The sequence below is a fragment of the Sander vitreus genome, chromosome 8 (assembly GCF_031162955.1).
Source record: "Sander vitreus isolate 19-12246 chromosome 8, sanVit1, whole genome shotgun sequence".
In the NCBI taxonomy this organism is placed as follows: Eukaryota; Metazoa; Chordata; class Actinopteri; order Perciformes; family Percidae; genus Sander; species Sander vitreus.
This window is the reverse complement of record NC_135862.1, coordinates 25,782,758-25,912,634: the sequence shown is the minus strand read 5'-3', so window position 1 is coordinate 25,912,634 and position 129,877 is coordinate 25,782,758. Positions and strand designations below refer to the sequence as shown.

General features: G+C 40.4%; 2 protein-coding genes and 1 long non-coding RNA gene across 7 annotated transcripts; 2 read left to right on the top strand and 1 right to left on the bottom strand.

Moving 5' to 3' along the window:
* The first annotated feature begins 54,791 nt into the window (after positions 1 to 54,791).
* On the top strand, positions 54,792 to 80,883 carry cracr2aa (calcium release activated channel regulator 2Aa). Its single transcript, XM_078257658.1, has 18 exons — positions 54,792 to 54,920; positions 61,771 to 62,168; positions 63,886 to 63,997; positions 64,095 to 64,284; positions 67,273 to 67,419; positions 69,480 to 69,570; positions 69,707 to 69,802; positions 72,398 to 72,585; positions 73,319 to 73,390; positions 73,584 to 73,629; positions 73,813 to 73,901; positions 74,043 to 74,373; positions 74,896 to 75,028; positions 75,491 to 75,572; positions 76,962 to 77,076; positions 77,420 to 77,521; positions 79,112 to 79,188; positions 80,202 to 80,883. Exons 2-18 carry the CDS (start codon positions 61,965 to 61,967, stop codon positions 80,287 to 80,289), a joined length of 2,163 nt encoding a protein of 720 aa, XP_078113784.1. The 5' UTR covers positions 54,792 to 54,920; positions 61,771 to 61,964; the 3' UTR covers positions 80,290 to 80,883.
* A 3,152-nt stretch (positions 80,884 to 84,035) lies between these two features.
* LOC144521587 (protein arginine N-methyltransferase 8) lies at positions 84,036 to 110,447 on the bottom strand. 5 transcript variants are annotated; one of them, XM_078256139.1, is made up of 12 exons: positions 110,364 to 110,432; positions 110,203 to 110,210; positions 110,065 to 110,089; positions 105,476 to 105,715; positions 103,472 to 103,627; positions 95,792 to 95,855; positions 94,727 to 94,869; positions 92,545 to 92,632; positions 91,244 to 91,359; positions 87,582 to 87,732; positions 85,176 to 85,297; positions 84,036 to 84,119 (listed from the first exon to the last, which is right to left on the bottom strand). In XM_078256139.1, exons 1-12 carry the CDS (start codon positions 110,430 to 110,432, stop codon positions 84,036 to 84,038), a joined length of 1,266 nt encoding a protein of 421 aa, XP_078112265.1. The 5 variants fall into 5 exon arrangements, with proteins under 5 accessions (XP_078112265.1, XP_078112269.1, XP_078112266.1 ...); XM_078256143.1 differs by lacking the exons at positions 110,065 to 110,089; positions 110,203 to 110,210 and having other exon boundaries at positions 110,364 to 110,447; XM_078256140.1 differs by lacking the exons at positions 110,065 to 110,089; positions 110,203 to 110,210 and having other exon boundaries at positions 110,358 to 110,432.
* Positions 110,448 to 125,324: 14,877 nt separating this feature from the next.
* Positions 125,325 to 128,466, top strand: LOC144521586 (uncharacterized). The gene is made up of 4 exons (XR_013502341.1): positions 125,325 to 125,405; positions 127,255 to 127,311; positions 127,706 to 127,776; positions 127,991 to 128,466. It is a non-coding gene; the product is annotated as an uncharacterized LOC144521586 (long non-coding RNA).
* Positions 128,467 to 129,877: the final 1,411 nt, after the last annotated feature.

The window sequence follows — 129,877 nt, the reverse complement described above, 5'->3', positions numbered from 1 at the left end:
CAGCCTAATATTCCTTTTTCTTCACTTTCTGTAAAGGTATAACACACACTTGATCAATTTTGGTCATGTTTTGATTTGGAATTGAATGTGCAGTGTTCCAAATGTATTTATATTATGGAATTAAAAGCTATTCTAAGGATTTTGAGCATTATTCACATTTTTTAAACACACTGCTATTATTCTGAACACAACTGTATGTATGTATGTATGTATGTATGTATGTATGTATGTATGTACAGTATGTATGTATGTATGTATGTATGTATGTACAGTATGTATGTATGTATGTATGTATGTACAGTATGTATGTATGTATGTATGCATGCATGTATGTATTGTTTCTGTATTTGTTGTTTGTTTATTTTATATAATTGTTTTAATGTATGCACACCAAAGCAAATTCCTTTTGTTCTGATTCTGATTCTAACTAAGTAAATTAACTCTAGTACTGCACTTGAGGTACTTTGAGGTACAAGTACTTTACCTGATATTTTCATTTGGTGCCACTTCTACTCCAATATTGTATTTTTTACTCTACCTCAATCATTTGCCAGTTAGAGTTACTTCACTAGAGCTGAAACCTTTTTTTTTTTCTTCCTAAAAAAGACTAGTTGATTGGCAACTATTTTGATAATCGATTCATAATTTAAGTCAATTTTCAAGCAAAACCGCCAAACATGTCCTAGTTCCTATAGTTCTAGCTCATAATTTGTAAGAATGCGCTTTTCTTTGTCATGTGTAATAGTGTAATGAATATCTTTACGTTTTTGACATTTGGTTTAACATGTTATACAGCAAACGATTCATCGATGAGTGTTAGCTGCAGCTGTATATTTTACAAGATTAAGACATTACATACAAACCATGTGGAGAGCTTATACAATATCAGTAGAGGAGTATTCAGATACTTTACTCAAGTACAACAAAATACCACATGCACCTGCATTGAAAATGTTTACATAGAAAAGTAAAACTGCTGGAGGCCTAAAAATGGCCCTTGACTGTTATCATATTATATTTTATCTCATTAAATTATTGTTACTGATGTATTTGCAGCGCTGTTGTTGTCTAATTCCCAGAATGATGCAGTTTACTGTCATGTAAGACTAGGAAAAGCAGTACATCCTGACATTTGAGAAGCTAGAACCATGACATGTTGAATCAAAAATGAATCAAAAATCTGTCAATCTACTAATTGATCAATCATGTCAAGTAGTTTTATATACAATTTTGCATAAGCACAACATACGTTTTGGATGTAAAATCTTCATCTGAAAAGTAACTATAGCTGTCAAATAAATGTAATGGAGTAACACGTACAACGTTTACATCTGAGTATAAAGTGGCAATAATCAAGTAAAGTAAAAGTACTCAGCCTTAGCTTCACCCTGACCAAATACAACATTAAAATCCTGTTTACATAATGCATTGGCAATAGGGGTGGTACGGTTCATGAAAACAATAAAAAGTTGAAAAAAAAGAAAGATTTTCGTCAGATTTTGAGAGGCGGCGAGCCGACCGCTCCTCAGGTGGAGTGTGGAGTGCTGCAGGTCACGTCACGTGTAGAAATGTCAAGTGGGAGAGATAAGGAAGGCTGCCCGGAGTTGGAGGATGCGCCAGCGTCGTATATATAGTCTGGTGTGTGGGAACATTTGAGATTTCATGTTACCTAATGATGACAGCGGAAATAAAACAATAGATAGAACTGCCACTGTGTGCAAGCATTGTGCAACATGCATTCAATATGCTAATTTTAGCTATATATCATATGCTGAAGTATATTTCTGGAGTGTTAAAAGATTAAAAGCAAAAATAACAAGAACTGTAAAGACCCGAAAACTGTAACCCTAAAACTGATACGAACCGAACCGTGGGTTTTGTGAACCGTGCCACCCCTAACTGGCAATAATAATCCAATAATATAATCCACATCATATTAACACTCACAGGGCCATTTCTGCTGCATAGTAATACTTTACATTTAGCTGTTAATTCTTACTTTTACTTATAATAGAGTATTTATAAGCTGCAATTTAAGTGTATTTACATTGTGTTATCGCTACTTTTACGTCTAAACACGATAACACCTGTGTGGACTGGTTAAATATTGTTTTGATAAAAAAATTAATTTAACGTTAAAAGTATTTATATTGTATCTTCTGTGCGAGGGAATCGTGGTGACTGTACATTATGAAGATAAGTTCTCAGCTTCACACACACCAAAGTGAAAACACGTGTATGTGTGTGTGGGTGAAGGAGAGAAAAGAGGGGGTGCTGGGGGGGGGGTTTGCCTGATGTGTGTGACAGAGGAGGAAGACCTCCCTGAATGTCTTTGGATCCTAGACGGTTTGAAAGAATTACAGGGACACTGCTTTGGCTGTTAGATAATTGCAGGTTCAGACCCATGTCTGAGGGCCAAATCACTTCTGCATGGGAAAAAAACGAAGAGGAAACGCGAGTGTGGTAAAACAGAAAGTGATGCTTAACGCAGGCTCTCCTAAGTATGACTTTGCACGAAGCCAAGAGGCTTTATCAACTTTGTGGGTGTTTTGGAGGGACTGACATTCAGCAGAATATCTAGCAAGATGTGTGATGGGTCCCCTCACATTTCCGCTTTTCAACCTGTACTCCAAAAGAGACTTTCCAGCAATCAGGAAAAACATGAGATCATTAGTTTGTATTCTGTGAATATTCATCTCGAAGCAGCTTACTCAGCAGTAAACTATCACGAGTAAATTACTTTTCACTTCAGACTTGATGGTGCAGTCAGAGAGAATGCGTCGCTGACAGACAGATCGAGTGGAGGTGGAAGAAGCATGTGTCCGTCAAGCAAGACGCAGTGGCATTTCCATTAATATAATTAATCTGTTTTTCATTAGGGAGTTCGCTAGTCAATCCATGTGGCAGGTCCATTAACTGTGACGGGGCTGGAGGAGAAGGACGTTTGATGGACCTTCTGCTGTTGAGAGTAAAGGTCTTGGGAGATTTAAACTACCTGGTTGTGGGACATTAGAAAGATTACATTGAACCTAGTCCCTCTAAAATATATATGGAGATGACATACACCCTCCCCTCCACCACATTTCAGTATGTGATGGTGCGTAGAGAGCAACATATCCAATTTAAAAAGCAATTAAATTGTGAGAATAAAATGAACTGTATCATCAAAGCATCCAGCTGCAGCTTGATATTCTCTCTCAGGTTGTACCTGCCTAAATCAGTGGTAGGCTACATAACCCATGGTTCTTTAGCCGCACTCCTTTTTTTCCTCTTCAAGTAACCACCAAAATCTTCCATCAAGCAGAATCTGCGTCTTGCTTTTAACCCCGACGCTCCCCTGCAGCGGCAGCCACGCTGCTCTCTCTCTCCCAAGTCTGAGCGGAGAGGCAAAGTCTTGATCTTTGGTGAGGAAGGGAACCAAGTCTTTCTCTCTTTTAAGTCATAAGTTCTGAGGTGGATTCTTGTTATTTGCCCAAATGAAAGCAAGCTGCAGTGGGTAAGCCATAGATGAATGACTGTGATTTTTTACCTTCATTTACCCACACATCACCCACCACCTCCACTGATAAGTACAGGAGAGAATGTAGCATTTATTTGCACTGTTAACCTTTTACATGCAACGTGAAGCTCAGAAGGATCAATGCACAGCATCAGAAATTGTTACGTGGCAGTTCGTGAAATGGTCACGTTATTTAATCTATTGATACGTGTTGTTCACGCGGACGTTTTTCTCGTTTTTTTTCGTGGTGGCCAGCACGAAAATATGAAGTAATGTATTTCAATGGGAAGCTTATTTCGTGGTCACAGCACGAAAATGGTAGGTAGTAGTATAAAAAGCCAAAAATCGTCTGCAGTCCTGTGTGTGGCGTTTTGTTTCCTGTAGTCTTCCTTATCACAACCGTCCTGTTATTGTCGCGCGTCCCCAGCGGCCGTCTCCCGGTGTGTGAGACATCCTTTCCCCGTAGTGTTTTTCCTAAACCCAACCTCCGCCATCCCGTTATTGTCGCGCGCCCCCCGCGGCCGTCTCCCGCCGGGTGAGGCGTCCTTTTCGGCTGTCTCCCGGAGTGTGAAGCGTCCTTTCCCCGTAGTCGCGGCCGCCTCCCGGCATATGAGGCGTCCATGAGGCGTCCATGAGGCGTCCTTTTCGGCCGTTTCCCGGCATGTGAGGCATCCATGAGGCGTCCTTTTCGGCTGTCTCCCGGCGTGTGAGGCGTCCTTTCCCCGTAGGGTATTTCGTGCTGGCCACCACGAAAAAAACAAGAAAAACGTCCCCATGAACACGTATCAATAGATTCAAAATAACGTGACATTTACACAAACTGCCGTGAGACCGGGTTGTACGTTTTAATAGCAAGAGGGAGGAAGGTGATTATTAATGGCACAAAGACAGAGAGGAAGGAGAACAATAAAAACTGCCTGCAAGAACCAAAAACCAACGAACTATCTCCAAAATGAACAGTTTCCGTGGTGCATTTCAACACGTTGTGTGAAACCTGTTATATTATATATAATTAATTCATTTAAATTATATTTTTGTTATCATTAGCAATAAAGAGTTGAGTAACTACACATTCTTTTTTGATTAAGCACCAAGTTCTCCACAGGATGAAAATGCCAACACAACAGCAGCCTGCTATAAATAAAAACAATAGATCTCAAAGTAAAGAGTTAAGCTGGGGCTCAGCATGGCCAAGAACTCCCATCTGTTTATGCTATACAGACAGGCATTGTCAGAGGAATGCTGTGGCTTTCTTTCAGAATGTTTCCTGTTAACCCAAGGAAAGGGGATAACTGCAACTGATCAGAAGATCATTGTGGTGGTGGTGGTGGCATGCTTCCCATAAGCGTATGGATCACTCCGCCAGCCCATTAGTGTCCTGCCAGCCGCACGCCGCCCTATGTCCCTTTCAGCATGGTCACAGACACAGGAGCACTCGTTCTCATCTGCATAATACAATTACCCGGAGCAAGGTCTTTCCATGGATGAATCAACGTCTCCACTCCTGAGACAATCGCTGAAACCTCTTATTTTGAACCTCTTTGCCTCTATAACCCGTACTCGCAACTGGCAGGTTCCAAACTCCACTGCACGTTAGAGCTGTGTGGATTCATACCGGATCCTTCCATAACCTTTAAAAGCAACATAAATGAAACTTCTTGGACAAAGGACATTTATCTGACTGCCTTTTTTTCCTAAAGAGCAAAATGAACCTCTGCTGGAGTAAGCTTTGTTTTTGCTTCAGAATGTCCTGCAGATATTGAATGCAGCCAGATATAATGATTTTCTTGGAAGTCGACTTCCCATTCTATCCCTCAACAAAGAGTGAATAAAACTCTGCCTTGTTCCACGAATAAGTGAGCTAAAACATAGAGATTGTTGAAACACAAGTAAAAGGAATATTTTAAGCAGTGTTGGGAAGGATACTTTCAAAACGTATTCCGTTACAGAGTACAGAATACATGCCCAAAAATGTAATTTGTAACGAATTCCGTTACGTTACTCAATCTGAGTAACGTATTCTGAATACTTGGATTACTTCCACATTGAATTGCATTTTATGAGTAGGAATGCGGCCATCACATACAGCTTACTAAACAGGCATATTCTGGTGTGTTCTTCTGTTCCAACTGGCTGAATGTGTACCTAAACAAGCAGATAGATTTTTGTATTTGTAGTCCCGATCTGCATACTACAAAAATCTAACCGCAGTCTAAGCTACCACGAGCTAATTTGAGCTAACGTTAGCTAACATGTCAAACGGGGCTAGTCTTTCAACGGCTCTGGGGCTAGTAAATCAGCATGCGTCAACTATAAAATAGCAAGGTGACCAGTAAAACTACAGCAGACGACTACCCTTGGCTAAAAATAACTTACTTTAAGATGCTTCTTCAGGTTGGAGGTGGAGTAATTTGGACGCTGAAAGGAAGGAAGCACAGTTATATTTAGTTCTCCCTTCTCTTTCTTTAATGTGAAATGCTGTTTGAATTTCCATGATAGAAACGCATTCCTGCCCTGGCTCTGTTGTGCCGGTTCCGGCTCCATCTTTACCTCTATCAGTGATCATGCAAATAGCTATTTTTTTGTTTTCATATTGGGGCTTCTGGGAAATGCATGGAGTTGCGAGAGTGAATAAAACCGTGAAACGGAGAAGTATCGTCATGTAATCCATTGATTTCAACAATGTAACTGTATTCTAAATACCAACTATTTAAATTGTAACTGTAACGGAATACAGTTACTCATAATTTGTATTCTGAATACGTAACGTGTAATACGTAACATGTTTCTACCCAACACTGATTTTAAGTAATACTCAAAATGCAAGTAGTTGATGGTTATCTGTGAAACTGTAGCAACCACCTGCAATGTAAATGGTCCTTTCAATGAGACCCAATGGACTGCTTAGGCTTATCCAGCTCATATCTCCTGAAGCCCATAAATATGTTCAATGAGAGAATGTTTATATTTTACTGTAATGAACACACAGCTCCCTGAATCTGTCCCAGCAACCTGAGCAGGCTGGGATTCCCAGAGAGCTGGATGTGTGAGTGTGTGTGTGTGTGTGTGTGTGTGTGTGTGTGTGTGTGTGTGTGTGTGTGTGTGTGTTAAAGTGCCAGAAAGACAGGTTGCGTGTATATGGATGTTTTGCACACACACACATACACACATAAACCAGTGTCTTTTATAAGAGTTTGTGTTTACACATCCATCCCAGTCGGGTTTTTTTTACGTGTAACATTTGGTCCTCAGCCTGGCTCTGACGAGAAGCACAGCTGATCTGGGTTAATGTGTTCTGCAGAGGATTGGAAAAGAGAGGCGAGTCGAGGGAGCCATTAAATGTCAGCTCAGGTCTCCTCTGCTCCTCCTGCTCCCAGCCTCCACTCCTCTGGAGAGGAGGGCTTACTACGAATGAAGGTCTTGTTGATGAGGAATTGCATATTTTTTGATGTCATGTCTTGAGACTGAGTTAGACAGAATTACATGGTGGACTCGCCAGTCATAAGTCTCTTGGCTCGGCTGCAGTTTGGCAGATGTTTGAAGGAGCAGCATTTTCTGCAGATGACAACCAGAAGAGGGAAACAAGGGAGCGTGTTCATGAATGCCACCTTACTAAAATTACCACCAAGAAAAAAAAGCTTTTTTAATTTTATTACATAGGATTACAGCAGACCGTTTGACTTGTCATAGCAGGAAAAGTACAAGTGTTACTAATAACATTAACAACGTATCCCAACATGCCAGCGTGGCAGTGGAGACCAAAAACAGAACTGAGACGAGAATAAATATTAGACCAGAAACACGACTTTAAATGAATGCTAAAGTAGCTGAAGTCTGGTGATGTTTGCCATACACTGTATGTCAGTGTTGGGATTACAGCTTGTTTTCAAACACTCTAGTTGTTCCAGGTTTAAGTATTCAATTATACTCAAGGTATAGCCACTTCAGTAGCACCACACCTCTGGCCAATTCATTTTACTTAAAAAATCCAACTGTGAACAATAACTCACCACTGTTTTTTTAGTCAATCCATTCAGCGTCTTGGAAGAACTGTGGGACACACTTGGACTCCTCTCTAATCTCTGCGTGAAGAACAATCAGATCATGTTAAACTTGTGAATAAGTTGATATCATCATAACCGTTATTTAAGAATCTCGGAAATCATTGAGGTTTCCCTCATTTTCGATGATGCCGAGATACAAGACATACTGTAGTTTATGTAAATTATAAAGCACAATACAAGTAAATAATACTCAATGGAAGAAATCACACACAGAAGTGAAGTGATCTGAAATTATAATCTTAAAACGTGCATCTTAATTGAACATTAAAGGTGGTTCCATGCTTTTGGTGCATAGAAACTAAAAGCAGATTTCCCAAACTCAGAGTTAAAGGACAAATCTGTCCAACAAATTTGTTTGTCGTTCGACTGGTCTCCCAAGATGGCGCCCGTCTGTATACGTGAATGGTACTGTCTTTATAAATTATCTTTACATTACATGTCATTTAGCTGACGCTTTTATCCAAAGCGACTTGCAATTGCTATATATGTCAGATGTCGCACGCCTCTGGAGCAACTAGAGGTTAAGTGTCTTGCTCAGGGACACATGGTTGATGTATCGCAGTGGGAATCAAACCCAGGTCTCCCAAACCAAAGGCATATGTCATATCCACTGCGCCATCACCACCCTGTCTGTACACTTACAAAGTTCTCAATGCTTCGGTTTACATGTAGGGACCCTCATTATGCTACCACGGAAGTGTGGCGCTATTTTGAGCCTTGTGACTAGCGTTATAAGCTAATTAGCGATTTGCGCTAAAACTGGTCACATTCGTTTAGCATGAAAACATATCCCAGAGAACGGTCGACTCGGTACACGTGTGTTATTAACCCCCAGGTTCATTTTGCGCCGGATTTGTCCTTTAGCCTGTGCGACATGAAGCATAAGGCAATGTGTTGAGCGAGTTTGGTAAGGTCCTGTGATCCAGTTCAGTAAAGATGCTATATATGGTGGTGAGAGTCCAACGAGAGTTTTATGGATGAAAAGACACAAATGTTTTTCGCGCCATTGTGCCAGAGACGTCCAACCAACGTTGCTGTACAGAGTACAGTAGTGAGTGTCACAGGGATCTCCCGTGATGAATCTGAGCGCAGAGTGATAATCTGAGTCCAGGGGTTTGAGAGTGGTAGAGAGTGATATATGATCAGAACAGCCATAGATGCTCTATCAGGGGAACTCACAGAAAGTTGATTAAATTGCATGAATTACCGGAAGACAAAGAGGTTTTATTGTCTGTCGGTGGCCAATTATCAGTCAAATCCATTTTTATCAAGATGTTCTCCTGAATGTCATTAGCACAGAAAAACCAGCTTAGCCTGCAGACTTTGCACATAAAATCAAAATCAAATGTGAACCGTTCAGAGTGGTCTCACAGTGTGCCTTACATCAACAATAACTCCTCCGCCGGTGCACTCCTACGCTGTAAACATGCTGTTTGATTTATTGTGGGGTGAGCACATAGTGGAGAGTGACTAGTCACTGAATGCTAATGTGCCAAAGTTAAGCCTTGCATGCAAATGTCTTCCCCCTCTCGCCTTTGCCAACCCACTTCCCGCACAAGTCCTCTTTCTATCCTCGTTTTCTCTTCTGCGCCCGCTCTCCTGCTCTTGCTGTCGCTCTGACTTACTTCTCCTGCTCTCTCTCGGGAGACAACGTGCAGTTGACAAATTGTTGTTGGGCCTCTGTGATGCTTTCTATGTAGTAAAATAGTTTCAGTGGTTAAGCAAGGAAAAAGCAAGTGGCTCCAACGTTTTCCTTTGTTCTTCTTCTGCTTTGTTTTCCCCTCAGCTCCTATAGCGTTCAGAGCCAAATATTCACATGGTGCCTCAGTGTTGAAGTGGAGTAACACACCAGGATGTCAGACTGGCTTGATATGGGGGAGACACAGTCAGCTCTCTGAACTGCACAGGCTGTAATTTGTCCATATAATGTGGTCTAGGGGATTATGTGCTATTATACATCAGAGGAAACCCACATCTTTTACACTGGTAATAATGTCATTACATGAACGAAAGAACAGAGACGAGCGTCATCAGAGACAAACAAGTGGGATAAAGCACATGACGCAGGAAATGTTCAAAAATCAGCTGTTTTTCTACTAAATACTTAATCACTTTCATGTGTCCTAGCTTTAATTCTGGGATTTAGTGCTGATCAAACATTACATGCTATAATACCAATTGAATGTGTTGTTCCAAGATCAAAGTAAAAAGCAGTGCCATATTCAACTAAATGGATGTGACATATGACATTGTGCTCCATTAGAACTGCTCTTAGCTATTGTGGACCATGACGACAGATCTCAGGCCCTGGTCAACTAACTTGTTCTCCTTCTTGCCTCCCTGGATCCACTGCTTCAGCAGGTATTCATAGTAGCTGTCTGCTCCGGCTCCCAGTGTGTAGATTCCTTGTTGGGTGAACTGTCCATTGTTTGTGTTGATAAAAAATGGGCACGAGACCATCCAGCTTGCCGCATCCAGTGTTACTTTCAAAATGTAATACATTATTGATTACTAGTTACTGTCATTTGAGAGTAATTAGTTATATTACAATATGAAGCTTAATGCTTTACACTACTTTTGAGTAACTTTCACCAAAATAACAGCGGAAGTATGACTTGGCAGGTAGCTTGTGAATTTCACCACGGGGTCAACAAAGTTATTCATAATATTTTGTATTATAAATCTGAATCTGCAAAGTAACTAAAGCTATAAAATAAATAGTTAAGTAAAACGTACAATAGCCTACTTGACTCTGAATTGTGGTGGACTAGAAGTAGCCTAATAAGTAGGAGAAAATGAAAATACTCAATTAAAAGCACCTCACAATTAAATCAAAGTAGCCTACGATAACGGTTACTTTCTACCGCTGATAAACTGTAATGATATTACGTGTAGCAAGACTAAACATTAATTCCCGACATGTTGTTATCTGTCAGTTGCTCGGCCACATTGCTGTCAGCACTGACAGGACACAGATGTCCCTAGCCTACTGTCTCTACTGTGGTTCTGACCACGGGAACAGTGACGGGACAGCTCGCTTCAACGCAGCGTAAACAACTCCTGAAAATAATGTCCATGTCGCAAATGTATCTGTCTCTGTAGTCATTTCCACCACCGAATCCAGCAACAGGAAATAACACTCGCAGACCTTTTTTTTTTCTGTTAATGTTTGGCAGTGTTGGTGAATTCTTAAAAAAACAAACGCCACTAAATGTCGGGTTAAAATGTGTTGTAACTCACGTTACTGAGATTGTAACGGGTATAATATTACCGACATTTTATTAGTAATGCGTTATATTACTGTGTTACAGCAAAAAGGAATACATTACTGTAATTGCGTTACTTTTGTAACGGGTTACTCCCATCACTGGCCGCATCTGACATTAACATGCATCTTGGGTGATCCGATCACAAGTGGACAGCTCACATATGTCTTCAGTGACCACTTGTCATCGGATTAAACTTCCCCGCTCTATATAAGAAATAAACATGTACATCATGTCCGTTTGCAAAGACCTTTTCAAAGAAGCGTTGTTGTTTTTCAACCGCAGGAGGCAGCAATGCACTTCCCGTGCCTAGTCTGCCGGAAATTAATAGAAGAAGAAATCACAACAATACAGACTGGGTATTGTCCTTGGCATGTTCCAGGCAAACCAAAACGCCCAAGATGTTTGACGCACTCGTAATACATGTCTGTGGCTTTATTGAAATTCTCCGACATCATGGACAAAGCCAGCTTACGCGATTTGACAAAGGCTACGCTAAAGCTGCCTACACACAGTCTTGTATAAAGTACTTGGCAGCAGTACTTGAGTAAAAGTACAAGTATCTTACCAGAAAATGACTTTGGTAGAAGTTAAAGTCACCTTTTAGAATATCACTTGAGAGTGCTCGTATTGTGTTCATTTTCAGGTTCATAATTGTATTTAGAGGTTATATCAGAATAGGTTTACATAGTTTAATTTTCAAAAAACACCATCTTTTTTGTTGTACTACACATTGCTGCAGCTCCTCTTTTCACCCTGTGTGTTGAGCTCTCTGTATTAGCTACAGAGTGAGGCATCACACTTCTGTTCCATCTTTGTTGGGAGTCGCACATGCGCAGAACCTAGGTCAGCAAAGTGACGAGCGTTCGTCACGGAAGTAAAGGCTGGACTACAATAGAGCAGTTTGGAGCAGTTTTTCTGTTGGAGAGTCCCTTTGGGGTGGACTTTGGGCTTTTTCCCTTTGTAAACCTATTCCATGCACAAAACAGATATAAAACACAATAAAAGAAAGGGAAAAAAGCTAAAAAAGCATAATATGAGCACTTTAAGTATCGGAAGTAATTTTCTGATATTAAATGTACTTAATTATTAGAAGTAAAAGTAAAAAGAACTTTGATTATGAACTTTATGGCCAAAGGTGTGTAACGTTATCTTCAGCACCATTCATCACCGTTCACCACTGTCGTCGGGGTGGTCATCGTCTGTTACGTTGGTGGCAGAGCATATACCAGGTGCTTCCATGACACTATCAGTCATTATGCTTCCTCCTCTTCTTTAGTTTTGGCCTACCTTTGTTTTTTTTTGCCGCTAGGCATTACGTCACCAAGTGGAATGGAGCATGCATTAACTTCAATCTAGGAGCAATAATTCACCAAACCTGCTTTTTTCCAGTGTAACAGATTTCTTCTGATTTTATTTTGTAGTAACGAGTAAGTAAGATGTTAGGGAAAATGTAGTGGAGTAAAAGTAAAAGATTCCGGAAATATAAATAACGAAGTAAAGTACAGATACGTGAAAATTCTACTTAAGTACAGTAAGAAAGTATTTGTACGAAGTGTTGCAATGTTACGAAGTATTTGTACTTTGTTACATTACAACACTGCCTACACATGGTCTGCGTTAAAACCATGGGGTGCTGTAGGGCGCAGAGCAGAGAGGCAAAGTGCAGCGCAGGTCTACGTCATCATTGCTTCTGGAATTGGTTGCGCTTTGAAAGGGCAGCGGCAATGAGGTCAAAGGTTTTTTTCGATTATTTTTTGGGCATTTTAGGCCTTTATTTGATAGGCGAGCTTAGACATGAAAGGGGAGAAAGAGAGGGGAGTGACATGCGGCAAAGGGCTGCAGGTCGGAATGGAACCTTCGTAACAAGATAGAACCAGGGCCTTTGTGTTCTTTAAAGATGTCATCAAAGTAAAACGACTACATCTTAGCTGACAAGTCTGTTCCGCGGTGTGTTTTTGTAAAACAAGATGAGGACAACAGCACATGGGCTGCAGTCGTGTTTGCCAGCGCACGCAATGCAAGGCGAAGAGATGACAGATACTAAACAAAGGCTGAGCACAATACCACAACACCACAAGCAGCCTCTACATATTTTCCGTCAAATGTCATAAAAGTGGATTTAAATGTTGCATACAGAACATAGAAGAACGTCTGCGAGGCCCAACGTACATGGACTCTGAGACTGTGAGACGATTTCATGTGATCGGCCAGCTACAAAATGAATACATGTTTTTTACTTTCTTTCAGAAAACGAAGAATGTGTTTTTCAACTCAGTCTCTTGCTTTTTTGGCGTATCACAGAGCTCTAACTGAATGTTACAGCAGGCTATTTTCCACCATCATAATTTCTGGTTTTCAGTGAAAAAGAATGGGGTGCAGCAGATGTTGTTTGCCACTGATTGCCATTATTCCCACTGCCCAAAACAGTCCATCCTGAGCCAATGTTTAAAAATGAAAATCATCTTTGTATGTGCCCCTAGAGCAGATATTAGACGGTACTGTGGTGTACGTCCAGCATACTGATGTGATAAGTGCAGTAGCCCATTATTGTTAATCAGCTCTGAATCAGTGACATGCAGTAACACTGTAAAAGAGAGAGCGTATTTGAAAGTGCACAGTCCGTACACAGACTCCTTCATCGCCGAAGCCTGGGAGATAATAAGCAGAGAAAAATGGCTCCAACTCCCATGTGAAATTACAGAGTGCTCTGATACTGCAACTCTGCAGCCTCAGATAAAAAAAAGAAAGAAAGGAGATTGATAATTCCTCCACACGCATAATGATGTCTTTTGTCCTCGCTGTGCTTCGGGCGCCGAGATACTTCAAACTGTTTATATCGTCAACTAGGATTACACAGACCCTCTGCTCTGCAATTGCACCACACTCCCCTGTGATATAGGATACAGTGCCACTGAGGCTCTAATGGGCCCTTTAATCTGCACATCCTTTCAGCAGTGCAGCCGGGCGCGGCAGACATGGGTGGGGACAGATGTGGAGGATGTTGGGGAAAATATTTTGACTGGCGATAAACAGTGGCTTGATAATGTTTGGACATTTTTCTGCAACATTTGAATTTCAGTTTATTTTTGTCCTGGACATCTGGAAGCGATTCAAGGAAGAAGTTGAACTTTTTTCTTTTTTGTATTGAGATTTTTTATTTATTTGCTGTTTTAATGTGTTTAATAAAGTGTGCAACATGTACGCGCACACATCACCCTACAACTCTCTTTTAAAGGTTACATTCCATGCAAACAGTATGAACGTGACAACCTGAATGCACATAACGTGACATTTTTGAGTCACCTAAGTGAATTGCCCACTGAGGTTACATTAGGGAATTTCCCTGCCACTCAGAAAGACCAAACCTCTTTGACTGTATGTCTGGTGGATTTTATTCTTACCATAAACCACTAGAAAGTTTCTGATTTTGCATCCAGCACATTATAGACACAAAGGCACTGATGGAAACACTGTCGCTATTGTTTTCAACAGATCGTTGTCAGCTCAAAACATCATCTGTTGATCAATGAAACGTTGTAGTTGGGAGCTTCAGATAGTTCGCGGCATCCCTTCTGTATCATTTGTACTTTGGAGGCTTTTCTGCAGCAATGCACCTGCCCCTCAACACATTCACTTAAGAATGCAGAAGGACTTCTTTTATGACTTTTTATAATTCCCACATTTCTCCTTAATGCTGGAAGCCATGCAACCAGCCCCTATTTTATAGAGGAAACAGTTGATCTTAACATTGAATGTTAAGTTATGGGATCCACTCCTATCCTCCTGTGTTATGATGATGCTTGTCTCTCACTAAACCCACACAGACGCACTGATAATGACTCACCGCGCCTTGAAAAGGCCTGTTGCTGTCAACAAATCACTTTTCATCACATCCCTCCTTAGATATTGCAGGGCTGGTTGATATGCTTTTGTCTGGATTCGATTCTTTCTCGATCCATGGGTGCCGATTCCATTTGTAATGCGATTTTCATTTTGTTGTGATTCTAGAACTATTGTATTGATTTTCTTTTCATCCTTAAACGAAAACAAAAGTTGAATAATACAGACATTAAACATTTCTAAAAACATTTTTTTTTCTAAAAATGTCAGTCGGTCAGTCTGACATTTATTTCTTTTGTAAAGAAGTACATAACATGTATTTTCTGCATTTTCTGCTTTGGCTCTGCTGGAAACGTATATGATGTAGTCATCGTCGGCAGTACTAAACAGACAATATTTAGGTGAATCATCGGTAAGAAAATAAAAAAATATAGATTCTGGGGGCAGTAATCGATTTTAAAAATAACAATACATAGGTGAATCGATTTTTTTCCCCCACTCCTATTACATATTGTGTGAAAAATGTACTCTGAGGATGTCACCAGGGGTTTAATGCAAGACAGTATTGAGTTGCCTCCCTAGGGAGGTGTTCCAGGCCCGTCCAGCTGGGAAGAGGCCTCGGGGAAGACCCAGGACTATATGTACTATATCTCCACCCTGGCCTGGGAACACCTCGGGATCCCCCAGTAAGAGCTGGTTAATGGGGCTCGGGAAAGGGAAGGGAAGTTTGGGGTGCCATGCTGAAGCTGCTGTCCCCCAGATAAGCTTTTTTGGTGCAAAAACGTAACTTTCGTCGCAGCATAACGCTCACTTTTTCTTGCCTAAATTTAAAGGGGCGATAGAATGCAAAACCGATTTCACCTTGTCATAGTTGAAAAATGACAGTTTGGTGGGTAAATAGGACCTACATAGAACCTCAAAATCCCATTGACACCTCTTTCCTCTGCAAATCTCACAATTTGAAACCGCCTCTGAAAACGGGCAAATCCCAACGAGCCACCGAGTTGACGTCAACTCGGTGGCTCCTCCTCGTTTGGCTCTAGTCTTTAGTCTTTGTCACGCCCAAACATTTACATAGGCTACACCGCTGATCTGAGATCAGGTAGTCTTCTGAATCTAGGTTGCGTAGATCTCTGATATTCCATTACTAAATTCACTTCTGAGACTTTTTTTTAGTCAACTATGTAAAGCTCAAATATGGGCCATTTTACCAAAATGTATGGCTAATTGCAAATTTGGTAAGACAGTGTCGAACTTCACAAGCTCCACAATCTGCCGGGAAAGGTGGCCGAGTTTGCTGCCTTCCCTGTAGGCCTCTCTCCCTTCACAGACCCGCTGAGCTGGAGGATCTCACACACGAGCTGCACTGTGTACTTTAGAAAGACGAAAGTTTGGAAGTTTTTCAAGGATATTGAAAATGAACCACGGTTGTAAATGCATTGTTTCATACTGTACAACGGAATAGCCTACTGGCCCAGAGAAAAGTGTTTAGAACGAGTATGTCGGACGAGAGGGAGTTGTGGATCTAACGCAGCGCCGCAGAGGACATGTTCACTCTCCGCTCCCCGCGCTTACTAGCTACGAGGTGAGTTGTGATTCTTTGGCGGAGGGTTTTTATGTCCTAAGCGTAACGTTACAACAACACTAGTTGTAATGAAAGTGTCGAAACTGCATTTTGTATCGGCTGTTTTAGCTGCCGCGGCTCGCAGCCGGGCATGTCTGGGCATGTAACAGACAGTGTGTCTGTTTTTGTGTGCGCAGCTCTGTGTGTGTGTGTGTGTGTGTGTGTGTGTGTGTGTGTGTGTGTGTGTGTGTGTGTGCGTGTGTGTGTGTGTGTGTGTGTAAAATATGAGACCTGCTATATCGTCTCCAATGTTTGAGTATGTGGTTCCTCAACCCAGTCAGCGTGCAGTTCATCTAAATATTCATGAGCATACCATATTTGGAAGAAAAGCTGTCGTTCCAAATAGAGCCATTACACAGGGATGCATAAGGGCCAAAAAAATAGCACTTGGGACATTTTCAGCCCAACCAATGTTACATACCCTATTAGGAGACCTTAAGGAACAGTGTGAAATACCCTATATAATCATTCTATCACCCCTTTAAATGTAATCTCTGCCGGAATGACCGGCAGCTCGTTGTGTCACCTATTCTGGGGTAACTAGACCACCAACTACTGCTGACCTGGCAGCTCGTGGTGCTCTGTACCCGGCTCACAGTCACCTATTCTCGGGTACCTGAACCATCAACTACCGCTGACCTGATGGAGCACAATGCGGAGCACCATGTGGATCACCATGCGGAGCACTAAAGCTGTCACGTGATCAGTCAGAGGTCTCCTATTTTTCGTATAACATCAAACGTTTTAGTGTGCATAACTTTTCCTACGATATCATACGAACCCGTTCATGACAATGTGTTGAATCATCACTATAGAGTCCACAAGTCTGGAAGTGGGACAGGCAGGAAACACATATACAAGTACATGTGTCTATATACTTTTGGCCATGCTGTGTAACGTTCTGTTAGTAGGGCTTCATGTTGATGCCTCAACCCTGTGCTCCTCCCTGGCCTTTTTTCCCTCCTCTCATCACTGCTACTTCCAGCTACTTTACTCTACTACTCCAGCTCTCTGTTAGCTGTGGTTGTTGTCCAAGGCTTGCCACTCACAGTCTGTAAGTGTGTTTGTGTGTGTGTGTGTGTGTGTGTGTGTGTGTGTGTGTGTGTGTGTGTGTGTGTGTGTGTGTGTGTGTGTGTGTGTATGTGTCTGAGCCTCATGCTTTAAAGTGTGGTCATTTTCACTCTCAGCATGCAATCACGCCACGAGAGCCAAGCACAAAGAAGTCATTCTAGCTGAGTTCACTTTATATACTGGAACGAAGAGGGGTAATGAACTTTTGTACAGTGAAATGAAAAGCATGCTATTTTGGAAATCAGGACACTCTGCCTTGCCTTAGGCTGTGTCAATATTCTGCTCTGCGTGCCTTAAATTAACTAACCCAACTGCAATGTTTTGGACTATGACCTGTTGCTTTGAAACCATAAATGAATGTTAAAGTCCTGCCATGTACTAGTATGACACGGAAACTTTTTATGCCTTTGGAGCAGGTAACCAATGTGCTTAAGATGTCGAGGAAGAGCTTTGGCAGCCAATGGGACTAATTTTCCACTCTATTTGTACAATAGGTTCTCCACTTTCCACTTCCCATTAAGTCTCTTATTTTTTGTTCCAGCTAAAATTGTGCATCATAAAAAGTGCATGTCTTCCAATATTCAGATTTTCTGTATTTGGACGCAGTGATGGAGTTTGTTTACTACTGCAAGATGGACAAGGACAGTGTTATAGTCATTGTATGTCTGCATGCTTTGCGTGAGCATCAGAGAGTGGGAGAGCGCATACCATTACAATCAACAGGATGTGACAATGCAATGCCCCAAATGGTCCTCTTTCTCTCTCTCTCTCTCTCTCTCTCTCACTCTCTCGGCTTTAAACCAACATGCGAACATCTTGAAGCGCTTAATCTCATCAAGGCTTCTTTTTCTTTCTCTTCATGCAACCGCTCTCCTTCAGAAGTGGCGGGCCGGCTGGAGTGAACACACTCCACCCATATGCGGCATCCCAGAAAGTGTGGACCGAGGCCTGTGAGAAACCAATTAGCCTCTGGCTAAATCCTTTTGATGACAGGGACCAGGGGTTTGTCCACACGGTAGGAACGGAGCCGAAATGTTCTTAAAGCTAGAAAAACAGCACCACCTGCAGGACAGATTGAGGGATGAAAAAGGAACGCGAGACTGAATACAGGTGTACTGTTTTGGACAGATGAATTAGGACTGCAGAGAAGAAGTGCTCCGATGTGACACAGTAAAATTCACACCCAAAAACTGAAGCGAGGCTGTAAAATATGGAGGATTTATTCCTCACTGGATACATAATTACTGCCAAAGGTTTTTCTTTTCCTGCTCCCAGTGTCCCAGAGAAGAGTTTAGGGACCGACAGAGCAGAGTAGTCCCAGACAGAGCAAACCTGGAGACAGACTCGTCACAGGGTGGAAGCAACAGCACTAAGGTCACAGATCTCTCTCCCATCCCACACACTCACATTACAAAGCCACTGTTCAGCCATAAATCTCCACAATCCCGCCATCTGGAGCCCATCTTCACACTCTGACACACAAACCCCTCTCACAGGCATTGACCTCACTCACACAAGCCCAAGCATGATATCACTCGGGCTTATCTCATTGTACAAACACAGGCTCATCTGTGCACACACATGAGCTTTCCACATTATAAAATACAAGTACAATGCACACATGCGTTGCACACCCACTACAGAGAGTAGTGCTGCTCGATTATGGAAAAAATCATAATCACGATTATTTTGGTCAATATTGAAATCACGAACACAATTACTCATTGACTTTTGGAAAGATGTTGCAATTATTAAACTTAAAAAATAGTGAAAAAGTTGAAGCTTTAGTGGGTAACTTTTTATATTAATGAACATCCGTTACATTCAAGCCATTGTCAAATGAGTTGCTATAAACCTAATTAAGACTATCAGCTCCACACAACTCTCTCTGTATTTCTCAGTATGGCTATGTTCAGAAACTGGTGTCGTCCAGCAACTTTTGCGTGCAGAAACTCAAGTGAAGATAATTACCTCTTCTGAAGAGTCCATCCATGTTTTTTTTTTTTTTAATCCTCAGTGTCCTCCTTGGCTACTAGCAACTGCGTGGAGGATGGGTGGGGGTGGTGTGTGATCACGGAAGGCTTGTATCATGTGGACACGCCGACAGTTTTGTTGTCATTACTCAGAATTCCTCATGGGCAGTGGCGTAGTCTACGTGATACGCAGGTATACGCCATCACTATAGACTATAGGAGAAAGCCAACTCAAACTGCACTCTTTCAGTGTTTTCGTAAACCTGCCCCTGAAGCTACTGCTGCTTCGAGTGACACTGCAGCAGACGGTTACGTTACAGAAACTACAGAAAATGAGCCAGATGAGGCGGATGCTATACGCGGTAACGTTACAAAATGTGCATGGGGTGTCGCTTTGGGACGCGCTGCTCTGGGATGGGCGAATATGAAGCTGGAAGGGGAAAAATCACATTATACTCACTACAAAAAACTAGACTACCCCACTGTTCATGGGGCAGACAATAACTACACACTATAGCTTTAAACAAATCAGCAGTGAAAACCCCTTGAACTGTAATATTTCCCTTAATACCTTTCCCATTGGAAAAAAAAAATGTCATTCAAAACACAACACCAAATAAAAGTGTATGTAACGTGCAAAATAATCTTTTTTGGGGGGGGGGGGATCGTGATTATTGGAGCTGAAATCGTAATCGTGATTAAAATTTGGATGAACTGCTCAGCCCTAATAGACAGTGAACCAGAGGGAAGGGGTCATGCAGCAAACAGTTTGATGATTTAGGATTGGAAAATTCTGCAAAGCCGAGCATCACATTTCCACGCTTCAAAGAAGTTTTGAAGAGTTTGACTCCGTAAGCCCAGTTCGACACTGGCTGTTTGGTTTGAGTAACTTACAGCTTGGTGTGCGTCAGGCAGGTATTTGCTTTCCTCAGTTTCAAAGTCTCCTGACAGTGAGCTACATTTCACTTTGACGGTTCGCAGTTCCATGTTTCATATTGTCAAGAAAAGCAAACAGGTGCAGGTGCTGGTGGTGCACCAAAAATAAAGGCTTTGAACTGTCATAAATAAAACAACTTTCCAAGGCGGCAGCTTTTGGCAAGAAGTGCTGTTAACACATGGACATTAGGTGCCCACAGTGTATCACAAATGGATGTGGAGATGCTGGAGCTGGCATCGGAAAGCTGCTTCATGATTTTTTACAGTGCTTGGAGATGAAAAAAAAACATTCCAAGTTCACTTTCACCTGGCCTCTTCAGTCTAACATATCTAATAAAGGAGTAAACATAAATGGTCTCCACAGTGAAACTGAGAAACTTTGTGCTTCTACAAAGTCAAGTGAAGTTCAGCTTATTTGTTAATATAATTATTATGGTTCTTTGTAAAACAAGACATTTTGACCAAACTGTTTTAATGGGTAAATAAGGATAAAGTGTAAAATGATTTGGTGGAAAATATATAGGAATCAAAGGATTCATAAACTGCAATATCCTTCATTATGTAACTTTGTCAATATATAGAAATAATGCAAGTCATTGAGCCCATTTTGAGCATGTTATAACAGCTTAATGTTTAATGGTAAACCACACCCAAAAAATGAAAGAAATCCAAACTAATTAAAACTGTTAACACATAGTCAAAGTTCTTCAATGACAAAATGTCAATGCTGTTCATTAAAAGCAGGCAACAGCTCATGTGACACATTTGATAGAGAGGTGCCCATTTTATCTTGTATGTATACAGTATAATTATTATTAGGGAGCGATTGATCAATGAGACCCAAGGGATGATGACTAAACACTGATGTAAACTGATTTACAGTTTTTTTACAATCACTTTGCTACTAATTTCAGAACCCTGACGTCATTTTTCAAAACTCAAACAATCATCACTTGTAACACAGGATGTCCAATGTTCAAAACATTGCATTGTGCGTTCATATCTTTAAATAAATCTTGCACTTGCACAATCATTGGTTCAAAAAACTAATTTATTGTGAAATACCATTGAAACGTTACTTTAGATCACCCACACACAAGCTACCCATAGTTTCACTGGGTCATCGTCCGTACAATCATTAAATATTGTAATGTAAATATGTTTCATTATGCTACTAGATGTAAATACGTCCCTGTGAAAGTACTGCAGTAGTAGAGCTAATACTACAGACACAGTGGAATCATTGAACAAAACCTGAAATGTATTGACCTTTCCATGACAAGCCTGGGCCCTGTGTATTCAATTCTTCGTCAATCAATGTTGTGATAGGTAATAGAAAAAGAATGGTGAATCCGCTAAGTAAGAAAAAGAAGCACTTAACTGCCAACTTAGCAAATTTAGCATCCATTCCTCGTCAGCCACAGCCTGTCCCAAAAAACGAGGCAGATAATTATTTTAACACACTAATATTAGCCTTACTAAACGTCAGGTCTTTGGCGGGTAAATCATTTAAGCACAATCTTGACCTCATGTTTTTAACTGAAACCTGGTTAGACCATAATAACAGTGATGCTGTTCTTATAGAGTCAGCTCCCCCTAACTTCAATTTTATGAGTGAGAACAGAGCGAATAAGAAAGGAGGTTAATGACCCGTTCCAATGTACTCAAATATCTTATGGAAACTTTGTTTCTTTTGAATATGTGGCTCTTCAGCTAAGGTCCCCGTCTCGACATATATTTCTAATTATCTACAGGCCACCTAAATACTGTGCATTCTTCTTTGACGACATTAGTGAACTGCTGTCTATAATCTGTATTAACTTTGACTGTGTAGTTATTGCTGGTGATTTCAACATTCATGTTGACAATCCCCAGGATAGAGGGACCAAAGAACTGTGTTGTATTTTTGAGAACTGTGGACTGACTCAGCATGTGACGGAGCCCACACACAACAAGGGGCACACTCTGGACTTGATTATCTCCAAGGGTTTGAACATTTCCAAGGTTGTGGTGACTGATGTTGCTCTCTCTGATCATTCTTGTGTTTTCTTTACTGGCACTATCTCTGTGCACAAAAGTGTCCAAACAAAGTTAATAAGAAAACGGCATATCACTGACAACACCAGTGAAACATTCATTCAGCTTTTCTTGTCCACACCCGCTCCCTCTGGGGTCTCAGTCACTGAGCTTGTAGACAATTTCAATTGTAAAATTACAAATGTTATTGATGCCATTGCTCCCATTAAGGTAAAAACAGTCTCTGATGAGAAAAGATCTCCATGGAGAAATGCCATACTGGTAAGAACAGAAAAAGGAGAGTGTTGAAAAGCAGAACGCAGGTGGCGAGAAACTAATCTCCAGGTCCATTATAACACCTATAAAGAGAGACTTCGCATTTATAATTTGGAACTGAGGAATGCAAGGCGGTCCTTCTTCTCGGACATTATTGCCAAAAACAATAATAACTCACGTGCTTTGTTTGCTACTGTCGATAGGTTAACAAACCCTCCAGTACCGGTAGCAGCTGAACTTTTATCCACCGAGGCCTGCAATGATTTTGCCACCTTCTTCAAAGACAAAATTCAGAAAATTAGACAAACAATCAGTGCTTCTATATCGAGTACAGAGTGTATGTTGTCACAGTGTCCAGGCATAACAAATTCCAATATGACCCAATTTCATACGATTAACCGTAAAAACCTGGAGGACATTATACAACATCTGAAAACCTCCTCTTGCTGCCTTGATATTCTACCAACGGGCCTTTTCAAAAATGTTTTGAATTGTTTGGCTACAGATCTTCTACAGATTGTAAACACGTCTCTTCTCTCAGGTGTCTTCCCACAGGCCCTGAAAACTGCAGTCATCAAGCCACTCTTAAAAAAGAACAATCTAGACACGTCACTAATGAGCAACTATAGGCCGATATCAAACCTTCCACTTTTAAGTGAAATCATTGAAAAAACGGTTTCTGTTGTTAAAGTCCTTAATGACATCCACTTAAACACAGATAGTGGCAACATTTCAGTCTTGGTATTACTTGATCTCAGTGCTGCATTTGATACGGTCGACCATGACATATTACTAGACCGATTGGAAAACTGGGTTGGCATTTCTGGCTCAGTATAGATATATATATATATACATTTGTGTGGTCTAACTAATAGAACTCCTACCTGATGTCATCACTGGTCTCATCTCTACTTGATGCCATTGCCGACCTCATGTCTATCTCATTCACTCCTTGCCTGTGTTCTTCTCCACTAAGACATATTGTCAAACAAACATTTTGTAATAGATTTTCCACATTAGTTTTTCCGTATTAATAATATAAACAAATGAATCTGTTGGTATCAAGTGGCTCCCCCTACACTTCCACCTTATGTTAGATCTACCTGTTGCCTTCCCCTGTCTTTCCTGATCCACCATCCTCACACCTGAATGAAATGAACTCTGTTAAATATAGCAGCCTAAATTCAATTTTTAAATCAGCCTAGTGATAGCATCAGATAAGACAACTATTATGCAGTAAGGTTGTGCTGCTGTTGAAATTACATTCACATTTTAGATTTTAAAAAGTACAAATATGGAGAGCCCCTTAGCACAGACCTTTAAAAAGAGAGAGAGAGAGAGAGAGATGTGACCCTGTAATTACAGCTTCCATGTCACCCAACAGATGTAACTATAGCCTGTATGTCTGACAGCACAGCTAACATGAACAGCTAATGGTAAAACAAAATATATTAATGATTCTATGGTAAACCACAGTTATTGCATAAGTTATGTTTTCCAGCTTCTTGTCATTTATTGTGCATGCTACCTTATATTTACCAGTTGTTATTTTACATTAATAAAATTGAGATACGTCATGCATGGGATTGGTACCATAGGGTTTAACCAAAATCTAAATGGAGCTATCAGCAACATTGGTTTGCATTAAGCTAAACCCCACTTTAGCTGCTAGTGTTAGCAAACACTAGCTAGTCTGAGAACAGTCTGTTAACATGAATATTTGCAAGCCTCCAAGTTTAGTAGTAAATATATGCATGATTCCATTGTAAACCAGAGTTATTGCATTAGTTATTTTTATTTTATTTTACCATTGCTTTGGTGCCCCCATGGTGTGGCGCATATAGCGCATACCCACTTTTTGCGCCACTGGGTCTTACAACATTTCCCTAAGGGTACACATGTATATACAATACAGGAGAAAAAACTGAGTTTTGGCTGCAGATCATTCACAAAAATAATTATTGACATTTTTTACAGACTTAACAGTAGTGGATTGTAACTGAGTGCATTTACTCAAGTACTGTACTTAAGTACAAATGTATGTATGTATGTATGTATGTATGGTACTTGTACTTTAGTTGAGTCTTTTCTTTTCATGCCAATTTCTACTTCTACTCCACTACATTTTAGAGATAAATATTGTACATTTTACTCCACTACATTCTTACAGCTTTAGTTACTAGTTTTGCATTGAGTACTCTTACTTTTAATACTTTAAGTAAAGCTGCACTTGAAGTACCGGTATTAAAGTATTGGTATTGTAACATCTATCTAGAGAGAAGCTATACACACTGAAAATCATTAACAGCTCTGTTGTCATTATTTGTAATAAAAAAAATAAAAAAAACATTCACACAATATTCAAGCTTCAAGGTACAACGGAGCATTAGGGCCACATCAAAGGAAAAAAAATAAGGAGGAAGATATTTTTTTGTTTCTTTTGCATTTCGAGAATAAAGTAGAAATGTCGAGAATAAAGTCAACATGACGAGAATGAAGCTGAACTATACCATTTCGAGAATAATGTTGAAATGTCGAGATTAAAGTTGAAATGACGAAAATAAATTCAACTCCTTTATCACTTCATCACATTAGAGCGACTGTCCGCCATGCCAGCTGCCATGTAGGCAGCATCATAGATATGGGTTACATCCTTAGAGTGCCGCGCTCGCCTGAGCTCCACTCCTTCAGGATCAAACAAGTTGATCAATTGTCTTATTGTGTCTTGTGATACAACATATCCTCTCTGTATTGCACGTAGGTGTAACCATCGATACACTTGCCTCTGTCCATTACAAGCTATTTCAGTTTGCAGGAATACGGCCACCTCTTCCAAGTTTGTGTGGTTTCTCCTCCTGAAGAGATGCAATTTTTCGGCACAATCTCTTCAAAGTCCTAATACTTATCACCATACTGTGTTTATGCGCTAAAAGAGAAAGAGTTCATGCACTTTGTAGAATACTATAGGTAAAGTTAGTAGTTTGGTTTATTCTCAAAAGTCCGACTTGATTCTTGAAATATCAAGTTTTTTCTCGACATGTCGACTTTATTCTCAAAATGCAAAATAAATAAAACATCTTCCTCCTTCATTTTTTTCCCTTGATGTGGCCCTAATGGTCCGTCGTATCAAGGAGATTAGATCAACATAACTCTACATTTTCATTCAGAGTAACCCACTGTTCAGCCAAGACCCCAATCTCGAAGAAGAGGAATATTTGACGTGCAAACAATGCAGCAGACTGAGCAGGGACTTTAAATCAGAGGCCTTGTGGGAACCATCAGCTCTCTGTGACATTGCATCATGTCCATAACTCAGCCCTCATACTCCCACACAACAATAGACAGAGAGCATGAGATATTGTATGTACTTGAATACACAAGAGGAAGTTCAGCTTTTCTCCCAGCAGGTTTGGAAAAACCAAGGCCCCAGGTGTGAGTGTTTAAGAAGCAATACACATGACAAAGTGAATTCCCTCTGTGTCACAGGCACAGTCATCTAGTGGCCTCCAGAGCAGAAAGCTTTAAACCCTAATGGGCCACTTGTAAAGTCTGCTGTTCTCCTGCGATTTGGACTGTAGTCAAGAAAAGCGTTAGACTGTATTATGTATGCAGAAAACTGGCAGGTGGCTGCTTAGACATGCCCCAACCATAAACCATCGGTGTATCGCTCCAATATGAATATTTAGCCGTATTGGGTTATAAAGGGTCAAAACAGCAATTGATGAATCATGATTCAACCTAAATATCTAACATGAAAAAAAAAAAAAAGATTAAAGTTTTAAAGTTTCAGCTGTGGAGTTGATTGGTTGCAGCTTAGCTATCTTTAATGCATTCCACAAAATACAATCCATTAGCCATAAAAATAAAGCATCATATTGAGAGACATCTGACCTGTCCTGCAAAAATACAGTCTGGTCTGAATGTACTGTACCTAAATGAGAAACAGTAAAGGCTATGATGGTTTTATTTTGATCCACATGAAAGTGGTTTAAAGGGTGATAACCGTGAGCAACATTATACTGATAATAGTGTTTTGAAGTCTTTCACCCCTTCATTTTATCAAGGTATCGATCCACACTGACTCTGAGACACTTATTTTTAACGCTATGAGTGTATTTCTTCCCCTCTGGTGTGCTTAGTGATGCATAATCTCCACAGATGGCTGTTTAAATCACACAACTCTCCCGCTGTTGTCAATGTATTAACAGTGTCTTTAACGATCCCAGTGTGACTACGAGTTTGCTGGTTTCACTGTAGACATAAATAAAAAAATCAATGAATCATAAAAACAAACCAATGTTTTCTCCCTGTAAAATCCTCATACAGCCTACTTGAAAACTATTTTTGTCCAGTAAAAAAGAACAGCAGTCAGCCTTGTGAAGAGCTCAATGCACTGCAAATTAAGAAAACACAACAAAAGCAAATGATGAAACATCTTCACCAATTTCATAACATTTAGAAAACATCTTCAGCAACTTGTCGACACGTAAAACATTAAATTTGACGACACATTTAGGAAAAGCGCTGGATCTCGAGAAGCTAACAACAAAACAGAAACTGTTTCCAGGGGACATTATAAAGTGATGCAGACAGCTGGGACACGCTTGTTGTTGCCATGGCCATGCCATTAATAACTTATGAAGTTATTAAAATCTGCAACCGTCATTGTGATCACATGACTTAGATATTATAATAATAAGCAATAGGCTAATGCTAGGATAACAGCAGATGTTTGCAATAATATTGGAATCATGCCATCACAATGTTAGACTAACAGGGCACACGGAGTGAGCAGACACAGCCAAGGCATGCCTAGTCTCACATTGCCAGACCTTCCTCCACAGCTCAGCGGAGGAGGGTCTGGCTAGTCCACACAGCATTCCGGGATGGGAGAAAAACCTTCTCTGGTTTATTATCACAATTGTCATGGGCAGCACTAAACGCAGGACAGAGCCACTGTGCCGCCGCAAAATAGCCTCGGGAAGGAACTTGTTTTGGTGGAACGTGTATGTTCAAAAGTTGTTTTAGTCGTGCAATAGAAAACTCAGATTGGACAGATAGTCTAGCTAGCTTTCTCAATTTACCCTGCAGAGATCTGAGGAGCAGATAACCATAGTCCACATAAATCCACCGGAGTTTAGAATGTCAACACAAAGAAAGCGGAAGGTAACGAACATCCGGCCAAAAAGCAACGGAGCAATCCCGAAGTAGAATGTCGTGGATATAGATTAAGGCATGCCCTATCTCACAATGTTAACGCAGTGTTTATTTTCCCATTCGTCACATGAATGCAGCAAAAAAACACCCAATTTTGCAATGTTAACGAAAATGAAAAATAATCTGCCCCGTGATTTGGATCCGCTCTGAAATGTAATGGGTTTTTCCTTGGCCCATGCTACATCCTTCCAGCAAATTCAGGGAAATCAGGCCAGTAGTTTTTCTGTTATCTTAATGACACACATATCAACAAACCAACAAACAAATGAACAAATGGACAAACCAAACCGAAACTTACATTTTAGGTCATTTTCCAAGACCACAATAGCCGACTTCAATAACTTTTTAATCTACAAACGGCAAAAACCAGCTCTGCAAGTCCCAGCCGTGTGTGTCACATTTTACCTCAGGGATAGGCCTACATGAATGCTTTAACCAAATTGAATGATAATCCATCCAATAATCCAATAGATGCCAAGACATTTCCATCAAAACCACACATGTGAAGTTCATGGTGGTGCTAGATGTAAAGTCAGGGCATCAACGAAGTCATCAGGATACATTGTCTTGGAACCATTAAGGTCTGTACCAAGTTTAGTGCCAATCCATCAAATAAACATTGAGATATTTGACTGGCTAGGTGACACCAATGGTCATCAAAAAGGGAAACAAGTCTAAAATTGCAACAGATACTCATAGATTATTTCACCAGCAACACAGTTTATAGGCGACTTGAGGAATAAAGAATTGAAATGTGCACATGCAAAGATAAAGAATGACTACCAGTGATAAATCTGTCCTATCTGCTGAACTGAAATGAATCTGACAATAACACGTTGATGTTAATTGGGTACATTAAATAACTCTGAAAAATAAGTAGCTGTTCCTTTCCCTGGGCTAAAATATCTCAGAACCATTGATGCAGATAATCATGTATTCTCTGTGGGAAACATAAACCTTACAACATAAATAATAATAACTTAGATCCGCAGTTTCATTAGACACATTTTTGACACTAGCCACCAAACCCTAGTGGAAAAGTATGTTTTAATAATCACTTCATGGAATCAAAGAACAACATCTGGTGGAGTATTGCTGCGCTCCACCCCATTCTCTGCTAAACAAGCTAAATTACACAAAAGTATGTATAATATGGGGCTCATGTGTTTCTAATTTGATTTGCTTGGATGCACAGACAATTTGCCTCAAATCCTATAATTAGAATGTATCTTCCACAATGAAAAAAAGGATAGCTACTTCTGTAGTTGTGTCATGCGAAAGCCAGTATATCAGTTTAATTACCAATCTGCAGCGTAATAGCCTCAAAGATTGTCTCAATACTACTTGCACCATATTCTCCTCCAGCCTGGTCTCACAGAATTCCGTGAAATGATCACGAACTGTTAATAGCGCATTACGTGGTGGTGGGACGGAATGTGTGAAAATTCCGTGTGGCCACCACGGAAAACAATGCCAAAGTGAAGTCAATGAGAAGATGATGTCGCATTAAGAGCGACAACGGTGGGGTGGTGGATGGGTCAAACAACACAGGACTTTCACCCAGGAGACCGGGAATCGTGTCCCGCATGTCAGGATTCCTAAGCCCAACCGTCCTGTTGTTCTTTTCCTAAACTCAACCCGTCCTCTATATACGGCCGTCCCGTTCTTCTTTTCCTAAACCCAACCCATTGTTCTTTTCCTAAACTCAACCCGTCTGCTGTATACAGCCGTCCCGTTCTTCTTTTCCAAACCGTTGTTGTCCCGCCCACCCACGACCTTTTTCTTAACTTAAGGGGCCGTGTTCATTTGACGGAATTATTCCGTGGGCCCATCATGGACTTTTAAGGGGCCGTGTTAATTTAACGGAATTCTTCCGTGCACCCATCGCGAAATTTTCGGCGATTCCGTGACACTGCCACAGATTTTGAGTTAAGGGGCCGTGTTCATTTCACGAATTCTGTGAGATCAGGTTGTCGCCTCATGCAAAACTGTTTCTAGGATCTGTTCTCTTCACTCACTCCTTTGACAAGTGGATTATAGTGTACTCCCACAGCTCCCCATACACTCATCAACCAAGATACACTAGGTGCGGGGTCATAGTGGCTTTGAGTCAGCAAAGTGATTTGTAATTTCCACCTGTAACTGCAAGGTCTAACTAAGCTAATGTAAGTTTGCTAATATGTAACCCTTTTAGATTGTAGAAGAAAGACAGAGGCTCACAAAAATGTCCAGTGATAAGGCAAGGCAAGGCAAGGCAGCTTTATTTATATAACACATTTCAGCAACAGTGCAATTCAAAGTGCTTTACATAAAACACTAAAAAGCAGTTAAAAATGAATACAAAATTAAAAACAGATACAATACAAGAATAAAATTCACAGTGCAGTGCAATAAATTAAAGAAAGGCAACATCAAAAAGAAAGGTTTTCAGCCTTGATTTAAAAGAACAGAGAGTTGCAGCGGACCTGCAGTTATCTGGAAGTTTGTTCCAGATATGTAGAGCATAAAAACTGAACGCTGCTTCACCCTGTTTAGTTCTGACTCTGGGGAAAGTAAGCAGACGACCTGAGAGGTCTGGGTGGTTCATAATTTACAAGCAGATCAGAAATGTATTTTGGCCCTAAACCATGGCATTTCTTTAAACCAATCAGAATCGTCATGGGCGGTGCTGAGCTCCGCACAGAGCCTCTGTAAAATAGTCGTGCGAGAGAAATCTCAGATTGACAGATAGTCTAGCTAGCTGTCTGAATTTATCCTGCAGTTAACAATAGTCCTCATAAATCCAGCAAATTTAAAATTCCAACACAAAGAAAGCCAAAGGAAACAGAAAATACATACATCCGGCGGAATTTCCTGCAGCACCGGAGCAATCCCGGAAGTGGAACGCAAAGGATATAGACTATGTAGTGTTTAACCAAAAGAAATAATGAGAAACGATGCATTGATCTGCACGCTAAAATTATATTAAAAGTAAGGTTGGCCTGATAGTAAGGTTAGACTGATCCACAGGGACAGAGATTGGGGCCGAGCCAGGATTTTATTGATGGATAGGTGTCTGCTTTAAGCCAGATGTTTGCTGTCATAAACACACAACTGCAATCCTTTAACACACAACTGATGTAGAAAGCAACAGAATAAATGAGCTGCTGGCAGCAGTTTCAACTTTCGACACAACAGTGCATCAGTGAGCGATACGAGCGCAGCTGCTTTGCATTTCAAAAGCAGTTGTTTTGAAGAGCCTTAACTTGACAGTGACATTTTCGGGGCGAACCACATGTCTAAAGTGCTGCTATCCATAGAAAGAGGATGTCAGCCCCGATCCGTTGTGGCAGGAAGGTCTGGATGGGACATAGACAAATCCCTTTCAACCTCAGCATGAAAAAATATGCACTGAAGTTTTCAACCACCAACAACACATGTGAGTCATCGCATCACTCGCTCACAATTGTGAGCAGTCAGTGTGTTAAACTTTTAAGTCTGAAGATTTTTATGAAATCAAAGCCCATTTTTAAAAGAAATGTCATCCCAAGAACGAGTGCCCAGCACGATTTTGGTTGATGTTCAGTGGACAAAATCCTCTAGCTGTAGAAATTATGACATGAGCAAAGTAGGAAGGAAAGAAGACACCGTTTTTCATAAAGAAGGCTAAAAAAAAGCTGGTCTTATTTTGAAAAGCCCGTCTTGAAAGCACCTTATGGAATATGGTCGACATATCTGGTCTGACACTTGATAAAATGCAGTTTAATAATTACGTAGACTGGAAAACAATGACACAATATACCTCATATTACAATATGGTACGCCAATATCATTACACTAAATGACTGACTTAATATCTAGCTAGTTAGCTAGTTTAGCTCACAGTATAAGGTTATGTATTGTCCACTCATTCTAAATTGCATGCTACAAACTAAAAAAGAAATGTTTTCCATGTACGCGTAAATACATAAAACAGGCAAACCTACATATACATTTATTGGCAGTTAGGTTTAATATATCCTTTATTGCATCCCTAACACTTTAAATGTTGGCAGTCATGTTACCGCTAGTGATGCTGAAGTGACTTCCTGTTTACATATTTAGTTGTTTTTCATTGGACAACAATTTGCACATTAGCTGAGTTTGAATGATGCAACTCGATTCAGTAATGTATTTGCTTGAAACAAGCTAGTATGGAAAAAACATAAAAACCAAACTTTTATATATTTACCTAAATCTAATACATTATTCTAGCATGACGTAGGCAATGAATACACATCAGAATTTTTGTTAAATATCAAAACTCACTGCAGAATATGCGTCGTGCACATATTTGGTACAATAATAAAATCTGTTAGGAGGTGGGATCGCTCTGGGTCTGACAAACAGATCAGAGCTCCGATGATTGCACATGCAGAGAGAAAGCAATGACTCATAATCAGTAGCCCCCTCGCTCATTAGCTGTATGTGCAATATATCACAAGTAGAACTGTGTATATATTTAATCTAGCTCAAACTGTGCAATTTCCTGTGTTTAGGAGAATTTAATGTCACCCTAAACCTTTGCAAAGTAACAGCCTTGGGGGTTTATTTTATTTCTATGTTTCTTCTCTTTTTCCCTATACAGCTTCCTATACAGCCTTTTTGGTTCAAGGCCTGGCTGAAGGCACAGAAAAGCTTCCAAACACACAAGTAAGACTATTTTCTACCCAGCGTCCAGGAAATCATCCATATGTTCCCTGAAAAGCAGACTAATGTGAAAAAAAAATGAAATAAAACCTTTAAGCTAGACTGTGCTGCGTGTCATATGTGTAATAGCTCCATTGTGAGGCCTAGAACACTGCATCCATGTGACTTGTTTGAAAAGCAAAGCAGATTCCGAAACATGATTTACCTTCTCATGTTGTGTTTGTCGGAGAGTTCAGCAGATGAGCTCTTCGTGAGCCAAGTTTTATTTTACAACACACCCAGATGAAACACATGTCACATCGCTCATCATTTATCTTGGTGTTTAAACGTAACAGTCCCCTCATCATAAACTTTGGCCATGAAACATAAAGACACTTTTCACATGTGATCCATTATTACACTGGACTTTGGCTTTGAGTTGACAGAAAATGGAAAATTTGAAAGAATCCATGTTTTCCCCTTTGCTTTGATACTGATACATTCCACCCTCATCGCTGTAGCATGAGATTTGAAAAAAGAGAATTTAAATGATGTTTGCTTACATCTTCAACTGTTGCAGTCAGAGCATTGTTAATCTACTATAAAAATGCATTTTCCACAAAAACAAGTAACCAATTCATAAAAAGAAAGATATTTTTTTTCTTTGATTTAATCTTAAGCAAAGTATGGTTGCAAAGTGTCTAATGTATTAAATCCATGTGAGGGCACCTGCAACCACAGCGTTTCTCAAAGTTAAAATACACCCTAAGGATCTTGGTTTATCAGACAGTGTATTGATTACACCTGTCAACATACCTAAAGTGATGGCTATATGTCCCAGTGACAATGACAAACATCTGAAAATCATCAGTACAATGATCTCATTTTTCTCATTTCTACATTCTGAGTAACAAAACAAAACCTCCATTACATACTTACTAAAACCACATTTAATCAATATTGATATTTGCATGTTGATCAGATATTGTCACTATTTCTTTTTCTGCTAATGGATTTATGTGATGCAATTTGAATTGAAGAACAAGCTCTTTCTAATCTCCATGTCTGGAGCAGGGATCATACTCGTTTACGGTCTGTCATAACAAAGCACATTCAGACCTAAAATGATCTACTCAGATGGTAATGACAGCCTCGAGTAAGACAACAACTGCTTGTCATATGTATGGTGAGCCAACACAAGCTTCACAGCAAGCCAAAACATTCCCTTCTCCGGGGACTTCATGAAAAGCCACATCGCCTTAGTGTTACCATCTGAAAGTCATTTGCTTCAAACTGACAGAGGATTTGCTTTCAGTGACTGACATCTTAAAAGCCCCCAAAACCTTTAATGATCAACTCATGCATGGTAGCTGCAACACAATATACTGCTTTGGTAAGAAATGATTTACAAAACATTTTAAGTTCCCGAAATGAGAGTTAATGCGCCTGTTAGAGCAGCGAAGAGTCTTTTTGAACATTTTCCTTTATTCAAATCTCCCACTAACCGAAGTTAGGCCTTTAATTATGTGTCTGTAAGCATGGTTGGAATGGAAAAAAATTAATCAAAATCGATTCTGTAATGTTGAGCTAGTGCGGCTGTGAGCTTCTCTGCTAAGAGAACACAAGTGGACTTCCAATGTGATTTATGTCTGGCTTTCAATTAAATCTTCACTGCATGGCAAGAACGCGCAAAGAAAAAAAAACCATGAACTAGTTTAGAGCAGTTAGAGTCTAATCTCTATGAACTCACATCTGCACATGAATGCAGAATCTGTAGGCAACAGGACAAGATTTTGGTATCGGAAGCGTTCTGGTTTCTGTTTGTAGTCCAAGTAGTATTGAAACAATCACGTTTGAGTGGGATTTGGTTCCATGCAGGTTTACCGTCCACGTGGAGAGTAAAATAGTCAGAAGGCATTGGCCGAAATGCAATCTTGTTGAAAGAAATTTCCTTTTTATTAGCTTTTTTATTGATCTGTATTCATATGCAGATATCTGTTTAGATTAGCCAAAATGTGGTTTGGAACTGAATCTGGTTGCTAATCGGACTGTTAACAATGACCGGCACACGGAAGAGGAAGTGTGACCAGGATATCCGTTGGTTACACCAGAACCCCGGAAATATTGACCATTGCCCACAGCGACTAAACCCACGATAGCCGATGGGTTCTGAGGTTGGTTTGGCAAATACTGTGCATCGTTTCCCCCCTGCCATGATATCCATAATGATGTTTCCATCTGGCATTGCTTCAGGACTGGTTTATACAATGAACAGACTGCAATAGCAGATATTTGTACTTTTATTTGCTGTGATGCAGAAACAAATTAATGGCTATGCAACATCCTCAGGGGATAATTAGCTTCCACATTGTACTGTATGTTAATGTTCTTTGAGAACAGTGACCCATGTGCACAACTCATCACATCTTACAAAAAAAAACTATCCAGAGGACATCTAAGGCCTGTAAAACAACAGTGAGCCTGGAACAAATTACCAAACTCTAATTTGTGTGCTGCAGAACAAAAGAATAACTGCCCATTAAACAATTATGCAAGCATTAAAGAATGTATTTTTTTCTTCTCGTTGTTTGCATGATATTAGTGTACCAAACCATATTCTACATTCTAATCTAGCTGACCTGTCTCCATCCAGTAAAGAAACAGGGATTGCACGCTGGCCGAGCCTTTTCATCCAGGTAAAGTCTGGGAGAATTTATCAACCATGTGGTGCACACATTCATACAATACTTCATCATATACGCTGGAAAAAGAGGTTTGATTCATGGTTTCTTGCTCAGCTTGATGGCTCTTATCTTTTTTCTGACAGCCATATTTTGCTTTTCAAAACCAAAACAATAAAAACTGGAAACACATGGCGAGATGGAACAAAACCAAAATGACCTGTTGCGCTCTCCCCGTTCAGCCACAAAAGAGCATTTGTTTTCAAATGCCTTCTTTAAACTATAGTGCGTAGTTTCTGTCGCCCCCATGAGGAATTCTAAGTAATGACAACAAAACTGTCTGCGCATCCACATGATACAAGCCTTCCGTGATCAGCAACACAGTTGCTAGTAGCCAAGGAGGACACAGAGGATTAAAAAAACATGATGGACTCTTCAGAAGAGGTCATTATCTTCAACTTAACTTCTGCACGGGAAAGTCACCGAGGTCACCATCTTCTGAACATAGCCATACTGAGAAATACAGAGACAGTTGTGTGGAGCTGATAGTCTTAATTAGGTTTGTAGCAACTCATTTGGCAATGGCTTGAATGTAACGGACGTTTATTAATATAATAAGTGTGTTCAGTGTACGACTGAGGTGTGGAGAATGAGGCAATATAATAATGGAATTTGTTTTAAAAGATAGTTTTGATTAGTGATTTATTTTGGCCCATTAGGGAATGAAGTTGTGCAAATTTAGAGAAAACAACTTTTAATTTGCAAGTGCCAGACCTTTGGATCATCTGTATAATGCACAATACACTTGTAGAAATGCCCTCACTTTCTCAACAATCACTATAAAGTATCTGCATGTATATTAGCTTTCAAAAGTCAATGAGACAGTGACTGTTATCCTTCAAAGCAGGAAACAAACATTAATTTAGCCTTATCAGCTGCTGAATATTAAAAAAGACGATATGGCAGTTAATTCATGCAAAAGGTGTAGCAATAATCAATTCCATGTGTACTTATCTGTTATGTTTTGGGAGGTTAGTATCAAGACAAAGAGTGAGACAGATGACGAACAAATCGACATTTAAACGAAGAAACACTGGTGAAAAGTGGAAAAATCTAAAAAGTATTTCTTGGGTGTTTTTTAAGATGATGATCAGTGCTGCATTGTGGAAAATGTGCATGAAAAAAAGTTTCAGTAAACAGGAAATATATCTTAACATCCAGAAACACTACGTGTCTTTTTCCATTGTCTGTAGGTGTTTATGGGACCTTATGCTGGCTGTAGAATGAAAAGAAAAGAGATAGAAGGGAGTTAGACAATAACAATCACATTATGCTATAGAATGAAATAGTCCAGAGTAGAAATTTAAATGTACACCTAACATGTACCATTAAACTACAAACTGGACTTCTGGACTTGCCGGGGAGCAATCACGGTGGATGCTCGGAATTTAGTTTTTTGTTTTGTTTATATATTTTTCCTTGGGACTGCCAGATTCTAGTGAAATAGAAGATTCCTGCAAAAAAAAGACACCTCCATCAGATTATCATTCCTCGCTGTTTATTTCCTCGCAGCAAAACCAGTTCCAAAGTGGTCCCTATACAAGCAACACTCAAAAATGATGAATATGCTGAGAAGGGCCAACACCACTCTGCCATTAACAAAACGTATAGGGAGCAGAACATGTCATCCTTCATGAATTAAAAATGACTTCATTTGAGGCGATTACTTAGAAGGGTCTTATGTGAACTCTGCATAGCTGGACATATTTCTCCCCCTGCAGACATTTATTACATTCATTTCAATTGTTTTATTTCAAGGTCGGATGTACAACATGTTTAGGATATGTAATTTGATATCTTGGACCAGTGTGAAAGTATGAGTAAAGGAACGTAGCAGGTTTCAGAGGGTGAAACTTAAGCATGGAAAATCATGACCATCAAATTAGCAACAGGGGATTTCTGTTATACATCAACCTATTCTTTTAATGTAGCAATTTCTGGACACACTTGCGAGCGACATCATCATGCCGCATATTAAAGTTAAATGGATATATTAGTTACAGCTATAGCTGGACATCCATTGAGTCCAGAATAGAACGCCCTGGAATCAGGGTGTCACCAGAAATTACATTTAATCAAAAACCCATTATTTGTTCATTGTTTAGTACCGTAATCTTATAGAGGATGTAATATCAATGATATACACATATTTAATCCTAATCATATTTTTCCTATTTTCTTCAAGTTTCCTTGCTTTAGAGTCTCTTTACATTACACTCTATAATGGAGGAAAAACAACCGCTGTAATTCTTGAATTGAGAAAGTCTCAAAGGCCCATTAATTGGAAAGTGGGTGCATTGCTCTTGATATTACATCATGGACATGGGGGCTTTGTTATTGTTTTGAGAATGGCTCAGTGTGCACAGAACACCTCTTTGTCAAGTCCCTGTAGAACAAATGAGTTCACATTCATGACTCACACAACACCATTTCAAATTGACTTTCCCATGAGCGAGCTGTAAGGAGCAAGCTTAGTGTAAAAACAGCTCTGTGATCTGTGCAAACGTCTATGTGGTAATCTTTTCAAATAATCCATAACATGTACCAGGATACTTCACACGCGGTCTATTCATAGGAACATCTGCAACAGCTCCAGGATGGGGGCTCGAGAAAGGCACTATAGTTAGATTTATTTCAGGGCAGACTGGAATTGCAGCAAAGTGGCTTGGGTTTGAGATAGAGAGTTGTGACAGCTCCCATTTCACTTCACACTTTGACAGGCATAAAACACATCAAACATTAGCTTTGGTTGGACTCTGACTTTACTGTATAATGTTGACCAAGATCTATATCGTTTACCATATATCCCTTTTGGCTTTGAATATAATACTCAGAGACATTCCAGACTCCCTGAGGCTGAAAGGTCAAACCATATAAGTGTTATGTTTTGAAAATGGCTTTAACTGAAGTAAACAACCCACTCATGGAGCCCTAAATCCCTCACTGCAGCAGTGCTTGAATAAGTCTTTTTAATGGCATGAATGTAGACATTTTTATTCCCAGAATGTTTTGTTCAGCCAACCACCAGCCTCTGAAGCCAGCAGCAACTTTTCAGCACCTCAACAAAGGATCCCTGACGTTATGTCAACGTAGCTAGCCACAATAGCTAGCCAGCTGTCAAAGGTGTTAAAGATATTCACACTGCTTCTAAATTAGGGTGACCAGATTTCCCGGAACTAAAACCGGGACACTTTGCGCGTGACCGTAGTGCTCGTGCACGCACACGCTTTTTAACGTGAACATGTGCCAGCCCAGGTCATATTTTTCAGAGAAAATTGAGTCCTGCTTCCATATAAATTGTCTTTTCAGGAAACAGTGACCTGTAGTAAGTAGCAGTGAGTGACTGGGAAGTAGCCTACTACAGCAATCAGAATGAGAGAATTACATTTTTATTTCATATTTTCCAGAAATAATAATAACTGAACTGTACGTATTGGGAAGTAATGCAATCATCATGAAAAAGAAAAAGAATATTAGTGAATATGTTTTCAAAAAATAGCCAACGTGTTGCATCCCTACTGTCATTGTCGATCTACCAAAACGGTAATTTGTCGACGGTCCCTTACACAGAACCTAGCGACAGAACAGATGATGAAGTGCTATGAAGTTTTATGTTGGATATTAATCTCTAGAGATAGTAATTGTAGTTGTTTTCTCTTGATACTCTGTAATAATGTCAACTTTCTTTGCCCCTGATCACGTCATTGACCTGAATTGTGTTGTCGATCTCGAACGAAGGGGAAGTTAAAATTGACTATCAACTGAATATCAAACGTCCAGCCAACTTCACCGCGCTTAAAACGAGACAGATAAGAATGTTTACAACTGTACATTGTAATGTTGGCTGCACAGATTATGCAGACGCAGACCGCTACGATTGACTGACACACACACTTTAAAATCATACGCGGGACGCTTTATTAGTCTTTCTACATGGGTTAAGTTAATGATCGGGCTATAATAAGACCACGTCGGCTATGTAATCGCTGACAACCGGGACAATTTCATAGTGGTTGGTGTAAACCGGGACATTTTAGAGTCCCGAGAGGCCTTTGTCGGGACTCGGGACAAGCAGACGTCCCGGTCAAACCGGTCATCCTATTCTAAGGACGTTAATGGAGATGACCAGTATTGGCAGTAAGGTAAACATGGTTACTTTTTATTTATTTTAACGATTTGTGTAAGGGAATACAATTTGAAGTTTAGTAATTGCATTACAGTTGGAGGTCAGCTTATTAGCTTTCTTACTGGTAGTTTGTCGGATGGGTGCTAGTCTATATCCACGAAATTCTACTTCTGAAATTGCTCCGTTGCCTCCGGAAATTCAACCCGATTTCCTTCATTCGGCCGGATGTCCGTTATCTTACGGTTTCTTTGCGTTGGAATTTTAAACTCCGGTGGATTTATGAGGACTATGGTTAACTGCTCCTCAGATCTCTGCAGGGTAAATCGAGACAGCTAGCTAGACTATCTGTCCACTCTGAGTTTTCTGTTGTGCGACTAAAGAAAGGCGGTTTAAAGAAATACCAATAAACCAGAGCACGTTTTTCTCCCATCCAGGAATGCTGTGTGGATTTGCCAGACCCTCCTTGATGGTTGATATTAGTTTGGTCTCTCTGCGTTTAGTGGAGAGACTGCTGGGAGACACGTTAAGCTAGGTTTATGGTCACCATAGTGTCCACGATGTGGGAGCTTGCACGCAAAATATGTCGTCACGTTTTTCGCGTCCAGCACTTGGTCGCTGCGCTTTCCATTTTAACATGGACCTTTAGCGTGGCGCAAGGGCGGGAGGTGCGTGGAGGCAGTTAGCCTCTATCAAAGATGGAGAAATGTGGCTCCTGTAACTCTAAAATTGTCTCAATTACATCTTAGCTAGCTTGCTAACATTAGCCTCTGATAAGCCTCTAGTTTTGTTAGAAGGTGTATGAAACCACAGGGGGACTTCTGGAGAGCTGCATCTAGTCGCTAGAGCTAACATTAAGCTAGCTGTTTTTGAACAATGTCTTGTTTTTACTCATGTCAAGTGCGACAAGTTGCAGAATACTTTCCATGATTATATAGGCTAGGAACCCTGTAGTTGGAAATAATACAAAGTTAAAAACGTTTCCAATAACCCTTAACTTTATTGTACTTTTTAGATTAAAGATTCTAAAACTAATGTATCCTCTGATACTAATCCTAGCTAAATAAGTGACCCACTTTAATCTGATAAGTTAATGTGTGCCACCATCTGCCAGCTATAAAAGCCCCTTGGTAAAATTGTGTGAAGTTGGCAGGAGTCTGGCTCACTAAAGATTCAACAGGACAACAACAAGACCTCTTCAAGGCTTCCGATAGTGACAAAAAAAAAAAACAATAACCAGGATTAATAGCAATGCTCTCTCATCTATAACATACTGTACACATCACTACTGCTAAGCTCATCCAGAAAACATGTTGAGTTCTGGCTCACTGGTTGACATCATCCTAAGCCAAAAGTTAATATATCCAATTGTTTTAAATTATCTTTAAGGTTCTCCATTGGACCAAATGACACTATCCTAAATCAGGACTCGCACGAATAACCGAATGTTTCGCTCTCTGGAAAATAGTCTGACTTCACAGAATGCCTTGCTGCGCTGTATGATAGATATACGAGTTGGGAAATCTATCAAATCTAGTGCAGAAATGGGACACATAATGGATAACCTTGATGAATTTCAGCCTCTAGTTAGAATCATATCCATGAATTAAAATTTGGAAGAGACCATTCCATCAGCTTTAAATCAACATTTACTACATTTTACTGTGATTCTTGTGTTAATTCATGTCTGACAGACCAATTAAAGTCATCCCGCACTCAGAAATCCAAGTATTTTACCCTCCCAAAGGACAGTTAAAATAACACCCTGCTGTACTTCAGGTTGTGGAACCTTTCTTCTCTGGCATGGCCCTCAGTCTGACTGATGCCACGGCCTTCAGAGAGCCTGGCATAACACGTGGCTGGTACTTCTGTGGTATTTGCCTTCTGGTCGGAGCAGACATTTTCAAGATGTGCCGTGCCACCCAGTGAGAAGGCAGTGCCCATTCATCACAGTGATTATCATTGGGAGGTCCAGTGTCTCCATCTCAGTCTCACTCTTATTGCATGTCTTATCCGACTGTCTAAAGATACATTCCTTATGACTCCATGTTGAAATATAAGATATAATATGAGTCCTCAGATCAGGTGTAACCATAATACACAACCTATGCACTCTATAACTCACCCTTAAACCTATCCCCCACCTTTAGAAGTCAGAGCTGTTTTACCCCCCCTGCAGACAGCTGAAAGTCTCTGAGGCAGCTGAGCTATGTGTGCTGCACTCTCCGGTTTACAGACTCGCGCTATGTGAAAGAGATTGCGTTTTGGCAGGCGTGCTGACAGAGGGCCAGGGTGGAAAGTATCAGTAGGAGCCTGGCTGTGGAAAAGAAGCTGTAGCCCCCTGATCCCTTGAGGAGGATACAGTTCTCATCACACTCTTATTCTGCAGAGCTTCAGGGTGATATTAAACTTATTGAGAGAGCTTTGAAACCATTTACATCATGGCATCTCTCACAGGAGAGTAAAGTAAATGTGATGTTTCTCTACAGCAGTTACAAAAACAAAACCTAGATTTAATGAAATTCCCTTCCAGAAACTTGATACGATATGAAAAGACATTACTGTATGTAAGTGAGCAATCCAATTGCACATTCTCTGCTCAGTGTAAACTATGAGAAATAGAAGTTTCTTTAATATTAGGAACGAAGGTAGGAACTATGTACTAGGCATGGGCCGGTATGAAATTCTGACGGTATGATAACCTTCAGAAAAAACATCACGGTTTCACGGTATTACGGTATTGCAATGACAGCTATAAATGCATTATTTTTTAAATGTCTGGGTAAAAAAAATGTTTTCCTTTTTTCCATTGAACACAATGTATTTTATTTTAAAACACACTGCACACTGACAGGGAAGGGATTTCTAAACTACACTTTCTGTCCTTGAAGACTCATAAAAAACAGCTCATACCTGACATATGACAGAAACTTTTAGTGATTTTGAAACCGTGACTTTTTCAATCCTCGGTATACCTTGAAACCGGTAACCGGCCCATGCCTACTATGTACAGTAATGCGGCTTCACAAAAGTAGGAAAATATGCACTTCCATGTCAACACAATTTAACAGAAATATAAAGCCAATTTGTTTGTAGCGTTATGATAACTGCATTATTTGTTTGCTTTAATTCCTAAATGTCATTTCTGCTTTGTCTGTAAAGTGTCTTGAGATAACTCTTGTTATGATTTGATAATATGAATAAAATTAAATTGAATTGAAATTGAAACATGAATAATGTTCTAAACCAAACATAAACCAGAGAGGATTCTTCTTACCATAAAGTACAAAGCTTTGCGTTATTTTCCTTGTGATTTTACAGCTGAATATAAACATAAAATACAAATGCAAAATATAAAATGTTCACTGTTGAAATACACCAAAAATAAACTAAAACACTGACAATCAAAAGGTTAGCCTAAAGGTAACATTTGATCTTTGGGCGGTGTTTTTAAGTAATGGCATTTCTTTAAACCAATCAGAATCATCATGGGCGGTGCTAAGCTCCGCACAGAGCCGCTGCAAAATATAAAATACGCCGCAAATAGTCTTGCGAGAGAAAACTCAGACAGATAGTCTGGCTAGCTGTCTGAATTTACCCTGCAGAGATCTGAGGAGCAGTTAACAATAGTCCTCATAAATCCACCGAAAATTCCAACACAAAGAAAGCAAAAGGAAGCGGAAAATACATGCATCCGGCCAAATTTCCTGCAACACCGGAGCCATCCCGGAAGTGGAACGTCAAGGATATAGACTAAAAGTAAAGTAACCAGCAATAACAGATTTTTAATTGGCCACTTGGGGGCAGCGTGAACAAGCTGTGAACATGACATTCAATATTATCTTTTTAAATGCTATTGCTCACGTGTTAGCAAACCGTTGCCTATCTTATCCAGCAGATACAGAGCAACATTAGCATTAATTTGGAGTCGTTTCTCCGGCAACTGTCGAATACAAGGCCAAGATTCTCCCTCTTTTTAGCTCCGGTTTTGGTCTCCATTAACTCACAATGAATGAATGAACGCAAAATGCTTCACTTTCTTTCACAGCTAGTTGCTAACTTTTTCTGTCTGCTGTTCGCTGGAAACAGCTGCCTGCTGCTGCCTAAAACAACGCTGATGAGAGCAAGGAGACCAAACCAAAAGTTGAGGACAGTAAAAAGAAAAAAAAGAAGAAGAAGAAAAAAGTGCTGTAAGTCGCTATAAAGCTCTGGAAGGCAAGTAATAATTTTCTGTGGGTTCATCATTAAGAGAGACCTCTGTCACATATGAGTAGTCATGGGATCTACTGTTAATTACAAAAATATTGGTTGCCAACTAAAGCCAATATTTTACAGATAATTACAATCACAATTAAGACATGTCCAATTTTCTCATGTTATGTCTTGTAAAGTAATTTAACTTGCTTGTCATCACTAATACCTGCAAACGTGTTTATACTCTTACCGCCACAGTGAGGCGATGCCTGCTGGCTCAGTTTGTTTTTTAATTCCCAGTGCTGGAGCAGCTTTTAAACTATTTATTTTGGCTAAATGTTGCCAAGCAATTCATACCAGAAAGCACATACAAAGAACTTCTGAGCAGGCTTACATTTTTCTTTCTTGAACACAGAACAATGACAGATTTTTAACACTCACAAACACCCTATTATAAAGAGCGGGCTGTCACATCCTTGGTTTGTTTGACCAGATAATGTGTGTTGCTTATGCTGCTGCACACAAACACGTCTGAGACACCACTGACTATTGGAGAACTTCACAACCATTTCAAGATGTGCAGTGCAAGTACTTTACTTCATCTTATTCACCTCTTTAAGTGTTTTTTCTTTTGACACTTACTCTATCTTTCAGCAATGCGATTTTAATCTGGTCATCCTCAAGACCCTATCAGATCCTTTGACTATTTGTTCGTGATAGACCCTAAGATCCTTCATATTATATTGAAGTAAGAGATATGGCCAACCACCTGTATTTACAACAGACAACAGGGGAATGACTCAGGCATTACCAACTGTATGAACTATGAGACAGAAGTGGATTATTTCACCTGGCTGGCTACCAGCTTCATAAATCAATCATGCATTTATGGCCAGGCCTGTAAAGAATATGATGGAGTTGAGAATGTATTTTTACATATGTACCACCTTGCGTATTGCTCTGTACAACACTGATATAAGCTGGTTTGAAAAGGTTTAGGAGACGCTCGGGAGGCCTGCTATTCTCAGAAGTCAGGGGTTGATAAGAAGTAAGTGGGTGTTTAAATGGTGCAAGACATAGAATTCAGTTTTATTACCGGATACACATAAATTTAAGTGTCGGTGTACTTGCAAAAATGTGTTTAATTGCTTTATCACACAACGTTGTATTCAGATGAAGTTATAAAACGTGGTGCTTTGCCAGCTAGTTCTGCCAAAGCATGTTTCATTTCACTTATCCGTCCTACTGCCTGTTTTATTTTAACAGTCACCAGAACTAATAGACAAATGTAGGGAGGACCTGTCCGTTTTCAGATTTACAAAGGAAAATCTCTGATGTCATCTTACTCTCTGGCTCAAAACCATCACCTTTCCACACACAACTGGGCAATGGACCAGAGATAAATGAGTCAGATACTTGATTTCTTTAAAGGAAAATTCCAGCGCAAAACGAACCTAGGGGTTAATAACAGATGTTTTCATTGCTAATTGAATGTGTTTGTAGCTTGAAACAAGCTAGCGCGGACCGCTGATTAGCTTACAACGCTAGTATTCGGGGCACAGGGAAAGTAAAAACAACTCGCTTATTATACCACTAAAAAGGCTCAAAATATTACCACACTTCAACGGTAGCATAATGAGGGTCCCTAAATGTTAACCGAAGCATTGAGAACATTGTAAATGTACAGACAGTTTATTAAAAAGATAGTTTAGAAAGACAGTAGCTCCCAAGACGGCGGCCGCCTGTATACGAGACGTGTCTTGAAATCAATTTGTTTTTACTTTCCCTGTGCCCCGAATACTAGCGTTGTAAGCTAATCAGCGGTCCGCACTAGCTTGTTCCAAGTTACAAACACATTCGATTAGCATGTAAACATGTCCCAGAGAGCGATCGAGTGGGTACACATCTGTCATTAACCCCTAGGTTCGTTTTGCGCCGGATTGTCCTTTAAGTGACACCAGATAAACAAATTGTACCACCAAACCTTTTTTTTCAGCTTTTCCTTCCAATGGACATTTCTACCATACTGTATATCTATTCTGACAACTTGCAAAAAATTAGAAGCTCTGTAAAATGACACACTGTACATCTAAAAAGCAATACATGCTCAGCAAAAGCATAACTAACTGAAATAGCAAATCCAGCTCTTTCTCTGTGAAAAGTGTGAAGCTCAAAATCATCATCGCTCAGACAGGGTGAATTGTGAACTACGACCTTTTACTATATGAAGAATGGAGATGTAGTTTTATTCTGGTCTCTTCTGTGGTTAGACAGTCTAACCGACAATCTTAGTTTGGCTTAACAATTTCAGACGATATATCCTAAAACAGAGCCATGGGATGATTGAAATAACACCCGCAACTAATTTCTGCAAGCAGCATTTATCTTTAAGCTGTGTAGCCAGTCACAAAAATTGGCCTTTTTTCTTCCTCTGAGTATAGAATTTGACTCCTGTGGGTTGTAAAAGGGGACTTGTGAAAAGCCTGAGCCAAATAAAAGATAAAAAGATAATGTTTTCACCCGCACAGGTTATGGAAGTGGCAGCAAATAAAGCAGCTGGGACACATTTTTCAAACACCACATTTGGTGAGTAACTTGGGAAATGGCTCAAGTGTTCTCTTATGAAATAAAAAGTACTTTATTGTAGGTCTAAAAGTCCATTTGCTCCTTCAGATTACAGTTCATCAGGCTGGAATCCGCTTTGTCGGTTAAGGGGTGAAAAGATTATAAGGTTAAAGGAAAAGTTGGAATATAGGAATATTTTGCATACATTTGCCAAGAGGTGAATAAGAAAACCAATGCAACTTCCATGAGTGTACACTAAATATGAAGCAAATGCTTAGCTTAGCTTAGCATAAAGGCTGGAAGCAGATGGAAACAGCTAACCTGTCTCTTTTTTAAAAATGTGCCTACAGGCACCTCGAAATTTTACCAAATAACATGTTGCTGTATATAGTGTTTGTTTAAACTGTACAAACACCAAAGTAGCTAGCTGTTTTCCTCTGCTTCCAGTCTTTATGCTACTCAAATAAGACTCTCTGAAGTGTTTTTTCCAGAATTTCAAACTATTCCTTTAAGGCTTATTAGGGGGTTAAAAGAACATACCGTTAACACGTATTTACTTCTTTGCTTTACTGGTGTAGCTCATTCATGTGATTATAATCTGAAGGCAAACTGCAAACACGATAAAAGAGTCTGCCGAGGTAAGCGCAGTGAGATAATGGCAAAGTCAGTGTGGTCAGGTTGAACACATGAAGAAACCAATGAAACAATAGGAAACACATGTTCCCATATTCCCTTGGGGAGGGGACTACGGAAAGTGGTACTTACATGCAATCATGTCTAATGACATGAATTTTAGTTTCAAGAGGGAATGGAAATCCTTGATGCAAATGTACAGTAAGGTTGAGTGCAGATATTCAACACTGGTGACCACAACAGCTTCTCCAGTCACTTGGAGGTCATGTGTTCATCCTAACAGAATCAACAGAGGCTAACTGGGATGGATGTGTGATGCAACATAAGCTTTCCATTATGTCACACATGAGTCTAAATAGTCTGGCCCTCAGTGTATCAGAAGCCATCCTGTAAATGGAGCGTGTAATAGCCTGTCTTGCACAATAAGGCTTTGTGTTATAAGAAGCGATCGCAGCAGCATGCTTGCTTTGCATGCACGCTGCCATGCTTCCAACTCGGCAACAGTCAGGGGCCAGCTTGCCACTTCAGTGAGCGCCAACTATCACCAAATCCCTGGAAAATAAGTCAGATCTTTCATCACTGTAATGTAACAATACTTAGCATACAGGGGGAGAATGTGAAGGATGGAGTTGTTTGTGACAGATGTATGCCACTTGGGGTATTTTTCTGCAACAGCAAATTAACCGTAGCTCCCAGACAACAGCAGCTAAAAAAACAAATCAACATTTTTGACTTCCACTCTCTCAGTAAACCAATACAGGACACATATGCATTTCTGTCTGAAAATAATGTATTATTACACAAGATAACACGCATGGACATGAACAGCATGTTTTCCTTCTCTTGCAGAAATGTGTCCATAATAAAATGGAAGAACTTAGATTATCTAGTCATTAAATCATTCCTACCACTTAGCAGCGATAAATGAACCATGACACCCTCTACCTCCATGTCCAGAGCTCATTCATGTGAGCGTTTTGGGTGCAAATGAAGTCCACAGGTGCTGAGCTAGACGCTTTCACAGCATTAACCCAAGGGGGTAAGCTTCTCCTCACAACCCGTAGATCCTATGGCGCCATTTTGATGCTAACATGCACTCACAGCCCCGTTAGCATCCGATTGACTGCCATTCATTTTGACGTCACTTTGACAGCGAATAACTTTACATCTGAGCGTTTAAAGACTCTATTTGTCCATTGTTTATTTCTAAAGAAACACGACAATGTATAAAAGGCTCCATTACCTTGTATCTCACGTTATGGCTCCATAGCAGGCGTTTTTGTAAAAATAGGCTAACGATTGTGTCATAACCACGGGACTTTCTGTCGCATAGTAGAGGAATTACCGTATAGTACAGGAGAAGCTTGCAGGCAGTTTCGACTTACATTAGCTGTTTAAGTTTAATTACTAATGTTAACTAGCATTTTAGTTAGCAATAATTAGCCTGTGCCTATGTTATGTCCTCACATATACCTACGCTCTCCTTCTCTGCAAGATTGGGAATGATTGAGATTTCTCTTGGCACAGCTACCAGAAGACTTACAACTTTCAGACAGGTTGCTCACGTCACATTTATGTCGTCTCTCTTAGTTGGAGGCTGCGCTCACCGGAAAAGTGCTTTTAATATCCTTCACTGGTCTCCGTCCAGAGCAACGGGATCTGTTGGTCTATTCTATATACAGTCTTTGCATTAACCCAGCGCCCTTTATATAGAGAGTTTGGCCAACTAGGGAATCTGAGCTATCCCGTTATGCGATTGGTTCCAAGGTGGTCACGTGTTTCGTGGACTCCATGTTGTATACCAACATTCATCTGATTCCCATTGACATAGTCAGTGTTACCAACTTAGCGACTTTGTCGCTAGATTTAGCGACTTTTCAGACCCCCTTAGCGACTTTTTTTCAAAAAAGCGACTAGCGACAAATCTGGCGACTTTCTGTAGAAAAGTCGTCAGTATTGTCCAGCGAGCATGCAAGGTATTTCTCTCCTCTAGCCGGCAAAACAGTCTTCTGTTCTGTGACTGAGGAGCAGAGGATCAGCCTCTCCCCTCTCTCCTCATGTGCAGCAGCACTGTGCACAGTGTGCAGGTAGTTAGAAGGGGAGGGGGACAGGGTGTGCGGGGGCCGGTGTAGGTAGGAGAGACAGCAGGACGCGACGGGAGAAAGACGCCACTGAGCTGGCCTGGACCTGGGCAAGCCAGCCTTCTTTGATAATTCTTTATCAATCTTTTTCCCTCCCTTTGTAGAATTTAATTTTTTTTACTTCAAAGATAGGCTACCTAAGTAATAATTATAAGGTAAAATAAATTCCTGTATTGAATTTGTGATTATGTGTTCTATTTCTTTCTATCTACCTTGCTGACACAACCACTAAGCTTTATACAAATGAGCGTATGACGTCATTTAGCGACTTTTAGCGACTTTTGGAGCTGGTGCTAGCGACTTTCATTGGAAAAGAGTTGGCAACACTGGACATAGTGCAGGGAATAGTGGAAAATGTAATAAATTATTTTAAAAATTACATCAATCACTGACAAAATGCCCAACTGTTGCACGTTTGGCTGGAATGAAAGACAGGGAAGCGGAAAAAGATTTCACAAGTCCCCCCCGTGAACCAAAAAGGCGAAAAGTATGGGAGCTGTTCATTATTGTGTGTTTCTCTCTTCGATATAACAAATTACATAGGACAAAGATAGTAATACCATCGATAATGTGTACCATGCTGTCAAAAAGGTTCTAACACTGCTTTAGAAATGAATGAAGTTTGAAGTTAGCCATGCCTTATGCTAGCATTAGCTTTTTCACTAGCACTCCATGTACCTAAATGCTTGTGATCTTGACATAGTCATATGGCTTTTGGTCTCGACCGAGTCCAGGTGTCTTTATTACGTTCATAATAATATTGGAGGGAAAGTGAAACACAGCTTGGACAGGGATGTTGTTCGGCTTTTCACAAGTTTAGACAGCTATGCTGACGTTTGCTAACGTTAGCGCAACAGCGTTAGCCTAGCCTGCTAGGTAAATATTACGACTGCCTTTGGAGTTTCCTATATCTGCGTCCATGTTGTCAACATAGGACCTGTGGCATTAGTGCTCCTTTTGTACCATTTTTTTATTTGAAATATTAAGCTTTGCTCCTACGAGATGGGTGGGGTTTTGTTACGTTACACACAAAGCTAACTGACTATAGTTAGCCTGTACGTATGCTAGTGGACATGAGAAAGGTAAACAGTGCTCAGAGACTGGTCACTCACTACAATTTTTTAGAGGCCCATTTACGATATAGAAGGTAAATATACACTGGAATATTTCCGTAAGGGCCTTTTACATATTGACAAACGTTGATAATAACATGTATATTCCTGTTTATGGTGAAAATAAGCAATTTATTTCAAGATAGCATATTCACCCCATAGGGTTACACCATTGACATATATATAATGGACCAACAGATCCCGTTGCTCTGGACGGAGACCAGTGAACGATATTAGAAGCACTTTTCCGGTGATGGCTGAGCGTTACTGCGCAGCCTCCAACTAGTTAACATTAGTAATTACACTTAAACAGTTAATGTGAGACGAAACTGCCTGCGAGCTTCTCCTGTAGTATACGGTAATTCAGCTACTGTGCGACAGTAAGTCGCGTGGTTATGACACAATCGTTAGCCTATTTTTACAAAAACGCCTGCTTCAGAGCCATAACGTGAGGTACAAGGTAATGGGGCCTTTTATACATTGTCGTGTTTCTTTAGAAATAAACAATGGACAAATAGAGTCTTTAAACGCTTCAGATGTAAAGTTATTCGCTGTCAGAGTGGCGCCAAAATGAATGGCAGTCAATGGAATGCTAAAGGGAGGTGATGGCTTGGTAGCATCAAAATGGCGCCATAGGAGCTACGCGGTCCGAGGAGAAGCTTACCCCCTTGGGTTACACTGTAGAGTCATCTGACGTTGGTCTCCAATATGGTGCCCATGATTTGAGTTGGCCAAACTCTCTATATAAAGGGTGCTGCATTAACCTACTTTAGAGTGCCACCTAGAGGTTCTAGTGCGAAAGTGAAACGCCAGTGGAGGCTCCCATTCAAGAAAATTAGAAATGACAAAACTCAAAGATTACAGAAAAAGGGTCCATTCATTTGTTTAGTTTTGTTACAGTTAATATTTAAATCCTTTCTGATGCATGTGCCAATATGAGGTTTAATGCAAAAAATAATATTTGTGAAGACAATTAGGCTAAAGTCGTCTCGAGGCTGTGACAGAACAATTGCCAGTGAACCTTAAGAGAAGGGGCACTGAAGTAAATGAAGCTTGAGTGCCAGTTGGGAACCTCTAGGGGAAAATACGAGCAAACGCACTTATCATAGCTGTCAGAAATGGCCTAAATTTGGAGACCTTGTAGATGACAACAACCCTTCAAAGTTGGTCTGACCTACATGAAAGTTTTCAATTGTTTACCCAGACTGCAGAGGTGCAATGACAAAAGATCCAGCACTCCCCATAAAGTTTTACAGTCTTTCTGCTGCGGCACAAAAATGTGAATGAGTTCTTCAGTTTTCCCTGGCACGAAATCCGAGCCCAAAAGAGCACGTACAGACAACCAAAACCCAAACCCGAAGCCACAAAGATACACAATGATACAGCAAAGGCCATGGCTTGGAATGGAAGAACTGTCCACATCCCCAGGCATTGGCATATCTCTGATCATAGCCACATAGCGTGATCCTAGAGGCACTGAAAGACCTCTAAAGCAGTGCCACAGATGACTCTGAGCCCCCAACCACACACCCTCCCATACTCTGAAATACAGAGCAGAATGGAACTCTCCAAGTGTGATGTCAGTCCTTCCAAGGCCTTAAACCAGAGCAGTGTGGTGACACTGGCTGCGTACCCTTGCTATAGTATGTCTCTCCCTCTCCTTTCTTCCTCGCCACTCTGCTCTAGTTCTCCTTTCCGCTGGTTGAAATGGCTCCCAAAGTGCCTGTAGTGGATCTCTGCTCGACTTTTTAAGTGTGGTTGTAGTTACCAATTCCCATGTGAGCTTCAATGATGATGGGGTTGGAGTAAATGTATCCCTCTTAAGACAACTTGGGGAGAAAATCAGTAAAGCCCTTTAACCCTCATGTTGTCGTCGGGTCAAATTTGGCCTGTTCTCAAAACTTCCATATCAGAAATATGGGTTTCTTTTTAACCAAATTACTCAAAAAATGAAGTACAATTGCAAGTACTCGATTACTACTTTCATTGAATTGTGGGTATTCAATTTTATAGCATTTGAAAAAATGTAAATGGTTTCAAAACCTGATTCTCTACCAACATACGTGTTGGTGTTAGTGAAAAAATAGCATCAAAAACTTGGAAAAAAAGTGACAGAAACATTGAAAATATTTTTTTCAAAACTGTAAAAAAAAAGTGTTAATTTTGACGCAGAAGGACAACAAGTGCATGGTCGACCATAAGACAACACAAGGGTTAAAGCAGATTGTAAGATATACTTCACTGTAAGAAATACCACACTCACACACTATGGAATTTAAAACCAGTGAGATCAAAATAAAGAATTATCACAACAATTGTCTTCCTGTTGTCTCCTTTCATTCATGCGAGAAATGAGTGCTGTTCCAAAAACCATTACTCAGTGTCTTGTGTAAACACATCTGGCTCCGAAATCTCAACTGGAGCATCGCCTCGCATACATCTGTTTGCTGCAAATCAGCCTCGCAAAAACAACTTGACGAGGAGACATTCAAAGCTCAAGGGTCCTCATCGCCGCCACACATGTGGAATAATGTAGATTGTAGATTCAGCCCTGGGAGAGTTTTTACACCTGCTTGGCTGCTGTGCAATGGAGCAGACACATTTTTATGGTACATTATAAGACTTCCCCCCACTGTAGATTACTTACTTGTTAAAAGACTGGGCCAAACTCATCTGTGCCATTTATTAGACTGTATGCGTCCAGATGGACAGTACAAAACCTGCTGCAGTATGCTTGAAGGTCAATAAGTATAATATTAACTTCTTCAGAAGCAGCTGATTAAACATGAGTTTCCTGGTTTATAGCCTAGTTGGAAAAAAAAAAACTGGTGTTCAAATGCTATTCATTTAATTTCAATGAATCCATAAAAGGTCCTTTACTCCCCTCATGTGGAAGTCATTGGTATTACAGCTGCAAGTCAATTGAATTACTCTAATTATCAACAGGCGACAAGAACAAATTTCCCAACAGCACGTTAAATAGTTCAAATTAACTCCAACACATACAGCAAAATACAATACCATGATGAATAATGTAACAACAACACCCAGTGCCATTCTGCCTGCATAATAGATCTTTTTTTGCAGCAGATGTTTGGACTTGTCATAGAAGAAAACACAACAGGTGTTCCTAATAACATTAATGATGGCTCTATTCCTTTCAAGTGTCCCACTAAGCCATGAGCCACCGTGCAAAAAAAAAACCAGGACCTGGAAACTGAAGCCGTTAAATGGAACCCATCCACACATTTTTATTATTTGCACTTGTATTTCCAACTCTGACATGTCAAAATGTCTGATAATATTTGCGTGTATCTCAGTGTTATACAAACTAAGCTCACTGATATGGCTTGCTGAGGCATCGTTAATGTTATTAGTTCCACCTGTGTTTTTTTTCCAACCAAAATGCCTGATGTTACTTTACCTAAGTATAGGATCTAAATAAGCTACTTCCACCAGTGCTGGAAGCAGCCTTTATAGTGCATAAACACTGACCTTTGATTGCATACAGTCTTACGTTTTTAGTTTCATGTATCACAGGGCTTATAATTCGATTTTTTTTTATTTATTTTTTTCTGGTTATCCTGCTCAACCGGTTTCCTGCTCTGTTTATATATTCAGACCATACCAAAAAACTGTCCTACATAATGTCTAAAGGCCAGTGCAGCCTACAGTATGGAGTGTACAGTAGGCCTATACCAGAGTACAGTATTGCGCAATATTGTGGATAAGATTTTATTTCAGGCAAAGCCTGTTTCTCATTGACCACCAAGATCAACAAGAGCTCTATCCACATGACAGCACTATGTTGGTATAAGACAATATAAGACAACACAATGCTGTCATGTGGTCTGAAACAACTGAATCTCTATAGCCTACTGTAGGCTGTGTTGAAAATGAAACTGTTTTGGTTATTTCCTCACATGTTACTAACAAAGATAAATATCATCAAAGGAGTTCAACACGTTTTACTAAACAGAAAAACCAGAACTACATATAGGCCTTCATATCCCCTGTGTTTTTAATTATTATTATTATCCTCTCACAAATAAATAGCCGGTAGCCAACGTGCAGTTTAGTGTCACAAATTCCCCATACAATGTCCATAATTAATTATGAAGCTGGTAAACCACCTGTGCTGTTTGACAGGTGTTTTATAGTAAGTAATCAATGTTGTTGCAAATGTGCATTATTTACAAGCGAAACAAATGGCAGGGCGACCCCGTTCTTCGGAAACGATTGTGGCAAACTGCGATAGACGGCTTCAGGTGGTAGCCTACTAATACACACAGTTGTCACAATTTACAGTGTAGCCTAAAGAAATCACGATAGGCCTGCTACTTGCCTAACCCGGAACCCCTCTAAACTCGTGGCCGCGCACCCCGAACCAGTCACGAACGGCTCTGCTCACCCGGACCCAACCGAGGGCCCGTCTGGGAGAGATTCTGCCTTTGAGGCGTTCAGTCATAATCCCGCAGACTGTAGCTTTATGGTAGCTTTGGGGCACTCACTTTTTGGAAAATAATAAACTAACCTGTCTCAAATAAGACCCTCATCATTTGTGACACTCACTTTTTGGAAAATAATTTGTGACACTAAACTGCACGTAGGCCTATACCTCCACAAATTCATTTTGAGATTGATATTCAAACATTTATAAAAGACACCACGTGTAGTTGTTTTCTACCATTCCTGACATGCGGCTGAGAAAAGTTTGCTACTGATGAAGAGAAGATAAAAAAAAAAGGGAGGGGGTGAAGCGTCTTGCTGCATGTTGACTTCCTAGAGTGTTGCTATGGTTACCAACGATGACTTTGTTGAAGTCCCTCCCTTCGGTTTGCCCAGTCAGTGCTCACTCAAATTCCTGCACTCACACCAGTTGACTTGTAAACAGTGAGGTTAACCACAAGCGCATAAGGCTGATACAGTACCAACGGAGACAATGAATTCCTCCAACCCGTCTCACTTTTCATTCACTGGTACGTAACGTTAACTTTTGTTCCCATACAGTCCGCGTATTGACGTTACAGTAGCGTTAGGTCTGCTCTTTGCTGGTCCTGTTAGCCTAACGTCAATGTTACATCTATTATCTTACTGGATGTTAAAGCTAAGTGTTTCCTAACGTTAATTTAGTTTATGCTAAAAGTTTATTTCGTACAGTGTCAATGAGACTTTTTCTATCACAGGAAGTTGCACAGTAAAAAGTGTGGCTATAGGGTAGGAAGTAAATGTTTTACCTTGTTACACGTGTTGTGAAATTAGAACCTTTTAAAGTATTGTTTTGCTTATCACAAGCCTCCCCTCTTCTACTGGCATCATGTTTATCGTTTCGTATTGGACTTTTGCAAGACATTTCTGTTGTAACGATTAAGTATTTGACAGTTGACAGTGACAGGCACGTTGCAGTTCCTCAAAGAGAACGCAGTAGCTGCAGATGATTGTTGTTGTTGTTGTTAGATGTGGGAAATGGTCGTTACCTCACTCCAGGAAGATGAGTAACTGAATTTGACGACTTGAAGGTATAGGCTACTTGTTAAACCTGAAATGCCTACCTCCAGCGTGTCACACAAATACTTAGGTAATATTAGGTAAACCTTTTGAACAGTATCCCTCGCCAGATTTGTTGTGCTGTGCTAGTCACACTATAATAGCCATAATTCTATGAAAACCGAAAAACCCATTGAAGTTAGGGATCGTCAGAAAGTGCAGCCATGTAATTAGAAACTGTTCAACAGCATGGACACATTTTTTTTTTCTTTTCTTTTAAAGATAGGTTTAAGAGACCTTTTTCACGGCAGACATGGCGTAGTAGGAAAAGCACAGGTGTATTCAAACCCATTAATGATGGCTGCTTTCCACTTAGGAGAGGCCCTGGTGTTGTGCATGCTGACTCACTGAAACAGCTTACTGGGACACTTGATGGAATTGAGCCATCGTTAAGGTTATCAATTTCAGCTGTGCTTTTCCTACTATGACAAGTCAAAAAAAATGTCTGCTGTGAAAAAGGTCGAGAGACAAGTGAAGGAGTGACAGTTTTCTTTGATCCTGTCACTATCGTGGACTCGATACACTGGCTATCTTGACACAATGTCAAGATTTGGCGCCTTGCTGGCCACTTTTCATTATATCTTTCATAATTAATACAATACTTGGCTGGAAGTTTTCTTTCTTTGGTTTTCTTTTACTGCTGGTAGCGCATTTGCTGCTCACGATCTGACCATAGTCCTGAAGCAACAATGCTGTTATGAATGCACAAAGAATATGTTACATGTGCGATTTCTGTCTGATGTAGGCTATTCTATGTGACGCAGTATGTAAATTCCTTCTCTGCTTGTTTGGGTTCATGTTTAGTTGCCACTTTGTGCATTAAAATGGTTAATTTTATAACGATAAAAACGCCAATGCTGCTGGTTCTGCCGGTGCAAATATATTTTAGCCTGAATAGGTTGGTCTATATTGTTGTACAAACATTTTAGACTGAGCTTTGTTGGTTGAGCATGTTGTAGACAGTACTGCTATTGCCATTGTAATCCAGTATATCTTGGAAGGTAAAATTGCTGTTTTTTTTCAGTTTGTCCTTTTTGCTACTTCTACGTCTTTTTGAAAATGGCCCACTCACTTTTGTACCGGCCCATCCAAAATACTATTTCTGCCTACACCACTGCTGTAGGTACAAACATTTACTCGCCATGTGGCGGACAGCCCTCTGAGATTTACTCGCCAAACGGAAAATGCCACGTTTGGCGACTGGCGAGGGTTAATTTCGGACCCTACACATGAATGTTTTTAAGGAGAAATCAGGCCCATCAACAGAAATAAATCATTGAAATCATCGGCATAGGAAAAATACGTCGGTATAACCGCTTCAGAATTTTGATGTCGATACATTTTCGATTAATCATCCAGCCCTATATAGCTAATATATAATAGCAATACTATAGCTGTTGGCATTTCTCCTGTGCCTTGATTTCTTATATTCTGAATAAAACGTGTCTTCTGTGTGTTGGTGGTGTTTAAATCCATTAATTATTTGAACATCTACTGAAAGCTATTCTGGCAGGCCTAGTTGAACCCAGCTCTTTCTACCCTTTGGACTGGGTATAAGTCGCTGTGAAAGATTCCTTTGACAAAGTTTGTGCTTCAGTAAAATAGGTCAGAACAGAGGGTCTGTTCCTCTTTATTGGATTAGGTAGCACATTGGACAACAAACAAAAAGCTGCTTAGTGAAATATTTGAGCAACTACAAGCAACAATAATAAGGAATTCCAGGTCCAGAGCAGCTACGTCTTCCATTGTGTTTCTTTCACAATCGCATTTGTCACCATAGACACTTGAAACCAACTTTAATTTCATCTGTGCACATTTACACACACTGTTTATTTTTTGGAAATGAATCATGTAATAAAGTCCAGTAAGATATTGCAGCTAGATGTAGCCTACTCAGTAGTTTTGTAAGTATCCTTATTTGTGCCTCCTTTTAAGACCTGTGCCAGGCTACATAAATCATTGGTTGACGTTGTTGCTTGTGGCTTTTTTTTTAAATCATACCATTGTTGTTGATAGTGACTTAGGCAAGAGTGACCTTTTTTAAGTTTCCCCCAGAAAAGTTGTTTAGCCCGGTGGCAAGTGTCTTTTTTTTTTTTTCGACGACGGCCCGGCTGGGGCCAGTCACAGACCGATGGCAGCATTAATGTAGAGCCCAATAGCCTTTGTGATCACAGAATCATGGCTGGAATTGCGAAATTCTGAATTTAAAAAGCTATCAGACAGACAGATCCATACCTTATCTTATGTTAAGTGCATGCTAAAAGCCAACTGGAATTTTGAAAATGTTTCTAACTGAGCCGTAAAAAAAACTTTAGTATTTAAAGTCTTAAAACAATGCTAGAGAACTTTTCCCGCTTCGGTCCCCCTACAGGTTGGAAGCGGAATTGTGTCCATTATGTCTCATTCGAACTACAGGGGTCCGTTTCAGGAAGGAGGTTTAACAAACTCTGAATCTAACCATGCTCTCTGGGTTGATTTACCCTGAGATGGGGAACTCTGAGTTTTCGGTTCCAGAACAGCTGATTTGAGTTGGTTCAATCAACTCGGAGTAGGTTGACTCAGAGCTAAGCGCGTGCACCACCACAATAAAAAGGCAGCATGAATGGAGCCATGATACTATGATTTACCTTGGTAACAACCACAAACAAACTGGTCGGCGGAAGTACTCATGCGCACATACAGCGAGTTTGAACATGTATTTCGTTGCTGTTAAACGAGAGAGAATTGGTGTGGGAGAACATTGCTGCTCGAGTCAATGCGTAAGCATTGACAGTGTATTCATTTCATATTTAATCACAGGTAACCTATAATGTTACTGGTGAAAACTGGAATGGTATTACACCTATAATTTCATTTAGGTGCAATCCTGCGGGCGAGAAAGTAAGCTACTACTAATCCCATTGTGAGCCTGCAGCACCATGATCATTAACAGAAACATAATTTATAATCATTTAATTCTTTTTAATGGCTCTTACTGGTTTGTGTCCAGGGAACACAACAAAAATGTTTTAAAACAATGTTTCAGAGCGAGTCTCACTCTTCAGACAGCTCTGCATACAGTGTCTTTATTATTACAGTATGATCCGCATCACCAGTGTTGTAAAGAAAACTGCCGTTTGCAAGAAACGTAATGCGACACAAAGAATCTGCTGGTAAAAGCATGTCCATGATAGTGGATGTTGGTGATATGAGGATGGATAAGGTCGGCTGTGAAGAAAATACCTCTCAAATCGGTTACGTGGAAATGAAAATACGTCTAGTCAGACGTAAACTCTCTGTGAAGTAATACAGCTTTTTCATGAACGGGATCGTCGACAGAAGGACATGCAATGTTTGAGAACAACACGTTTTCTAATCTGCCTAACATAAACCAATCCGTTTTTTTTTTATTCATGCAGCGCTAAAATGCGCCTGATACAGACTGAATGAATGAATGAATGAATGAATGAATGAATGAATGAATGAGGAAAATGAAAGCGCGCTGTGTCAGAGGGAGGAGACTGAGAGAAACTCGAGGTTTCTTGAAGAAAACCTGCTCCCGACCAGGTTAGGTTCACAGGCTCAGTCACCATAGTAACTGACTCTGAGGTTAAGTTACGTCTCTTTCTGAAACGGGCTGGAGTTACCCCTCTCTCTCAGGTTTGATTAACCTCCCTTTCTGAAACAGAAAACCCAGAGTTTCCCTCATCTCAGGGTTAACAAACTCAGAGTTTTCACTAAACCTGCTGTCTGAAACGGACCCCAGATCCGCTACCCGATCTGGCAAACTTGCATAGTGCGGTTATAGCCGGTAGAGGACCGCAAAGCGAATGCAGAAGTGCCGTTCACCCTGTTACGAGTTGATGAACCACTGAAACGATTTTGGAAACATTATTTTAAGTTACAAAAAGTCCTCTAGTGTTGCTTTAAAATGCATTGAAAAACAGTTCCCAGTGGCTTAGGCCTAGTGGGCCACCAGGCTTGCAATACACGGGGGGAAACACAGAAGTTGATGCAAAAGAAACAAAAGATGCGTCTTTTGCAGAAACCTGTTGTGGCCACAACTATAGACCACACAGTAAATGTGTCTCTCTGTAGCCCTGACCACAATGTGTTCTTAATATGTAGCTTATGAGCATAGTGTGACCTCTTTAGGCAAGAGAAACTCACATATGTTGAACACACTGAATCTTGCATGTATCCTGGTAATGTAGTGACTATTTGGGACTATAGGTACACAATCATCTGCCAGGATGTTCATTTTTATATATATATATATATGAATGTTGACGCTTCTTTTTTAAACAGAGTTTTAGTTTCTGGTTTACTTTTAATTTGCTTAGCTGGTAGTAAGTGCTATTGTGCAGATAGCTGACAGCTGTTCCATATCAAACCCTAAAAGAGATAAGGTAACTGTATGCAAAGCAGTAAGCTCCAGCATTTAAAAGTTAGATCTTAGGAAAATGACAAATACTTTAAGATTCGCTAAGTATTATTTTATTCCCTAAACTTATTATTGGCCTGCAATTTAGTGAAGTTAGAGCAAGACAATTTAGTGTTAAACATGTGCCAGATGTGGTCATTGGATAAAATGTCTTTCTGTTACATAATACTGTAAGTATCTGTGTAGAAGCGTGTAAGTCGGCAAAAGCCCTACATCACTCCTAACAAACACTGAGTCACCTTTTACTTCCTTTTCTTATTTCCTCTCTCAGGCATAAGCTTTGTCTATTGCTCACTGTGGGCTTGGTGACTTGACACGTGACGTTTTGGTCCTGCTTGCAATATCTTACACAATGTTTAGACTCACACTTCCAAACATGACATATTCACAAATAGCAAATATTTCACAAAGAACATGCCACTCCGTAGAAAATGTTGAATGAAATGTTTACATTTATTTTTAAGTACATCTCTGAGAACCACATGTTCAATAAGGTCCAGTATATCTTCAGTATACATGGGCGATACGGACAGTAAAATCAATTTCAGATTAAGGGTATCAATTTAAAAAGGCTTCAAAGAGCTTCATGAGCTACAAATATAGATTCCATTCGTGCCAGTAGAAGGTGTGTATTATGTCTCTCACCCTGCATTCTCCTCTGTCCTTTTACCTGCCTACATGCACGTCTATTTTTTTAGTCTGTTTGACTTACCAGTCCCACATGTCTACATTTGCATAGGTCAACACACACACACACACACACACACACACACACACACACACACACTGTCTGATACTCTGAGCCAACTTATGGTGCACACCAGCCTCCGGAAGGCAGTCTTCCAAACCAGTGCACATAGAAGTACAGTCCCCATGAAACCCACCACTAAGTGAGTTATATCAGTCAATACTTCCAGGCAGACAAGGCCCTCCTCGTCATACCACAACTTTCTTTTCAGTTTGGGCTTCACTTGTCAGATGACATTTGTCTCAGCAAAGGCCACCGTCCCTGAAGTAAAGCAGAAGAGCAGCAGTTGTTTTAAGTGTACAGCACGCAGTGGGCCATGTTTAACAATTGCACAACTAAATCCAAATCAAACTGAAAATGTTTGCGAGACATGGCAGAACGAGCGAGAGAGAACATTATCAAACATAAAGGTTTACATAATGACCACTCACTGGCTGTTTAATATAACATAATTACAAACGGAATTTAAAGTGCCCTTCCTAGCCACTCATGTACTAATCAAAGTCTCTGAAGTATGTTCCTTTAATGCATGTGCTGTTATATGAGGATGATGATATCCTTTTTTGAAGTCTCTATCTGATTTATCAGATTAAAAACCCACTACCTTTTCTAGACTAGACTACACTAGGCACAATAACATGTTTTTGATGCAGGTCATATATTTATATAAACAAAATATCAGCTGGTTACAGAGCATTCTCCTACTGTGCCTGTCATCTGTGGAATGGCCTCCCACTACATCTTAAAGAAGCTCACTCAGTTGACATTTTTAAATCTAGACTGAAAACCCACCTCCACTCATTATACTATGGCCAACCATAACACACCATCCTTTCTGCGTCCTTCACAAACAAACCTTTTTCACTCATTGTCTTATGTTGCTGGTTTTGTATTGTTTATTATTACTGCTTTAATGCTCTTCAATTGTTTTGTTGCTGTCTTGTTATTTCTGTGTTCCCTTAATTGTAAAGTGCACTGAGACCATGTCTAATGGTGATGTTACACTTTAAATACATGTGATTGATTTGATTGACATATTTTTTGTAACAAATTGTATTGGGCAAGGAGCTGTGCTTATTTTTAACAGAAGACTCTCGTGTCTCTCTCCTAGGTTTCCTCGACTAATTAAAGAGGCGGTTGCTAAGAGATGACAGTCTGTGACATTGGCGAGAGCCTCTGATGCTCGAGCAGCCTGAAGCTCGACTTCTCCGGGATCTCTTACCTCCACACCTCTGTCTGTACTGTACCTGGCTCATGTGAAGGGCGCCGGGGAAACGCTCTTGCATCAACAGACTCACAAGTACCATGGCGGCTTTCACTGCTCCCTGCGCCACCACCATCACCACGGCCACTGCTGTGGCCCGAACTGCATGGCAGAGGCAAGGAAGCAGCGGCGCGGCGGGCACGCGTGTGGACGTGGGACAAAACACTATCGTGGAGAAAACCCACGAGTTCTTCCAGATGTGCGACATGGAGAACAAGGGCTTCATCACCCGACGTGACATGCAGGTAAGGATGCTGATACAAGGGTGTAACGTGGCGTAAAGGCTCCCCTTGGTTGCATGAAAGTAATGCAAATAAAAGAACTTAAATGATGTCATGTTAGCTTAGATTTCATTGATGGGCTTACTGCTACAGAAAATAATAGGAACAAAAAATTGTTACCAACTTTTCTAACTTGTAGGGACACCTAAATGTCAAAGTATCAGCGCTGTTTGGACCAATGTTTTTTTTTTATTTTTTTTTAGCATCCACAGTGTACAGAGCATCACGTTCACATTTTCGTTATGTGGTTTTAGAGATAACTCCTTATTCATCACGAATGAGCGTACAGTGCAGGGACGGTCTGTGCACTCGTTCATGATGCCAAACAGGACACGTGCAGCTTATTCAAAGCGGCATAAAAGCGACTGAGACACAGAGAGCCAGGTGGAAGCTTTGTCATGCAACTCCTCCACTCCCATTATTGTGCAGATTCACTTGCCACTCGGATATTCATCCCTGCCGTGGCTAATCCTTTGATGAAGCACTTGTAGGCTCTCGCTCCGAGGAGCATAGATACACAGCTTTGATCTGGCGTTTTATGATAATGGCTTGGAAATTAGATGGCGAGCAAGGACAGCGGTCCAGTCCTTCTCACTGCTATTTATATGAGCGTCTGTAATGAAGAGTAAAATCAGTACTTGAAAGTAGCGCTTGTTACTGTTAGTTATATTTGTTTTACACTTTCCATACATCGGTCAAAGGTTGCAGATGATCTACCAAGAAAAATGAGTAGTACTGCCTACATTTATGTGCACTCTTGACACAGTATTTTCACTCACAATATTTTCACAGCTTAAAAGTACGCTTCACGCTGTGGCCACCAACCTGTTGGCTTTACAATTCTACTCTTTGCTGACATTAGGGATATGTTTTGCCCAGATAACACACTTTACAAGAACAGCTGATAATCGTACGCAGATGCTACCCTTTCCCTGTCCCTCCCCTGGATTGTATGGGTCACCTCAGTCAACATTTGCAGCAGTGTAAACACGGCATAAAACCCGAGCTGCTTACAGAGGTGTGGCTGTGTTGGCTTTCCTTGTAAACGATCCAGCAGTTACTGTCATGGTCCGAAGGGTTATTTGGGAGGTTCTCGCTCCGTCATGTCCCTTTGGATTAACCCTTTAGTTAAAGGTGCTGTAGGTAGGATTGTGAAGATCCAGGACTTAGCCAAGATTTTTTAACATCAACAACTTCTCAGTCCCTCCCCCCTTCCCCCCCACAAGGGAGAATGAATGCGTGTGCATGAGCAGTGATTGACACGCGGTTAGACACAGTCTCACTTGCACCAACATCTGTTCCGATGGAGTTGCCCAGTGGTCAATGATTGAAGACTGTACTGTAGCTGCACTGGGAAGATTCCAGGTGTTGATGTGTTTAACTGTATCAGTGTGAAGCACTGTGTTGCCGAAGATGATGCATGTCCATTAAACATGTTCTGGTTAGAATGAGAACGAGGCTAACTGAAATATAACTTGCATCTTGTGTTATTTGGGCTAATTTTAGTCTAATTCTGACTGGTAAAAATAACTGTGAAGAACCACCAACTGTTCCGTAGCCACTGCACTAATGACTGTCCTTATATGTCTGAAGAAGCTGTTGTTATAGCTACAGTATTGTTAATGCCCTTGAGGCTTTGTTCTTGCCAATAGCAGCTGTGTTTTGTGTCCTTTTTAAATAGAGGCTGAACACTGAGCTCCCTCTCAGTGCGGAGGAGTTGGAAAATGTGTTTGATACCCTTGATTCCGACGGCAACGAATACCTCACCCTCGAAGAGTTCTCCTCCGGCTTTGGTACATTTTCAGACTGTTTCTTTCCACTTAAAACAATGGTACTATCATCAGTAGGTGTAGTCTGATGTTTCGATTGTGCACCTGTTTTTTTTTCTAGTTGAGTTTTTATCCGGTCAGGAGATTTCTGTAGAGGGAGGCATGGAGGAGAAGAACCCCTGTAAAAGCCCGACAGAGGTCCTGTACCAGACCGAGTGGGAGGAGAGCCGGGCAAGAGAAGACGAGGATGAAGAGGAGAAACACTTCTGCATGCTCATGGAAAACCTCGGAGCCAACAATGTCTTTGAAGAGTGAGTACTGTACTGTGTGTTCTTGTTTTGTTCCCACGTCATATCTTTGTTCACTTTGTTAACGGCTGCTTAGTCTACACTACCTTTTAGGTGAACTTAGCCTGAGACTACAATCAGCTGTGCAAACTTAGAGACAAGTTGGAAGTTTCCACTCTCAAGCAAAGCTGTTCCTGTGAGCAATCTGTGCTCTGCCTCGCTGTATTAGAGTGAGACTCCTTCTGCTTGAATATTAGTCTGTTTAATGTGATTTTATTTTATTTTTATTTTTTGTTAAACAGTAGGATTTGTTTGGAAACATCACTTCCAGACAACAGTCACACTTTTAAAAAGCCTTTACTACCGCATCTGAATCAATCAGGGTGTCCGCGGGGTTTTAAAAAGTATTAAAAGGTAGTAAATCAAATTGGTAAAAATGAAGGCCATTAAAAAGTATTAATCACCATTTTACGAGGTATTCATTTCTTTTCTTTGTTGCAAACTATGAGTTGTCCATTTTTTTTATTATGTCTGTTTAAGTTGATCTTGTGAAGTTTGTGTGATATTATATCCTATCCCACCTATTTTAGCCTGCCAAGCCAGACCATGGATGTATTAAGAGAACGAGCCAGACCCACATCAAGATGTTGGTTCTGGGAACTCACCATTGGCAGGGCTCAATCCGAGGGGCGGGATAAACGGTTGTCTTTCAAATTCCCTCTGCGCGCTACAACCAAGCAGGGCAACGAAGAAGATAGCGGAGCTAGTTGATAGATTAAACTTTTGCCGTATCGGGTCGGCAAAACTCCGAACCCATCTTCCTTTTTTAAGAATTCTGTTCTTTGTTCTTTTCTCAAAGAAAAGCTTAACTCCAAGTCTTCCAGAGTCGCAGCCAAAGCCGATTCCAAAGACCGCTGTTAGCCAGCAGCAGCTCTTCTTTGTTTTCAAGTTGTTTGTATCCCACAAAGATGAACAGAGAGCCTGAGTGGTGCATCAGACAGATGAAGAGTATAGTGCAAACATTCCTCCAGGGCAAGCAGGTGGCAGCTCAGCTGGTAAGAAAATATTGTATAGGGACAGTAGAAGTGGATAGGTTATTCAGATTGATTAGCTAAGGACATGTGTTAGTGCTCTCAGTGTGCAAGGTGTTTTGTGCATTCTCTTAACAGTGTGGAAGTGTTTTTTTTTTTTTTTACTATGTACTCCTAGCTAGCTCTCTATGTAGATGCTGTGATGGTTGACAGTGTTTCCTCTAGAATTGATTTCAGCAGCGGGGGTGGGGGTGTTGAACGTCAAAAAGTAACGTTACCTGAAAACGGCGTGTAGATTCTTTTTAGCATCTCACATCACACTTTCAGTCACTATGACCACTACTACCACGGTCAGAAACATTGATTGTGCCAAAATATGAACAATAACGTCGCTGTCAATGGGCTTATCTGCTAATGTTAGCTACCGACCGTTAGCTTAAAACCATCCAGCAAATAGACGGTGCCGTTACCTGAAACCGGTGATTAACGTCACCGCTCATTTTACACACAGTTTAACAACAAAACAAAACGCTGAGTGAACATTACTAGTTAACGTTTTTCATGTTGGTTTTGAGCGGTATGCACCCCTCGTGGGGAAGAAAAAGCAATTCAATTGAAGCTCTTACTATGAGATCACAGGTTCACTTAGTTTGAAATGGAAATAATGGCATCATCAAGTTCAAACGGTTTGTTTGCATGTCTGTATGTATGTCTGTTTTCTTGTATTTCACTTGCCTCATGGAATATTTTCTGTGTACTCATGTCTGTACATACAGAAGAAGGTTCACTTAGTTTTAAGTGGTTATAATGGAATCAGTGACTGCTTGTTTCTTTGAACGGCTTTAATTTATCATTTTATTTCATCTATTAATTTTATTCTAAAGGTGAAATAAATGCAAGATGGGTTAGGGTTGCAAGATGTTTCCAAAGTCAGTGAGTCTCAATCTATTCTGTTGACTTTCCCTATCTGCATTGTTCTATTGGCCTAGAGGATGTAGTTTTATAAATCTCAAACTCTGTTTAATGGTTAGAAAACGTGTTGCCGTATAAACCTGCAACTCAATGGCGTGTTGGTTTTAAAAAATATTGAGAAGATATTAAAAATGGTATTAAAAGGTATTGAATTTATCTCCAGGAATTCTGTATATACAATGTCAACCATTAACTTTCTCAATATTTAATGGGCATAAGTAACTCCTGTTTAGACGTTGCTTTGTTCGATTAAAAGATACACTGGATAATGACAGGATCTTATGAAAAGCATGACTAGACTCACCTTAACAAACAACTCCAACTCAATAAAAGTACACAGTGGTGGAGGTGGATGCCAGATTTACCCATCCTGTTGGCTTCCGGCTACCTGGTTGGCTCGAGTTGACATTTAAAATCAGGTCAGTTTGTGCAGCACTAACTGATTTTGACGTTGGCCAGAGTTTAAGGATAAGTATTTGAAACCGTTGAGTCTTCCAGGGATTTGTTTAACTTCCCTTACCTTCTCATAGCTTACAGGCACATTCCATTGTTTCTGATCACATAGGTATAACATTTCTGTCATCACTCAGGTTTGATTGTCTCACTACTGATATGAATGCACATTTCAATACCTACTGTATATCATTGTTTATATGCAGTGTGTCAATCTTGCTGTCTCGTCAGCGCATTAGCTGCAGAGCCTGTATCACACAAAAGCATTCAAACAAGCACTTATGGAATAAGTTAAGATTTTTGCAGCAATGATGAATGGATTTAAAAAAACAAAACAAAAAAAAAACGCAATGATCTGGTACCTGAGTTGCTGCCTCTGCATGTTTGTGTTGCTGTGCTAGAATTTCCACCCTACATCTTTGACATTTTTTTCTCCTAGTTATCCTCTAAAAAAATTAATAGCAGTGCAGTTCTTGTGAAACCTCACGACAGACTGCAAATGTCATTAAAGAAATTGACACTTGTATACCCCTGCTTCTTCACTCTGTCCCATCAGTGCTGCTGAGGTGCGCAGTTTGTGGGTCCAGGTGCGCCGAGATGAACCTCACCTTTTATCCAATTTTGAGGACTTCCTGGCCAGAGTGACTTCCCAGATCATAGAGGCCAACCAGGAGAAGAGGGAGATGGAGAGCGCTCTCGAAAGGTCACCGGGGGGGGGGGGGGGGGGGAGGTACTTTTCATACTATACTTTAGGGCTGGGCAATATAGCAATATTATATTGACATCTATATGGGACTAGATATCTTAAGTTTTGGATATCGTAATATCGTTAAGTGTTGTCTTTTCCTGGTTTTAATAATAATAACTAAAGCTGCAAGTTGCGACCGTGCATTTGTGCGGCACTCAGACACTGCACATCGTCACCAATGAAAAGGGAACTCCCTGCTGAGTTCAATGATGCCTCACACAAGACTCTACGTCATACAGTTCATTAGCTGTGAAAGGGGGCGTGGCCAAAGCATAGGGGTCGGGGCCAACCTTTACCAATAAAAAAGGAAGTCTGCTGAGTTCATTGATAGCTTACATAAGACTCTACCTTAAATGGGTCACCAGTTATGAAAGGGGGCATGGTTTAAGCATAGGTGGCGGGCCAAACCATCACCAATGAAGAAGGAACCCCTGCTGAGTTCAATGACACCTCACACAAGACTCTACCTTAAATGGTTCAAATGTTATGGAATGGGGCGTGGCCTGAGTAAGTGGGCATGGTTAAAGTATACGGGGCGGCTCAGTAGCGCTATTAAAAGTTTTTCTTTTAATAACTTTTCATCGTTAAGGTGTTGAGATGGTATAGACCAAATTTGAAGTCAATCTGATGAAATCTCTAGGAGGAGTTCGTTAAAGTATAGCACCTTGACTTTTAGGCCCACTTCCTGTTGCCACTAGGGGGCGCTATGACTTTGAGTCAATTTTGTCTGTTAAATGTCCTCAGAGTTAGTCTTATGAATCCTGAAAAGTTTTGAGCCAATTGGACAATGTACACTCAAGTTACACCCACTTCCTGTTTCGATGGCGAAACGCACAAAATGGCCGCCCTGCAACGGCCATGCCCTATGACGAAAAGTTTTTCTTTTAATAACGTCATCTTTAACGTCTTAAGATGGCACAGACCAAATTTGAAGTTGATCGGATGAAATCTCTAGGAGGAGTTTGTTAAAGTACGACGTGGAAATGGCCAAAATCGGAAAATCTTTCAATTCAAAATGGCGGACTTCCTGTTGGGTTTAGGGTATGGCTCCAATGAGCTTTTTGTACGTCTTGACATGCTACATATGTGTACAACGTTTCGTTAGTCTACATTAAACGTACTGCAGGGGCTCAATTGTTTTTAATTTTGTAGGGGGCGCTAGTGAGCCATTTTTGTGGGCCTATTCCCGAAACCCTTAAAATACATACATTTTCACCAGACTTGATGCGACTGCCAATTTTGTTGAGTTTTTGAGTATGTTAAGCCCCTCAAAAAGGCGATTAATTTGCTGGATAAAGAATAATAATTCCTTCAGTTTCAATAGGGCCTTTGTTGCTGTCAGCGCTCGGGCCCTAATGTATTAATCCCGTAAATGAAATTACAATGTTTTCAGTCTGTTATTACACACATTACACACAGGCCTGAGTTACACACACATGCTCAGTACCTATACATGCACTAATGGAGAGATGTCAGAGTGAGGGGGCTGCAGCTGTCGATGGACAGGCACCCCAAGCAGTTGGGGGTTCGGTGCCTTGCTCAAGAGCACCTTGGCAGTGCCCAGGAGGTGAACTGGCACCTCTCCAGCTACCAGTCCACCACCATACTTTGGTCCGTATGGGGACTTGAACCTGCTACCCTCCCGTTCCCAACCCAACTCCCTACAGACTGCATTACAGTAGTGATGTCATTTTCTGAATTTCCCAGACTGTTCTAGCTGTTCTATTATTTGCCTTTACCAACTTAGACATTATATCCACATTGCTGATTAATATTTATCAAAAATCTCATTGTTTAAATGTTTTGTGAAAGCACCAATAGTCAACCCAACAATATCGCCGCGACATCGAGGTATTTGGTCAAAAATGGTGTGATATCGGATTTTCTCCATATCGAACCGCTCTACTATACTTTATGAGTTAAAATTGTGTTAATCTAGGCGGTTGTTTCACACACAGTGTGTGAGGTACACACTGTACATGGCACATCATCAAATCTGAATTTGATCCATACAGGAAAGCAGCAACACACGATGATGAGATCCAGCGCCTTTATGTGGAAATGGAGCAGCAAATAAAAACTGAAAAAGACAGGATTGTGGTGCAGGTACAAACCTATTAGTGATGTCAAACAAGTGTGTTTTATTTTGTTGCTAAATCTATCACATACTGTACATCTTCTTCCTCCTCATCACCCCTGCACTTGGTCTTCCTGCCTTTCCTGTTTTATCGCCGCACTAAAGGAATACGGGCGCTTTCTGTCTCGCAGTCGAGACCTGGAGCTGCAGCTGTCCGCCAAGGAGAGAGAGCTGGATCAGCTCTTTCAGAAGCAGAGAAGGGTGAGTGAGAGATAGCAGAAGGATTTCTCAGAAAGTGCACTGCAGTAGCCACTGTCTCTGAGAAACCCTTCATACACGCACTTTGTCACTTCAGTTATCCCATAGGGAAATTCAGCTGGTCGAGCAGCAACACATGGGAGACACCTTAAACAAAAAATGACATGGGAACAGAATGATGTAAATGAGCCACTGTACCATAAACACACATATTAAACTATCATTATACTGTATGATGATAGCTGTGTTGTATGATACAACAGTTATAGGTCTCTGTGCCCCAAACATACATTTGTTTTCACATGTTCAAACACACGAGAGAAATTGTACAATTTGTCAAGTACATAACATTCATGAGAATCTGTGAAAGTGTTTAGTGATACTGAGTTTTGTTAAGTGGATGACTTGGTTCATTCCCCAGACTACAGTATGCCTGTGCCTGTTAGGTAGTGCAGTCTCATGTAAAAAAACAAACAAAGGTACAGGTTGTCAGAACTTACTTTTATTACACGGCTCTGTTAAATACTCATTCTACGGTCTGTTATTTCTGATTACTGTTGTTTCTGAATAACAGACCGTTGCTAGGAGTCAAATCATTGATTTTCTTTAGTAAGTAACCGTGTAATAAACAGGACAATGTAGAGCGAGTGGGACATTATTGATTTGAACCACTCCTGCAGTAATGACCGGCTCACTCTACATTATCCCTTACTTATATATTATAATTCAAGTGTTCTTACAGAAATCTAGACTTCTGTACCTGCTCTTGGCTCTGTTCATGCTTTGGATAATCTAGCCCGTAGGGCTGGGTTAAAATAATCAATTCTCCAATTAAAATCGATTGATTAATAAAATCCCCAAATTGATCTTTCAATACATGCCTTGTCACCATGGATGTATAACGTAACGGGCCGGGAGTTTGACCACTATATTCTTGCCATACAGTTTTGCTTGCTTCTACAATTTACAGCATACATTCTCTGAGAATAACTGTATTTTAACTGAAATCTCCCTCACCTTATTGATATTTAATCAAATTGAAAATATTATCGAATTGATTTGGGAAATAAGTAAGGGTTAATGCCCTCTGCTGCACGTCGGCCGGTTCACGCCTTGCAGTCGTCCATTAATATCTGACAATGGACGCCTCGAAGGGCATTAACCCGTTTATACCACAGTCACTTGCCAAATCACATATTTAAAACATTATTTTATAGTTTAATTAGTTTTACAATCGAAATCTAAAGTTTTTACAAACAATAACTCTGTTTCCCTGGTTACGCCTGACGGTTTGACTAATACCTGGAACAATGATTCCTATAAGGTTCTCATGCAATGCAAACGTTGTTCACTCCTCCAGGAAATAGGAAGGACCTTAGATACGACTTTCCTCCCTTAGCAACGGGAGCTATTTGTAGTCCGCTCAGCTCGTAGAACCCTTCAGCTCCGCTACGAGCCAGAAAGCGCTATGCTAGCAAGATCCAAAGTCAATAACATTGTGTACAGTTGGCAATCCGTAAAAATAATTTCACAGTATGTTGAACAACAAGACAAGCTAGCTATCAGCCTATGTCATTGTCCCCAAAACAATATAACGACTTTTACAAACAATTTGATCCGCGACGTGTAACGTTACTGTCGGCCGCACCCTGAAGTAGCGACCTGAACAGTGAACGGGATGAGAGATAACGTTATTCTCTGTGAAACAAAGTCAGTTAAGAGGGGAAGTATAACTTGCTTCATGCAGCTTGTGTGTTAGCGCCATCCTGTGGTGTTCAGAGGACGAGTTGGAAATAACAGATTCACATTTCCTATTTGTTTTAATGTAGCGCATTCATTTAGAACCGTAACCAGAACTCCTTTAGCAGGTGTCCTACATCACTTTTTCATGGACACCCTGCAGCCAATCAGAATCGAGTATTCACCCAGACCATGGTTAATAAAAATATTTTTTTATCTTCCTACATATAGTGTTATAGATTGTTTTATGTTGCTGTGATCAGAGAGGGACACGTGGTTCAGTAACATTTAATGAAAGGTCAGTACTGCCTCAATAAATGGTGTGAAGCAACCCAACACACATTTTCTCTAAACCAGTGAGCTTCAACTGGGGGTCTGCGACCCCTGGGGGGGGGGGGCCTCAGTCATTGCAGGGGGGCAGCAAAATTATATATATGAATACATATTGTTAGCAAAGATAAATTGACCTATTCCTCAAAAACAACAACCTCAATAACATTGATGATACAGTTACTGGCCTGTACGGTAGCCATCAGTTAAGCTTATGGATTCCCTGTGTTTGGCATTAAAACATGATGATATATGAATATGTAAACAGTTATTGTTTTAATAGCTTAGTATTGTAGGGCCCCAATTAAAGGGGGTGTGTTTATAGGGTTTTATAAAATGAACAGTTTATTATGCAACTTATTTTTATACAATATATGTAAGGGGGGGGGGGGGATGGTCCCTGCTCATCTCTCTTTCAGGTTAGGGGTCCTTGGCCTAAAAAACATTGAAGACTCCTGATCTAAACCTAGGAAATCCCAAAGTGTTTTTATGTGTTTCTTTTTTTTTTTCTTTTTTTTTTGACTCCAGTTGGAGCATCAGTGCCAGGAGCTTGAAAGTGAACAACATGTGGCCATGGTGGAGAACGTGAAGCTGAAGCACACGAATGAGGAGTTAGCGCGGGAGCTGGAGCACACCAGCCAGGAGCTGGCCTTGGCTCAGGACCAGCTGAGTCTGCTGCAGGAGCAGGCCACACATCTTTACGAGGAGAAGGAGATGTGAGTGGTAGCTCTTCTTACTCACTCTGGCTTCTTTATAACGTCCACCTTGAATATGTGGCCTCTCAATTTTTATTTCTTGTTCATTGGTCAGGATGCAATCACATTGTTTTTGCTACACACAAATGGAGAGGCAGTAAAACACGCCGGCGTGTTGCAGACTTCATTCACAATTTATACTGTCAATGAACACATTTTTGTAAGCCCGTAATAACCAGCCTGTATACCAATCGACTTTCACAGATCTGGATCTCTATGCTGTCATCAAACTGTAATATATACATATATACATAGTAATACTTACAGACATAGCAATAATAGCAGTCGAGTTGCTTTGACCCACAATTATTTTCATGTACCTTGCTCATTAAGCGGATTACGCTGACGTTTATTCTTATATACTGCTCATCTACATTCTATTAAATCTATTTAAATTAATTAATTAAAATCCTAAATTTCCTTCGTGATTACTAAAGTGTCTATCCGTCATAAAGTCTTATGTTTCAAATGCTGTGATACTGTATCTTACAGAAAGTAGACAACAAAAGACACTGTGTCTGTGTCATATACACTCACTCTAGTCGATGAACTCATTTTGCCTTTCTTTGCTCTGGGTCGTATTTTTTAATACTATTTTTATTTTTTATTTTTTATTTTTTTAATAAAGTGTAACCACAGCGTCTGTTTGGTCATAAAGTATTTGTAATAAAGGATGCGTTGTTGTCTAACACAGTGAAATATACAGACTGACCGAGGGACTGCAGCGAGAGCGAGCCAGCCTCCTCAAACAACTGGACCTTCTGAGGTATAGATCTAGAGGAGCAGCTGTTCTGGCCCCACTTTAGACAAAATTGACCTAATGATTTGAAATCATTTATTTATTAATTTGTCAATTTACAAAACAAACAAAGACAGTTACACAATATTACAACTTAAATTTAAATCTTATGAATAGACTTCAGGTTCTCACTTTCTCATTATTTCTTTGTTGCATCCAGAGAAATGAACAAACATTTACAAGATGAAAAGGACATATGCAATCAGGTATGTGCTGTTTATTATAGCGGGATTGGTACACTGTATTATTTAAATGTCCCCTGCCCCCTCTTCATATGTCCTCTTATAAAAGATTAGAGAAATAGAAAACAAGATGTGTCAACCAGAGCCCAGAATAGCCACCCCCAAAAGTTAGATGGAACACTGAATCTCAAATCTTAATTTCTGCAGAATCCAAAGAATTCTAAGACGACACCAGATTTGAAGCAGAGGCCTTTGGTCAGTGTTGTGAAACGCCCCAACACAAATGTCTTCAGAAGGTAAACCATCACCAAGTGATAAATTCAAATGTCATTAGACTTTGCCACAGTTTGTGCGGTAGATGTTCTGTTTCTGTGTTGGATCTGCGTTGTTCCCATTAGCACTGTAGTGTGGGCTATAATGGTACTTTGTATCACCAGTGAGGATGAGGAGGAGCTGACCCCCAGCTCTGTGAGACACAACCTAGCCAATGGCTCACGCCAGCCCTTTAGCCTGGCAGAAACCAGAGGGCACCTCCAGAGGATCATCTCCATCGAGGAGGACCACCTCCCATACTTGCTCCAGAATGACTGCCAGGTCCAAAGCACACTGCAGGAGTGTAGTGAAGGAGAGGAAGCCTCAGAAAACGAGGATATAAACTTGGTGATGAGCGATATTTGCCAGCAGCAGAAGTCGGAGGGAGATGTGGAGAAAAGGGAAACCCCCACATCTCCAAGAGTTCAGCCTGTTGGCAAGGAGACCAGCATACATGTAAGCATATCCAGTTATATACTGTATCTAAATAAAGCCTGACAAAGACTAACCTTTTTAACTATGTGATCAGCATTTAAGGAATACGTAGTCTATATCGGCGACGATTCATTTAGGGGATTGCCGGATGTCCGTTACCTTCCGCTTTCTAAACTCTGGTGGATTTCTGAGGACTACGGTTAACTGCTCCTCCGATCTCTGCAGGGTAAATCCAGACAGCTAGCTAGACTATCTGTCCACTCTGAGTTTTTTCAACTTTTGAACGTACACGTGTTCCACCAAAACAAGTTCCCTCCTGAGGCTACTTTGCCGAGGCAGCGTTATTGCGTCTGCCGCTTAGCGCCGCCCAAGACGATTGTGATTGGTTTAAAAAATGCCAATAAACCAGAGCACGTTTTTCTCCCACCCTGGAATGCTGTGTGGACTAGCCAGACTAAGGAATACATGAATGCAGTTACTGTAAGGATTTAGGAAGGAGACGTTTGTGGAGACTGTGTGTATATATATATCTTGTTTCTTCAGGAGGAAGGTGGTCCTACGCCGCCAGACCGCCTCTTCAAGATCGTCCTGGTGGGGAACTCCAGCGTAGGAAAGACCTCCCTCCTTAAGCGATTTTGTGACGACTGCTTCCATTCTGACACTTCTGCCACTGTGGGTACGTACAGTGTAGTGCAAACACACCCTTGTTAGTTCCTGTTGTGTGTGTGTGTGTGTGTGTGTGTGTGTGTGTGTGTGTGAGTGAGTGAGTGTGTGTGTGTGTGTGTGTGTGAGAGAGAGAGAGAGAGAGAGAGAGAGAGAGAGAGAGAGAGAGAGAGAGATTATTTACACAGTCGCTGTTGTATTCATCAATAAAATGGCTTTGTCTAAAATAAAATAGTCAACAGTATTTCACTCTTTGAGTTTCTTCCATTCTGAGCATTTTTATTCTAATATAAACATCACGTGTAAATGTGCTACCTTTTAAAATGATGCAACAATCACATACATTCAGGTCAGTGTATAGATTTGCATATTGGTACGTATGTATACAGTCATTTGTTCTGTGTTGTTGGAACAGTATACAGTTAACAATAATAATAAAATGTGCTGACTAACATTTTCTTGTGTGTATGTGCAGGTATAGATTACAGTGTAAAGACAATAGCTGTGGACAACAGCCAGGTGGCACTGCAGTTGTGGGATACAGCAGGACAGGAGAGGTGAGGCAACACTGGGAAAAGACATCATCACATTGGACAAGTTTCTATAATGTACTGCAACAATGCTTCAGCTGTGGCACTTTGATAAGGTTACTGTGGTTTCTCTGTGTTTTAAGCCCCCAACGTCCTTCGAGGCAGCGTTGCCTGGAAGGCACTAAGATTAGGCAATGGATGTGGTTAGGGTTAGGTTCGGGTTAAAACGCAAGGACACAGGGGGACCACACCACAGGCACAGTGGGACCACTGGTGTGAATAAAACACTTACTCCTTAAAAGCCGGGTTCAGGTTATATAAAAGCTGTTTAAAAGAAGGCCAGATATTAAAAGAACCACTGGACAGGACGGACAGCAGAAGATTAAAACTTTAAATAAAAGGTCACCTCCACACTTGCCCTGGTCTCTCTCCTAGAGACATTACAAAATAAATAATTTAAATAAATAATAAAGTGTGTGTGTATGTGTATATGTATATGTGTGTGTGTGTGTATATATATATATATATATATATATATATATATATATATATATATATAAAAAAGTGTATGTAAATAAATAGCCCGGCATCGCAATACAAAAGAAATTCTATCCCAATATTAAACACACATCATTTAACCTCAAAAATTAAAATAAAAAAATTTAAAGGGTCTAAAATACTGTCTGAAATACTTGCCCTTAAAAAAATTATATACACATACCATTAAAAATTTGTAATAAGTGCTGTGTTTAAAAGTGCTTTAAAAAGTGCCACACAATAAATAACTATAAATAATTTAAAATGCATCACAGAATAAAACCACACTGTTAGTAAAATGCATAAAACCAATGGCATATGTATTATCGTGTTAAAATCTTGAGGCAAGTAATTCAATTTGTAATAATAATAAATATTAGCAATAAAGGCAGAAGCACAGTCAAATTATTAAAATATAGATAAGGCAGAATAAAAGTTATAAAAGACAACCAAGGCATCTTTAAAATATTTATTAAAAAAACCATTAACATATTAGGCAGGACCCCCTCTGCAGGTAGAAATTAACCCCCAAAAGGAAAGGATAATAAAATGTATGAAGCATGCTATAAAAGACGTAAATTTGGAAATATTACAACAAATACAGTTATTATTAATCTTGGGTTAGGGTTAGGTGCCTTGAAGTCAAGAGTCACAGCACTGCCTGGAAGGAGACGTTGGGGGCTTAAAACACCATCGAGCGTTGCTGTGTACCACTGCTTTCTTTAGTTCCATTGAATCAATAGTTTCCCTGTAAAAGTTGAAATACGTGTTTGAACGTAATGCCCCTCAGCAAGTTCTCATTTGGAAAAAAAAAACAATCCTGTCTTTTTAGCAACACACACCTTCTCTTTTCGTCTACTTCCCCTTCTCCTCCTGCAGATATCGGAGCATCACCAAGCAATTCTTTCGCAAGGCTGACGGCGTGGCTGTGATGTATGACATCACAGCCGAGCAGAGCTTCGCTGCTGTCAGACAGTGGCTGACAAGTGTAAAGGTGAGACAGTAACAGTCGCCCTGCGCCGCACACATCCTTCACAGAAAATACCACAGAACAAATTTTTGGGTTTTACTCATTTTACTATGTTTTGGGTTTTTGATTGCCTACAGCAGTTGGGTAAATGTTCAATACAAATGTCACAGTATGATGATGTAGAAGATATAGGACAAATAAAAGTCAGTTGGTGAATTTGTTTACAGCGATGCTTCTATACACCACTGGCTGGTTTCCCACTGGGGAGCCAGTAGCAACCGGGAAGCCGGTGGTCTTTTAACTGCAAAGGACTCTTTGAAGATCAGTTTCTTTGAGTCGGTATGATTTGATTTTCCTTCTTTGACAGGATGGAGCCGGCGAGGACATCCCCATCATGCTCTTGGGAAACAAAACGGACAAGGAGATTGAGAGACAAGTTCAGAAAGAAGTGGGCGAAAGACTAGCCAAGGTCTGTTTTGTCTGTTTTTATATATATATATATATATATATATATATATATATATATATATATATATATAATATATATATATATATATATATATATATTATATATATAAAAATTAGGGCTGTCAATCGATTAAAAAAAAAAGGGTACTAAACAACAGTTGGTGACATTAAAGAACGGCTTGTTTATTGCTAAGGCCATATGGTCAACATGAAATGATTTAATAATAATGTATAACAATAACTTATTTCACTAGTAAATTGCTGTTGAATGACAAACAACCACCAGATGGGAAAAGGACATTTACAATTAACTTCAAATGCGCCACAAGGCTGTAGTTTACCAGTTTCATTGAACGCACCGTCTGTGTTGTTTCTCCGACGGCAGCTGCAGATTGTTACATCCCGGTGTTGAATCCTCTACAGTAAAACACAGTCACACTTTACACCGTTTAGCGTTAGCTGTCAGCATTGTAACCGTGTTTAATCCAGCTACTAGCTAGCGGTAGGCTAACGTTAGCTTCTGTTGAGTATAGTGTTAACTAGCGTCACGTGCAGCGGGGTTTGTGTTTCCCCCGCTGCACAAGGGGACCAGATTTCGGTAGCCAGGTTTGGCAGGAAGAAGATTTTTACAAGTAAATGTTCCAATTAATGATCCAGGCAGGACATTCTCGTCTCCCTCCTTCATTTTACAGTCCAGTGGTGGCTAGAACTGAATAGAGTTTTATGTAGAAGAGACTCAAGTATGATTGGGTTGAGGTTGTTTTTTTGTTTATCATCTTTTTCTTCTTATTTTTATTTTTTTTTATTCCTCTAGTCCAGTGGTTCTCAACCTTTTTGGGACCATTGCCCCCCTATCCATTATCCAGGTCCCTTACCGCCTCTCCTCCCCCCCATCAAATAAGATGTAGGCTAATTGCCCTGAATATTAATGATTAGGTCCTATTATTATTAGTATTATTATTAGTCCTATTATTGTTGTTACATTATCAAAAATCATATCATTGAATGAAAAATGTTGGACCGCTATGTTCACAGACTTTAAAGATAAATGATGTTAACGTTTAATATACACTACAAAGTTCACGTCAAGACCGATTCATAACGCTGCAGTACGGAGTTTATATAAGATGATACTCTGACGTCCCGTTCCCATGAAGGCAGCACGGCGCTGCACCACACAAAGCCTAAAGAAACACTAAAGAGAAGAAGAGTTACCACCGTCTCTGGCAGGTTTTAATGTTGCAGACCACTGTTTTTTGCAAGTAGTTTAAAGTGTAAACTCGTATTGTTGTGAACTTTTGGTGTAAACTCGCCTTAAAAGAAATGCCCCCCCCAAAGGCACCTCAATGGCCCCCATTCCACAATATTGATTCCAGCGTCACCCCCTGGGGGGGCTGTACCACCCCCGTTGAGAAACACTGCTCTAGTCTCTGCTGTGTAATATAGTTTCTATGGTGACTGGAAAGGACCATGTGAGCTAATGTTGTCACATGAGAAAAGTTTTGTTGTTGTTGTTGTGCTTTTGCAGCTGTTAGTACAGATTTGCCTTTAATCCTGATCAAAAGTTGAAACATGTCTGCCTCTTTTTCAGGACTGCCAAATGATTTTCTATGAGTGCAGTGCATGCTCCGGACACAATCTGCTGGAGTCCATGATTCATTTAGCCAGGTGAGCAGAAGTAAAGGCCTCAGTGTGTGAGTTTATGCAACAGGAAAACAAAAGTAACGTCGCTTTCACACCTATAGTCCGGTAGACTCGGTGCAAATCGGGAGTAAAGTTACAACATCGTAGCATTTTTCATTTGGTTCAGTTAATGTTCACACTGCACTTTGTCAAACGCACAAAATATTGTCAACAAATGTCACACGGTCGAAACGGTCGCTTGTTTATTGGACAGAATATCCAGAGTGAAACTCGCCGACACTTCCTGGTCTCAGAAATAATGGAGCGACACCGATATTCTAACGTCTTGGGGTTCCTGGTTTTGCATTAATGTTTGTAATATTTTAAATGAAGGCGAATAATGTGAGCAGCTGACCATACGGCGAGTAAAGGAGATGATAATGTGTTGTCACACAGACGACCAGCGGCTTGGAAGCGAACCGAGACCCCCTGTTTTTAAGCGGCCCAGAGTTCGGTTGTTTGGTCCGCACCAGAGTCTGAATGAGCTTTCACAGCACCCCAACCAAACCAGATTATCCGGCGGAACGGTCCAGATAAAACAGCTCAAGTGTAAAAGCAACCTAAGACTAAATATGTATCAACTGTCTGCTTGAACAGTTTCAAAATGGGATAATTACTTTACTGAAATAAGGCATATCATAGAGCGGTTTAATTTACAGGCAATGTGTTTCACTTAATCTCTATTACTGCTTGACATTATGGTTCTACTCTCAGGGATCGCTCCATGCTGTGACAATACAGCAAAACGGCATTTAATACACACCAGCACGACAAATACGCAGTGAAACTAATCCCCCAGCATGAAATAAAATGGTGCTCCCTGTTTCAGCTTAGCGTGCTGCTTGGCTGGTCCAGGGAGCATTATCGAGAGCGGAGCCATCGGCACCAAGCATAACTGTATTTCCATTTGTTGCAATAAATGGTTAAATCTATGACGAGTTTGTTCCTGACTGAACCAGAACTGGTTCATTTGTTTGTGTCTCATAATGTCCCTTTAGAATTCTGAAAGAGCGGGAGGACAGAGAGAAGGAGAAGACGGTGCAGCTGTTTAGCAGCCCCTCGGAGAAGAAGAGATCCTGCTGCTAACAGTTGTTACACAGCTCACACATACACTACCCTTCACTAAGATACACGGTGTGATAGTGTGACCACATGTGCCACTAAGGACACATTATTCTGAATGTTTCTCAGACTGTTTCACACACACTCTTCCACTTTGTGGCTCTCTGGGTAAACCCAACACCTGGATGGATGGATGGACTGTATGTATGTTCTGTTATAAACTGTCTACGTTGAAAATAACCTCAAATTGGAATTTTATGGAGATATAGTAAAATTATAATAATAATAATAATAATACGAAGATAAAAGAAAAGTTTATTTTAAGAAAAATAGATACAACTGAACAAATGCAAGTTGAACTAAGTCCCTTCTGAGTCAAACTAAACTATTTTCATTTTTTAAATGTGCGATGTTCCTCAAAATCTTGACTGTGACTCCTTAAATATTTATTTAACTTCCAAATACCCTTTATCTGTCACATGTGCGCTTTAACTCTATGTATTAATACATTCAGTCAGTGTTATGAGTATTTTTGTAGCTGTTCTGCTTCTTCACCTTTGGTACACATACATGACATGGACACAATTCTAAATATTAATATAATAATAATAATAATAATTACAAAAATAATCAATTAACAATTAAATACATTATCTAACAACCTTGCAGTAAACACTACTTTAGTGAAGCTTTTGGTGTTGAGACTGGGATGTTTTGATTGAACTATTAGAATACTTATGTGGCAATGATTGCAGTATATTGCACTGGTGGATGAAGTAAAAGCAAAAGTACTGCCATGCAGCACAGTACAGAAGTCATGTGCTTCTGTGTTTGTCCACTGAATAAACAAAAATGACCATGTAGTTAAAATTCTAAGCTTAAAATGTGGTGTTTGTTGCAGGGCTGTCATATTGAAATGTATTTATTACAGGTGTGCGTGTGTTGCAATCCTGTTGTTTTTGTTCTAACAGTACTGAAGGTTGTTAGGATAGCTGAGCGAACCCCCCAGACCGAATGAAGCAGACATTTTTATTTCATATAACCTTAATCTGCCTCGTTGTCAAGTATTTTATGAAAATGTTGTCACTATATGTAATCTGTACATTACAGCAAGGTTCACATTTGAAAGGTTTTGGTGAAAAGTTCAGATTTTACTGTTTGATATTGCACTATGGTCACTAATAGTGCTCCACTACTGCCAGTGTCTTGCACATCACTTTAATCTACATATCAACATGTAAATACATAAAAAAAAATAAAAAAAAATAAAGATTTGTTAATGTTTATATCGTTTGCAAAGGACTTCTTTCTTATACAATTCAATTCAAATAAGTTATAAAGCACCACCCAGTGGATGAGTTTGGACATTGCTGTTTATTCAGTTTTTAAGTTGACATGACAATATGTGAAACAACATTCAATATGTTGGGGAACTAACATGGCAACTTATTAGAATTTGTATGACATAAACTATATGGAGAACTATTTTGGGGTTTTGAGCAGGCAACTTTCAGAATACATTTTTAACTGGACCGAGTCCAACGGTGCTTTTTGAATATACAGGAAGTATCATTGTAGAGTAAAAAAAGTATAATTGATTGTAAGCAGTGTAACATTGTATTGATTATTTGTACCGGCCAGCACACTGTAAAATAAAAAAAGCTGTGTGCTCTGACACAGCAGCACTCAGTTTGATACTGCACTATTTTTGTCGATTGTTACAAGCATTTGTTGCATGCTTTATAAATTCAGTTTTCCCATTGCTGCCAAGTGCTCCTATTTTGAATCCAGCCCATTATGGTGTCTGCACGATATACAAGACATCATGTTGCTAAATGGTTTAAAACCTATTGTGCTTTATATTGTTTTCCTTAGTTGAGGGTTGCAGTAGTTTGAGTCTTATACTAGGAATATTAATGTGAAGTAATCTGCGCCCCCCCCCCCCTCCTCAGTGAGTACCTATAGGCAATGACCTCAGTAAGAGCACAGGTGGAGTGGAAACAGTTTTCATTAGCTTCAATACACCACCACTGTAACTGTGCAATGTTTAGACTGAGATACAGTCTGTAAACTCTAGTACCACATCGTCATCGTGTGATATTACTCAAGAAACTAGTATGCATGTTACTAAGAAACATGATTCTCAATCTCATTAGGTTTAGCCCTTGTGTTGTCTTCCCGTCGACCATAAGCTTGTTTTCCTTCCAGGGACAAAATTGAAAATAACATTCTTCTGCGGTGCTTTTTCCGACGTTTTTGGTGCTTATGTTTTTGTACCTCTTTTTAATTTTTTTTTATTCATTGTCAATAAACCTAATTTAAATGACTTTTTACTTAATTTTTGAGTTTGAAAAAAACAGATATGAATTATTCTGACTAATAGTTAAGGTCAGAGGATGTTGAGTGAATCACAGACTGATTACGTCAACATTTAGTCAGCATACTGTTTTAAAACCATTTAAAAAAAAAAAAAAAATGTTTTCAAATGCTATGAAATTGACAACATGCCTGTTGTATGGGTTGCATATAACGTGCATGCATGCATCCAAGTTATTTTGGGGCAGTTTGGTTGTAAGAAACCCATATTTCTGATATAAAAAAACTTCAAAAACGGGTCAACATTTGACCCGAGGACAACACAAGGGTTAAACCAAGATACTGGTACAGCCAGGGGTAATGCACATGTTGCTTTGTTTTCTGAGATCAGAGCTAGTTGCTAAGACTGTGGGGTTGGATTGCTTGACATGGATTGAGCCTAGATGAAGACTAAAGAAGCTTCATGCCTTGAGCCTGTGATTTAAGTAAAATCTAATATCAATAAACGAATACAAGGAGTGCGGCTAGCGTCTATATATGAAACTATAGAAGAAAAGCTAAATGCAGCAGTGCGGAAAAGAACTAGGAACACTTGGGCACTTGGTTGAGGCATTTAGGATGTGGAAGGTTATGTTCTGCTCAAAGTGACAACACGGAGCACATCTGGAGACCAAGCTGTGCAACGGTGTGACACCCTCCATCACACACTCACAGAAAGCTACTAGTAGCCTACACTGACTATGCAAACACCTGTTACCTTTCACATTACACATATGCGCCGGTTCGTCCTTGGCTGTGGCGTTCCATTGCTGTTAGTTTTCTAACATAGCTAAATTGACATTTGATCAAGTGGCACTGCTTACTATATTTTTATTTCTATTTTTATTTATTTTTTACTATGTATTACTATTTAATTTATAATAAATGAAAGTGTGTCTTTGATAATCATTCCCTACAGTACATAATATGACATAAGAGTTACACCTTAAATGTATTGTCTCCTAAAAGCAATGCGGACAATACAGTAATTGATTACATTAGCTCTACTGTAATTTAAAAATGGCAACTATCCCTCCATAAGGTCCGGGTTACTGTGAAAAACAAATACTGAGCAAAACACACAGGTACATCACTCCATCTCACATATACGCACATCAATAATCAATAACATTCATCAAGACTAGGAAATATTCCGGACCTCTTTTTGTTGGTGTTACATTCAGATTTGTTTAACATTCAACACGAGTAACTTCCTGCCTTCAACAAACACTGTAGTGACAATAGTGATCTTGTCAATGGGCCACATCTGCTTGGTCTTTGGCCCTGTCTTTTCTCTTATTCTACGGCCCTCTGACATCACACAATGTGTCTGTCTGTGTTGATGGGAGTGTCTCTGTCTCCCTCTGGTGTTCAGGGCTTGTACTCAGTGGGGTACCACCGTCCCCCAGTCCAATTTAACGCATCTTGTAGTCATGGGATATGGCCGCTTCACACAGCTGTCCTTTGAAATCCAGCTCGAAGGTAAAGTCCAAGTCTCGCTGCAGGTCAACAGAGGGAGAAAAGAAAGATGATTGTCAGAGAGAGGGGAGGTAGTGATTAAGCAAATCCGTACGTAGCAGAAACTGAAAAAAAGAAAAGAAAAATAAGACCAGAGAGTACAGCAATGTTTTATACAGTCTATGGAGTACAGTCAGATTTTCCAGTTTGACCTGACAGCAGGATATGTTGTTAAGTAAGCCCAGAGTGTTTGTGTGAGACAACAGGATGAAGCGAACCCCTATTATCCATTCTAGAGGGGGAGGAGAGGACACGGACAGGGTCAACAATAGAATCTGTTGTTGTTTGTCTGGAAGTCACTGCAGTGCTGCTGATTGCTTGACCGCTATCCAACACTGACGAGAAAACAATCTGTTGAGGGCAGGCAGCGCAGGAAATGAATATTTTATATATATATATATATATATAAATAAGATAGGGGCTCAAATAATACTGTGAAACACTGTTATATATTATAAATTTTCTTACATTCTATATTTTCTTATATAGTCTACAGACTGTTTATAAAGACGGACAACAAGTCTCCACTTCATCTCACTGTACAAAAGTGAAGCCAAAATATCCCGGATACGGGCGCTGCCAGCTTGTAATTTTGGAGCCAGAGTCTGCGCAGTAGTGATCTGGCTGTGGAGCTACGGTATCAAAGTCCCGCCCATACAACCGCCTGACCAATCACAAATCAATCCCAGCTGTCAATCATGAAATTTCACTCTGTTTTTACAGCATACACATAACAGAAAAATGAACACTTGAACAAGCATCGGCATGATAACAACTACCTAAAATGACAGAAACCATGTTTGGGAAAATGTATTTGACGTGTACTTTGATTTTTTTTAGATGTCCTATCCACTAACATGGAGGATAGATATCTTTTGGCTTCACTTATACAGTCTGTGCATCGTCCCCTGATATACTGTATACACACAATACATTGCCACTACACATGACTTCACATGTAATACATCACTTCATGGCAGATATCATTGGTGTTATTATTCCACATACACGGACAACAGACAGAGTACAATACTCACAATGTTTTTCTCATTAGGCTTCATGTCAATGCTGCCGACGATCTCCTCTCCTCTCCGCACCGTCAAATAGTCCTCCAGGTAAAACACTGTCTGCTTCCAGTGGGTGTATTGAGCATCTGGTGCTGGGACACACACACACACACACACACACACACACACACACACACACACACACACACACACACACACACACACACACACACACATTTCAAAAATGTACCTCAGCCATTTCAATCTTATAACGAAGCAGGACCTTATAAAGGATTTCGAAGTTGTGACTAATGACTTTAGTAATGGTCTACCCAGTTAACCCTCTTCAGTATCACCAAGGATCCGATGTCTATATGCCAGCAAACACTGGGCAGAAGGTAGAGAGACAGCCTGGACAGGTTGTCAGTCCATCACGGGGCTACCAGAGGCAGTAACACAGTCTTCTTTCTACCTGACGTGAGTCTGTGTCCTTCTAGTTGTGAAGCAATGCTGCAAAGAGAGCAGGTAGCTCAACTTGAATTCAAGATAACAGCGCTGAAGTGAAAGGGCGGGAAATGCCTGACTGCATTCTTGACCTCTCCAGTGTTGCACATGACAATCTTCTTTCATCACTTTGTATTTATTGTGCCACATTATGTGCACTCATCTGTGTGTATATGTTTGTTGTGTATGTGTTTGTGTGTGCATGGAAACACAGACAGGTACAATCTGACACTCCAACCCTAAAATAGGTGAGAGCATCCCCAGTGCCCTGACCATCACAGAGACTCAAAAGGTCAGTAGCCCTTAAATCGAATATCTGTCAGCTGGGCAGGTAGCTCTGCCTTTAAGGGCGAGCTCTTTGTGAGTCCATAGATGAAAGGGCTTGCCAGTCATCGTGGCTGCTGCACAGGCTGGGCTCTCCGTTTTCTGTGGGCAGAATTCAATAAAGACACTGACAAGCTAGCTGTGTTTCGTATGCTAATTTAGTGGATGAAATGGCATTTCTATTGTCTAGCATGAATTGCAATCTTTGACCCCTGTTTGCCGTTTTTTTCCTCCTTTGGCTGTGAGTATGTGTGTGCCATGTGTCACATGGGGAATCAGTTGCACACTTTGGCTCTCTCACTGTGTGTACGTTTTTGATCTGTACAGTATCTTAAAGATTTGGCATATGAAGAGTCTTTGGGTCTGACATTGAAAAACTTGCTTGACAGACAAACTTACAGAAAATCAATAGAAGGGAAGTGGGTAGGGCAGAGGAGGAAATTATTTGATATATAGTTCTCTTTATGGAAAAGTTACAAGGTCCTGGTGATGCCGTCATTTGATATATACAAGATTGTCAGTACCAGAGGAAGGACAGATCTATTGTTCAAACCAACCTTTACACTGATACGGTCTGCTCTACATCCCATTTTAATGAACAACATTTACCACTACCACTAGAGGTCAGTCGCACACAGATTTTGACACAACATCATCTGCTTACTCCAATCCAGGACTGTTTTGATCATGACAATCAGCCTGATCTAAACTGCTCTAATGTAAAGTGACACACAAACGTTTACTATTGTAATAGATGTCTTTAAAGTCTTAACACAGACCACATTAGAAAATAATGCTCTTTTTATGTATTAGTAGAGGGCCACTGTATAACCGAGGGCGTATGCCTGTTACTCCCATTTGACTTCACTACATTAATACTGGAAGTGCCAAGTGAAGCTGTCCACCTGATGGTCATGATTTCAGGCTCCTTGGAACATTTGGTTCCACATAAAATGTTTGCCTGTGGATGTCTTCTGTCTGCTCAATGAAGTGAAATTTGGTTCCAGTTCATATGAAACAAATCCAGCCATATCCTCCCTTGTTCTCTCATTTTTCCTCCCTTGCAGTAGTGTGTGAAGTGCTTGCTACCAGCATGAACCACACCACAACCGACAACCTAATGTCTATGGTCTAGGTTCCCTATGGCAAGGACATTTTTATTTTTATTTTATTGGTTTATTTGATAGGGACCATGCATATATATGAACATTGTTGTATAAAAACACCATGTAAATATGCCAGAATTAGTAACAATAACTACTTTTCATCTGCAGTCCCTAGGCAGGTAACATAAAACACACTTTTATTTGCCAAATATAAGTTGATTTAGCTAAATGTAAAGTTAAAGTTGTGAATATTTATCTCTCATTATTTGTTTATTTTCAGTACTGGATAGTCAAATACACTTTTTAAACTAGTGTGAGATGAAAAGATTGATCCCACTCTCATCTGTACGTTAAATATTAAGCTACTGCCACGACTCGGTTAGCTTAGCTTGCTGAAAGCAGGGGGAAACAGCTAGCCTGGCACTCTAATACATAATATTGTAGCTCATACTTACACTGTACACACAGATTGCTGTATGAGACCATGTGTTAGGCATCTTACCGGTGGAGAAACCAGTCTTCTTGTGACACTTGGTGAACTCAATGTTGAAGTAAGTGACCAGTGCATGGATGTAGTCGTTCCTTTGGATCTGCAGGCAGAACGCTGAGGTAAATGAGAGGTCCTCAGTCTTCACTGTGTAGATGTCCACCTCCTGTGGGAGTAAAGAGATGGGCTCTTCTGAAATATCCGGAGCACACAAACAAAACTATGACAACGATCTCCCTATTCACATCTTGTTCTCTTTTAAAAGGATTATTTCGATATTTTGGGGAGTATGTGTAGAGTTAGTTGAGAAGATAGCACAATAAGTGTTAGCTTAGCACAAAGACTGAAAATGGGGAAAAAGCTAGCTGGCTTAACAACGACAAAAATTAAACAATAATGTTGTAGATTAGACAAACTAGATATTCATTTTTAATTAGTTAGCTGTAGGGTTGGTTATCGTTTGGATTTTTACGATTCCGATGCCGAACCGGTACTTTTAAAACTCCAGGTTAAAAACTTAAGATTCCTAAACCGATTCTTGAAAAACTGAAAAGTGAATGGTTAGTATGCTTTTACGTCCGTTTTGGTGAGCCCAGAGGGAAAATATGGCATTTTAAAAGTAACCTACATTTATGGTAGCTAGCTAACGGTAGACTACAGAGAAAGTGTGATATTTTTACGTCCGTTTCGGAGCGACAGAGGGAAAATATTTCAGTTGACACATTAAGTGGAACCGAAATGAGGAACCAAAATTTGCGTTCTAATCCAGTCCGATTCCTACCGGTTGCGTAGGAACCGGTTCCATAGTGGAACCGGGTTACGGTACCCAACCCTAGTTAGCTGTAGTTGCGCTGGTAGGTTGATGTTTGCTACTTAGACAGAGCCAAGCTAGCTGTTTTCCACTGCTTCCAGTCTAAACTGAGCTAACCGGCTGCTGGCGTTAGCTTGATTTTTAGGGTACAGACCAGTCAATGGTACAGACCAGTGTTTACAGAGCAAAATAATGCTAGCAGAACTTCACTTCACTTTTGTACAGTGGGAGGTAGGCTAGTGGAGACGCATCGTCCATCTTTATACACAGTCTATGTTACAGACGTGTGAGTGCAATCGTTCTTCTCATTTTCCAACTCTTCAACTCTTCAACTCTTGGCTATTCCTTTACTCTGTAGTTCTGACCTCAATCAGCTTTAAACCACCAATGAATGATCCTGCAATCTTACAACAATTTAAAAATGCTTTAGAAACAAATCCTCACAAGTCACATCATGCAATACATTAAGGAAACCAACAAAAAAAAAAACACACAAAGAAATACAGCACCGCTTCGACCTGCAGACAGATATAGGGTCACCAGACTCCAGTGGGACTGTGCTAATATAATAACCATCAATAATTAACCCAGTAACCCTTGTGTAGGTAGGACAAAGATAGGTAATCTGGAGCTCTAACTATGGTCAGGCTCCAGATGTTATTAATGTGTGGTGCTAGAAACCCTAAATCTGTAAATGTACTTTGGTTCAAGTCAGTTTAACAGGGTATCTGACAACCCATCGTCCCACGAGGCCATCCTGGTTTACTGTCAGGTGAACGGCACTGCGCCAACATATCACATTAGCTTTGATCACTGAGTAACAGAGGGGGGTGCAGCTCATATGAAAACCCATAGTACCCAGCAGGGTAAAAATGTAGGCAGAGGTGTGATAATCTTGTTTCATGTACCATCGATGATTTTAGTTATTCACTGACTTTGGTGCCAGATGCCACATTTGTTAGAGGAATGAGCCTTATGTTTGCTGCCAATCGAAACAATGCTGTATTAATGTCAGATTCCCCCCCTGCTGTCTTTAGTAAATTATCACCCCCATAAACACATTTACCAGATATTTACTCTGGTCATGCAGTATAAACTTCTCAAAGTCACATTACAAAGTTTAAGTAATGCAGTAGTGCAAAATGCACTGCAATGTTTACACCCTTGCAATTACTCTGAAGGCAAAATAAAATATTTAAGAGCCCTATCATGCAGGTTGTTAATGTAAATTAATTATTTTCTGCAGGATTATACTTGGTTATGATTCTCACTACCAGTCTTGCTACCAAAGTTTCAAGCAGCAGTTTAATAACACAAGGTCCTATGTGTACTACTCCGTGGCTATACAACTTTAATGAGGTCGGTCAGTAATCCATTTGAAAACAATTAAGCTTGTCAGCAGGGAATCATTGTTGTAAGTCTTCTATTTAATTTATTTATTTTGTATACAAGATCCCAAGCAGCATTCCCATCAGCTTCATAGATTTCTATTAAACTGTCATGACTGATCTCGTTGCTGGTTTTATGTAATTTCTCACTGCATTATAAATGAAAGGCTACGTGATATCAAAGAAAATAAAAACTTGGTGCTTGACAATCAGCACATAATATAGAAAACAAGTAGCGCACAGCAAGGGTTGTAGTGAGGTGCTGATCACTGGAGGTAGACTTGAAAATTAGAAGAAAAATGTTGTTTCGGCCCCTCAGGCCTTCTACAAATCGACAATCAGCAACATAAGCAACACTGAAATCAAGGTATGATTGATCACACAGGAATTTTTACCAGGACAGAGGTGAGACAGGGGGAGAGCCGTCCAATCAATGGCGACGATAAGAAGGTCACTGTGACAAGGAGCACAATCAGGTGGACGATACGGGCTGCTATTGACATGCATGGCACAGCAGCCTGATCATTCTAATCCACACAGTGAGACGCACAGACAGGGCATCAGCTGCACATCGAGGTCATACCCATAGCAGCCACAGTACAGTACAATATGTTTCACAATCAATCAATATCTCTGAGTAGTTATAGTACTGTAAATGTATGTGTGTGTTTTACCACTGTAATCATGCTGGCATTCTCTATGGGTAAACTGCTAATGTATTGACATTGTACAGCATAATCAATCCTTATTACATACTGTATGGTCAGCTCATTTACTTCTGGTACAGTTTTTTTTTTTTTTCAGCTAGCAAATGTGATCCAGCTTTAGAAAATGGTGGTAACGGTAAAAATCTGTCATGTAAATGTTGAGAAAACAATCTCCCCACAAGGTCCATTTAGTAGCCGTTCTCAAAAGGCTAAACATTTGTGCAAGTATCTCACCAAATGGGTGGTGGCTCATCTGTACTTAAAGGTCCCATGGCATGAAAATGTCACTTCATGAGGTTTTTTTAACATTAATGTGAGTTCCCCTAGCCTGCCTATGGTCCCCCAGTGGCTAGAAATGGTGATAGGTGTAAACCAAGCTACAGACACATAAATGGCACAGCCTAAGGAAAGCTCATTGTGGGACTGGCTCTAGTGGCTGTAATTCTGCACCAAGGCTGAATTTCGGGAAAGAGACTTCAGATACAGTATTAGGGGACCACTGAGGCCTATATAAAAGCATCCAAAAAGCAGCATGTCATAGGACCTTTAATGAAAATCTAATATTAGCCGGAACAGTGGTAGGGCTGATGGGACGGCCCGGGGCGGGAGGATGGAAAATGTCCCTTATTTTCAAATCCCATTGTTGACAGGTTTGCTATATACACCAATGTAAACTCTCATCCGCACTGCATTGGGTCAACAGCAGAGATTTATTCAGGCATGAATTGATCATCTGCCATCAGCAAAGAATACTGTCAATATTTGACTAACCTTGATGAGGCAGGAGTTGGTCACCACCTGTTTAGGGTCCACTACGTCCACCAGCGGTTCTTTCATGGCAACATTACGGATACAGGTCATGTCGAAGCCATACACGTTCTCCCACCCTGGCAAATACAGCATCAGCCAGCATGTTTTTTTAGTGAATCTTTGTAAACTGCAAACACATGACATAGTTTTCTTCTTTCCAAGTTTTGATTCAGTTTATTCAGTTTTCTAGGCTGGGAGAAGCCACAGGAGATACAAACAGTTGGGCTCCTGCTGTAAAACAATAGGTCTTACTCCCAGAGCATCCCAGAATACTTTGATTTACGCCCCCAGAGTTAGACCTCGTGTCAGTTTAGAACCATTTTTTCTTTTGAAGGTGATGATTTATAAACATGAGCCTCCTTGAACGCAGCCTCCACTCTTGCCTAGAAAATCCTTGCAGCTTTGGCTAAATCATGCCATACATTATTCATTAAGCTCCTTAAGATAGTGTGTAAGGAAACATTTCTATCATGGCCCAAAAGGCAAGAACCACTTGAGTGTATCGGAGAGCTGGTGATAATGAACAGGTCACAAACCCTGCAGGGAAGTGTAATGCACTGTATTTGCATTTGTTGTTGCCCACTTAACTCTTGGCTGCACTTAACTTGTGCAGCCTAGAGTAGCACTAATGACCACAGGATGCTCTTAGAATACTGGAGTACTTCAGAAGGCCACTTTAAAAGGTCATCTAGCCCAGAGAAAAATAAGTTTGTGGTTAATATGTGCACTTGTATCACTACTCGTCTCAGTCTGGCTATGTGTAAACTTCACAAATACAAAATAATGGTATCCAGACATCATTGGAAAGCTTTGCAGTGCAGTGAGCCAATGATATGACTTTTGGTGCAGTGTGGTTGTATAATTTCCCAGATGTATGGGGGAGTGTGGGTAGGAGATCTATTTGCTATTGTTCTGTTTGCGTGCCTGTTGTCATCTAGGTTGTGCGCTAGCTTAACACTGTCTCTGATGCTTTGTGTCCAGCAGCAAAACATCGCCCACAGTCCTCCCAGCAGGTTTAGAGTGGGATGATACAGAGATGGAGAGGCTTGTTGACTTATAATATACATTTCCACCCCCAGTGTTATGCCTGAGGAAAAGCTGTTCTACATCCACGGTTCACTTAAAATGTGAAGACATAATCCTGGTTACAGCCACCCCAAGAACTAGGCAGTGGGTACAGTACAAGTATGTGTCATTTCACAGTCCAGGTTCAGGTAAAACACACATCCAGCGTCACATATACACTCTCACAGTGAACTTACAATGTATTTTGAAGTCTTTGTACTGCCTGTCCTCTATGGCCACCACGTACAGAGAGGCGCGGTCAGGAAACATTAATCCACCGGGTTTCTGTTTGACAAATCAGGCAAGGAAATAACTCTGCAATTAATCCTGAACACATGGTAAAAAGGTCTACATTACAGCAGCGGTGAAATGTCAGTCCTCAGCCAAGTACAAGTTGAAATTATTGAGGTGTTATTGTTCCCTCTGCGCACAGACTGGAATAGCAGAGCTGTTCATGATGTATAACTACCAGACTATAACTATTATTTTCCAATTGCAGAAGACAATAAACAATAATATGAGTAGTAGTTCATAATGTAACATCCCCGCTAACATTCTAGACTTCCTATTCATATAACATATATTCCCCAATCTGGCATGTTTTTTTCTGTTTTTTCTATGTAATGATTATTGCATTTTTGAGTATATGATATCAACAATAAAGTGAATTTATGTCTATGATTTTATCTGTGGTGTCATAGCTATTTAGCCGTATATACAGTATTGCTGTCTATTTTAAAGCAGTAGGTCGGGATCCCCATCTGTTGCAAGTTTATTTTGAGGGGTTGCAAGATGGATGGAATGGAAGCTCAATTCTGTCCAAAAGTCTCTATTTTACACTGTAGTCGTGTTTAGCCGAAAATAGGTTACTGGTAGCCGGCTATAGAGCTCCGAGAGCTGTTGGTCGTATCAGCGGCCATTGCTAGTTGAGTATAGCTGACAAAAGGGGAATTTGATCCAGGTACAGAGCACTGCGACCTGCTGGGCGTTTCAGCTGACATTACAGTTAAGTTTAGCAAACAAAAAGTGAGCGTCATGCGGTGATGACAGTTAAGTTCAGGCACCAAAACGACTCATTTAGTTTAGGAAAATGATAGTGGTTAAAACACTGAATATGTTGTTTCCTGATTGAAAGTCTTTTTTTTCAACCCGGGAAGCGGACTCTGATCCCTGGCTTGAAAGCGCTGTCAAAAATCACAGTGTATTTCCAACCTGGTGTATTTCCAATAACGTGGCCATTGTCATGGATTTCTCATGGATTTGTCACGTGCGTGTGCGTGTGTGTGTGTGTGTGTGTGTGTGTGTGTGTGTGTGTGTGTGTGTGTGTGTGTGTGTGTGTGTGTGTGTTCTTGTTTAACTATATTTGTGGGGTCCAAAAACTGGGAATACAGTATATTTGTGGGGACAGCTGTGTGGGGCCGAAATGCTGGACCTCACAAATTTAAAGGGCTGTTTGAGGGTTAAGACTTGGTTTTAGGATTAGGGTTAGAATTAGGTTATGGTTAGGGTTAGGGTAAGGGTTAAGGTTAGGCATTTAGTTGTGATGGTTAGCGTTAGGGTAAGGGGCTAGGGAATGCATTATGTCAATGACGGGTCCCCACAAAGATAGTGAAACGCACTGTGTGTGTGTGTGTGTGTGTGTGTGTGTGTGTGTGTGTGTGTGTGTGTGTGTGTGTGTGTGTGTGTGTGTGTGAGAGAGAGAGAGTCTCTTCCTGTCCTGCCATCAACCTGGACCCAGTCTACCTGCACGCCTGTCTGCAATCAGCTCATCACCTCCCTCAGTTTACACACCTTCTGTTCATCAGCTCGTCATCTCTGCAGAATATTAATGGCGGCTCTTTACCCACTCATCGCTACATGTTGTTTCAGCTCCGTGGTAGATTTTTGCCACAGACTGTACTTAGACGTACTTATCTCAATTATGAGAAATAGCTTAATAATAAGAAACAGTTGAGTGCTTTTGAGTTATGGGATCCACACTGACAAGAAAGCAAAGCAGAACACATACTCATGCTGCACAAAATGTAAATCTTGTTTGCTGTTTTGGATAATTCACGTTTTAAGTCCTTTAAAAATTATTCATTTCGATGAGGGGTTGCAAATAAACAGTGCTTTGTTCGGGGCTACTGTTTTAAAGGATGATATCTGTGTTATATAAATGTCAGCCTAAATCTTTAAATGCTTTGCTCAAGCATTGGGTTGTAAGGATTATTACATTATTTGCTAATAATATTACATTCATGATTCAGTCATTATTTCATGGTTATTGCAGTGTTGGTTTATTTTGTCTGGGATATTTGTTACTGATGTTCCGGATCAACTTACATATCATGTCTATACACACACACACACACACACACACACACACACACACCCTACCAGCCACTTGTCCCTGGCAAAGATGACAGTGTTGAGCATGGATTCATAGAAGAGACAGTAGCCCATCCACTCAGCTATGATGATGTCAACCTTGTCAACAGGAAGCTCCACCTCTTCCACCTTGCCTTTGAAGATGGTGATCACTGCAACACACATTTCTTTTAAGTCATAATCATTTTTTCATATTTTGGTGTGAAAAAAAGTGTCTTTACAAACCCCCTAAACACTAAAATGTAGGAATGATAATGCCTAAAAGTGTATAAATGAGTATTGAGGACATATCGAAAAGCAAAGTTATGTCTCAAATCGATACATCAAATAAACATGTGACACATATAGGACAGTATTCTAACTGTGTGCAAGAAATAAACTGACTGAGACAGAAATAAGTTTGTACAGTATGTGATACCATGACGGTGTCCTTATGAAAATCAACCCAGCTGGGGTTTACAATGAAGGAGTGGATCTTTGCCCTCTCCGGATTAGCAGACTTCAGCTTTGTTTGTTCTGCCTTGGCCAGAAGTTATTAAAGAGTTTCCCTGGTGATACAAAGTGTCTGTCAGAATGACATGTGAACCCTGTTAGTCTAACTGTTAGTCTGTGCGCTGCTTCTGAAACTCAGAGCAAACATAGTGTAAACTCTCTTCTCTTCATAGGTTTATAGCGAGAACATTGGCTGACAGAGTGGGTTGTGGAGCTATCATTTGGTAGATGCACAGTCAGTAGCTTGGGAGTACATTTTCAAAGTTAAAGAGGTGTTATGATTTAAACATATGCTTTGAAGTTTCATAAGTTGGCAGCATGTGTGTGCAGATGAATACAAATAAGCCGGTCCAGTGCAGTACGGAAAAATGAACACAGGATCAGAACAAGTCTGTCCTCACAGATTAACGATTATTCAAAATCCTCAACGGTGTGATACCTATCACCACCCCTCTTCTTCTCCTCCTCCTCATGTGTATCTGCCAGCCAGTCACGCCTAAAAGCTAGTCTGTTGCTCCCTTCACTGCAGATGAAGTGCAGTGTCAACAGGATGGAGCCAGGGGGAACAGCTGCAGGTCTTACCGCTGTCGAGGTGGTTGGCTTTGATGATCCTCTCCGAGTACTCGGATATACTGGAACATTCAATCTGGCAGAAAAGACATAACAACATTAAAGCTATAGTGTGTAGTTTCTGTCGCCCCCATGAGGAATTCTAAGTAATGACAACCCTCCTCGATGCAGCTGCAAGCAGCTAAGGAGGACAAGGAGGATTAAAAAAACATGTTTTACAACACAATCTTCTGAACATAGCCATACTGAGAAAGACAGAGAGAGTTTGGTGGAGCTGATAGTCTTACTTTGCTTTGTAGCAACTCATTTGTCAATGGCTTGAATGTAACGGACGTTTATTAATATCAAAAAGTTACACACTAAAGCTTTAAAACAACCATAGATGAAGGGCTGTGATGCTATGAGGAAGATATGTTTAATGGAATGTCTACAGCACTTGCAATAATACAGTATGTCCTCATGTCTGTGTATAATGCAGCTTCAGAAGACTTAAAATGTTACCGGAATGCCTCAGATAAAAGCTCAACCGGCAGCAATTGACAATATGGATTACAGATGTACTCGGGCTAAATTTGAAGGGGGATGCAAGAACAAGAACATCTCATCATTTCTCTTAAGGACACTGCTTTACATTATTTAAATCCCAACATTTGATGTTTATCCATATGTTTTGTTAGAAGTTTGTGATGGCGAGGCGCCCTGGTAGCTCACCTGGTTGAACGTGCGCCCCATGTACCAAGGCTTAGTCCTATCGCAGTGGCGCGGTTCGGTTCGGACCCACCCAGGCCCTTTGCTGCATGTCATCCACTGCTCTCTCCCACTTTCCTGTCTTAAGCTGTCCTATCCAATAAAGGCAAAATAGCCCAAAAAGTAATCTTAAAATATGTAATCGCTAGCTTTGGTCATAACAGGTAGTCTCTAAAGACCAGTTGTGGAAGAAGTATTCAGTCACTTAAGTAAGTAAGCAGCACAATGTACTTAAAGGACATTTGTATTAGTCCTTTGGGTAACACTTTATTTGAAGGGGTGTTCGTAAGACTGACACGACACTCATTATTAGGACATGACACCTGTCATGAACATGAAGGAGTCATTTTGAGTGTTCATGACTAAGTCCAAATGGTTCCACTTCACTTGAGGTCAAGGATATTATTCATGACACCGTCATTAAAACATTTGATGATGAAATCAAACTTCATGACAGGACCAAATTGTTTCACTTTACTTAAAATATACTACTAAAATATTCATGACACAATAATAATGCTCTCATGACAGCCAATGTAAAAACCAACCTCTTAATGACAGTATATTGTAATGTTAACACATAAAGCTAAATAGTTTAGTTTGATAATTGGGCCTGTCATGACACATTTATGACAGATTATGTTGTCTAGGTTAATGGCAAGTTGTCATTACAAAGACATCGACAGGTTGTAGTGTCTAGTTTAATGTCAAGTTGTCATAACACAGAGATTGTTGTCTTTGCTAATGTCAAGTTGTCATGATAGAGACATCTCGGGCAATGCTAACTTTGCATTAAAAGAGTCATAATTTACCGAATGACACTTAATGACAACAGTCATGAACACAACATGACTGTTCATGTTCATGACAGGTGTCATGTCATAATAATGACGGTGTCATGTCAGTCTTATGCACACCCCTTCAAATAAAGTGTTACCGTACTTTGTATATATTTTTACATATGGCATCAGTGTGTACTGTAAGTGGCATAGTTACTGTTGTAGCAGCTAGTTTTAACATGGTGGTTTAGTCCAGTGGTTCCCAACCTACAAGCCCCCTGCTAAGGGTCACAAGATAAATCTGGAGGATCATAAAATGATTCATGGGAGAGGAAAGAAGAAAAAACGAAGTTCTGCTACCCAAAATTGTATTCATTTTTTTTAAGGATTTTTTGTTTTGGGAAATAATGGATTAGGGTCATGAGCCAAAAAGGTTGGAAACAACTGGCTTAATGTTGTATTTTACAATCTTATCATACTTTTTGTTGTGTAAAATCTTAATCTGAAAAGAAACTGAAGCTGTCAAAGTAAAGTATAAAGTATCGTAAAATGGAAATACTAGCAGAGCAAAGCGCAAGTACCTAACCTAAATGTACTTTCCACCACTGCTAAAGACAGATGAGGCTGTTTTACCAGGATGCTATTTTTTTCCTTAGGTTAGTGGAATAGTGACAATCCTTTACTGTACGTCCCACTGTGGCCCTTACAGGCAGTGGCATTCCCTTCGGTCGTGTTCATATGGCTCCTCTGGCTCTCGAGGGATTTATCAGAGTGAATTCCAATTCCTTGTGTGTTTTGGAGTAAAGACAAATCCAGAATTAAATCTCTATTTTTTATGTATTGCTCCTGCAGCCACCATAAGGTGCTCTCTGGAGTAGAAAACAAGTTCATCTTTGTTTATTGTCTTTCTGTGGGTGGCTTCCATTGCAGTCGTGAATACGACACCGCTTGCAAAAAGATTTCAAAATTGAAAACTGGGCAGCTGGATATTTGCCAGGAGGGGTGGGAATTACGAAGGCATCCTACTAATAAGTAATTAAGTTAATGATTAGTCACTGCTTAACTACAACCAGCCATTTCAGCTCCGATCGGACCTTCAACTTCCACTTTCATTAGTCGTTTGACATTTAAATTATCCTCACCCTACTGCTCTTTTCTTTGCCCCATTTCTCTCCCGCTGAAATACCTGCATCTCTTTCACATTTTTCTCCTCGCCCTTTCACTGTATATCTTTTCTTTTCTGAGTCCTGAGCTCCTTGTTTGACATACTATGTACTTCCTGTTTTGCTCACCAATGCAGGACTCATGGCTGATTAACTGAGGTGCCAACGATAACAGAGAAACGTAATAAAGCCCCTTCATTCATCAGAATAAACTCTAGATACTTCTAGTAAGCAGCTCCCAAACAAAATGAGAACATAATTCAAAGGGAGGCATTTGTCAATACCAACCCCTTGCAGCGTCAGGGAGCCTAAGAGTATAGATTTTCACCTGAGTGTGTTCACTCTGTTCCACCAAACCTGGGACTGGTTTGTCAGAGGTGTGCAGACTTATTCATGCTGCAAGAGATCCATTTGCTTGTAATCAAAAAGGGGACTTTTGAATCAACTCAAGGTGCTGTGGTTCCCAGACTGGGACATTTGTGGAGAGACCAGGCTAAAAAATAGAAGCACTCAGTTTTGCCTCAGACTCTCATGGAAGAATTAGGTCTGCGGGGGCTTTTATTTTGGAGACAGAAATGGATTCGACATGCTGTGTAAGCAACACACCAACTGTGACATGGACAAATAAGGAATTATCAACTTGGATGTTTCTTTTTTTTTTTTGGTGCTGAAAATGAAATCCTGGCTTCTGCTAGCTGAGGTCTTCAGTTTCACACTGAGCATGCATAGGGTGCAAGGATTTGACTTTGGCACTTCCACCCTGTAGCAGCCCTATTCTCTGCTGTCTATTAGCGGAGGCTGCTGGTGGTGCCCGCAGCCTTCTGTCTGTATTTCAGTCAACTGCTCACACACAACACCGATTCCCCTGCCAATTAAAAACCAGGCTTTATGCGTCAGCCCTCTAATTGGCAATGATTCCGTATCTCTCTCTGTCTGAATCTCTGCGAGAAGAGACAGCCATTAGCCATGTGTCCATCAGAGTCATGCTTCAGTGGGAGCGCTGAGGCCTCGAGGCGTGTTTAGAGTCAACACACCCTCACACGGTGCCTCTTGCACCTCTTACTAGTGTCAGGAAGAGTCACTGTCACTGTAGTCGTCCCTCCCACTTAAATCCTAATTTAGGATTCCTAATTTAGGATTTAAGTTTAGGTTCAGTTTGATTCCTGTAGTTTTGAAAGAATTTTAAGCTGCATTACAACTTTTTGTTTGTAAATTCTACAACAAGCATATGAATAAACTTGCATACTATTAGCTCATCAACTAGCTAACATTTAGCCATGCTTTCCTAATGTTACATCCAGGAGAAACCAAGCAACGTGGGCATCTCATGTCAACAGCGGGAGTTTTTAACTCAGTTATAATGAAGACATGTTTGTATGCAAAAAATCTTGAGCTCAAAATTGACCTTTGACCCTTGTTTGGCAGTTACTGTACTCTGCCTTTGTATCATGGGCCAAAAACAAGGAGTCGTGCAAAGGCAAAAGGCAGTAACTGACATATAATCAATATTTGCTTGCTGTTCACCATACTTACATCCATTATAAGAACAGCCAACCAAGGTCTAGTCATCATGGTATTTGTTTTAAATTATATAGAAGACCTTTGGTTGTTCCTATTTAGTGCTATAATGATCAGGATAGTGCGGCAACACTAACACAGTTAAACAATATGACAGATAAGTTACTTTGTAGTACGGTATGTACAGTATGAATAAATACAAGAAATATTTTCTCAATAAAGATAATTGAATTATAATTGAATACAAAGGTATATTTATTGTTTAACAATAAATATATTATGTTTAACACTTTTCCAAGGCACCGTATCCGTGTCATATTCTCATTAGGGGCTGAGCCCCCCCTAAAGGTCTGATCCTAGAATCGCCCCTGGTTAAGGGTTAAAGGCCACCAAACTGCTCAAGATGCACAGTCAACGAACTGGACTTGGATTACTACTTTTTAATTCTGAGATAACATAGACAGAGTTGACCGACCATTTAGGTTAGCCTACTTTGTACGGACGTTAGCGATAACTAGCTTAGCGCTATTATGGATTTGTGTAAGATCTGACATGAACACCTGCAAGAAGGACATATGGCTCAAACACATATGGATTGTTGTGGATACAGCAGATGACGTGCATTGCTATGGATTATATCTTCCATGGATTATATCGGATTGCATGGAAAGGTAGGATGCCTGTGTATTTAACAATTGGTTTTTGGCGTCTGATGTGAGGCTCCGCCAAGTGAGGAGGTGTGTCAGCATCAACGTTAGCGCTACGTGAGACAGATTAAATTTAGCTAGCTCCGGGCTGTCACTGACATTGACAGACCTGAACCATCGCCACTTTATTTCAAAGATGTGTCGTGTGTATGTTATGTGGTTTGGTGACAATTAAAAGCGGCAAACTTTGACAGTATGACAAAGCCAGAGTAGGCAGTAACATCACAGCGGCACAGTAACATCTCTCTTGATGCCTGGCTAAACAAAGTCAGAACACCTTAACTCACCTTCAGCGTGCCAGAACAAAGGCAAAGAGCCTTAACAGCTGTTAAGGCGTTCTGCTGTGGTTTCTCGTAACGTTTTGGATGTTGTCATAGCCCTTTATTTTCTCGTTAAAACAATCAAATTGACTCACGATATTTACCCACATGATAAAGGAGGTCTCAAATAACCCAAAAATGACATTAACTCATTTTTGACCAAACATGATGTTACGGCGTTTTGCCTTCGTAGGGCAGTATAGACTGTGGAACTGAAGTGTAATGAAGAGAGAGGATCCAGACACTGAATTAAACTCACTTATGTGAATTCTGTGTATTTCAAGAAGAAAAAAAAACTGAGTCAAGAACAATGGTTAAGATTTGTTGCTGTGATTAAAAATAGAGAGAAAGTTGCTAAGTTGGCAACTCTCTTGGCAACTCTCTCAAAACTTTATACACCAACCACTCCTTTACTGTGGTTCTTTTGTCTTTTGGGTTTTAAGTGTAACACAGAGAGCAGTTATCTAAATTACAAGACTCTTTGACACTCGTGAATGAGACGCACAATGATTTATTGAGCCCTTGTGGTCGAAGGCTGGATCATATCCTGTCGATGTGCACTGCAAACAACACATATTAAACAACTTGTTTAAAATCTGTTCCGCGATCATTTGATTTCAGAGTTGCTTTAGCTTTTTGGACCCTGATATACCTGCTTGCAGATAAAGTTCACATCGGCCCTCTGTTATTTCATGCTCTGCAGGCAGCTTACAATCTGCACGTGTGAGCTCGTGGATTAATGATGCTGCCCGTGGTTTTATATCAGTGGTTGGTGAGAGCTGGAATGGTTATGGACTGACCACATAAAATACACAATGTATTTACTGTTACTTGTTGGTGTTTATTTGAGATCCCGCATACTGCTCTCCTGCTGTCCTTTCCCTTTAATGTACATTCCCTCTGCAAATAACATTATTTGATATTTTTGTAACGTTATCAGGGAGAAAAATATTCAGGCAAAATAAAAAAGAACAATCTAAAAAAGGAATGTTAGATGTTAGTTTTAAAAGATATTTGAGTTTACTATTCATTCTAATTAGTTGCTGACGATGTACGATACATTATATTACATGTGGGCTCAGTGTTTCATGATTATATGGCTCTGACACATATGGAATTCAGCAGCAGAGAGTCTTTTATGGGTACTCTGTGGAGCCAGAATAGAGGTTATCACTTTTCCTTTTTATGTAACGAGGTCCACATGACAGAGTGATGTTTTTGTTGGCCAGAGCCCAGTCCTTGCACCTCACAAGCCCATCGCTCACATTGATCTTTATGAGCTTTAGGTAAGATAAAGGTGTTGGGCACTGGTGCAGAACTCAAACCGAGAGCATCTAAGTCAAATGTGCACAAAATCCCTAAATTCTTAGATCCATTTATGTGGATAAATCTTTCCCAGATGGACGGAAGAAATGCAAGTGTGAGGTAAAGGAAAAGGAACTGAAGTGATATTTCAGTTTAAAGTACAAAGGCAGAGATAGAGGAACCGAGCGAGACAGCAGAAGAGGGAAGGAAAACAAATAAGACGCAAGAAATCACACACACACACACACACACACACACACACACACACACACACACACACACACACACACACACACACACACACACACACACACACATATAATGTCAACAAGTAGCTCAGAACAAGTCTCTTGGCATTTCCAAGTTAATCACTCGTCCCCCTGAAGCAAATACACGCTGTCGGGAGCAAAAAATAAGTTCCACGTGGTTAACCAAAGCTGGTGGTGTGTATCCAGCATGTATTTTCAGACATGCCCTGACTGGCAATCACCTCTGCTCCAATACACGATAACAGAAAGTGCTCTTAAACCGCTACGACTATGAGGCTGTCAACCTGCCGGAGAGGCCACACACTTTTATCACCTGCCCGTCACACGGGATATTCTTCGAAAGATTATAGGGAGCCTGAGGAAAAATGTTTAACACTTATATACAGAGAGCCGGTCATGCACATACAGTAAAAACAGATATTGATTTTGTAAATATGAATGACGCTCAAAGACTGAGATGGCTGTTCACATGTGAAACACATGCATTAGCTAGCAGTATCTTGAGAAAGCCTGGGAGAATCGAAAAAAAATGCTCTTTACTGAGATGATTTGTAGATATTAGTTTGTATGTACACTTTTTTTATTTTTTTTATTTTATATTTTTTTATTTTTTTTCATTTATTTTTGTTTTTTGTTTGTTATTCAAACGATTTCTCCACATGATTTGTGTACGTGAGACCGGAAGATTCCTATTAAATAGTGGTGTCTTGTAATCCCATATGGGATGGGCCAAATATTTGGCATGACACAGAAATAAAATAAAACTAACTAACTAACTACAGTACATGCAAACAGTGTGAGCAGCTTGTCAGGCTGGGCTCCGCAGTGATTAGAGCCTGATGGAACAGCATGATGACGCACAACTGAATGGAAACACGTCTTACCCCATACACGTGCTTTGCACCCGCTTTGGCCGCGAACATGGACAGGATCCCAGTCCCGCTTCCAACATCCAACACTATTTTGTCCTTGAAGACGTGCTTGTTGTGGTACATGGAGTTCCTGTAGGTGAGCGTCCTCACTTCGTCCTTCAGCATCTCCTGGATTAGCATACGACAAAAAAATATGAAAAAGATGTTGACACAGCTAACCCCTGCGGGGAGTGACAATTGGTTTTGTTGATTTAAAATCATTGGCTGGACAATGGGAATCTGGATTTGTTGTAATATCAGCAGTGGAGCGGCAACAAATAACACACAGCCTCCCCCCGCAATCTTACTCTATCACGTCTAAGCCGTACGGTTCTACATTGAAATCCATAGTTGGTGTTTCCGAATAAGCCGCCCCATGAGCAGCCTGTCTGCATTTCTTACCGAGTGCATGCATGTGTGAGTGTGAAGAATATTTAGAAATGACACAAAAATTACACCTGACCTACTTTCCAAGAAATATCAAAGATTCATCTCACAGGCGGAGGAATATGGTCTTTTTTTAAACATTCTGTCTCCTCTCCTTACAATGCAGCTGAACTCTGATAGAAAAGGTAACCATGTAGAACGCTTCAAGTATCATCTTGAATACTGGAATTATGAGACACAAAAAAAGAAAAAAAATGTTTAATAACGGCTCACTGTTGATTAAGATTGAAATATGTCTTCATCAAAGTTGCACCAGTCCTCCAGCATTCTCCATCAAGTCCAGACTTTGTGTAACGCTAAGCTAGGTAAGAGGTAAGCCTCCCAGAAATATCCTCTCATGCAGGGTTCAGATCTCATGTCCTTTGATGGGATTGGCTGACTGTAACCACACCCATGGTTCTAACCATCTATGACATATGGGATTTGGTTGTTATAGGTTGTTTGGGTAGTACAGCGCAGGAGGAGGCTTGGAGGCTCAGTTCAGGAAAAACGTCACACAGGATCATCATTAAAGTGCCTTGCCAACACACAATAGAGGAGTCTATAATAATGAGGTCTAGAAAGAAAAAGAAGAAGCTAAAAAAGGCCAATTTGTGGCCATGGGGGTCCACTGATGTACATTTTGTCATCTGCCCAAGTCTGTGAGGGTCAGCTGCTCCTGGAGTATGATCAAGGGTTTAATTGGAATGTTCTACAGAATTTAGTAACTTTTGCCTGATTTTGTTCTACTTTTAAACCAAATTATTATTGGAAACATTGGCAAAACCCCATGCGAAAAATGGTATTTCAAGGAATCCATTCAAGGAACATTTGTAAAAATACAACTTAGGACTTGTAATTTAGCCATTACTCCTATTGGTTATGATGACATTTTACCCCCATGCTTCACTGCGGAGATCTAAAGCCAAAGCAGCTGTGTTAAAGGTGAATGGAGAAACCACACCACAGATCGAACAGGAAGTCTGCGGTTTAACTATATTATCTGAGCCACTTATGGGGAAGTGAAAAGGCAAACATAACTGTCCATTTAAACTTCAAGGCGATCTTGCAGGGATATTTCCTGGTTTAGTTTTGATCCACTGCATCTCCACACATAGTTGTGTTTGCACCCAGGTTTACAATGCGATGGATAACTTGTGTTCATTAATTGGCATTAGATATCTAACAACAACATACTGTGCAATGTGAAAAATAAGTTGTTAGCATTATGACAGTTATGCTACACTGCAGTATAAATATGGGTATATTTGTCATATAAGAGTTGTATTTGCTACACCATATGCAGAGCAATTACCACTATCTGATGTACAATGAGTATTTGAAGGACAAGTATTAACGACAGGCAGTACAAGAGTCCCTGAGCTTGTGGTGGTAATGCAAACAGGAATGTGCAAACAGATTTTTTTAGTTCCTGAGAATATTTGGTCAAAAACAGTCATCATGCATGTTGCACATCTGTCTAATTATCCCTGACAAGAACACACAGAAACAAGAAAACAGATAAATATACTGTAGGACATGCAGGCATACCTCATGTATACCAAAGTGGGCATAAGAGTCAAAGTAGTAGTCTCGTGAGGTCATCTCCTCTGGGCTCAGAAATTTGGACATCTTCCCCCGCCCAGGACAGCTGGGAAGGCTGGCAGCATGGGGCGTGTGTGGCGGCAGAGGAGGCCGTGAGGCATGCTGGATGGAAGGCACCGGCTTGGGCAACGAGGTTGGCTGTGCCGACTGGGATGGAATTATACGGATTGGCCGTGGCTGTGGTTGCTACAAAGAGAGATAAAGAAGAAAAACACTTCATTGAGGTTGAGGACTCTGGGCTTTTGTTATTCAAACCACTTTCTGAGTAAGAAACAAAACGAGGATATAACAGCAACTTGGCATCACATTGTGTGGTTTGGATTCATGGGCAGTGATTGGCTTAGACTCATCAGCCATTCCACTTAAAAATGTAATCTGTTCTCATACCTCTCAGCTCATCTGTCAGTCTATTCCACAAAGCAGCCTGGTGGTTTCACAGAGTCCAGAGAGTCTATTGAGTCTGGATAATACTCTGATTACTGACATGAAGTCAGCCTGTCTGTCAACAGAAGGCAGAGATGGCCAGAAAGCTCTGCTCTACACAGACGGTACACCCATAATGCCATGATTATCACCTCTAAGGCCAGCTGGGAAGGTCTAGTCATAGTATGTGTGTGTGTGTGTGTGTGTGTGTGTGTGTGTGTGTGTGTGTGTGTGTGTGTGTGTGTGTGTGTGTTCCTAGAGAGAGAGAGTGAGAGAGAGAGAGAGAGAGAGAGAGAGAGAGAGAGATGGAGAAATGGACTCCCTGCATCTCAGTTTTGAGCAGTAAGCCATTCTGGTGTGTATTCTCAACTTTTTAGCCTTCTAAAAATAAAATGATAAATAATTGGCAAGGTGGATGAAAATATGGGGTGTTATCAGTGATGCATCTGTAGATTTAATTTTTAATCTGAAAGAAGCAAAAAAAAGAAAAAAGGAAATAAAGGTATAGGACAAGCTCCATCTGAAATGTATTTTCTCTTCAGTTTGCATTCATACAGTCTGAGCTTGCAGAACACCCTGACACATGCTGCTGCTGGAATTTAAACCATTTCTTTCTATTCAGCTTTTATAATCTTCATTAATGAGGCAATGGACAGCAGAAATATGTTCAGCTTAAAGAGATACTGTATTTTGCTGATTTAAGTAAGCGCTGGGTCATGGCAGTGTGGGCAGTGTGTGCAGATGAACGGTGTGTGGCATTCCTCTATGGCTGCAGAGCACGGAGCAGCCGGCGTCTGCCGAGATCTCAGATGACCTCCTTGCCGCGTTTCATCTCGGCAGACATCAGCTGCTCCGTGCACTGGCACCACGGAGGGAAGCCAAACACTGTTCATCTAAACACACTGCCCACACAGAGATGGCACATATCTGGATTAAAAAGTTGTACTGCAGAGTGGGTAAGACTGTTTTTAGTGGCAGGCTAGCAGATACTGTTGACTTGCGCTAGCCTAGCACCAGTACATTAACTAATGTTAAAATAGACACCTTAATTAACTGTCACTAACAGTTTGTCCAGGCTTTTTACTAGATTAACTAATAGTAAAATAGACACCTTAGTTAACTATTAACAGTTAGTCAAGGCTTAATATTGTATTTACTAATGATAAAATAGATGCCTTATTTAACTATTACTAACAGTTGGTCAAGGCTTATTACTACATTAACTGATGTTACAATACACACCTTAATTACCTTTTATTAACAGTTATTCAAGGCTTAATATTGTATTAACCAATGATAGAATATACACCTTAATTAACTGTTATTAACAGTTAGTCAAGGCTTATTACTGCATTAACTAATGGTAAAATAGACACCTTAGTAGTAATTAACAGTTAGTTAAGGCATTAACTAATGGTAAATAATGAATCGCTTGATACCTTAGTTAACATGAACAAACATGAGCATTGTTAATAAAAGTTTATTAGACACCTAATTTAACTGTAATTAACAGTTAATTAATGCTTATTAATGCATTAAGTCATGCTAATTAATGCACCCTTATTGTAAAGTGTTACAGACGACACAATCTTCTGAACATAGCCATACTGAGACATACAGAGAGAGGTGTGTGGAGCTGATAGTCTTAATTAGGCAATTAATTTGGCAATGGCTTGAATGTAACGGACGTTTATTAATATCAAAAAGTTACGCACTAAAGCTTTAACATTCAACCCAAATAACATTTAGTTGATGTACCGCCAGCATTTCATTGAGCATTACAGCAGGGAACATGAGAACATTGAGAGACTTGGTCAAGTTTACAGACTTTTTGATTAATTGCTATATAAAAGATCTCACGCTTTGCGAGGAACTTGTAATTAAAAGGAAAAGCCCAACTGTTGAACCTATCTTAATCCTTTAAGCCATGCATGATGAAGATCTAAAGAGGGAGCACTTTGGTACAGTGCAGCATATTAACCTACTATTTCTGTGAGAGATATATCTCTCACAGAAATAGTAGGTTAATATGATATAAATATAATTAACATGTTATGATTAACATAACATGTTAATCATTTGGATCATCAAGGAGACTTTACTGTAGCTGCCTGGAGATGCCTGTTTCTATTGATGTATTGCTTCATTTATTTAATCTGAAAAGACAAACAGATGTTTCCATTTAGCAACTGACCTAAAGTCACACTCAGCTCAGTTATGATAAGAAATCTTGGCATCTACTAAAAAACAATTCCAACAGTGAAAGCAAAAGAAAGCATGATTTGATGAACAGCTGGCTCCAAGCCAACATTTAAAGAGCCAATGAATACAAGACAGTGCCACAGAAGATGTGATTAAGGCTGTCAAGTTTAATACAGAATCGATGGGGACGTTCTATAAGTTGCAACGCAGAAAAACGAAAAGTAGAGTTGGGGGGCAGTACGGTCAGAGGAGAGCAGCTGCAGCGAGTGTAACCGAGATGCTTACACAGGAAGGAGAGGGTGGCACACATCCTTGCCTCTGAGCCCCAGACAGATAAACACATTTGGGGTTGTATTTCAGACTGGATCCTCCTCCTTACACAGAGGTGATGATTGTTATTTGAGAAGGGCATTCACACACTTATGAGGGGACATACAGTAATTTTGTACCTGTTAAAGATGACGCCTGTTTGTGAACTGTTTCATAGGACAGTGGTAACGTCAAGTAGGTGGATTTGTTAGGTAAACTCTGTCTGCTGAAAGGAAATGAGTGTTTCAATGCATGTCTGGAGAGAGGTAACACATAGATGACTAAAAGGCTATAATGGCCTACTGTAGGTATGGTGTTTTTCTGTGATAAGGTCAAAGGAAATCAGCATCACAGTCCAGAAAGAGAATCACTTTGGTCCTCTGCCATTACGGCACTTACTGTAGGTGCTTCTGAGAACACAAATATTCCAAAGCAGCAGAGAGCAACGGAGGGCACAGATCCTTTCCATAAAGGCAGTGTCTTCTTACCATAATGTAAGAGGTGCCTGCTGCCCTCAGACGTGAGCGCATTGATAAAATGTTGAGAGCTTGAGGAAGGCTTCTCCAATGAATAAACTTGCTTTGAGGTAACTTTTTTGCTAAATGAATAATGTACATGAGACTCCAACTTCACAGGGTGTTTCGGATCTTTTAATCATTACTTATCAGCACTGCTACTTTAGTATCCAGTCACACTGTGAATACAGATGTGGCACTGCACTCAACAAAACACTGGGCTTATGTTGTGCTCTGACGTTAATAGAAAAGCTACAGAAGATGACTTCTATAATTAAATGTAAAATAATAATGAGTATTTGAGGAGGGGGCTTCAAATCAATCAATCAAATCAATAACATTTAGTGTAAAATCCCCATTAGACATGGTCTGAGTACAAATAAAGGAACACAGAAATAACAGACAGCAACAACAAAAAAATGGAACAGCATTAAAGCAGAAATAATATGGGTGTATATGATGTAATGAGCTCAGATTAAAAATGTACAGCTGCACTTTCATATGGCTCTTCGTAGTTTGGCTTATTTAAAGCTAATGTACTTGCACTTACTTCTTGCTGTCTGGAGATTGTACCTTCAAGGTTGAAAGCACTTAATTGGAAGTGGCTTTGGATAAAAGCCTCAGCTAAATGGCATGTAATGTAATGTAATAAACGGTAAAAGATAAATGGTACAGGGATCCCCATTGACAGACCTATATGGAGCTAATAATGTAGATTCGTAAGTCACTGACGCATCATGTCTTCAGCTCCAACTGCTTTTCCTCGATAACTGCTCCACACATCAAGTCCCAGCGTCCTCCGTTTGCTCCTGCAGTACCGTGGACAGCGCAACTTCTTCTGCTCTCAGCGCAGCACACTCTGTCCCGTTCAGCCTCATAATGCTCACAGCATGCTCCTTTTAAAACGGGTTGCCTTTATTTAAATACATCCCAACATATTTGGCTTTATTTAGACGTTGTCTGAGGGACCCCTTATCCGAGGACGGGTGGGCAGCTGATCATGTTGTAAGGGTAGGAGTCCTGTCTTCTAAATAAAAGTGGAATCACTATGAAACCCCTGCAGAACACACTAACCTTGGGAGGTACATGGCTTGGTTTTTCCATGTGTTGCCTACTCGATGTTGGAATTATAGGCTACTCACTTGCCTCGCGCCTGCTCTGCGCACAATGCCTGTTTTATCGGGGAGCTAAACATCCCTGCAGAGATGGAGCCTGTTCTATCACTCAGACTGCTGTCTCACTATCCGGAGAGCATGTCGCATTTTGTCCGAGGCGCAACTTCTACTAAAAGGTAGGACACATGCTGCAGACAGGAGGCATTTGGAACTCTGACAGAGCACTGTCATTTTGACTTCTGAAATACCAAAGGTGTCACTCACACTTACCTCAATGCTCTCAGACTCCGCCATTTTTCTCCTGAGGAGCATGCAGCGGGACGAGTGCTTAATTCCCATAGGAGCCAGCAAAAACAGGTGCTCACACTTGACAGAAGTAAGGAGGGTGAGAAACCCGTATGCGCCTCAACGATTTTTCTCCGTAGTTCTTTTTCAGTCAATACTAGCCTAATTCTCATTCACATCCCAAACTGCAATGTTCTCTAAAAATTCTAAGACTCGGAAAAGACAAAAAACTACACGAGGTCCCCAAAGCTTTACAGCCGCTGTTGCCATTAAGTGCAGAGGATTCCATGGCGCGAAAGTTTGCAGTCACTCGGTGTGCTTTCCTGGAGAGCGTGAGAAGGAAAGGCATCATTTGGCACTAGCTGAGATAAGATTGATATAAATGCATCGTCCTGTCCCCATGACACGGCAAGCGCAGATAGGAGTCTCAGAAGATTGTAGCAGTAAAAGCAGCAGATTGTCATGAAAGCACTGCTTTAAGCCCCACTTTGATTAACTCCTCTACAGTAACACTGTTTCTAAAAATAGTACAGCTTCCGCTGCTGTCTCTCAGAGGGGAAAGACTTGCCGCGGAGTAGCCTACATGCACAGAAATCTGCGAATTTCTTATTGCCACATGCCACCATTAATGCACCCCCTCTGCTCTTCATTTGGAATGGATCTCCTGTGGATTTCAGACCTTTGCTTCATTTATCCCGCTCTCCATCCTCGCAAAGTGATGAACGCCGCCTGCACAGAGAAAGTTGGGAGTTTGGTTCCTGGTGCTTGAAAAGCCAGGACGCTCTGTGCTTAGGTTGCGCGCGCACACTGTACACACACACGCGCACGCACGCACACACACACACACACAGACACGCACACGCACACACACACGCACACACACACACACACACACACACACACACACACACACACACACACACACAGAGTGTAGAGAATAGATAGATAGATAGATAGATAGATAGATAGATAGATAGATAGATATATAGATAGATAGATATTTATTGATCCCAAAAATGAGAAATTACAGTGTTACAGCAGCAAAATATCAGTCACACAGCACAGAATATACATGAAATACTAGGATACAATATACATGAAAGAATAGGATACAATACACATACATACAATATACATGAAATAATAATAGGATAAAATACAAGAACAAATATTTAAAATATATACAACTTGGAATACAAGAATGAGAGAGAGAGAGAGAGAGAGAGAGAGAGAGAGAGAGCAAGAGAGAGAGCGAGAGAGAGAGAGAGAGAGAGAGAGAGAGAGAGAGAGAGAGAGAGAGAGAGAGAGAGAGTGTGAGGAAGGGACCACTCCTGTCTCCCTGGCTGTAGGGGCAGTGTCAGAACTGACTGCTGTTTGCACGCATGTTACATGCTTCACCTGCTCTGCTCACTCCAGGGGTGAACCAGGACAACCTCAGCACACACATTCACAAGCATACACCCTTTTCTTTGATGCCTTGATTTTCTTTTTTTTTTTTTACTTGACCCTTACTTAACCAGGATGGTCCCTTGAGATATCCTAATAGTTATAACACCCATGATTCGGCCCATACTGCAGTGGTTCTATAAATGACCACAGACTGTCACTGCTGTCAGAACTGTTTTATACATAACTAAGCGTGTGCTACTGTATCTTGTCTCTAAAGCTTTTTGCTTTTGCAATGGAGTCTATTTTGAGTAGAGGCCATCCCTCTCTGCCACCCACACCACTCATCAGATGTTACATTATTCAGTAAAGAGGGTAGGCAGACAGTCTCCAAGCAGTAAGCAGGCACCAGGAAGGGAACCTGGCCAGATGCTCTTTTTGTTACCCATCCCTCGTGCCATTACGCAACATAAACTGTATATTTGGGCAAATAATCATGACAGCTACAAAGGCAGGCGTGTACATTGCATGCAAGCAAACAAGACTGATGCCGTGTTTCCACTGTATGGCACGGCTCTGCTCGACTCGACTCCACTCACCTTTTTGGTACCAGTAACTTTTCTCTTTTCGTTTTCCACTGCAGATAGAACACATGTAGGCAGGATTTTTAGCTGATCGCCTTAGCGACACCATGTGAAACTGTTCTGACATCATCTTACTGAATCTTTTCATCAGCAAACGAACAGAGGAACATCTGGACTTCGTCAATTGTATTGCGCAGTGTACAGCGTAGTGTACGGCGTACGTAGTTTTGCGGGCTGCTGTTTTAAAAAAAAAATCGGGGTCGAATGAATAAAAAAATTTAGGTCGCTATTGACAGAAGCTTTTGCTATTTTTAAAATGACGGGTTTGTGCAGGACTTTCCGTGTCGCATCATTGACGATTCTCTCTGACCAATCAGTGGTCTGCAGCTCAGGTCGCTTGGAACCCAGCTACAAAAAAGATTAATTACCAGGTACTGTCCAAAACCTTTGCTAATGGAAAACCATTAAAGACCGAGTCGAGCTATACCATGCAGTGGAAAAGCGGCATAAGACTCTACATTATCCCTTTGCAAGATGGTCTCTAGTTTGCTTTTGGTTTTGCGCTTTCACTACCTCCACAGCACACATCCATACAATGCTTTCATTGCTGATTTTGCTGGTCTACCTGTAATTTCACAACAATCCATTCAATAGTTGTAAAGACATTTCCATAACAACTAAAATGTCAACCTGCTGGTGAATCTAGAGAGAAAAGGGAATTGTGTTCTGGGACTTTGAATGTCTGCACAAAATTCCATAGCAATCCATCAAGAGTTCTTGAATACCTGGAGCAAACTCCACGACGATCCATCCAATAGTTGTGAAGATATTACACAAACACCTGACAAGCCCACCGATTCAGGGACTTTTGCCAGAGCACGAGGATCAATATTTCACCTCACAGAAAATTGATCATGCAGTCAGGCAGACTACAGATAAGATGTTCTTTGATCTCGGTGTAATTACTCTTAAAATGTGTGCTATCATTTCTGACAATAATAGCGGATGACTTGGCTTTCTCGGGTCGTCTTTCCTCTTTAGTCTCACAGTGAGAGGATCAGATGCACTGAAATCACTTCAATTACCTCATTTTTCCTTCCTCTGATGTATATCTTCTGGTCTTTTATCATCACTGTCAAAATTAACTAACTTTTTTTTTCTGAACAGAGCAATGCTAAGAACAATGGTAATCCATTGTCCAGAGTGACAATAATTAGCGTCCATACATTATCTCATCCAAATGCGTAAATAAACATCTGATAAACCTCACACAAGACCCCCCCCTACCTTCCCCCACACTCACAGCACATCCTCCTCATATTGCACTTAATTCTACCCAGATTGCACATTTCCCATTACTTTGATGCATGTATGTATGTATTGCACAATGCCCAAATGCACAATTGCACAATAGCATATCAAATTAAAAAATATTGCCCCAGTGACCTACCAGATATTGCACATTCTACAACCATAATAGTGAGTACCACAAATATTACCTTTGCTTAAACTCAGCACATTCAAGCCACAACCCTCCCCACCACCCCCCCCACCACCCCACCCACCCACTACACACACACACACACACACACACACACACACACACACACACACACACACACACATCTTATCTCTTATTATTCAGTAGTTTGAATAAAAGCGGTACAAACGAGAATTTATACCTGTTCACCTTGCAGTTTGGTAACCTGTACTTTCTGCCTGACGACATCAGCTGTGTGTGTGTGTGTGTGTGTGTGTGTGTGTGTGTGCGCGCGCATAAGGAGCTAGTCATTATCATGAGGACACCGCAGCCCTGTGAAGCGTAATTAGGCAATACTGCCTCTTTGATTTCAACATGATTGCAGTTAGACTCTTACAAACCTGCAGAAGTGACAGAAGCAGCGAATGGCTTAGACTTCATTAACTTCACTGTACATTGAGAGCTACCGGAACAGGTGTTTAATTGTGTGCTTCCAGTTTATTATTCAGCTTGGTCAGCTGTACAAAGATTAGCACTCTTGTATTTGCTGCTTCACTTATTCATTCAGTTCAAATTTAATACATATTCAAGCTGTATTTCATTTGCTCTCTTCTGTGGCCTTGTTTGATTTTGGCTTAGCATTTGTTCTGTCCCTGTTTACTCAGAGTTCATTGTGGGTTCATCTTTAGCAGCTGTGTGGGGAAAACTTAACAACTGTTTCATATGCGTTTCTTGTCAGTTCACTGAGAGCAAATATGACTTTTCATACATGATAAAATGGGGTTGTACAAGGATGTATTTCTAGCGTAACCCACATGAGCTAATGTTTGCTTAGCCTGGCTCCGCCCTCCTACGTACTTACGCTCAATTTTCATTTCCCTTCAGTACTACGTCTGGGTTTGCGGTGGTTTTCTCCAGCCAAATTGTTGGCGGTCCAATCAGCGAACAGAGGGAGTGGCTGAGAACGATGACGTTGAGGCCGTGCGCTAGAGTTGTAGTTCCGTAATGGTGGCGGAGAAAGATGCTAGCGAAGCCATTCGGTCCGTTGTGGCAACGCTGCCGAATATCCAGAAGTTAAAGCCCGAGCAAGAACAATCTTTGCTGAGATGTGTTGGTGGTCATGATGTTGTGGCCCTCCTCCCCACGGAGTTCGGGAAAAGTTAGATTTTTCAGCTCGCTCCGTTAGTGGTGAAGGAGTTGGCTAATGCTAGCGATGCTCATGCTAAATATAAGCCTTGTTGGTCTCCCCTCTTGTTGCACATGCGCATGACATACGTCACGACCAAATGTTAGCGATTGGTTTTGGCAGATCCAGAGTGGCTCTGGGCAGATCCAATAGTTTTAAACTTCAACAGAGTACTCACCTTCAAGGAAGTTAACACTTGTCAATGGAGAGTGGCCAGACTCTCTGTACAAATGAAATGTACCTACCTTTGCAGAAAAATCCAAATGATTTTTTGTATCAGTTGGCAGATTTCATTTTCAACCCTAACACTTCTTTTCCAACTGGTGTCCTTTTTCTCTGATCCATATATAAAAAGTGCAAGGTTACCCAGCTATTGATGCCCTTACAATGCAAGAGCACAACCGAAATTACAAGAAAGCAGTATGTAGCTTTTTTAGGAGGCTTTCACACATGGAAAAAATAGGATTTTAGCAAAGATACAGTGCTTTCCCCCCCACCGCATTGTTCTTTCGGAGCATTGTGGAGCTTTGTGGACATCTGCTCCGGTGCCGCAGGAAATTCCGCTAGATGCATGTCTTTTTGCCGATGTCTGTTTCTGTCCGCTTTCTTTGTGTTGGAATTTTAAACTCTAGTGGATTTATGAAGACTATGGTTAACTGCTCCCTTAGGTCTCTGCAGGGTAAATCTAGACAGCTAGCTAGACTATCTGTCCAATATGAGTTTTCTCTCGCACAACTAAAACTTTTGAACGTACGCATGTTCCACCAAAACAAGTTCCTTCCCGAGGCTATTTTGCGGAGCTTAGCACCACCCATGACGACTGTGATTGGTTTTAAAGAAATGGCAATAAACCAGGGAATGTTTTTCTCCCATCCCAGAATGCAGTGTGGACTCGCCAGACCCTCCTGCACAGCGCCGTGAAGAATGGTCTGGCAATGCGAGACTATCCGCCTACCGTTCTTCTGCATTTGGGGCCTTTCTCTTCTTAACTGTGGCAACTTATATGAAGGGAGATATAGTGCTCCCTTTTATTCCCACCAATTAATTTTATATGGTTGGCCTATTCATTATATGATTCACTGCTGGTTTGAATGATACTTTAACCATTTCCTGGAAATATGACTTAAATCTGAAGTTCTAGATTAGAAACTAGTTGAATCCATAATTAAACGTCAATGGAGATGGCTTTGATGTTGTATTGCTGCCAGTTGATCTGCCAATGGCATACAGTAGTGTGCTGTATTTCTATGTTACAGTCTCAGGTGGCCACACTTCCGACTTATACCTGAATTAATAATGCCAACATCAAATGGCATGGAATGGAGGAAAAGCCACGCCCTCTATAAGGCACTTGTAAAGTTGACTGTGACTGCTGCTCATTTATCGTTGTCTGTATGTACAGTGTGTGTCTACAAGGCTGTCGCAATAATTCTTCAGCAGTTGCAGTGAAGTGGGTCACATCTTCACCTATGGCATGTCACAGCAGTTTAGCTTAGCTTATCTTAGCTTAGTTTAAAGACGGGTCTAGCTATCAAATCTACCAGCACCTCAAAATCTCAGTAACTAATACATTATATGTCATTTCTTTCATGCACATGACCAGGAGCAGTAACTTTTTGAAGTCTTAACTTAAGGTCACTGTGAGGTTGCCAGGCAACCAGTAGAGACTTAAGTAAGTAAGTTACTAAGCACTACTTGTTTTCACAGTTCAGTTTGTGTATGAATTAAACAAACTACTAGCAGAAGGACAAAACTGTTAATTAGGTTCCTTTTGGTGGTTTTGAAGTGGAGCAAAACCAAGACAAACACATTTGCACGCACACACGCGCACGCACACGCACACACACACACACACACACACACACACACACACACACACACACACACACACACACACCAGCCATACATTAAAGTGTCTACATGTCTTTGTATCCAGTCAATGTCCGACCTCAGGCAGTGGGCTCACAGTCTGACGGGTACCCAGGTGGATCATTGGCCCTAGTGAGGCAGGTGGGACGTCATTACTGTTAGTCATCAGTGTGTTATTTTTTCATCATGAGGTCCGAAAACTCATCTGTTGCTGATAGCGTTCTTTAAACAATTCAATCTCTTTGCAACAGCAGCCTTATTTCCCCTCAAACACACTGATAAGACACAAAACAACAGCAGACCTGAAACTGTAGCTTCCATTTTATCATCTTATACCAGCACCTCGTCTGCAGTGTTTAAAGTGACTATATGTAACTTTTAAATGTTTCTGAAACTGTGTAATTCTTCATCTGATGATCAAAAGTGACTTGTAACAGCACACGAGACTAACAGTGAAAAGAATGCTATTTTTATATAGTTTTTATTAATGCCTTTGCCCGGGTCCGATTTTTCCCCGCAAAGTCACAAAATGATTTACGACAGGTAGACGGCGCTACAGTCACACATTCTGACAGGTCACAGATTTCGGCTGAACACCGCAAAAGCCTATGTTAGTGAGTATGCAGGTAAAAGGTAGCAGGAGATTTAGGCCGAATTGCATTTTAATTTTATTTTAGAAATTATCTGCTGTAGTTATGGCTGATACTGGGACAGGGCCATCACAGAAAAAAAGGAAATAAAACGAAGAACAACTGAAAGCTAAAAGGGAAAGTGAAAGGCAACAGGCGAAATCCGAGTCACACTCAGTCGGGCTTTCAACAAAAGGAGACAATTACGGGATTGTAAATGATTCAAAACCGTACCAGAATTGGCCCTCAGGTATGTAATATGTCTTTTTCATTTATCAGAAAACTTCAGATTGTGCGATGTGGTTGTACGCCAGTAGCCAACATTAAATTACATCCTCCTTCCATTTAGCGCAGATGTGTTATTCCTTTTAGTCGGTGTTTGTGTTGGCCTACTCTTTTCATTTACCTTGTCCCCCTGTACTTGGGTAAAGTGTCCTTGGGTTTGATTAAATGCGCTTTCAGAATCGAAGTTATTATTATGTTTGTTGCTACAACAATCTCTTAATGCTTTGGCTCGTGACACAGTGACAGTGATAACATTACCCGGTTTATCTCACGAGACATTCAAAGTAGGCTAAGTTACCGTATGCAACACCTGAAATGCGACGATGCATCTGTCACGTATTCTCTTATTGTAAATGAATGATTTTCTGTCTGAGCAAAACATTCATCGCAACAATATGACCTCCCGGTAACGCTAACTCGGTAATACAGTGCGTAATACAGCACCGTAAAGAAAAGAGCTTTACGACAGCAGGTGTGGTAAAAACACTACCGCCTTTGTCCAAAGGGGCCGCTAGAATCAACAAAAACTGAAAGTTACATAAAGCCAATTTAAGGTCAGTTATGGAAATACTGTACTTGTTAGAACAAAAACAGAATATTACAGCTAAATTCTGTTGCTGGTTTTAGCATGGTGGCTGTGTTGTTTGGCACTTTTTTGTTCTGCGTTGATTAGACCTCAGTGTAATGAAATGATGCAGAGGATGTAGCTGTCATTCACGCCTACTGCAATAAAGTGTACGTGATGAGATGAGTGACAGATCAAAGGCTGACTAGGAACCTTATTAAGCTCTTTCTGTGTGTTGCGGTTAAATGTTGCCTGATTGTGTGAGGTTGTTTTTTAGCTGGTTTGTCACATGCCCTGCAGTCACGGATTGGTGACAGTGATTGGCTTCTGATGATAAATGGTGTTTACACTGGCATTTAAATGAGTTGTGGTGATGTTTGAGGTTTGCAGCAGCTGATGTACATTGCATTGTCTTAAAAGAATACTTAAGTTGGAAATGGAAATTAATGAAGCTGTGTGTAGTTATTATATAAGGTACTAATGGAAGTTAGATAACAGTAATGCAACCTCCAGAATAACTCTCACACAACAAGTCAGAGAACAAATCAATGTCAGGAACCATAAGAGAGTGGTACCCACATCAATCTATACATAATTCATCGATCACGGCTCGAGGCATTGTGATATGAGCAGCATCCCGGTGCATTTTTATACTGCTGAGATAAAAAAAAAAAAAAAAAAACTTGGTAAATTACATGTATCATACTTTGACAGACTTTTGCTCACATTAGAAGTGTTGTTTCAAAGACAAAGCCTTGGGTTTTTCAAGTCATTATCAGCTGCTCTGCGGAGCACTCTGTGGGTTACGTCTCTGCATTGGAAATGGATCAAATGGAGCTGGCTGAATTCATTGACAGTCGCGTGTGTTTTGACTTTGATGAGGCAAGGTGGTAGTTTCACATGAGAGTGACAGGAAATTCGGGCACGTAGGCAGGTCAAGGCAACGTTAATTTATATAGCACATTTCAGCAACAAGGCAATTAAAAATGCTTTACATAAAACATTAAAAGAGACGTTTAAAGAGAAAATAAAATAAAAAACAAGCTAAAATTGAATAAGACAGGTATAAAATACAAGAATGAAAGTGACAGTGCAGTGTGAGAAATGAACAATTACTGTACTTGATAATAGAAGGCCGTGTCAGTCCATGTTCACACGCCAGTACACAACTACTTTTCACCACACACACACACACACAAACGGCTTTCGTCATTCCAGTTTCTTTTTAATATCCTTTGTTGTTTCCTGTTTGATAAGACTGATACATACTGTATGTGGCAGGTTCTTTGTTCCATGTGGCTCTGAAAGATTAAACAAACCTGCTGACTGACAATGTGGGAAAATACTAAAATAAACTATAAACTATAAACTATTAAAATATTAGTTAATGCAGAGACAGTTATTATTGTGTAACAATGCTAGTAATAATACAGCATTGTTTCTCTTTTGATGCTTTAACTTTGTTGTCGACCTGAAGTGAAGATGAAGACGGGAGGTACAGTAGGCAGATGGAAACATACACACACACACACAATCCTACTGTATATACCGTAAACCAGTGTTGTAGTAAAGTCACCAACTGTCAAGTCTCCAGTCTCCAAGTCACAAAAGAAGAGTCAGAGTCAAGTCCATGTCCAGTTACCGTTACCTGAGTTCGAGTCCGAGTCGAGTCACGAGTCCAGAGAATCGTGACTCGAGTCAGACTTGAGTCCGAGTCCAGGATTCAAGTCCAAGTCATCATTGCGTGAGTCCAAGTCGGGTCACGAGTCCAGGGAATAGCGACACAAGTCGGACTGGAGTACTCACTGCCGTAAACACATGCAGACATTTGGATTTGTGCTATTATTGTAGAGATTAAACACCTATGACTACTGAGGGCCAGATGTACTAATGTTTTTGTGCCCACTTCAGGCGTATTTGTTTCGCAACGTGGCGAGGTATGTACAAACTGGCCGCACTGAAGTAAAAGCGCAGACTGCCTGTCGTGGGAACTGAAAATGGCAAATTGCACTTTTCTGTGTCATGCATATGCCGGGAGCGTCAAGGGGAAAGTGGGAGTTTCCCATAAAGAGATGGGAGGGGAAGCGCAAAGTGCGCCTCATTATGTATTCCGTAATTATGTACAAAAACCGCCCGAAAAAGCGCACCTCTATTTTGTGGTGAAAATTTTACGCCTCTTAAAAGCAGGTGTAAACCTGGAAGCGGGTTTCCTCGCGTATGCCTCTGGGTGAAATGGCAGCAGTAATCCGAGCAAGACGAAGACATAGGCCAAGGAGACGAGCTGAAAAGATTTTTGCCACAAGGATCACACTTTTTCAGTTGAGTGAACATGAAATCATTAAAGGGATACTTCACTGATTAGCATTAAGCTTTGTATCAGTAGAAACCCGTTAGTATTTTCGAATGACTGTTCTTCCCTCCCTCATGTCCCCCTGAGACTAGATTTGTCTGTATTGTGGGTCTGGACATTTTTTTTTTTGCTTCATCGGAGGCATTTTTGCCCAGAGGCTATAGACTGTAGCTAGTTCCGCATGTTTTCAACCCGCCCATAGGGGGTGTATTAATGAATGAAGAATATGCAGGAAACTTTATTACAGACAGAGACCAGCACCTCAGCCTGCGGTGTTGCTTGATGCCGCTAGCCAGGTAAGGGGACATCTAAAGCGGTGTGTGTGAAAGCGGAAACACGGACCGAGGGCAGGAGTTCGAGCTAGGTGGAAAGCTAACGCTAGCCAGCCACCTGTCCCATCCATCCTGCTTGCAAGTGTCCGCTCATTAGACAACAAACTGGACTACATCCAACTTCAACGAAACTCCCAACGCGAGTTCAGAGACTGCCGTGTTTTTGTTTTGTGGAAACATGGCTGAACAACAGTGTAACGGATCCAGCTACCAGGCCTGCTAGCCTTCCGAGCAGATGCTGTTCTGTCGGGTAAGACTCGTGGAGGTGGGCTGTGTTAACATGGACACGGACTGGTGCCGAAATGGGGTGCTTTTATCCAACTACTGCTAACCGCTGGTGGAGTTTTTGACTGTTAAATGCCGACCATTCTACATTACACGCAAATTCACAGCTGTGTTTATACTTGGTATTTATTAGGGGTGGTACGGTTCACAAAACCCACGGTTCGGTTCGTATCACGGTTTTAGGGTCACGGTTTTTCGGTTCTGTACGGTTCTTGTTATTTTTTCACTCCAGAAATATACTTCAGCATATGATATATAGCTTAATTATCCACAACGTAGGATACAGTATTAAATAATTATATAGTTATACCATGTAATCATGCACAAACTGAATTTGACTTGACTTTAAGCACATTATTGGGACCATCTCTGAGGAAAGCTAGGTGAGATTTTGATACAGCAAGAGGGAAGACATTGATGATTTCCTAATGCTTTTCATTTATTTGGCAAAAAAAGGAGAATGTGTATTGCCATCTACAGGAACTTATGTGCCTTTTTAGCACATGAAGATTGAAATATTACAGAATATCAATTGAAATGCATTTATCAAATACCAACTTCAGTGTAGCTCTTACAAAAATGTATCCTTTAAAAGAAAAAGAGAAGAACTCTTAAAGCTCCGTCTTTTGAATAAGTCAGAATACGTTAAACATAAAAACAGTTTACATTGTTAGTTAATTTCCTATCCTGGCCATGCGGTTTGATAAAGTACTTAGTGGACTTATAATTGCACTTACAATAACGAGCGTAGCTGTCAGGTCCTCCTGTATACGTCTCATCTCCGTTTTTTCCTGCATCCACCATGTGTGTTTGTGTGTGCGTTTGTGTGTGTGTTTATATGTGTGCGTGCGCGTCAGTCGCGGGGAGAACTGAGCAGCCCCGCCCGCTGCAGAGACCCGACAGGATCTAAACTGCAGCCGCTTCAGCAAATTCAGAGTGAAAAAAACGTTATAGTACATTGATGTTAAAATGTTTACAGGTTGGCAGGACGATCTGAAATGTTTTGCACGGTCTTTAGCTGTACGTTTTGTTGGTAACTTGTCCGCACCTCTTCTTTCGCGCGAAAGGGAAACACACTGTCTGAGGTCACATACGGGCACCTGACGGGCACGAGGCTACATTGCGCACGCGTCGCACCATGCGGCACACACACACTCCGAACCGAGACAAGCGGACCGAGCGGTTCGGATGTTTTTTCATGAACCGTACCACCCCTAGTATTTACATCACACCAAGCGCTAATGCTACCAATGCGTTAGCTGAACTTTACGTAGCCTATAATGTGTGTGCACTAAATGTAGCCTGTTTCATATGTCGTTGTTATATAATGTTGTTTTTATATGTTTTAAATGTGTCACAGCCACGGTGAAATGTTTCGTGTATATGGTTGAAATGACAATAAAACACATTTGAGTTGACTTGACTGCCTTACTGTCTATGTCCGTAACCGGTAGACCGGGAGTGGACTCGTAGGGAAGCGAAGCAAGTACATTCTGGGAGTTGTTGTCTTTCATCCACATGAACCAAAAATACATTTTCTAGCTTTTCTTGGTCTAGAAGGCACCAACTTCGAAAGTTTTTCACATTTCTACTGCATAAATGACCCAATTATAAATATAAAATATTCATTTTTCCAGTGGTGAAATATCCCTTTAAGCGTTAGAGATTAAGCAATATAACAGTTACTGGAAGAAATCAAAGATGACATTGAATCTCAGACTCAGCGTTCCCATTCCATTCCAGCAGTTGTTAAACTCCTCGCTACATTACAAATATTGGCATCAGGATCATTTCAAACAGTCGTGGCATCAGCAGTGGGAATATCGCAGTCTGCACTCAGCCGTATCATAGCACAAGTACTTAACGCTTTGCTACAGCGCAATTTACGGTATAGTGGGCGGAGAAAGGCGCTGACTACCCGATGAACTGCAGGTTTGGTAAATACGACGTATGCTTAAGTATCACAGCGTGCGCTTTCTGTGGGTTGACCATGGCGCTGATAACGCTACATTCGCAAATGTACGTACATCTGGCCCTGAGACTCAGACCAAAGTTTAGGCCCAGACCTGTTTCTTGTCTTTGTGCTTAGCTAGGCCTCATCATGGGCTATTTCTTGAAAGCACAGATATGAAATTGGTTTTCATTTTTTCATTTAGATAAGCCAATTTCCTGTGTTGCTTTTGCTGCAATTTAATGGCCAGCAACTGTCAATAGCTAATTAGATTGAAAAAGTAATTGCATTGCTTTGCTTATTACTCAATAAAAAAAGTCATCTGTCAGATTAGATTACTTTAAATTACTCTGCCAAACGTGCCTCTAAACCATTCCAAGGCCTTCCTATGTTTGCATGTATACTGACAATCAAGTAGCTTAAAGTTAGCCCTGGGGACAACTCAGAGACTAAGAGGAGGAATAAGTAAAAAAATCCTGGGATTAGCAATTGCATAAACACAGAATTTCACATTGTTTTGTGCATTTCAATGCACTGTGTAATAACTATTTTCCCTCACAATCTGATAATATCTACATTACAAGAACTTTCTCCTTCAAGTACGAGTGCAAACCTTTTCACAGACTTGTAGACTGCAGCTGTTGTGTCTGTGCTGACTAACTGTGTGGTTTAGTGGGGGAGACATTTAAAATAGATACATCAGACATTGCAATATGAGATTTAGTCTGTGTACTCCCACCACAGAAGATATGCAAGAACCTGATACTGATACTTTTAAAAATAAAACAAAATTCTCCCAGAAATAGATGCTCAAAAGGCTGAGTCACTCCGAGTAAAACTGCAGTAGTCATTGTTTCGGTCTTACCCACAACCACACACTGTGAGGAATTAAGGACATGCTGAGCGATGAGGTGAGTGATGTAACAGCCACGTAGGAGGGCGTTAGGGGCATGACCTACATCGTTTGGTCTAGAAACCAACAGCTTCAGGGTATTTTGAGGGAGGGAGGATTTTCATGTGGCATCCTGAGGCAGTGACAAGAAGATACAGGTGTCTCATGCTATTTTTAATCAGCTGCTGACTAAAATCGTAAACACTAAACTGTCCTTTGTCGTTTAAGTGTCAGTCATTGTAGGTTATTTGGCACATAATTGACGTGTTTCGCAAGCAAAGAAAAGGAAATTGAAAACAGAGCCTAAAGACCTAAAGATGAAATATACTGTGATGTGAGAAAAAGAAATCCAAGGCACTCACTTCAAAATTACTTAAACAGCCTTTATTTTACTGGCTATTTCATGATAGAAAATTTAAAAGACATTGGGAGAAGCAACCCACGCGTTCTGACAGCATTCTTCTGTGATGTGACTTCTGACTGTGAGACTATATCTAGTCTTGGCAGTTTTGTATGCATTTCTTAAGAATATGTGCTTGTGAGAGAGGTAAATAAAATCCACAAAGCAGAGTTCATGGTAAACACAGGATTAGGGAGACTAGAGTACGACACATAGTTGGTATCAAAATGTTGCCAGGGAACAGAGGGTTAAATATTTGTGCCTTGGTGCATTTTTTTTGTTGCAATTAGTCTTGCTCTCTTTCTTCCTCTCTCCTGTTTTCTTCTCTCCCACAAGTTCCTGCAGTTGTGTCACTACGGAATCCTTTTTGTGCCTTCAATTCCAAGCAAAACTTCTCAAGTATCAAACAAAAATTACTAACTCAAGCAAAAAATGTGTCACCTCAAAAGTTAAAACTCAAAACTTGCAAACAAAACATTTGTGTAGTCGTAAACTATTGGTATTTTATTCGTTTGATAATATGTCCTTTTGTTTACAGTTATCTCTGCTTCTTTCTCAATGATCAGTCTTTTGCTCTCTCTATCACGTTTGCGGTTGTGCTCCCAGCTTTCTCGTTTGTGCTTCCAAACTCTTTGTTTCGCAATTCTGGCACAAACCTCTCACGTGGGTGGGTCTTACAGGGGTGCGTCCCCATTGGCTAATGAGCTTTTGGAGTACGTTTGAGTGACAGCTCAGTGCCTGCCTGCTCTGACGTTTCAGTGCAGCTAACGTTAGAGACTTTGGAGGACACACAAACCAGTCTACAAAGCGGATTCCTACAAGATTGATAAAGTGTAAGTATTGATTATATATTGTCTGTGATCTACGTTGCAAGCATGGTTAGATAAGGGTGACCAGACGTCCCGGTTTGACCGGGATAGTCCCGATTTTCAGTTGCATGTCCCGAGTCCCAACAAAAGCCTGTCGGGACGCTAAAATGTCCCAGTTTACACCAACCACTATGAAATTGTCCCGGTTGTCAGCGATTACATAGCCGACATGGTCTTATTATAGCACGATCATTAACTAAACCCATGTAGAAAGACTAATAAAGCGTCCAGCGTATGATTTTAACAATGTGTGTGTGTGTGTGTGTGTGTGTGTGTCAGTCAGTCGTAGCGGTCTGCGTCTGCATAATATGTGCAGCCAGCGTTACAATGTATAGTTGTAAACATTGTTGCAATGCCTCTTCTTATCTGTGTCGTTTTAACCGTAGACAGTGAAAGGGTTTTAACCGGGCACAAATGCTCCCGTTGAGCGGATCTTTTCGCTCATGAACAACACATGGACTGACTAGAGGAACCGCATGACCATTACCACGTTAAAGGCGCTACTCATCACACGGGCCAATTTTGCTGACACCTGTGCACAATTTCACAGTAGGCTTTCAGCCAACAAATTGATTCTTGAGCAAATTCACTCCTCTAACAAATATACAGAATTAATGTTTCCAAAAGGGAAGCTATCTGCTCTATCAAATGAGATTACATTTGTGTATGTGTGTTGTTGGTTAAAATAACACTGGTAACACTTTACGGTAAGGGTACATGAATTATCATGAATTCATGCATGAATTAATTGATGTATGTATTATTATGCATTATGTAATTAATGATTTATGTGTTACTACATTCCTTAATATCCCATGAAAAGGAATTGATGTGTCTGTCATTCGTGACCTCATACATGAACAACACAACTAAAGCATTAGGTACGTGGGCACATCATTAGGAATTATGATTTATTAAGCATGATCATGATTATTTATTTTTCTGCAAAAAAATGTGGTCATCACTGCGTAAATTCTGATTTGAACACAACTTGTGCATAATGATGTACCCACCTTACCTAATGCTTTAGTTGACGTGTTGTTCATGCATGAGGTCATGAATGAGAGGCTATGAACTCATGTCAATTCCTGATGATTCATAAGACAAAAAGGAATGAAGTAATGCACAAATCATGAATTAATTCATGCATGAATTCATAATTCATAATGTACCCTTACCGTAAAGTGTTACCATAACTGTGGCAGCAGTTCCACATAATTTGTTTAGTGCCATGCAATGAAAAATACCTTCAGAAAAAAGTTCAGTGGGTGCATTTTCCAAAAGAATGCTTTAATTCTGAAAAATAAAGTTGGTCCCACACAAAACTCACTCAATATCTTTTAATATTATTTCTTAGATATGTAGGCTACATACCAAGAAAATTCATGAATATTAACTGAGATATCCCATTATGTTGTGAGCAGTAGGCCTACGTGTGCTGTTTTATTATTAAAAATGATGTCTAATCTGTCTGTGTCTATGTCTGACCTGGGCTGGCACACGTTTACGTTAAAAAGCGTGTGCGTGCACGAGCACTGTGGTCACGCACAAAGTGTCCCGGTTTTAGTTCCGGGAAATCTGGTCACCCTAGGTTAGATGTTTGTTGTTGTGTTAAGTTACTAATTAGTAAAGCTGTGTAAGTTAGCATTTGACGTTAGCAGTTAGCTAACGTTATCTAAAACAATTGCTAGCCAAGCCAAGTAACATTGGCTTACTGTAGCTATATTACTGAGCTAATTTGCCATGGGAATCATGTAGGCTTAGTGAGGCCTTACTCAATGTCGCTGTATTAATTATCATCTTCTCTCTGTAGAACAATGAAACACTGTGGGACCTGCAGGACCCGAGCAGAGCTACCATGCTGTCCCAGGTAGGTCTGTGACGTAGCTATATGGTCTATTATGACAAATTATTATCCAGCCAACTACAAATTGTTGTGGTTGATATTGGTCTGATAATATAAAATGCTAGGGTATTGGTTAAATTGTACAATGTAGAAGCTGTGAATATAATGTCTTCTATCTACAGGTTGACATATACATTAGATGATGTTCCATCTGTACATAGTTTCTTCTTTTATTGTATTGCTGCAAGATGGCAGATAACTGACATATTTTTGTATATTGTAACGATGTAAACAATATTTAGAATGAATGCATGTTGTAACTACTGTCCAAACTATGCACTGTTACTAACACGCCAGGCCCTTGATAAATGCTTTTCTTATTGATCATTGTTTGATGGGATGTGCATGGCTGATGAAGCTCGGGTCCTGGTGGCTGCCCTGAACCACCTTGACTTGTTTACCCAAAGGAAAAGCAGATGGATCATTTGAGTAAGTTCAACATGAAGCCATATTGTACTTTACACATGTAGTCAACACAGAGGTAGGAATCTAGAAAGTGTGATCAATAATATTACAGAAAATAGTGTTCCAGTAGTGATTATGAAAGCTAGAAAAATTTTCCTAGAGTGCAATGGCTTTATTATTTCCTATTATTATTATTTTTTTTTACTATTGAGCTAAATTCAAACACTTATCTAATAAGGTACTTCAAGCTTTACAATAAGAAGTCAAGGAAGGAAGTGAAGGACTACAGCCACATCCCAGCCCTCCAAAGAGCTGTCCTGCAGAAAAGGCTGTCGTCCGGACTGGAGCGGTGAGCCATCAGTGAGCTCAGGAGACCAGATGATCCCAGGCGTCTAGGAGTTGTGTGCAATATTCCTGCACCACCCTCCGAAGTGTTGTTACAGACACAAGGCAGCAAAGAAATACAGCTTGCCCTAAGTGAAACAGAATTTGTAAAATATATACATAACAATTACTTAGTATGTTTGTGTATTGTTTGTGATAAAAACTGATCCTGATCTTGTGATGTACTGCAAATGACTGACACTGAGTTCCAGCTTCTTTTACCAGAGCTTCTACCAACGGGGCACCAGTAAAATATGTTCAAATATCCATTATGTAGATATGATTTGTAAAAAAGTTTTATTTTGGACTAAAAATAAAGCATTATAATAGTCTCAACCTTATTTCCTGTATTATATAATGAACCAAACAGACAAGGGTGAATGTAAAAATGTGTATGAATAAATTATGTGCATTTTAAAATATAATTACAGTAAAACAATGTACACAAATTAAATTACAGGACAGTATACTGTAGTAGAATATATTGACATACAATGGACTTAGAAACTGAATTACCAAAAGATTCCACTGCATGCTGTGAAATTAATTGTTGTTAAAAGTAACTCCTTTACAGTGGGTAACATTGATAGTAATGAAGATGTGACTGTTTTTCCTCAAGAAATATATGATGCAATTATGATGCTAAAAGATAATAAGGCATGTGGTATGGATAAGATATCTGCGGAGCATTTACAACTTGCGAGTAGAAAACTCTGTCCCCTAATTGCTATTTGTTTTACTGGGATGTTAGCCCATGGTCCATTTTACCTGATTCTACTTTATCTGTCGCATTAGTGCCTATCATCAAAGACAAAGCTGGCAAAATTAACAGCTTGGATAATTACCGGCCTGTAGCTCTGGCCAGTATTTTATCAAAGATCTTGGAGAGGATTAAACTGAATAGGCTGGAACAGTTTGTCCTGACCTCTGACAACCAATTTGGCTTCAAAACTAAACATGGCACGGATATGTGTATTTTTGCTTTAAAGGAGGTCCTAGATTTGTATAACAGACATGATTCCACAATTGTTATGTGTTTTATTGATGCCTCTAAAGCCTTTGATCGTGTAAATCATGAGAAGCTATTTACAAATTGCACAACAGAGGGGTTCCCAAATATCTAGTGAGAATCTTGGCTTTTTGGTATGCTCATCAGTCAATGTATGTGAAATGGGGTAACTATGTCTGCCCCATTCAATGTAAGCAATGGAGTTAGGTAGGGAAACATTTTATCTCCCTTTCTTTTTTAATATTTATATGGATGATCTATCAAAGTTGCTAAACAACTGTGGCAGATGATCTGGTGATTCTTTGTCCATATAGTGCTGGCCTTCAACAGTTATTAAGGGTCTGCTCTTAATATGGCTCAGACTTTGACATTAAGTACAATTCTAAGAAGAGTAATATGATTGCTGGAAGCAGGGAGGACAATAAACGGTCATTTCCTGCTTTCTCTCTGTCTGGTACTGTCCTTAAAGTGTGTGATGAGGTCAAATACTTAGGGCATTATATAACTGATGACCTGTCTGATGATAGGGACATTCATAGACAGTACTGTATGATGTACGCACAAGCTAATATGCTGAATCACAAATTTAGTATGTGTTCATTGTCTGTGAAGACCACACTTTTTTAAAGCTTTTTGCACCCCAATGTATACTGCCCACTTGTGGCAGCGCTATAAAAAAAAAAACAGTATTCAGAAACTCAATGTGGCATATAATGATGGCATGAGGCTGCT

What these genes read in the sequence shown, in the direction of transcription:
- cracr2aa (XM_078257658.1), top strand. Translation starts at nt 61,965, where the DNA reads ATGGCGGCTTTCACTGCTCCCTGCGCCACCACCATCACCACGGCCACT. An exon ending in AAAAGGACATATGCAATCAG is followed by an intron (nt 73,630 to 73,812) that starts GTATGTGCTGTT and finishes TAATTTCTGCAG; the next exon opens with AATCCAAAGAATTCTAAGAC. An exon ending in AGTGGCTGACAAGTGTAAAG is followed by an intron (nt 77,077 to 77,419) that starts GTGAGACAGTAA and finishes CTTCTTTGACAG; the next exon opens with GATGGAGCCGGCGAGGACAT.
- LOC144521587 (XM_078256139.1), bottom strand. Translation starts at nt 110,432, where the DNA reads ATGGGAATTAAGCACTCGTCCCGCTGCATGCTCCTCAGGAGAAAAATG. An exon ending in GTGCAAAGCACGTGTATGGG is followed by an intron (nt 95,856 to 103,471) that starts GTAAGACGTGTT and finishes CTTTTCTGCCAG; the next exon opens with ATTGAATGTTCCAGTATATC. An exon ending in CCAACTCCTGCCTCATCAAG is followed by an intron (nt 87,733 to 91,243) that starts GTTAGTCAAATA and finishes TTACTCCCACAG; the next exon opens with GAGGTGGACATCTACACAGT.